The sequence below is a fragment of the Monodelphis domestica genome, chromosome 4 (assembly GCF_027887165.1).
Source record: "Monodelphis domestica isolate mMonDom1 chromosome 4, mMonDom1.pri, whole genome shotgun sequence".
In the NCBI taxonomy this organism is placed as follows: domain Eukaryota; kingdom Metazoa; phylum Chordata; class Mammalia; order Didelphimorphia; family Didelphidae; genus Monodelphis; species Monodelphis domestica.
In genome coordinates, this window is record NC_077230.1 from 219,414,358 (window position 1) to 219,558,536 (window position 144,179).

At 35.3% G+C, this 144,179-nt stretch overlaps 3 protein-coding genes across 7 annotated transcripts in view; 2 read left to right on the forward strand and 1 right to left on the reverse strand.

Annotated features, from left to right (window-relative positions):
• Positions 1 to 1,948: 1,948 nt before the first annotated feature.
• MARS2 (methionyl-tRNA synthetase 2, mitochondrial) lies at positions 1,949 to 6,955 on the forward strand. Its single transcript, XM_007494566.3, has one exon. It carries the CDS (start codon positions 2,062 to 2,064, stop codon positions 3,877 to 3,879), a length of 1,818 nt encoding a protein of 605 aa, XP_007494628.1. The 5' UTR covers positions 1,949 to 2,061; the 3' UTR covers positions 3,880 to 6,955.
• Positions 6,956 to 10,327: 3,372 nt separating this feature from the next.
• Positions 10,328 to 90,265, reverse strand: BOLL (boule homolog, RNA binding protein). 5 transcript variants are annotated; one of them, XM_007494569.3, is made up of 12 exons: positions 89,928 to 90,265; positions 76,718 to 76,861; positions 74,111 to 74,202; positions 68,794 to 68,848; positions 66,115 to 66,190; positions 63,204 to 63,331; positions 52,680 to 52,751; positions 48,977 to 49,024; positions 48,110 to 48,238; positions 46,538 to 46,636; positions 25,164 to 25,270; positions 13,216 to 13,377 (listed from the first exon to the last, which is right to left on the reverse strand). In XM_007494569.3, the coding sequence occupies exons 1-12, from the start codon at positions 89,946 to 89,948 to the stop codon at positions 13,356 to 13,358; spliced, it is 993 nt and encodes a 330-aa protein (XP_007494631.1). In that variant the 5' UTR covers positions 89,949 to 90,265; the 3' UTR covers positions 13,216 to 13,355. The 5 variants fall into 5 exon arrangements, 3 of the variants coding, with proteins under 3 accessions (XP_007494629.1, XP_007494630.1, XP_007494631.1); XR_001630071.2 differs by lacking the exon at positions 25,164 to 25,270 and adding an exon at positions 27,643 to 27,778 and having other exon boundaries at positions 13,240 to 13,377; positions 89,928 to 90,260; XR_467793.3 differs by lacking the exon at positions 13,216 to 13,377 and adding an exon at positions 27,643 to 27,778 and having other exon boundaries at positions 25,196 to 25,270; positions 89,928 to 90,260.
• Positions 90,266 to 129,328: 39,063 nt separating this feature from the next.
• The window catches only part of PLCL1 (phospholipase C like 1 (inactive)), a 444,060-nt gene continuing 429,209 nt past the window's right edge, over positions 129,329 to 144,179 (forward strand). The window contains exon 1 of the mRNA XM_003341291.4: positions 129,329 to 130,183. Coding sequence (XP_003341339.3) covers positions 129,938 to 130,183 — 246 coding nt within the window. The 5' untranslated portion in view covers positions 129,329 to 129,937. The remainder of the gene's footprint in view (positions 130,184 to 144,179) is intronic.

Here is a 144,179-nt window from a genome sequence, read left to right on the forward strand (position 1 = left end):
GAAGGAAAAGACTTTGGGAAGAAGCTGCACTGAGAGGTCAACTGGTAGTTTCTATCTCAACCCGGGTTGGTCTACTAGAGACTATGGAGAACTTCCTCTTGGGTAAGATCCCTCCACATGCAGCTTCAACAAAATAGAACTGGGTCAAGAAAGAGCTCTTCAAGGGCTGTTTTCCCTACCGGAAAAGACTGGAAGCCTGGAGCTCTCTTTAATCTGGTTCCTACCAATACCACTTGGTCCTCAAGTAGGTGGAGAACATTGATTTCCACCAATGAGGAGAGTGCCATACCAAAGAGCTTTGGAAACTGGGTTATACTCAAATATACTCAAATGGAGGACAATAATACTATCTACCTCACAGGATCATTAGAAGGAAAGCATTTTCGTAAATATTAAAGTCATATTTAAATGTTAGGTATCATTCAGCATTCCAATACCATAATATGTGGCTGGACAAACAGCTTACTAATTAATCAGTACATATATATTGGACTAACACTGTCGATTGTAATTAGGAGCTGTACAAGGGAGGAGGCAAGACAAATTAGAGGGAATGAGAGATTAGTAAGTGTTTCTTTGAAAAAGTGGGGAAAACAGAAAGAAAAGAGGAGATATAAATAAAAAAAAAAACCCTAGAAACAGAAAGTTTAGAAAGAGGACACAGAACAGGAGAATAGTTTAAAAAAATGTCAAATTTGAAAACTGCAATATATATATATATATATATGTATATATATACACACATACATACATATATACATTTCACCTAAGCTAAAGATTCAAAATTTGAGGCAACTAATTGCATAGAGGGCTGGATCTGGAGTTAGAAAGACGAGTTAAAAACTGTACTTCAGATTTTTTCTTGGTGTGTGATCCTAGGCAAATAATGATATATAATATTTATATAACATGTGTCAGCTTTGCAATAATTTGATATCATTTGACCCTCACAATAACCCTGGAATTTAGTACTATTATTATCCCCACTTTATAGACAAGGAAATTGAGGCAAACAGGTAAAATGACTTGCCCTGGGTCAAATAGTACCCGAGGTGGCATTTGGACACTAGCGCTGCTTCCTGACTACAGGCCCAGAGCTCAATCCAGTGCGCCACCCAGCGGCCTTTTAAGGATAATCAACCGATCAACAAGCAAATAAAAGTTAAATGGGGAAAAGATATTTGTAAAATGCTTGGGAAAACTGAAGTGTTCTAAAATATGGCGACAATATAGTTGAGATTGTCCCCTTTTTTTCTTCGTATAAGAAAAATGTTCATGTTTGTCCAGTTCATGATAATGAAAAGGAAAAAAAAAATCTGACACAAAATCCTATCTTTTGTTAAAAAACCACAAAGAAAAACAAACACCGTATTTTCCAGTATTCAGGACAATAATGGAAGTGGAAATAATGATGGATTTGAAGTCATGAAAGCTTAGGCTCTGATCCAGAGTTAGGCACTTGCTAGCTGGGTCGTCTCATCTTTTCTGCGCCTCAGTTTCTTCCTCTATGACATGGGGATGATTTTAACAGGGGCACTAGGGACAAATCTCAACCTTTCTGCGCCTCGGTTCCCTCACCTGTAAAGTGGGATAAAAAAACGGCAGAGGCCCCGGGAGGGGAAGAATGGGAGGCGCGTCATATCAGTGCGCACTCTTACTCGTACAATAGCAATCACGGAACGCCCGCACCTTCAAGTTATTCTTAAATAATTAAAAAAATCTTTCCCTCGACTTTCCCTTCACTTCATCAATTAGAAGACCGAGCTCCCTTAAGGCTCCTGCTCTCACAGGCAACCGACCCACTGGGAGGCAGGTCTCATATTACGTCCCGAATCAGTTTACAATCCCTCCACGCCCTCTCCATTTTCCCACTGCTACAGAATCGGGACGGCTCTTCCGGAAGGGGCGGGGTGACGTCGCCATGTTTACGCGCTAAACTCGCGCCGTTCTGCGATTGGCTGGCCCGGGATGGAGTAGGCGCATGTGCTGCTCTTTAGACCCGGTTGGCCCTTTGCCGCTGTTCGCTCTAACGCGCTTTCGGGCGCATGAGTTATTCTGCCCATGTTTCGGGTAGTGTTTCGGGGGCTTAAGCGCTCGGTCCTGCTGGGGCTGCATAGTCGGGCCTCTGCTCTGGGAAGTCGCGGCTGGTGTAACAGTAGCGGCGATGGCGAATGGCGCCCCGGACGTCCGCGTGCCGAGAGCGGCCGTGTATGCTTCACGACCCCCATCTTCTACGTGAACGCGGCACCGCATATCGGACACTTGTACTCTGCGCTGCTGGCCGATGCTTTGGCCCGCTACTGCCGTCTCCGGGCAGCTGCGCCGCCGGTTACGAGCCCCGCCGCTCCCCTCGTTCGTTTTTCCACGGGCACGGACGAGCACGGACTGAAGATCCAGCAAGCTGCCACTGCAGCGGGCCTGACCCCATCTGAGTTGTGTGACCGGGTGTCCGCCCAGTTCCGGGCGCTCTTCCAGGAGGCCGGCATCTCTATCACCGACTTCCTTCGCACTACGGAGGCTAGGCATCGGCGCGCAGTGCACCACTTCTGGGAGGTCCTGCACGCCCGGGGGCTGCTCTACAAGGGACTTTATGAGGGCTGGTACTGTGCCTCAGAAGAGTGCTTCCTGCCTGACGGCAAAGTCACCTGGCGCCCGGGCCCCAACGGGCAAAGCCACCCGGTGGCCCTGGACAGCGGGCATCCAGTCTGTTGGATGAAAGAGGAAAACTATATCTTCAGACTTTCCCAGTTTAGGGAGCCCCTCAGGCAGTGGCTTCAGGATGACCCCCAGGCCATAACTCCTGATCCTTTCCGCAGCACAGTTCTAAAGTGGCTAGAAGAAGACTTGCCAGACCTCTCGGTATCTCGGAGTAATAGCCATTTGTACTGGGGCCTCCCTGTCCCTGGAGACCCAACACAGACCATCTATGTGTGGGTTGATGCCTTGGTCAATTACCTCACTGTCATAGGTTACCCTGATTCGGAGCAGGAGGCCTGGTGGCCTGCCACCCACCACATCATAGGCAAAGATATCCTTAAGTTTCATGCCATTTACTGGCCAGCTTTGCTCTTGGGGGCTGGGATGACCCCCCCTCATCGCATATATGTACATTCCCATTGGACAGTACATGGCCAGAAGATGTCCAAGAGCCTGGGCAATGTGGTTGATCCTTTGAGTTGCTTGGATCAGTTTACTGTAGATGGATTTCGTTACTTCCTTCTAAGGCAAGGTGTCCCCAATTGGGACTGTGATTACTATGAAAAGAAAGTAGTCAAGTTACTTGATGCTGAGCTGGCAGATGCACTGGGGGGGCTCCTGAATCGATGTACTGCCACTAGCCTAAATCCTACTGGGATCTTCCCAGTATTCAGCACCTCCTGTTTCCCTTCTATGGAGGATATAATGGCAGCTCCCACAAAAGCCCAACCAGAGGACTATGCTTTGGTGAAGGCAGTGTCAGCTTTACCCCTACAAGTGGAGAATTACTATGAAAATTTTCAGATCTACAAGGCTTTGGAGGCAGTATCCACTTGTGTCCGGCAAACCAATGGCTTTGTCCAGCGGAATGCACCTTGGAAGCTTAATAGGGAAAATTTGGCTGATGCTCAGTGGCTAGACACAGTGCTTCATGTGACACTAGAGTGTCTTCGAGTCTTTGGACTATTACTTCAGCCAGTTACCCCAGCACTAGCTGACAAGCTTCTTTCCAGGCTGGGTATCTCAGAAACTGAGAGGGGCCTTCAGAACATATACTTCCTTCCTCGATATTATGGACAGCCTTGTCCCTTTGAAGGGAGAAGACTAGGACCTGACACTGGGCTTTTGTTCCCAAGACTGGACAAATCTAAAGCCCGGGTGGCAAAAATTCACAGTACTTAGATGTCTATTTTTAAAAATTGTGTTTTAAAAGTCAGGAAAACATCCTTGATGTGTTATAGAGTTAGGTAGATAGTTTCTCAAATGACTTCTCCAGGGGGTTAGGAAGTATGATGTGGAGCTAGTACCAGGTTGAGGGAGTTTATATTAGTTGAGGTGCCTAGTTCCTGTATTTTCTAATTCCTTGAACCATTAACCACTTTCTTCTGTATTGGCAACTTGAGTATGGGATAGGGAGGAGTGGGGAGATAAAAGAGAGTTGCTGGTACTTTACACCTAATTATGTCATCCCCTGAGCCACTGCCAACATTTCTGGCCAAATAAATTAAAATTGGTAAGTATTTACTCAGACTACCTCACTTCTTTTTGGATCCCTGGGACTTCTGTTGTTAGGCAAAATCGCTCAAAAGTTTTTTAAGCTAGGTGTTCAGGATTCAAACATCCTTGGTTGCTCTTCCAAACAAAAGTTAAATATTATGAATTAATCTTTGACTTTTTTTTGGGGGGGGCTTCACTCTGCATTTCCATTTTTTGGCTCCTCTAGTAGTCTCAGAATGATTTAACCCCAAATTCCTTATACTTGTCTTTTCTCATTCCCTAATATTCCTTCTTTACCTAGTATCTTCCCCAGTTCATTTTTTGAACAACCTAAAAGTCATGGTTTACATTCTAAACTGTGGTAGCCATTTTTTGGTTATTAGATCTGAAATAAAGGTTTATTTACATTTACACAGTGTAGTCCCTTACTTAAATAAATGCACTTTAAAATGGTTTATCTCAGTTTATCTTGCTCACAAAGTGGTTAAGCCTGTTGGAGCTGAGAGCAAAGGGATTGCAGACTGCCTTTTGGTTGTAGACATGTACTATGTTGGTTTCTGACTGAAATCCCACTGGTACTACCCATCTACCCATTTCTATAGCACTTTCCTGCTAGGATCCTCTTACCACTGCAGTAATTAGTGTGCTTGAGATTCAGTGGATATTGTTGGTCTTGGAGACAGCAATACCTGAATGTAAATCTTGAGTATCCCCAATCCCTGAATATTTTTTTTTCATTGAGCTGCATGAAGGGCTTCAAACAGTTTAAAGATGGCATTATATCAGGTGTACAGACTTGGTTTATGGGGAATTCTTTGAGGGGCACTAACTGATATGAATGAGTGCAGTTGTGTGACCTTGGGCAGGTTACTTTTCAAGTCTCAACATGATGATCTCCTAGGCCCTTTTCAGCACTAAAACTCAGTCCTTTGATCCCAAGTCATGACCTTGACCAGTGACCACAAGATGTTTCAATTTAGGCAATAGGTTGAATGAAATCTTTATTAATTGGAAATTACCTAATTAGCTGCATTGATATAACTGCTTAAATATACTGATATAATGTGCAAATGTGAGCTCTCATTATCTCTGCAGTTAACTGGCATTATAATCCATCTCTCAAATGAACAGGCCTATCTTAAAGAACAGCTTGTATGTGGGAATCCTTCGGTGGAAGGTTTTGAGGTGCTTGGTGAGAGAAAATGAGATACTGCTTAATGGAAGAAAGTGTGTCATCAGAACTCGAGAGGCATGGTAGTGGATTAAGAAGTGTCAAACTTGAAATCACTTGAGTTTGAATCTTTGCTTGGCCATTTAATATATTTGTAACCTTTGGCAAGCTCTCCAAGTGTTTGCTCCTTCATGAAAAATGAGTGGATTGGTTCAGCTTTTTCCCTGTTGAGGGGCAGGCTGGTTATGTTAGAAGGGGTTTGGGTGAGTCAGGGAATACTGTAGTGCTTATTGGATATAGCTGTGAATTAAGAGGCATGTAAACTAGTCAGCAATGGGTTGTTGTCCCAGTTCCAATTCAATATAACTAGCATTTACTAAGTGAGGACTATGTGTAAAGACCTGGAGCTACAAAGAGACTGAGACTAGTAACTTTCCAATAGAGAAACTCCCTCTGCCAGTGCATTATGACCCTTTAAAAAAGACTAAGGTATGGGGGGCACAGAGAGGTTAAATTAATTACCAAGCATGATACAACCACTGGGAGTCAGAGATAGAACTTGAACTTAGGTTTTCCTATCTCTGAGGCCAGTTCTCTGTGCCTGGCACGATGTTGCATCAGGAGACTACAAAAACAGAAACAAAATATTTTTGCATTCAAGGAGTAGAACACTGGGGTTAAATAGAAACATCCCTGCAGGGCACATACTGATTTAGAAGATCACCAATTAACATTAAGCTGTATTGCATTTATTTATTTTGTTAAATATTTTCCAATTTTAATCTGGTTTCTGCTGTAGCACTTGGAAGTTTTGTTGATTGGAATTTGCTAGCTGGTGGCACCTCGGCTGTACAAAGCATGCAATGTGGTGAAACAAGACTCTGGATGGCTTTGGAGTCAGATGACTTGGATGTTAGTGCCAATGCTGTTTAAAAAACAAAAACAAAAAAAACCCCTACAACTAAAAAAACTCCCCAATAGCCCAGCCCCAAACCCAACCATGCCCTCCTCCACTTACCCCATGAGAAACTGAGAAACTCAGCAAGTCATTTGATCTTGTTTGGTCTCAGTTTTCTCATCTGTAAAATGAGGAGGCTGGCAGAGAAGATTTCTTAAGCCCCTTCACAATTAAATTTCTTACAGGTCAACTGGATTTTGCTACAACCATATAAACCATAAAAGAAGAGGATATATTATAAGAAAAAACAATAAGTGGTACATCTGAGTATTTTAGACCCATTGCCTGACTAATTTTAAGCCGTCATGACTCCCTTTGAAGCCATAGCCACCTACCAGCAGGGCTGAATACACCTTCATGAGGCTGCCTTGTAATCCTGAAAAAAACACTGCAAGACTCACTCAAAAAACTATAGCAGCATGTAATTACTGGAATCCAGAAAGGACCACACACTAATGGAAACACAAAAAGCGTAAAGATAGTCTTGGAGCCCTGGCATGGATAATCACACAAGAGTTTAAATCAGACCAAGCAAATTGGTCATAAATGTCATCTTTCCTTTGTTATTTCCTTGTGGAAAGGCATTTTGTAACCATGTGAAAATGGTATGCCATTAAAATGTACAAAACTGTTGTCTGGGGAAATTCTTTGAGAGGTACTAATATGAGCAAGTATAGTGTTTATTTCATCCCAGAATGTTTGGCAAACACTTTCATATTTTACTTTTTTAGGCATTAGTTTACTCATATAAAATGAGAGGTTGGGTCAGATGACCTTTCTGATTCCTTCAAGCTCTAAAACTACAAACTACCTGCCTTGTGCTTTTCATCTCTTGCTGGGTACAACTTGTCCTGAGGGAAGATGGCAATGGGGCAGGTTGGTTGCCTTACAAATGCCCCAAAGCAGATGATTGCCATTTGTACCAGCACAAAACACCTCCTACCTTCTGTTACCAGCCCAATATCCCACTTTCACAATAATGGTATTAAGGTACATAGTGAAATATTATTCTTCATTTACAGATGAAGAACTGGCCTGTTATATGTATGACTTGTCCAGGATCACACAGCAAATGTCAGAAGTTGGACTTGTACTTTCTTATTTTAAAATTAGTGTTCTTTCTATATCACCATACTGCTTTGTGTTAATGCTCACTGATAAATGCATTTTTACAGAGATAATGGCAAATATATTAGGGCCCAGTGAAAATATTTTAAGCAGGTAAAAAAACTTAAATTCAGATTTGAAGCTGAGAGGGGCTTTAGATAACTCCCCTCAATTTACGGATGAGAAAGAGAGGTTCGAAGAAGTTAAGTCGTCTGCCCAAGACCACATATAGTTAGTAAGCATCAGAGCCAAGATACGAGGCTAATTTCTCTGACTCAATCTAATCATTTGCCAAGTGCTTATGTGCCAGGCTGAATTATGCTAGGTAGCGGGATCACAAAGAATGAAACTATTCCTAGTGTAATGGAATATTGAAATAAAATTAATTACAATCCATAAAACTGATAACATTACAACCAATCTAGTAATCTCATTATTATTGTTATTCAGATTGTCTCTTGATCTAAGTGTGATAAAAAAATAGTTCTTTTGTCCCTTTCTTTTTCTGAACTGACAATGCCCAATGCATCCAGCTTCTCTGTAAATTCCTAATTCTGGTGCCAGGTCTAGTCACTGTTTGGATTTCTCTCTTACCACTTCAGGATAGTTTTAGACAACTGAGCCTATTAAGAACTCAATTGAACTACACAAATAAGCATCCCAAAGTTATGTTTCCAGGATCAAGATAATGTGAACTGAAGAAACTTAAACTCTGTTGATAGTTACAGAATGTGAAGTCTGTTCTCTCCAAGTTTGGGGAGTTTGTTGAGTATAAAAATGGGGAAAGGGCAGTCCAGAAAAATGTTGAATGTATTTGTTTTTTGGCTCAATTTGTTTCTATGGTAAATTCCTTATGTGCTGCTGTATTAGTGGTTTAGATACTGTTTAACTTTTGCAGGGCTAAGTGAAACAGGTGGGGAAAGTAGTTTGGACATGGTTTTTAGATATTATTTGTGAAGTGGTTTCAAACTCTAGAATCTACCACTTCTCTTTTATGTTAAATTTCTACTTCCTTGGGTACCTTGGCATATTTTTAATTATTTCAAATATAGATGATAATAAAGAAGTTTAACTATTAAAAGTAAAACCTTATCAATGTTTAAAATTCACATTCATTCCATGAGAACACATAATCAATATTCAAAATTTTATTGGAATTAACCTTTTAGTTACAAAACCAGAATTTTATTAGGTTACAAACTATAGAAACTTTGTTTTTCATTACTGTATTACATACATACAGTTTTAATACAAATGAGCTATATATTCAATTATACTAAAGAATCATCTATTTACTAACAACCTAAGTTCTATGAATTTATTAACATTTATTGCTATACACTTATGATATCTTTCCTAATAAGCCTGCAGTAACCACATTAAATGCCCCTGGACTCCATTTATTAACAAAGCAAAACATCTACCCCATTAGCTAACATGTTGCATACCAGACAATACTTGATAAATTGTGTGTCACACGACAGTTTAGTCATGTTCTAACTTCACAAAATTAAATATTTAGAAACCTTATTGTGAATCATATGAAGAGCACTCATAGTTATATTTAATTGATCCATTTATTATGAAATGTAGCCATTTTGATGGACATAGGCTACATTATAAAGTATGATGAAAACCTAAGTCTATGGCATTCTTTTAAGCTATCATTTAAAATATATTTTAAAAAATGTATTATAATATCAAAAGGTTCACTAAGAGCATGCTAACTTGGAAGGCCAAAAAGACCTGTACCTTTATATTGTGTCTTAAATAAATTATTTAGAACTCTGTTTAAAATGTGAGCAACACATTCTTACAGCTAGCTAGGCATGATGGGTGCTTATCACATTTCAACTTTTTTTTTTGTACGGTAGGTTATGGCTTGCTGACAGGATCATCAGACTAATTCATCATAAAAATGACCTATCATATTTTGAATTTATTTTAAAAATTACTTGCTAAAGGTTCTTTCCTTCACTTAAATAGAAGCTGTCATAAAGTGAAGAAAGCTTCAATCCAGGTGAGCTGAAATTACTGCACTAACTTACTTTAATACTTAACTGTCTATGAAACTATTTTTTAGAGAAGGTGCATCCTTAAAACTCCCTACATCTTTTCATCTAAAATACAGAAAATATTTAAGTCATGTGTTCTGGTTGATTTTTATTAAATTACTGGAATGTGATTAATTAAATCAAATTGTGATAGCAAAAGTTACCATATTTAGGAAGCCTATTTTGGTATTCAAAGTCATTAAGTACAGAGAAAAATAAAATATATACCAAATTATAGAAAACACATGAATACTGGTTAATTGAATGGAATTTAATAGTTGTATTTTCATGACACTTTCTAAACATTTGAAAGAATGATTTCCTGTTCAAATGTAAGAAAATACTATTAAATATGATCATTATGACATTGCTTGACCTAGTACATAAAAATAGTTGGTAATTAATAATCAAAATTCAAAAGAGCATTTTCCCCCCATAAAAGTATCTGGAGTATTATTGTCCATAGTCTTAAAAATCAATTGTCTTATTTTCAGATGTAAACGATGCCCTTAAAATTAATTAAGTCTGCTAGCTCAAAAGGGTGCATAATATTTTTATCTTTTTTTTATGGCTCACGGAGACTATCTTGTGGAGCCAACATTGATTTTACTTAAATCAGCTCTGGGGCAAAACAATCCCTATGTAGCTAAACGAATAAATTAGGAAGTATAATTTTTCCTCTAGATCTTTGACAGAAATAGAATAGAAATATTGAAAATATTGCTTTATGCCAAGGGTAGCAATAATCCCAATGCAGCAGAAATTTACCGAGGTAGATATGTCCAAGTATTAATAACCAAGACTTTTAATAGTCATTTTCCAAAGAGAGGGACACATTAGGTTGAAAGGCAGAAAAATGCATATACTTAAGAAAAGATGCAGCTACATACAACATTAGAAAGTTAAAGGGTAGCTTTTTAGTGGAATGGCATTGTCAGGATTTTAAGTATTAGAATGAAGATTTAGTTCTAAGAAAATAAAAACTTATTTTTTAAACCAAAATGTAGTGACTAAATTTACTTTTTGGCATAAATGTAATTTTATGAAGCAGAAAAGGTTATTAAATTGTAGAGCTCTAACAAATATTAACTATTTAAAAAAATTCCAAATTCTTAATGTTCAAGAACCATACCTATTCATAAGAGTTTTGCTCCCTTTACTTATTATTAACTTCTTTGATTTGGTACAAATGTTGAAATATATTCCAAATACCTTGAAAAGTTCCTTAAAGTTCTAATGAATGTATTTCAAATTATTTTTTGTCCTTTAAACTGAAGTGGTTTCTTTGAAGCACAAAGAATAATTTGTAGCAATACTTTATATATTAATTTAACCTTTCCTTCATATACAATTCATAGTTTCTGAATCATATTAGGACTAAGAATGAGGATTAGTAGTTAGTCCCTTTAACTTAAAATTATATATGTATACATATATATATATATAATATGGTCATTTTTATTATGACTTGTAATGAAAAAGGCACTGCTACTTAAAATAAAGCTAACACATTGATCTGTAAAATAGTTAAAGTTGCTTTCTGATACCCTGGGATATGGTACATCATTTATAAAATGCAAAATTACAGAAATTAAGTATGACAATTTTCCAACAAATACTCTGCTGACTTTTTTTTTAAGATTTGTTTTGTTACTTTTTTGTGTGCATTCATGAATTTTCAAAGTTTCTCAGTCCTTTTAAAATTTATACAGTTGGAGGAAAAAAGTATTATATTACTCTCATAAAACTGAATGAAAATAATAATGAATCCATGGAAATATTTGGGTTTTTCCAGATAATACCGTCCCTGATATATATTTAAAATAACAGCACAATTGTTTAAGAAATTAGAAAATACTTCAAATGTAAAATATTTTTGGAATACAATTACTATTGGACCTCTATAATTTACAATATTTTCAGAACCTACATGCCTTGGTAAATACTGAATAAGTTTGAATTGTGAAAAAGGACTAAAACTTATCCTGAAAATACCAGACAAATGGAATAAATATACTGTTTCATGATATTTTGAATAAGGCTCTAATATCAGAACACAAGACTTTCTACATAGGATATTGTTTTCACAAATAATTACAGTAAAGGAAAACATGTACACAGAGATGGAGTGGCTTCAGGATGTGCCAAAATATGCTCTAACATTCCTTATATTGCTAAATTTTAGTGTTCAACTAAAGTATATTAATCCCAAAACATTAAGGTGACATCCCCAACAAATTATACATATCAATAGACAGTTTATCATCCTATGAGAAAAGGGGTAATAACAGAAAGAAGATAAAAAACTGTCCTAAATTACAATAATTGGGCAATCATCTTTTGGAATTTTTGTTTTATAAAAATAACAAATAACTTTTTGTATGGAATCTTTATTCCTAACTCAACAAAAGTGCAAAAATGCTTTAGGTCTTAAGAGTGGACAGAAAATTATAATATAGTTGAGAATGTCTGATTCAGCACATAATGCAATATAATTCCATTAAGTGCTAGATTGAATTTTAAATAAAACAATTTCAACAATACTAATTTATATAACTATTTTTGCTATACTGCCAAATCTTTAAGAACTCAATTTCCTTTAAGAGGAAGATAATATTTTCTCTAAGGACAGCTGATGAGAAGTACCTAAATTGATGTAAAAAAAATTTTTTAAGTCATTTTGACATTTAAAAAAAATAATTCTTCCATACCATATTAATAGATGATCCTGACTTCTATTTTAAAAAGATTAAATACAGAATTCAGTGTTTTTTTAAATTCAAGGCTTATTTATTTTTTTTAAACTAGAAGCCTCACAAACTAAGACATGAAAGCAAAGAACGGTGGCTGAGTTACTTTGAATAAATATAAATTCTCTCTCAATATTATATATATATATGTGTATATATATATATATATAAAGTGAATGTTTAAACCTGCAGAGATACCAGGAAACACTTATATTTCATATATCAATGACAAGAGGATGAGTAATAAATATGCATATATTATTAACCATATTTTAAGAATAATGTCAGATTTGGCCATGGAATATAGAAGAAAACAAATGGTCCTTACCTGACAGACTACTAAAATTCTTAATATAAATTATTTAAAACATGTATTTGATAAGAATTCAAATTACAAATGGAAAGTATTAGGCATTTTAGCAAAAATATTTAAAATATATTAGATAAAACATATATAAAAACTAAATACAGTGAAACTGAAATAAAACGAGAATGAGTAAACATTTTCTATATCAAGTTATGGCCTTCTTGAGCCTTGCCTATCTTACAAACAGTTTGTCTTAACTGCTTTAATATATTTTACATACACTATAGATGTATCTATACAATGTAAAACATCTGGAGAAAAAACTGGGAAATTTAATCTAGATGTTTCTAAAGTATCTGGATGTTGGAGTCATGTAGACAAAATATCCAGATGACTGAATTTTCACTTTTTAGCCTAGACATGTGCTGTCTTTAGCTATAGCTTCTGTTATCCTTATCAGATAAGTCTGTTACCATAAATGTGTATGAATTAATAAAGGAAACCATGATTTTTATCCTGCACCTCTAATGTTCTGAGGGATGAACTGCAAGATTCCTTTTATTCCCTTTACAAAAAGCAAAGACACTTTTAACTTAGGCATATTCATTAAACTCAGTACCAAACCACATATTCAGCTAGTAACTATGTAGTGTTTGGTATAATAGTTAGCCAAGTTTTTACTTAACAGAATCAGTAGAAGAAGGTGGAGTAAGAATTGAATCTTCTGCTCTGAATTCTTTCCTAGGATGAAAGTGAGGGCTTCGGGTATATCGAGGTTTCAGTCCCACAGATGAAGTTTGAGAAAAGCTTCTTCTCACAGAATGTAACCTTGGTTCCTATCATGATATTAAAAATACATATAAGGCTTTTTCCAGTCTATGCAGGTTAGAACAATATAATTTGTATTTAATGAACTCAAAAATGAAAAGTGAACATTTTACATATTGTCTTTGGGAGGAGCAGGAAGTGAGTGGATGCCCTTTGACTTTATTGGTATGATCAGAGTTTTCCTGTAGAAACTATCTTTACCAATATAGAACAACAAGCCATTTCCAAGTAATATGTTCATGATCATACAGGCTAGTATGTCAGAGGCAGAACTTGAATCTGGGGTTTCCTTCTTCCAGGACCTTTCATTCACCATACCATCCTGCATGTCATTTTATGTGATATATATGAGTTAAATTAGATTACTTAGAAAAAACTATCTATTATTTCAGACCATCTGAGTAATGAGTTAGTATAGTGATGTACAATATGTAACCTAAATGATAGGCTTTAAAATTTATTTGCCCCTATTGAGGGCTGGCACAGATAATTCTTTGCTTAGAAACCCAGAAGAAAAGGCAAGCTTTGGATAGTGACTATATACTAAATAGATGATAAATAGAAGAGAAAGGGACCTATGTGTCTAGAAATAAAAGCAGACATTCTGAAATCCAATAATTTGCCCAGGCTATTACCGCTTTTCTGAGATCAGGTATTTGTGAACCCCAAAAGGCAAAAGGGTCCAATATATTCTATATTTCTTAAAGGTCAAGAAAACTATTTAAGTGGTACCTTAGTAAAAGCAACTTCCAAAACGCTAGGGAATATGCAATAGTAATTTATAAAATGATATTTTGGGAAGGCTTTTAGAAATTAAAATAATTCTAAAAATGATTCATTTATGTTTAATGAAAATTGATATAGTAGAGGGTATAGAATATGTTATTTAAATTAGGGCAAAAGTAAAGTAACAAAGTAATTTATCTGTTGAAAAAGACATTGGTTGATTGCAAAAACTGATTTCTAGCATTTTTGCAAAGAAATGATTGTATGGACATTGTTGAAATTGTCTGTCATGTGTTAACTGTGTTCAGTAACTTTAAAAGGTTTCAGCAAAAGACCACAAAAGTAATGATTGCTTTATTCTGGAGTACCTATTAGGCACAAATGACTTTCTGTCCAAAAAGGTTTGCAAATTATGTAGTTTGATGGAAAACCCCATTCATGTATCAGGACTACATAGCAGTTTTTTTTTTTTAAACCCTTACCTTCCATCTTGGAGTCAATACTGTGTATTGGCTCCAAGGCAGAAGAATGGTAAGGGCTAGGCAATGGGGGTCAAGTGACTTGCCCAGGGTCACATAGCTGGGAAGTGTCTGAAGCCAGATTTGAACCTAGGACCTCCCATCTCTAGGGCTAGCTCTCAATCCACTGAGATACCCAGCTGCCCTCTACATAGCAGTTTTTAACCAGAAAAGATGCACATTTAAAGAAATCTATGTTTATACTGGTTATCTAACCAAAATAAGTTTTAGATATTAAATGGATTTGTTTTATAAAATTTAAAAATTTTCCATGAAAAATTGCCAGAGTTCTATTAAAATGAACACTACACAATAATGGTCAACCATACACTTCAGAGTTGTGAGAAATGTATTACAATTTTATGTTGATAATAAAAATTATTTTAGTGCTGTTTTTCTCAATGCCATGTCTTCTAAAACAATTTTCACGGAGTTGAATTTAATAATGTCAAGAAGGATAATTTACCAAATGTGGTGGTTAGGAACTATAATAATAATTATTAATATGTCATAAGGCAACAATTATAAGCAATTATTATAACTTAAAAGAAAATAATCTTCTCTCACAATTTCAAATTCTATGGCTCTCAAAAGTCAGATAAATAACAATGCTGCTAGCTTCTCAATAAGGAGACTAGAAAAAGAAGATGAAAAAATCCCACTTAAAGAGGTGTGCTATGTATGTGTACACAAGTATATATGTATGTGCCTTCAGAAATGGAAGGGATATGTAACTGTGGCACATCTTCAAATATGGAAAAGAATTAAAAGGTAGACATAAGGAAACAGTCTAAAAAAGGCTTTTCATTTTTAGGAGAGGGAAAAATCTGAATATTTCTATAGGAATAAAGAGATATCAGAAGTTTTCATAGCCAGTTGTCCTTATACGTTGTTTTGTATTAGAAGATTGATATTAGTAAGATTTCAGCAGAATTTTTTAGTACATTCATTTTAATTCAACATTGCTAACCATTTACTGTGCACTGTGTGAGCTTACATTTTATGAGGAAGGGAAATTCTGCATATAGCCAAGTACGCATACTATAAATACAAAGCGAACAACTTAATGGCCAACCCTAGAAACAATTCTCTCCCCTTTACTCTAACTGTGGATACTGGTATCCATTATTAAAGGCAATAATCACTTGCTAATTACATTAATTCAGCTTCCTCCATTTTTATATATTTTTGAATCTTTCGATTATTTCAGTAATATCCCTTTAGTTATGAAATTTTCAAATGTTCTTATGCTGATGGTTACCACCACTTTCTAATACTTAAGAGATGAGAATATTCTCATGACTTGGTGAATTAGTCCTTGATGGTAACAAAAATGAAATCCTAACATACTATTTTTCTAAGGTTTTTTTAACCACTTATATAGGGCCTCACTATATCCAAGCCAATTTAAGTCAGCAGTATGATCATGGTCTTCAGTAGGAAAAACTTATCTTCCAAAATAAGTTGATAGTCTTTTGTATTCTTTTCCCTTGTCAGGACAAATCTGAAGTATTGTGTTGACTTTAGGATGGACATACATAAACTGGAAAGTTTCTATAGTGGGGCAAGAAGGATGATGGACTTTAAATCTCTGCCATATAGGGATAAGAATTTGGGATGTTTATTAGCCTGAAGAAGACAGGATTCAGGTGGTACATGTTAAATAACTTTAAGTATATGAAAGATTGTCATGTATGATTAGGAATAAGATTGTCTGGCCAAGGTAAGAACAAGAAACAATAGGTAGAAGGTATAAAAAGGCAAATTTAGGCCGGATAACAGAAAAACGTTCCTAACAGTGAGTGTCTCCATAGTAGATTGGGCTGCCTCAAGTTCTCACTTATGAGAGGTTTCTTGTGCAGAGTGGACAATTACTTGCTGGGTGTGGCCCAATGGGGATTCTTTTTTGGGAATGAGTTGGATCACGTGGCTGTTGAGGTCTTCTTCCAACTCTAAACATTTATGACTATATTTATTACAATACAAGCAGAAGACCTAGGTGCTGCCTCTGAAAAATATGAGGTAGGTGATCTTGGGCAAGTCTCTCACCCATTCAGGGACCTCAGGCAACTCTTTCAGACTCTTATAAGTTGAAAAGCAGGTTTGGATCTGCACTGGTAGATGGAGTTTCCTCATCTGGAGTTCCTTAAACCTATCAAAATATTGGTCTAGTTTTAAAAAAAGGTATAGAATAGTACAAAGAATGTTGGAGTATGAAGACACGAAAACTCAGATTACCAGGCAAATGGGTGGTCCAGTGGATAGAGTGCTGGGCCAGGAGTTAGTAGGAAGACCCAAGTTTAGATGTGGCCTCAGATAGTTATTTAGTTTTGTGATCTTGAACAAGTCTCTTAACCTCTGCCTACCCGTTCCAACTATAAAATGGGGATGAGAGCAGCTACCTCCCAGGGTTGTTTGGAGAATCAAATGAGATAATTTGAAAACACTTAGCATAGTACCTGTTACATAGTAGGAGCTTAATAAATGCTTGTACCTTTCCTGGGTATTGGTTTTGAGTTTGATACATAACATATCTAACTTTAAACAAACCATATAGTCTGTGTTAAATGGGGATATCTACTCCACCTGCCTATCTTGAAAACTATTGTAAAAAAATCAAAAGAACTAATGTCTACAAAGGTAATAGAATGCAAGAAACACAATTGTTTAACTGTCTTGTAATAATATAGTAGGTCATACTATAATAGTTTAGTCAGTTTTTGAAGCATAAAATTAAAGAAGAATAAACAACACTAAGACAATTATATTATAGCCTTTAAGGACTTAATTCTTTTATCATGAACAGGAAAACTGATTTTGGATACTTATACACCAAATTTAATCACATTCATTGAATAAACATTTATAAAATATATCTTATGTGCTTGACTATGCTAAAGAACATCAAAGATTTAATATGCACAATTTTTATCCACAAGAAGCCTAGGTTATACTAGATGAGAGAGAAATGAATACATGTATAGTGAGGGTTGTAGTACATTAGAGAATGTTGAGCCTACACTTTGACCACTTTCAGGGATAGGGCTCAGTACTCTATGGAGGATGTATTCCAGTCCAATTTCTGTTAAATATGAATAGAACAAAAAAACCTGATGTGATTAATGCATAAGAGAAACATAAGACCAAGTTCTAGAAAAGATGAAGTGATTATTTCTGCCTGGAGGTCAAGGAAACAAAGGAAAGTTTCACAGGGTGGTATTTTAATTGGACTTCGAAGGATGGGTAAGATTTTAATAGGTAGAGATGGAGGGGTAAAAGGAGGGACATTCCAGATACAAGTACAGGCAAGTTTGGAGGCAAGAAAAATATATTATGTGGTTTGACTAGAGCATAAGGTATGTGAAGGGCAGGTTATTTTAAAATAATATAGGTGGGAACCAAACCAGTTGTAGAGCCTAGAAAGTCAAGTTAAGGAATTTATATTTTATTTACTAGGCTATGAGAAATCTCCAAGGCAAGTGTATTTTGTGTATTAGGAAGATTAATCTGGAAACAAAGTGGTGTACTAGGTTTGGAGTCCAGAAGAGGTGGGGTGAAATCCTATACTTACTTCCTGTGTAATCCTACATGAATGACTTTTCCTCTCTGAGCTTTCCTCATTTGTAAAGTGAGGATGATATGAGCAACTACCTCACCAGCTAGGTTCTAATGAAGGAAGAAGCTTTTCAAGCGTTAAATCTAAGTGGTAAAAAAGATACCCTACACTTGGAGTCAGAGGACCTTTAGATTTGGATATTTGGCTCTGCAACTTACAATGTGTGTAACAAATCCCTTTACTTCCTTGGGCTTCAGTTTACTCATGTGTAAAATGAAGGTGTTGAATTAGATGACTTTATAAGTTTAGTTCTAAATCTTTGAGAGAAACAGGGAGAAAAGTTAGGAAACTACTAGATTACTCTAGACTAAAATACTGAGCAGTTGGAATGGAAAAGAAGGGAGATAAGTGACAAGAATTATTAGGTAGGACTGACAAGATCTGGTGACTGTATATGTTGGGGTGGAAGACAAAGAAAGAATAAAGATGGCTCCAAGTTTTTGAGCCTGACTGGAAAAATAGTTGAGTGAGTTGTATAGGCAGATTTACCAAGATCTTGAAATTAATTACATTTGTAGAATGGATATTTTTATCTTTTTCCTAATACCAACAGGTAGGTTTTATGCCTGGTCAAATGGAAATGTTTTAATAAACAACCTAGATATATTTCCACATTACCCATTAATGCCTTGTATAATGCCTTGGACCTAATAGGTACTCAATAGACATTTACTGAATGAATAAAATGAATAAAAAAGTTAGTACAACTTCTAGAGGTCTTTGTAGCTTTTATATTATACCTATCTACCTTTTCTATCTCAAGTGATTATTAATAAACCTTATGAAAATAATAATGGGTAGATATATTAATTCTAAATACAACATAGCTTAACTGCCGAATTCCTAGGCCTCCTCTGTGCAATCAAATAACCCTTTGTTCCATTTTGATATTGCACTTCAATTGTGATATACTAGGAGCATAAAGCAGATGTTAGAACATCATATGCAAATACATTTCCAATTATGAAGGGATTTCCTGACATGTGAGAAGGGGAGGAGGGAAACTTTTGACTTGAAGAGATTTCAGGAAACTATTACATAGTTATGAATCACAGCAGGTTATAGTAGGATGTTTTCAGAGTTATATTGATGAATTAGTTCCTTACTACACCCAGTGCCATGCTGAGAAATACTTCAGATTCTTTTCACTGATTAGATGACACATGGATCCTATGAAAGCTTAATCCAATTCCTTATTGAGAATTTTACTAAGATTTGGAACCACTTTTGTACATTACAATGTGAGAAAAACCCTGCATAATGAGTGCACTTCTGATTTCTAATATAGACAATTTACATGAAAAGAATTTATTCTAATCTCTTATTGACATCACTATTTTTCCAGTCAGGCTCAAAAACTTGGAGCCATCTTTATTCTTTCTTTGTCTTCCACCCCAACATATACAGTCACCAGATCTTGTCAGTACTACCTAATAATTCCCTTCTTTTCCATTCCAATTGCTACCATTCTATTCCAGGTTCTCAGTATTTTAGTCTAGAGTAATCTAGTAGTTTCCTAACCTTTCTCCCTGTTTCTTTCAAAGATTTAGAACTAGACTTATAAAGTTATCTAATTCAACATAACATATTCTAATCCCTTGTTGATATAACTGCCCAGAATAAAAACTGAAGTTTTGAAGTTCACATGCCTCACAAACATAGGAAGCCCGTGAAATTCTGATACACTGATTACTCATGTGAATTTATTAATTGGCTATTGAAACATTTTGTAAAGGAAATTGACTGACTTATATAGGTTTTTTTCTTTTGTAGTTTAACCTCAGGGCCTCTAAACTCATACTTCCTATCACAGAAAACTTCATAGGTGCTTCTCTGCTAAAATATTAAAGTAATATTAATTACAGCTTTTGGGGCCATTTTTATCTGGAAATTTAGTCTTGTTTAATTTTTGTCTCTTGGCCCTAGCATTTAGCATGATGCCTGGCATATAACAAATATTTGTTGACTGACTGTTGTGTGGCATAATTTATAGCACTCATCTCTGAAGACCTAGGTAGAGGTTCTGAACAAGTGAAGAGGCCCAGAAGAAAAGGTCTGGGCATTAAGAGGTCAGCATCTAGGATGGAATTCTGAATAATAATTACAAACCACCAGATGAGAAAAATGGAGTAAAAATAATGTGATTCAAGAGTATTTTATGTAACTCCAGTTTAAAACTGGTCTCAAGAATTGGATTCTTAATGAAAAGAATGGCTTCAAAGAAATTGGGAAAGCTTGTGTGGGATGATGTAGAATGAAGTGAGCAGAACTAGAATAATTTATATAGTAAAAACACTGTGAAAAGAATTTTGTCTTGACAGACAAAGGCACTAGTCACCTGGAATGTATACACATTGGTATAAATGGGGTACAAAAAAAGGGCAGTGGAGTGGCAGCTAAGTGGTACAGTAAATAGAGTGCTAGGCCTAGAGTTGGGAGGATCTGGGTTCAAATTTGCCCTCAGATACTTAACTGTGTGACGCTGGGCAAGTCACTTAACCCCATTTATCTAGTTCTCATCTTTCTGACTCAGTTGTTACTAAGAGAGTTAAAAAAAAAAAGACAGTGGGGAAATGCCAAAGAAATTTTACAGTCAGCTAAAAAGGATATGTGAATTGTTCCATTTCCCTCTCTCCCTCCTTTATCACATGGCTTTGCTGATTTCAAAGGTAGAGCTAGTACAATAAATTAATGTATACTGGTATAGGGCTCTAATCATTAGGTTCTATGGGAAACAGAATTTTAAGTTTTAAACAACCAAGACATGCATTTTTAGAAAATTATCCCTCTATAAACTTGTGACTGCTCAAAACGAGTAATGATGGGTAGACAACTAGCAAAGAAGCACTTCTAAACCATCATGCAGGAGAATAAAAGGTTAGAGAACATGTACATTTTATCCAGTGACGTTCAGTCTAACAAGAGAAAACTAATACTCTATTTTTATTTTTCTAATACCAATTTGAATACATTAATATGCTTGTTAGTATTTACTGCTCTCCTCTCTTTCATGCATTTTAGAATGAGGTGGATCAGAGCAGTATGAAGTTGAATAATATTAAAGCATAAAGACTACTATTGGGTTGTCCTCCTGAGATTGGTGCATTTAAATAAAAAGGAATGTGGGAAAAATGACACCTAAATATATGAAGAAAAAAATGCCACTCCTTCCATTAACCTACAGGAGTTATCCAAAATATCAGCCATGATTAAAACAATGGCTTCTGAAAGGTGAAGAGGAAGGTAATAGGTAAACCTTTTCTGAGATTCTGGTCCCTGGGATGTGGGTCCTAGAAACAGGTGCTAGAAACAGGTGGAGGTCAAAGTTAGAAAAGAAAACCTGCATTTGAAAGGATAGGGAACCATTGGTATTTTTTTTAAACCCTTACCTTCCATCTTGGAATCAATACTATGTATTGGTTCCAAGGCAGAAGAGTGGTAAGGGCTAGGCAATGGGAGTCAAGTGACTTGCCCAGGGTCACACAGCTGAGAAGTGTCTGAGGTCAGATTTGAACCCAGGACCTCCCATCTCTAGGCCTGGTTCTCAATCCACTGAGCCACCTAGCTGCCCCCCATTGGTATTTTTAAAACACAGAATGGTTATTAGGTCACCCCCCCCCATAAATGGACAGTAGGGATACTAATACCCCAATTTAAGATAAATTTGAATCACACCAAAAGGATATTCTTAAGCTAGAGAAAAGGACCTTACTTGCCATTTCATTTCATAAATCTGGATCAATATGAAATAAGAATGTATGAACAATTTCACAAACAGTGTTACTGGGAGGTAAAAAGGGGGAAGCAAAAAATAAATGATTGTCAAGGAATCCAACATAGGTCAAGGTCCTAAAGGCTAAAGTTATAATCTTATCTCAAAAATATGTATTTAAAAAATTTCACCCAGGAAAGATGAAATCTTTGAGGTAAAAGCATCTAGTTATATTTGGTCCAAAAGAGAAAGTATAAATCAAGTCAACTAAAGAAAAATTTATTAAGCAATTAACTATATATATGCAGCAAAATAGGAACTAAGTTGATTAAAAAATTAGTTCCTGTCCTCTTTTAAAAATTACATTCCACTGAGCATGTATGTGTATAAATGACACATAGTTAAATGTAACAAATGGTATATCAAAAGAGGATCAAAGAAGATACTTAGATAAAAACTCCAGAAAAGTTGAGAACACTTATCTGTAGAGAAAGAGGAGTTTGATAAATATTCATGGAAGAACTTTAAAGGATAAGGTGGATTCTGAAAGGAGGAGAGAAGAATGCATTCTAGATGTGAGGAATAGCCTAAGTAATTACAAAGGGGATAGAAAGTATGTCAAGTTTGGAGAACAGTTGGTTAGTTTGATTAGAAAATAGTGTGTAAAAAGGAACAATGTGAAATAAGACTGTCAAGTAGGAACTTTGTTCTTGGGATGTTTTCAGGCTACTATTTTTACTAGTGAAATACTATATTTTAGGCAATGTTAGGGACATCATTTTGTTTTTTCTTTTTAACTTCAGTGCTTGAAACATTGATAAGTGAAACTAATGCCAAATCTGAACTTTCTGAAGTACATTTTACTTGCGTAATAAGAGTGAAGGTCCTTTGGATGTTGGGGTTGGATAGATTTTTGTTATACAATATTGATTCTTGACTATTGACCAGTCTTCCAAAAGATACTGATTTTATGTTGTCCAACTCCTAGGTTTATTAGTCTTTTCTTTGTAGATCTGACATGGCAAAATTCAATGAGCATGAATTATTTTATTATATACAAGTTAAACACATACAGTATAGCATTGACCTCAATTTTGCATTTGTTCCCATTTGCCTCTGGGGATTAGAATTAGAATTTAATAGTTTTCTAAAGGTGATCAAGGTGATCATTGATCACCAGTCATCACCTCAGCATTTTTTTTCTCATCCTTTGGAGCATGAGAGACTATAAGGTTTGAGGGATTATAGTCAAAGTAGACCAAACTGTAGGATTACTTATGTATTACTTAATGACTTAAGCCCAAAACTTCCCTCAAACCCCTCATACACATACACATCTTCTGCCATTTATTATAGATTTTGGAGACCGTGTCACATTATCTTTTATACCTTCTGCCTACTGGATTTCTCTTGCCTTACAAGAAGTAAGAACAAAAGAAAGAAAAATTAGCATTTTAGTTCTTTGAATTCCATTTTTTTACTTCATGTTTTTCCATTTCTTGCTTCTGTTTAGGTACAAACTTCTTGGTGTAGCACTTAAGACCCTTCACAGTCTGGCAATAGGTATCTTTACTTAGCACAGTGCTTTGGACAAAACAGAGGCTTAACAAATGTTTGTTAAATAGAACACAGTCTATATCTGTCTCTGTAAAGCTTTATTTTTAAGAAAGATACATAAAAATATCCATGTAACTAATATATGAAAAACTATGAACTATGTTTTGTAGAAAAGAAAAAAATTAGAATATTGCTAAACATAATTGGAAGAAATCTGGAATTGCCATTTATTGCTAGTAGAGAAAATAACAGATAGAATAATAGGATGATAAAATCTGAGATGGGGCTAGTTCAATTTGAATAAATGCTATATAGTCAATAAAGCAAAAAACAAAAGTAGTGTGTAGTATGAGATAGTTTCAATACCTGAATGGTACCATAGCTTCTAATTAGAGAGAAGTATGAAGGGATGTAAGCTGTCTTTTTAGGTAGTTGTTCATAGGGATACCAATACTATTAAATGAGAAGCATCCAAATATAAAAATGCTATGTATGTGTGTATATTTTTTAAGGGCAGAACTAGCCAAAGGTAAAACTATCATAAAAATGTTTCTTAAGGAAGATATCAGAATTCAATGCAAAGAGAACTGGGGATATTTAAAAGGATTCCCTAAATTTGGATTTTGCTTCTTTTCAGATAGAGGCAAAATGGGAAACCACAATTGCAAGAAGGTTACATAAGCAGCCACCTTTGACAAACACTGGAGATGTTTTTAAAAATAGGAACAAACAATGCTGAAAGTCAAGCAGTTCCAATTCATCTTCCTGTTACCCAAGCACTATTCCTTTCACTTTTGTGGATGGATAAAATTCTGTAGATTGTGAGGAAAAAATTAAGTACATACATGAGGGAAGCAAATGTAGAAACATTGACATCTCCATAAATGGTTTTTTCTCTAGTTAGGGAGAATACTTCATAGATATAATCCTTAAGCATATAAACATATATCCATAAAGAAGTATGTGAATATAATGATTTCTTGTGTGGTATACTGAAACCAGTTTCATTACTCTAAAATTAAGATAACTTAAAAGCATAGAATGCATAGTCCTATTGTGGAAGAATATTCTGATTGATATCCTCACTTATGGTCTGAATATATTTCACTGATAACTCATGGAATAAATTATACTATGTACTAAATTATGCTTCTCATTTCAATTTACCCATTCTTATTTTACCAGGGCCATTAAAAAGAGCAAGGTCTTGAAGGTATTCTAAAACATAAATTAGTCTATCCAACAAACTAAACATTACAGCAACAATAACTATTATGAATTATTAATAACATTCTTGAAAACCATTATAATTAAATCAGGTTCTATCAGAAGGTTCTGCCAAAGAAAAGGGAATATTCTCTTCATAAACTTGTGATTTTAGTTGATATAGTAAAATTATTACCATTATAATACATATAAAATTATTTTTAGAAAACATTCATGAAGTGATTTAGAAAATTTGCCTATAGGCATTCATTAAATATTTACTTAATTATTGACTGATTAAGTCATGATCATCTGAATAAAAGACAATGTAAATTCAGAAGTTGGCAGATATCTTAATACATTTGTTCATTGTTTTTCAGAATGAGTTCTTTTTTCTACTTTTGAAAATTTTCTACAGAAAATATACTAAATAAATGAAAAATAAAACAAGTTTCTTACAGTATCTGTAATGAGGAATTCTCCAAATTTGTCTCCTCCACAGATTCACACTCACCCTCCCTCCAATCCATCTGTCTTCTGAGGTAATATGGTTCTGGACTGGCAAGCTAAGGGATGGAGAAGGTAGGCTGACATGCTCCAATATTTGCAGGTGCTGTACACAAATGTTGAAGTCTTGGTCGGCTTCTCAAATTAAAGATAGCTTTTAAAATCTATGAATGTATCCATGTAGGACACTCATATAGGTATTAATAATGATTATCAATATCTCTGATGCACATCATCAATAAATATTTGTGTCCAAGTAATATATGGCAGCATCATGCCTACTTAGTGCTTTCCATATTAAAGCTCTCTTTTGTTCTCAAGACAAGAGGTACTAGAGAAATAACCATATAAAAAATAAATGGTAATAAAAACAAAGACCAAAAAAACCCTTTAGTGTTTTGCAACCAAATATTTAAAATGAAAAAAGACACTTTCTTACCTGATAGATATTATGAAACAAAGCAAAAAGAACATATGACATCTAAAATTTCAGAATAACAGATAAAGTGAAATAACATGATTTCACTTTTTTTTTTGTGGGGGTAAACATTCATAGATCCTCATGAAAAAATTTTAGCTGGTAAACATTCATTAGAGGCAAGCATGGTATGGTGGAAAAAGAGATGGACTTGGAGAGCCATGGGTTCAAATCCTGCCTCAGGCATTTATTAAATTTGTGACTTCAAGCAAATCAACCTTGCTAAAATTTATTCATCTTTAAAATGTTAGTATAGATAGAGCTTGCAAGGTGGTTGTGAAGACAAAATTATAATATATAATGAACTGTGCAAATCTTAAAACATGTTACATCTATCTTCCTATGTCTGCTGCTATTTCTCTTGAGAAAAATATATTTGGGGGTGGAACATGAGGAGGAAAGATTTTAAGGGGTTAGTACCAACCTTTTTTGTTTTTCTCCCTCCCTCATTAATTTTCTGAGATGAAGAGGAAAAAGGGGACTTTATGAGACTATATAAATCACAATGTCAAGGACTAGATGTTTGAGTTTGCTGACTTTTGATTTATTCTACAACTTATAGAAAATTAATGTTTTCTTAAAGCAAAAGTTTATTTCTTCATATTAACATATCAAGTTGCCTCCAGAATAAAAATATAAAGTTTTCCTAGGATTTACAAAGTGTTTTTTTATAAAACAACAAGTGCAGTGGGAAAAAATGCTAAATGTGGAGGTACAGGGCATAAGTTCAAATCTTATCTCTGCAAATTAGCTATTTGTGTGACGTTGGACAAGCTGCGCCACCTCCCTGGGCTTTAGTTTCTTCATCTGTAAAATGAGGGCTCGTATAGCTTTACATCTCTAATTTTTTTTTTAATCCACAAAGTTATCTCACTTTGTAAACAGAATGGTAACACAATTTCCCTAGAATTAATTAAACCCTTTAGGTCTGTGCTGTGAAACCACTTACATTCTAAGTTCAGTTTTCTCATTTACCAAGGAGGCATAAATACTTACACCATCTGCCTCAAAGAAAGAAAGCTCTTCTAACCTTTAAGAGTTCCATCAATAGCATAATAAATTATTGTTTTTCTTTATTTGACTAAACTTGCACAAGGGCTTATGTTATTTAAAATTTATGCTTTATCCAGTGCCCAATTGGATGTTTTCCATAGAGTAGGTAAGGATAATATAGTTCTGCTAGATGAATATTTAAAGTTACAGGTAAGACAATTCTATAATAAAACACTTTCAGTAATTCTGTTAACTAAATTCCTTTTGGAGGAGGCTAGGATGACAGTCATAGTATAGCAAGATTCCAGTGCTTATTACAAATATTAGGAGTATCAGAAAAAATGAGTAACATTACTCATAATAAAAAGACATTCATTTTTCAAATGCTTGGAAAATACCACAAAAGGTGGTATAAAAATAAGAATGTTGCTGACAATCGTGAGAGAAGCAGAAAAATTTAAATGAAGAAAGTTAAAGAAAAAGCAGTATAGCTAATAAAGAAGCAAAAATTAATTCAGAAAAGCATAATAAAAAATTTCAAAGTAGAGTGGCTGGACTATTGCCTCAAATCAGCCCAAGGTTAAAATAATATCCTCAATTCTAAAAGGCATAAAAATATATTTGAAATTTCAATCTAATATAGAGGTAATTATAATCCATCCAAAGTTTTAAAGCAAAAATAAGAGGATGAATAACAACACTCAAAATCTAAAAATCCATGATGAAAAGAAATATCACAAAGTAGTGAAAATGAAAGATGATTCACTGTTCCCAACATGGCTATAATGGAATGAAAAAAATGTCTATTACAGAAAATATCACCATAGTTGGATTAATACAAACCAAAAGCCAATGTGCCACAGCCAACTACTTAATTTTGTGGAACAGTTGAAAGGGAGAACTTCATAATATCTAATAGCTTATAGTTGGAAAAACAAGTATGGCGAGGTATCAACTAACCCTAAGTTTCACAACGGGCAGCTTCTAGCCGGTTCGTTGAAGCTGGATCTCGGCCACACAAGGATCATTGGACAAGAAATCAGTTGAGCTGGACTAGAGCTGCCCAATTGTCTTAATAATGAATGCTCCACACTGTCTGTTAAGTAAAGAGAAAGAAAATATAGATCAGAGAAACTGAACAGAAAATGAAAGAACAAGAATAAGTTAGGAGAGAAGAGTCAAGAACATCAATCAATATTATTGAACATGTGTGTGGCACTGTATTCATTCAACAAACATTTGTTAAGCTCCTACTATGTGCAAGATGCACTGCTTTAGGCACTAGAATACAAAGAAAAACGAAGCAGTTCTTGTTCCTCAAGGAGCTTACATTCTGTTGGAGTTATATAACATATACATAGATGAATAAATGTAAAATCTATACTAAGTAAAACAAGGTAATTTCAAGAGGGAGAGAGAAATAACAACTAAGGGGATGCGATAGATTAGAAAGGGCCTTATATAGGAATTGGCAACTAACTGTTTTCAAGGAAGGTAGGTAATCTACAAAGGTAAAAATGAGGGAGAGTGCATTCTAGATATGGCGCTCCACCTGTTCAAAGGCAAGAGATGGAACATCATGTATGGGGAAGTGCTAAAAGCCTGGTATGGCTTAAAAAAAACAAAGTATAGGAAGGAGTAATATAAAATAACTGGAAAGGCAAGTGGGAACTATATTTTGGAGGGTTTTAAGTGACAGGCTAAGGATTTTGTTTTATTCTTTTGGCAATGGAGAGTCACTGAAGATTTCTGACTAGGAAAGGATTATCATCACTTCTATGACTTAGAAATATCCTTTGGCAACTATGTGGAAGATACCCAAAACATAGAGACCAAATAGGCAGCTCTTGCAAGATGAGGAGTAATGAAGTTCTAAATTAACTCATACAGCATGTGTGCCTGGAAAGGGATGGATGTGAGATGTAGAGGTAGAATGAATAATATTTTGTAATTGATTAGATTGGGGAAATGGAAGGGAGGGGATAAAATTCAAGCATCATTCCACAGTTGTGACACTGGGTAACTAGAAGGATGAGCATGACCTCACACAGGAAATTTAGAGATGGGTTTTGGGATAAATAAGTTCTGTTTACCCATGCTGAATATGAGACACTTATGAGGGGCATTGTGGTAGAGAAGACTGGTAAATGTGGGATTCAAGTTCAGAAGAGAAATTAATACTGGACATACAGATTAGGGAATCATCTGCATAGCAATGAAAATTAAACATGGGAGTTGATAATCACCAAAGGAGAGAATGGAGAGAAATTAAGAGAAGGTAGCTCAAGATAGGTCCTTAAAAGAACTCACAGAAGAAAGGAGGATAATAATCAAGCAAGAGACTGAGTAGTGGTCAGATGGCAGGAGGAAAACCAAGAAAGTAATTATCAACAAAGCTGCAAGACTATGTAGAAAGAGGGGGAGGGAGGTAGTGGACATTTTCCACTATATATCAGTTATATAGAATAAAGTATGAGAAAAGATCATTTAATTTAACACATGAGATCTGTTTTAACCTTAGAGAGTATAGTTTGTTTGCAAGGGGATGAGAAATGTATGGGAAGAGATGGCAACAAGTACAGGCAAGTCTTTCTAGGACTATGAATGGGTCAAGAAACATAGCTTTAGGAGTTAGGTAAAGGCTTATTTTTTCTTTCAAGGATCAGTGTAAACCTCAAATTTCCTTAGACTTATAAATGTTGGAAATTTCACCATTGGGATATTTCATACTTGGAAAATTTCTTACTGATAGTCTATTGGAATGGGAACCCCATTGGCATGGGAGGTTCCTTCTCTTCCCTTCTTAAGATTACTTTAGGACAGAAACCCTTTGCTGAACAATGGAAAGGACTTTGACCTATGCTTAAGCATAGAACAGGAATTTCTTTGAGTCTTGATTGATTTTAGAATTGATACAATGGAGATACTTGGAATAAATCTCCACCCTATTCAGTCCTAATAGGATTGAGTAAGGGCTGCAGCCTAGATCAAAATTTAATTATTCCAATCTCTACCCTACTCAGGTTAACAGGATTTAGAAAGGGCTGTAGCAAAGGAGTAAAGATTTAATCATTTGAAAATATGACCTTCAACAGACATGTGCAAAAGCCAGAAACCTCTGGGCGGTCCTGGGTTAAGCTAGAGCCTCCATTGGCACAGGGAAATTGATGAACAGTGATTGGTAGATGGGAGATCTGAGGGGAGGAACTTGGATGGTTTCCTTAAAGATAGGGGGTCTGAAGACTCCAGGGAGGTGGAGAGTTGGTCGGTGTGGTTCCTGTGGGCTCTGAGAAGGCTTGCTCTGAAGGAAGCTGAAGGTGGGGGCCTCTGAGACTGTTTCTCCATTTTGGACACGTGAGTAATAGGGACTGATCTCTTTTCTTTGCCCCAGCTATCTAAGGGCTTGGGCCTTTTGGCCCAGCCTAAACAGAAAGGGTATTTAAGCCCTATTCCCTTCTCTCCCTTTTTCTCTCTCTCTCTCTCTAATTCCTTTCTTACTCCTATTGTAATTAAACTCCAAAAAAGGCTGACGGCTGACTTGAGTTTTTCATTTAGGAATTACATAGCTGATTCCTTGGCGACCTTAAATTAATATATATCAGTCTTTTAAAGTGATTCCCTTGTTACATCAGGTAAATTGAATATCAGAGCAAGAGAGGAAATGACCAAAGTATTCAATTTTCTGAAGGATATTTAGCAAAGGGAAAAGGTACTTTTCCATCAAATTGGATAAAAAATGTGAGAAGAGATTATATGAGGACCTTCAAGGTGAGAAATATGAGAAAAAAGTAAACTAATGATGGATGACTTCAATTTTGAAAATTTTTGTTCAAAAAGATAGGGAAGGGTGATTAAGGAGAAGAGAATGTTTTGAATAGTCATTTAAGAATGCAGTGAATCAATCAGAAAAGAAAGGAATTCCACTCAGCAGTTAAGGGTGGAGGTGGGAGTAGCTAACATAAACTTTAATGTACCCAAGATGAAACAATTCTGTGAATACTATACTATAAAGACTATACTATAAAGAGTATAAAAATAAAGGGAGAAAGGGAGAGAAAAAAGAAAAGAAAGACCTTTGCTCACAGTTTGATGATCTGAATTTGGCAAAGTATAGTGGAATCAAAGTACAAACACACAAAAAAATGTGTTAACTGAATAGTCATTGTGGAGAGAATTGCTAAGTCTGCTAAGAGTAAGTATGAGTTAGAATGAGTTCCTTTCTATTTGGGCAAAGATTTTATATAGGAGGTAAATTTAAAGGTTGGGGGGGGGTGCCAAAGCACATTTATATAGTTATATCTTTACCTTCTTCATTATTTCAAGTATTAAATTCATTTTGCTGTAGGAAATACAAGCATATAGACTCTAGACCAGTAAGTCAGGGTAGTTGTGGAATCTTCAGGATGTGTGGGGTCTGTCCTCGAAATTTTGCTTAAAATTAGGGTGAGTCAAAATAAGCTCTTAGAGTTCAACTATTTTATGACATGTATGAGAATTCTGACAGGCTTAGGACTTCAATCTGGTTATTATTATGAAAATGACTACAATATATGGGGAAATTCCTATTTTCTTGGATCCTTGGTATTAGCCTGAATCCAGAGCAGACTTCTAGGGTATCTATAAATCAGAATTGGTTTTCTTGATTTATTTGGTCCTTTCTCCAAGCTCTTAACATTCTCCTAATGCCCTAAAAATCCTGTGGAATAAAGAATCAATCTACAAACGTGCCTAAGCTATTCATAAGTATGTGACTTATTGGATATGTATATTTGGTACCCTATTCCTAGGGAAAATAATAGACTGTTTTCCAAGAACACTGAACAGGTTGATAGATATAAATGGGGCTGGGAAATGACTAGTCTTAATATACTACAGAAAGGAAGAAGGTGAGTATTTGTAAATAATAACCTTAAGTAAGTTGCTATCATGGAAGACACATAGAATAGTGTTAAAAGTCAAAGTAAGGAATTTGGTCAGGATATAGAATATGAAAAAATATAACTAAGGAGGAAAGCATATATAGAATGAGAGGAAGTTAACTTTAGCTGCAGATTTTATGAAGAAAAGAATGGGAAGAGGTAAAAAAGTCAATGAAAGAGGTTACACTAATCGTTGGAGAAAATATTTAAGGCATAGAATAACATTGGTGAAAAGTTTTCAAATTCATGGGCCCAAAATGCAACTTCCAAGTTGCCTGTGAGCCCCCTATATTACCCTAGCAAACAGACGGAGGAAGTGCATGCTTTGGGGGGCTGGACAGAGGGGTGGGGCATGCAAATAATGTCCTCAGGCACTGGGGAAAGGTGGACTGGAGAAGTTCCTCTGTCCTGGCTTGGCACAAATGCCAGTGTTTCACCAACACTGGCTTAGAAGACTGTTTTGGTAGAGGACATAGAAAAAATTAGGTGGACATAAAATTTCTGAACAAATTTTGTTAAACTTTGCATTGTTCATTATAAAGTTAGGCACTTATATACAAGAATTTTAGAGAATCCCTTGATGATGTTTTGCCCTTGGAAGATAGACAAAATAGCGATAATACTAAAAGGTATGGGAGAGCAGACCTGAGGATACAAAGGGTAATGCTAAAAAAAAGTTTTGATTTTGAAGAGGCAGTAAAACCTCTGGATGGATGGTCTTGAGATTGGAAAGAGAAGAAAGATCAAAGTAGGAAGGTTATAAGTAACTTCCATAATTAGCAAAAAAAGAAGGCGATTAATATCTGATTTATCAAGGAGAAATATGACTAGTAAAATAAAAAGGAAGAAATTAAATCCTTTAGTCCAAAACAGAAGAGGATTTTGAAAATGAGTAGGTTGCTGCTGCTGAATGAAGTGAAGAGAAAGAGATGTAGGGCAATAAGTATAAGGAGACCTTTGGGACTTGGCTTAGGCAAAATCTAACCAGAATTCTTGGTAAAGATATTTTGGTTAAATGGTGTCGACAGAAATCATGCCGAATCAGTAGATCCTACATAGAATAGTAATCCTACAAGACAGCACTAACAACTTCCCCTTTCCCATAGGAAAGAAAACTTAAAAGGAAATGCCTGCCACATTAAATCAGATTGCCTAAAGTCTCTTCCCTTCTTTGCTTCTGCAAATTTAACAAAAGGGCTATTAACCAAAAAAATTTAAGAATTTCTACTCTAATAGGTAAGCAAAAAAAAAAATGGTATATATAAACCCTAGGCAGTAAGAATACAGGATAAAGCTCTAAGCACTTACATATGAGAGGAAGAGAAAGAAATGGCAGGAACTGTAGGGAATGGATGATTGGAATAAATGGCTTAAGAACTAGGAGGTAGAAGGAAAGGCTCTCCAAAATAGAATACAAGTAAACTTTTAAAAAATATAAAATGAAATGATTGTAATTAAGTGGGTTTCCATAGTTTATTGTGAAACTTATTAATGAAAGTATCATAAAATTTATTCAGAATGTTAAACCTGCTATTATTTATCCTTCTGCAAATAAACAGTTAAAGCTTCTTCTATTTCCCTCCACAATACCTAGAAAATAACGATGGCAGATTATTTTAAGCTTCTTTCAGATCTCAGATTTCTAGACTGTGAAGACAAAGAGACATAGAAAGAGGAGGGAAAGATAAGGACAAGAGATAGGCACATACCAACCTCAGAGACTGATTATGTGACAATCATGCTAAACCTATGATAAATTGTCTTCCAGAATAATTTTTTTCATTATTTTTAGGGATAGGGGGATGAGAGAACTAATATTTTTAAATTGTATAATACTTTAATTGATAAATTTATTTCTATGCTATTAAGAAGCAATTCTTGACCCACTGAAAATTCTAGATTATTCCCTGACCCTTCCAATCTCCATTCCTTTATGTATTAATACATAACTACAGAAATGAGCATAATTCAGAAGTTTGATATTCAGAGTCTGATATGTAATAACTCTAGTAAAAATTAAATTGCTAATATGACCAAATAATTTTTACCATAAATTAGATGATCTATAATGTGATTGGTTTCAAATAATAGTCCAATAAATCTGAGATCTTATCAATACAGGTATTTCCTCCAATGATGTAGGTTGCAACTGGCAGTTTTGTACAACTTTTGTCCATGACATTCACTAAATTCTCATTAGATTTGAGGAGGCCCAATGTGTTGGAGGTCTTTCTTCCTCATATTCTCTTAATATTATGTGGGTACCAGGGTATGTAAACTATCAACTACTTTCACTATGTGACTGGTCTTTTTTCTCAATCATACATTTTTCATGATGGTATACTTAACATCACTTTTTCTACATCATCAATATAATTTGGCAATGTCAGAAGCCCTGTCAAAATTTCCTAAGCTGAGAATTTATGAAACTATCTGAAAAATAACTTTATGACTCAGGTCTAAAAATACAGTTTGAGTTTAAGAAAGCCCCCAAAGTTCTAGCACTATACAATACATCTAAAGATTCCAAATGTAACTGCAACTTAATTATTCAAATGTTAAGTATTTAAATCATTAGTTTATAGCAGTGTGACAAAAGGCATCATATATTATTTCTTTTTCATTGCTACTCTTAGCAAGTAGTCTGGCCATTCTGGAGACTAATTTTGAACTATTTCCCCAAAGCTATTAAACAGTACATACCCTTTCACCTAGCAATGTCATTACTAGGTCTGATATATCCCAAAGAGATCAAAGAATGGTGATAAACAGGATGACTTCAGAAACAGCTGGAAAGACATTCATGGACTGATGTAGAGTGAAATAAACAGAACCAGAAGAACACTGTACACAGTAACTGCAATATTGTGGATGAGCAACTGTGATAGATTTGGCTACTCTCAGAAATACAAAGATCCAGAATAATTCTGAGGGACTCAGAATAAAGGATCCTATCCATCTCCAGAGAAAGAATTGTTGGAAACAGAACAGATGAAAAGCATATGATTTTTCAATCGTTTATTTGGGTTTATGTTTGGGGGTTTTGGTTTAATAACATTATTCACTTACAAAAATGAACACTATGGATAAAAAACAAAGATTTCAAAGAAAAAAGAAAAAGGACCCACACGCACAAAAATACTTATAACATTTTTTTTTTCTTTGTGGTGGCAAAGACCTGGAAACTGAGGGGATGCCCATCAGCTGGGGAATGGCTGAGTAAATTATGGTATATGAATGTAATGGAATACTACTGTGCTATAAGAAATGATGAAGGGGAAGGTTTCAGAGTGCTTGCAATTTATGCATAAAAGTGAAGAAAAAAGCCTGACAATTAAGTGTGTTCCTTTTTTAGGCAGAAATAGTGTTCCAAGAAAATAAGTGTATGGCATAATGATAACAAGCATAAAGAATAAATCTGGGATTAAAAAATGACATGGTCCTTATTTTCATACAGTCACCTCAAATTGTAAAACACACACACACACATATACACACATGCATTATTAAGAAGTGGATATGTTGATAGATCTCAACCAAACCCAAACTAACATATGTACTAGCATCTTAATATTTACTATGTACATAAAATAGGGAAAAGTCACTTTAAGTTTGTTATCTAGGTTTTCAGATAAAAATTTATTTTATATGACAAAAACATGACTAGTATCTTGGAGAAAAATTATTCACTAAAGAACTGGTGAAGGAAGGGATAAACCCTTAAAGCAATCAAAAGAAAAATAATTATACATAAGTCATGACAGTTTCTTTTTTTTTAATGATGGTCAAATTTATTATATGCTTTGACATTCTATCATATAAATGGAAAACACAACTGTATTTGGTTTGTTAAATTCAGAATAAAAATTCATTTTTTAAGAGAGGCAGGTTGATGCAGTAGGTGGCTGGTCAAAGGGAGTTTGGATGTGAATTCAAATCCTGGTTAGCTGTATATGATGATGGTCAATTAATTTAACCTCTCCGATTCATAATTTCTGAAGTCTTTATTACCTTCACAAAGCTTTTCCTGATTCCATGCTTATAACTTAGGTTCTGATTACCTCGTATTTACTTTTCTGTGTGTATAGTACTCTTCCCCTATCTCACCTCCAGTGGCATGTAAATTTCATGAAGGCAGGAGCAGTTTCATCTTTGTCTTTATATTCCCAGTGCCTAGTACAGTGGTTTTTATAAGACACAATAGGATAATAAGATTAATCAATGGATCACAGATTTAATAAATAGTTTCTGAAATGAATCAGTGAAATTGAAATATATAGATTTCCTTCCTCACTGTTTTGATGTTGGGTAAAAATTTTATGAATGGTAAGGTCCTTTTTTAAAAAGCGGGTTTAACATTTCAGATTTATTTGCAAGCTTGTGGGAGATAAAATGGCAGCAAAATAATAAGCTCTGACTATATCTCCTTTAATGATTACCAACCCCGAGGGAACGTATACATACATATATGTACTCACACTGTAATTTCCCTCCAACAATCTGCACAACATTCTGTAAAGAAAAAAATCTATTCCTCCTTGGAAAAAGGAAAGCAAAATTTATATATACTCTCCATTATTTATGTTCACAAGGCCTTTGACAAATCAGTCTAGCCATTTTTCTTCTTTCAAAATAGTTAGTCGCTGGAGATCCAAAGTTGTTATGCCAATTCATTCAAAAGTAATAATGACTCTAAATTCTGATGCATTGGATTAAGAGAAAAGCTATGTAAAATTCTAAATTATTTTATATTAAACTGGGGAGGGGATTGTAGACTCAGCTTAAGAATTGAACCAAGGCCTAATAAATATTTAGCCCTACATATTACACTGATATAAGGAGTTACTTGATAGTTAATTATTACATAAAAATAAGTCAAACCATGAGATTGATATATGGCTTTGGGTTTCTAAAGGATCACCAACTCTTGATTATTTGTAGTAAAAGGAAGAGTAATAGTATAGATAACAAGCTGCAAAATAATTCCAAGATTTATTTTAATCATAGTTTTGATCTTAATCCTTTACTAGGATCACAGACAAGGCTGAAAAATTGTTTAGAAGCCATTTAGTCTAATATTCTACTAAACCTATTCTTTACCGAAATAACCTTGGAGGGAAATGGTTTGATTTTTTATTATTCCTAGGTTTCCTCTGAAGAGATATCTACAAAGGAAGGAAACCCCTCAAGTTGTAATAAATATATAAAGGAAAAAAGAGGCTATATATTAAGAAAATCAAAACTATATTATTGAACTGGCAAGAAAAAGTATGATATGTTCTTTTGGTGAGTTACAGTATCAAATATACATTTTTTTTGAATTTGAATTTTTATCTTTTAAAATATTGCTTCTCTCTCATCTGAGTCTTTTAAAAATAATTAAAAAACAGTTCAGCAAAACAAACATATTAAAAAGTTATTATATGTAGTATTCTACATCTATTTTGCCTCTATAAAGTAGAGGACACATGGTGAGGTCATTGTGATAAGAAAGAAGCACCTTTTCATAGCTCTTTTTTGGAGTTGGGTTTGGCCATTATAATTCCACAGCATTCAGTTCCTACCTTTTTGCTGCTGTTCTTTCCATTTTCATTTTTTGTAGTCACTGCCAAATTGTTTTTCTGGTTCTTATGTAATTTTCATTAGCTCACATAGATCTTCCTATAATTCTCAGTATTTATCACATTCATTGATCTATAGCTCTAGTCTTTCATTTCATTAATGTACCACAATTTGTTTAGCTATTTTCAAATTGATGGGAATTTAGGGCATCTATTGTTTCTAATACTATGATTCTACAAAAAGCACTGCTATAAACAGTTGTGCGTCTATAGGGTGTTTTTTTTTATCATTGATCTCCTTGGAGTATATATATATTTAGTACTACAAACTCTAGGTTGAAGGACACAGACATTTTAGTTATTCTTCATATAATTTCAAACTGCTTTGCAAAAAACAGTGGGACCAACTCTCAGTTTCATGAACAATGCTTCAGTGTGCCTATCTTTCCACAACTCCTCCAACACTGATTATTCTTATCTTGTCAGCTTTGTCAAATAGCTGGGTGTGAGATGAAATCTGACTTATTAAGGGAAATGCAAATTATAGAAACTCAATCAATAAGCATTCTTTAAGCACTGATGCTATGCTAGGAACTGTGTGAGGTGCAAATACAAAGAACAATGCAATCTTAAGAAACTCACATGTAGAATGTTGGAATGTCCAATAGTGGTTTATGATGATGATAGCTAATATTTACATAGTTCTTAATTTGAAATTTGCCTTTTGAGACTATTTGTTCAAATCCTTTGACCACTTATCAACTGGGGAATGGCTTCTGGGTCTTATCTCTGGTTAGTAGTTTATGTATCTTGGAAATCTGATTCTTCTCAGAGATATTTGATATGAAGTTTTTTCCCTCTAGGCAACCACTTCCCTGCTTATACCATCTGCATTCATTTTTTAGTGCAAAAACCTTTCAATGCCACGTAAATAAAACTGTCTTTTTTAGCTTTATGAATCAATTTTAGCTCTTATTTGTTAAAGAATTCATTATCTAGACATAGCTGTCAATTTTTTTAAAGGAAATTCAAATTAACTAGGAAAGGGGCTTTGGATTTCCAGGAGAGACTAACTCTTCATTAAAAATTTTCAGGGGAGAACAGATCTAAGCAAAATATTTTCTGATCCTGAGAAAAAATCAAACATTTTACCTAATGTGATTTTTTGGTAGAGAAGACAAGCCAATTGGCATTCTGTAAAATGGTGGTTTCCAAACTACATGAAGAGAACATTAGTATTTAATAATGACCAAGAAAATACAACAAAGCAGAAACAAAGAATGTCTCAATAAACTATTACTTCATTTGGATGCTAGTAAAGCAAAATCTGACCATACTAAACTACTATGTGACATGTCCAGTAGATAGATTTAATGATGCATCTGGCAATTTCACTAACTGCAATATGGTTTTAAAAAGCAAGAATTTAAATAGTGGAATTACATAGACTCTAAGCAATGAAACATCATCAGAAAGCATTACTGAGGTGGAGGCACTGAAGATGTGAATTCCCATCTGAACCATAAACACATGTAACTATTTCAAGGTTAAATGATAAATCTGAAGCAAAGGTGTGTGGTTACTTGCCCATGCAATGGCTGGGATGAAGACAATATGTAGACAACTATGCATAGTCAATAGTTTATTGTTCTCAAAAATGCATAGGAAAGTTGATGAACATCTTGAACATTCCTTACATGATGTAGTAGGTTAACAATATAATTTTAATTACAAATAAATGTATGAGTTATTAAGAGCTGTATACATTTCATTCAAACACATACAAAGTGCTTCAGGACAATGAAGACCTTATATTAGCAAATTATCACTGTTTTAAAACTAAGGGCTGTCTCTAGCCCAATTGACTAAGTATTAGAATATAATTCAATGTAAAGGCTTAATAGATTATTATTAATGACCTATATAATGGGGAAAATATTCCCTGAAACTAGGAGTAAAGTAATAGTTCCAATCAAGTGTAATGACTGTGAACCATTTGGAGCCTTGGCATTTCAGTGACAGGTAGTTCTCTGCCACTGAATCCATTTACCATTATAGTAAAATGATGTATTTTCTGTTGTCTGTAGGGTGAGAGTCATGATCCTAGTGAGGCTTCTTGCTATCCAGTGATATCAATAACAATGTGGGCCATAGAAGCCCACTTCTATAACTGAAGAATTACTTTTTCACCATTTTAACCCATTTCAACAGATTATTCACTGCACCCTTCTATTAGCATAAATAATGTGGTCTAGAGAAAAAGGCAGTAGGTTAAACCTATAGGAGGTTCAGTTTTGACTCTGCTAAACTTGATAAATGGTCTTGGTCAAGTAATGATGTACCTTTGTCTGCAATGTCAAAAGTTATATTTTAATCCGCTTGTCTGAGAAATCTAGACTATAATATATGGAGGATCTTCCTACCTCAAAGGGATGATGTGAGAAAACATGTGCATAAAAGTATTGAAAGATTAAAAGTGGTTTCTAGTAATTATTGTTCTTTTTTAGCACTTATATCATATGATACAAGATAGCAAAAATGATCATAGCCTTCAATTTTAATGTTCTTTTGTCTTTCTTACTTTGAAATATTCACTCAGTTTCTTCTTGTTAATGATTTTGTTAACGATATATATAACATATATATGCATAAAGATTATAATTGTATCTAAGAAAACAACTCTTTAGGGCTTGTATGAACCAGAATTAATGGTTAAGTGAGGGGAAAAAGCTCCTTTCATAAGCTGTGTGATCTATTGGCAACTCATATTCTCCCCTAATTTCAGTTTTCTTAATTTGTTATATGAATATTTCATTAATATAGGATATTCCTTCTAGAAGTTACAGGCACTTCAAAAAGTAAAGTAAAAGCTAATAAAACCAAGAGTCCTCCTGGAGGTTAACATATATTATAAAAAATTTAGGAAAATAAAAGGCACCCATCAATACTATGGAGATGTAAACCAGAAGAACCTTCTGAGAATATCTTTGTGCTTTTAAAAATTATATGCTAATTCAACAGTATAGAAGATTACAGAATTATTATTTTAGTAACTGATAATAATAATATATAATATATTAATATATAGTTTATATATAACATATAATAAATTAACATTTATTAAATGCACACACAATGTACCAAGAATTGTGCTAGATGCTAATAATGAAAAGAACTAAATCAAGGAACTTACATTCTAAAAGAGGAGATAATATATACATATATAAGTATATACAAATATATACAAAATATATTTGTTGAAAAGGCACTAGTAGCTGGAGGAAAGGTGATAGGGTCAAAAAAGCTTCATGTAGGATATAGTACTTTGAATAAGATAGCTTTATAGGAAGCTATAGATTCTAAAAGGCCAAGATAAGGAAGGAGGACATTGTGAAGGACTTTTAATGTCAAACAGGAGTTTGCATTTGATATTAGGGGGAAGGGGGGATAATAGGGAGAAGTGGAATTTATTGAATAGGAGAATGGCACAATTCATGCTTTAGGAATATCCCTTTAGATACTGGGAGTTCTGTGGAGGATAGACTAGAGAGGGGAGAGAGACTTGAGGGAGGAAGTCCAATTGAGGTAATAATAGAGTGATACAAATTAGATATATATAAGAGGTGATGAAAACCTTAAATAGTGGAAAATGGGAGAAGGGGACATGTGCTGGAATTAGAAATGACAAGAAACATAAACCTAATGGTTATATAAGCTGATCAAGAAGTGGAGTGTGGGTAAGGAATTGAGTGGATGAGAAATTGAAGATTACAAGTATTAAAATTTGAAAGATTACAATATTCTTGACAAAAATAGGAAGTACAAGAGAGGGGTAAATTTGAGGGTAAAGTGGAGTTCTATTTTGGTAAAAAGTATTTAATTTCAGATGCTTGTGTGGCATCCACTTAGAAAAGCCCAATAAGCAGTTGTTGATGTGGTAGCTCAGGAAGAAAACCAAGGTTAGATATATAATTCTGGGAATCATCTGCATAGAGAAGAAAACAACCTTCAGGAGTTGATGAGGTCATTAAGAAAGTGTAGAGGGGGCATCTAGGTGGCCCAGGGTATTGAAAGTCAGGCCTAGAGATGGGAGGTCCTAGATTCAAATCTGGCCTCAGACATTTCCTAGCAGTGTGACCCTGGGCAAGTCACTTTACCCCCATTGCCTAGCCCTTACTGCTTTTCTCCCTTAGAACCAATCCTTGATATTGGTTCTAAGAAGGAAGGTAAAGGTTATTAAAAAAAAAGAAAAGAAGAAAAAAGGAAGTATAGAAAGAAAAGGGCTCAGGACAGAGTCTTGAGATAAATTCATTGTTGGGGTGGTTTATACATGATATCTATCTAGCAAAGGAGAATGAAAGGAGGGGTCAGACAGGTCTGAGAAACAAGACTGTCACAAAAACAGAAGAACATTCCTGAAGAGAAGGTGGTCAACATTGTCAAATGCTGATAAATCAAGAAATATGAGGGTTAAAAAGAGTCATTAGATTTGGGAATTAAGAGATCATCAATAACTTTGGAAAGAATAGTTAATTTAGTGACAAGGTTAGTTACCAGATTACAAGGGGTTGAGGAGTAAGAGGAGAGGAAATAAAAGCACTAACAGTAAACTGCTTATCCCAAGTTGGCTGTGAAAGGGATTAATATTACTCAAAATCAATAAAGGAAAGAAGAAAATGCTTCTGTTATATTTAAGGTCAGGTTTGAAAAGGTTTTGTCTTTTTTAAAAAAGATTTCCTAAAAGGAATAATAGAGAGAGAACTGACAAGAAAACAAAAGTCCTATATAATTTTTCCTCAACTTATATACTATTTACACAAATAGAAGGTGTATTCATACAAACTAATAAGCATAATTTCAGCATTTTTTTCAGTCTCCTGGGGATGATTACACTTAATAGCATTCTAACCCCCAAACCTCCACACTTTCTAGTTGGAAGCTCAATAAAACAGAGAAGTTACAGAAAGATTAACTCTCTCTCTCTCTCTCTCTCTCTCTCTCTCCTTCCCTCCCTCCCTCCCTCCCTCCCTCTCTGTGTGCATATGTATGTGTGTGTGTGTGTGTGTGTGTGTGTGTGTGTGATATGAGAGAAAACTGATCATTGTTAAGGAATTTTGCAGTGAGGGACCAGTTCACATGTAGTAATGAAAACTTAGTATGATAATAAATTATACATGACTGTGGTAAATCAATGCAGTTCCACAAATAAAAAACCAGAACTGATTGAGAATGATGAATGATATTCTGTCCCCTATGGATTTTTTTTCCTCATGTAAATGTTAAAACATTATTTTCTCTTACACTGGATTCTGATTGTCCATATTTGACAATTGATTTGTTATTAGGAGGGTTGGGGATAAGAACTGGATCTATGATTTATTGCCGTAGAGAACTCCCAGATGAGGAAACTGTTTTTCCTAAGGCAGGTTAGTACCTTCCCTGTAGCTTATATTTTTAAAGAGCTATCCCGAGTGCTAGGGTTAAGAAGCCTGCTCAGGGTTACACAGAGAGTATGTGCCAGAGGCTGGACTTGAAGCCAGGTTCTTCTTGGCTCTGAGGCCAGCCCTTTTTCCAGTATCTTATGCTTCCTGTAATATTCAGTCTATGGGCATCAAGGTAAGATTTTTAAATTCTATTTTTCAATATTTTTCCAATTTGTGCCTTTGAACACTACTTAGCAATCCCAGGGTTTAGATTTATTGTTCACAAATATTTTTGTTATCTGTAAATGTCAACTTTATTATAATAAAAATAAGTATTCCCTTGTACTTAAGTAGTTTTTAAAAAATGCTTACATTAAGGGGAAAACCCCCCCAGTAAGAATTAATTCTCCTAAAACAAATTTCTACCTTTCCTTAAAGTTACTTAAGTTTTATGAATATTATATAAAATTTATGAACATTATAGACACAGAAGAATTAAAAATAAAATATTTTTAAAATTCTGGTCATTTATTTGAATAATAGACTATTTAAAAGAATTTGGCAAAAAAGTTTCTTGTTACAGTACAATCCTATTAAAATATTGAAACCAGGGAAACAAGAGTAGCATCAGTTTTTCCAGCTTGCTCACATTTCTGTGAGGTACTAAAGGGTCATATTTGATGAAAAATATAACTGGTATGCTAACAGCACTAACAGTCTTTTACAACCATAATAGAAAAACTGGGGACACCATTTTTGAGAACTTCTGTAACAGGACAGGGAACTTTTCTACTGAAAGGAATTCTGACTAAAAAAACCCAAAGTATATGAAGAACATTAAACTAATTTCCTTGCTTCCTGGAAGAACAAAAATGTTAATTCAAGTGATAGTTTAAAAAATACATTTAATAAACTTAGTTTATGGTCTTGACTTTTATCAACTAGCTGTATGACCCTAGTTAAAGTCACAAGTTCTCTGAGCCTCCATTTTCATATTTGTAAAATAAAAAGGCTGGACTAGTTGATCTCTAAAGCCTCGTTTGGCTTTAAAATTCTATGCTCTACTCTTTTCCACACATACCAACTTCAGCTTTATTTTATCAGTAACATTTAAGGGAAGAGATATAAGGGGAAAAGAAAGAGATGGGGAAAAAGAGAAAGAAAAAGGAGAAAAGCAGACAAAAGGAAGGTAATAATGGAAAAGTAGGAAATAAGAGAGAGACAACACAACCATTAAGTATTGAGAGCCAGAGAGAGTAATGTCCAGAAGGAAGACAGCTTTTAAAAAAGAAATGAAAAGACTAACTAGGTTCTGAAGGAGACTTAATTAAGGCAAACTGAATTGTAGTGAAGGGAGGAAGGATATATATATCTATTTAAATGAAGATCAGTTAGCAAAATGTTGTTCCCAGTTTTTCAATTGTACTGATCTTTGCATGTGATAATAATAGCAGTCAAATAGTTCAGCTAAGGGTTATAGTCTGTAATGTGTGTGAGATTATCCTTTGTGAGTTATAACTAGATGAAATTGTGACTCTGAACCCACCCATTCCATTACCTACCAAAGCTAGATCTAAGTTCTTCATGGTGGTGGTGCAGAAACTTGAATGAGAAATTATGTTTTTTTTTTGAAGTAGAATTTTCTAGGAATCCAACTTTGGTGTCGAGATTCCCCACTATATTCAGTCCTGCTGTTTAGAATTCACCTGTACAACTGAAGTTAGGTCATATCCAGTTACATTTCTGTGACAATTTGGAATAGACATCATTTATGTAACTAAATGAAATGATGGGATTTTGGAGGTTTTTTAATTCTTCAGGATACCTGTAAATTATTTGCCACTCAAAAATGTATTAAAATGTTTGAGAAATCCTTAAGAAGAAATATTTCTTACTAGGAAAATTACAATAAAAAATTATTAGGTATAGCAAGTGTTTAATACTTCCCTCAATTTTTCTTTGTTTCTGTGCTATGGTCCCCTCTACTGGTATATAATTAAAATTACTTGGAAGTATTCAGGGGTTTTTAAAAGCTAGGGAGTAAAAATAATTTCTGTTCTAAAAGTTATAAACATTCTACCCTAATAGATAGCTCTACCATTTTAACCCTTTTATCTCAGAAGAATATGAGGGGAACAAAACTGTAACATCTAAAAAGGGAAATTTATTTTATTATATTTAGTGACAAATACTAAGAAAATTAATTCTTCAGTTTTAGTATAACCTTTTCAATTAGTTAAAATAAAGTAATCTCACTATTTTCATGTTCTACCTCAATGAGGGAAGGTTTTTAAACAATTTCAACTTTCACTGACTTAAAAAAAATTTTCTTTAAAACCCTTACCTTTCATCTTGGAATCAATACTATATATTGGTTCCAAGGCAGAAGAGTGGTAAGGGCTAGACAATGGGGGTTAAGTGACTTGCCCAGGGTTACACAGTTGGGAAGTGTCTGAGGCCAGATTTGAATCTAGGACCTCCCATCTCTAGGCCTGGCTCTCAATCCACTGAGCTATATAGCTGCCCCCTTAACTTTCACTGACTTTAAAAGGAACTTTACACACTAAGAGACGAAATAAACAAAAACTTTGTCATATTAAATCCTTTTTGTTCCCTGATACTTCCTTAAACCTTATTACCTATGCCTACTATAATTTTAGTTTAATTTAAATAAGTATGTCACCTTTAGAACATCCATAGGCTGATTATCCTCAATGTAGATAACCATTATGTTGCTTAGTTCCTTTAGGATAACACCTGACATCCTAAATTATAAATTTTTTACTTCTGGAGACAGAAGAGTAGGAAAAAAGTCTCAAGCTATTTGAGCTGTATTTCAACTAAAATATTTCCCATATTCCAACTAAATTATTTGGGATGGCAGTGCTGTGGTGGGTGGAAAATGTGCAAAAAGGGAGAGGCTCCTCACTGTGGTGCTGCTTTGTACCCATATATGGAATATATGTAATGGACCAACAGTCTAGAGCAGATTGTGTAGCTTTTGCAAAGGATGTCTCACTCAACAGAGTCCTCCGGACTTAAGATTCTGTACCACCACCAAAAGCACTGTCAATGACTCAAAATCCTAGTGGAAATAAACACTATTTCTTTAAGTTGGCACAATACGTTTGAGTAAAAAAGAAAAACTGGAGGGAGTAGGTAGTCTCAGAGTTTGGTCTTTAGTTAGAACAGAACCTGTGGTGTAGAATGCACAGCATCACTCAATAGAAGCCTTGGGCTAATGCTCTATGTAAGGTGCCACACACTCCTTCTTCTGTGTTGACCTTTTGACCTACCTCTGTGTGGCTCCCCACTTGGCTTTGGACGTGCTGCCCAAATTTCATATCATGTTTTATAGTGCCTGCCTCTTTGGATCTACTATCTTGTGGAATTCTGTCTTTAACCTTTAAATTATTTTACTGATGGCTTGATTTCTGAATCCAGAGGCTCTTGTATTGTACCTGCTCTTATTCTCTTCAAGTGTGCTGATCTTCTTTTACTTGTTACCCATTAGCTATATTTTCTGCTCTGACCATCCCATGATACTCTGAAATAGCACTCTTTTAGATCCAATAGGGTCATCAAAACCTAGCCCTTCTAAGCTCACCAATGAAAGTCATTATTCAGTTTCCAGTTATCTGTGCTAATATTTAATGTAATTTAAAGAAGATAATAAAAAACTCATTTTATTTCTTTTACCTCCCTTGTATATTGCATAGAACTTTCTATAACTAGAACCTAAGTGCCTATCAGTAATCCTAAAATTTACCAATCTTTAATAAATAAGGCTAATTTTGTACTTGTCACATAATTTTGAGAGGATAGTAATTCTTTACATTTAATCATGGTATAAGAGAGTTATCTGAAGAAAAGCTTTATTTTCAGAATAAAACTTTTAGAAAGATTTTAAATCTGACCTGAGAGAAAAAATAATGTAAAACAAATAACTTACTTTAATTGGTTCAGGCTGCATCACAGGCGCAGGCATGGCAATTGCACTTTGGGCATAAACTTGGTGATATGTTGCTTGAACTCCATGATCAGAATAAGGCTAGTTCAAGAAAAAGTATCAGTTTTAGTTAAAAAGGATCAATGAAAAGAAGCAGAAAAATAAACTTGATATTTATAAAACTTCACTTTCAGATTCAATATTTAAAAGTGAATCCCATAGTAGTTTTTGTTTTCAACTATGAGCAAAATTTTTCACAAAAACAAACCTTGACACTTTAATTCACTTATTTAACTATTTTCCTCAAAAATAAATTCCTTCCCTCTCTGAGACAATATTATGAATAAAGCCATAAACACATTTCTTTGTATGGAAATAAAACATGGGTGTTAACAGCATAACTTAGAGAACTACACTATGAAATAAATATCTAAAGAATATATAGGAGGCAGCTAGTTAGCTAAGTGGATTGAGAGCCAGGCCTAGAGATGAGGTCTTTGGTTCAAATGTGACCTCAAATACTTCCTAGCTGTGTGACCCTGGACAAGTCACTTAATCCCCATTGCCTAGCCCATGGAATCAATATGTAGTATTGATTCTAAGCCAGAAGATAAGTTTTTAAAATATATATATATATATAACAAGAAGGGAAAGCCACTGAAATAAAAAAGGTGACTATAAAGCTACTTATTTTTAGTATACAGAAAGATGAGAAGTGTTACATAAAAGACATAGCCACTGACACAAACTGGTTGTTTTACTTTGGGTAAGTCACTTAGCCTCTCAACTGTTCTAGGCAATTCTCTAAGGCAGTAAGTTGCAGAGAAGGTGCTGACCTGCCTTGGCAGTGGGAGTGTCTTTAATCAAAAGTTCCCTATTGTCAATGAAATCACAGGTCCATTCCCTATCCCTATATAGAAAGATATACCAATAGTAAGAATAATTATTATTCATAGGACAAATGGTATATAACAAATACTTTGCATTTAAAGTCTATTAATTTATTTAAGTTTCTACTTTGCTTAAAAAGAGACATTACAGAACTCTGTAAGGTATGTTTTCACAGTTTTTATTTAAAATTAAGGTTGACATCTTTGTGTCATGTCTTCAGTTTTAAATTTTATTTTTACTCAGTTGTGAGATAGAAAGTGAAAGGGAATGTGGTAGAACACAAGTTGGAAAATCAAAACTGAAAGGAGAAACAATTTCTCACTTTTGCTATTTTATTCTGCAGGAGGAACTGAAAAGATTCAGAGAAAAGTTCATGGAGAGGGTAGGATTTTATTTAATTATACTAATGTGTGTGTAGGAACAGAATGAAAAGGTAAATATAGAATTCAGGATATTTACAGGTGAGAAAACATAAAGAGTGAGAAAAAGTGAATGAAAAAGCTGAGCAAAAAACTTCCTTAGCTGAAACAAAAGGAAGGTGTAAGAAACATACAAGTTAGGGCAGATTAATAATAGCTTTTATTCCACTTTTAAGAGTAGCAAATGTACATACACATACATATATATATACACATATATTTATAAAAATAACTTGCAAATAACTGTTGCAACCACAATATATACCTCTGGAACTGAAGCTTCCATTAGAGAGAGAGGAGGAGGGACACACCCACCATCTTGGGCAATTTCTACTGGTTGATAAATAACCTCAGATGGCTGCAGATATAAGAATGGGGCTGAAGAAGCTGGAGACTAAAGGAAACAAGTAAAACTAATGAAATAATTTCAGTGAAAATTAATTCAGCAAGAATTTACTATTTGTAAGGGAACTAGGGATACAATGTTAAAAAATAAAAACAGCTGCTGTCAAGGAATTTAGGGTCTCCTAGATATATAGTAGAGAGGAGAAATTACACATACACACATAAATACAAAATAAAACAAAATAATTTCAAGACAGAGAAATGAGAATATCTAGGTATACCATAGAAGTCCTCAGGTTGGAAAAATGACTTTGGTTGTGTTTCAAAGGAAGGTAGGGATGACTGTAGCAAAACAGCCAAGAGCAGTATTTATTTCAGATATGGGAGTATGACAAATAATTGAAACCCACTTTAACAACTTGTTCTTCTGGGGTAATATAGAAGATTAGAAAATTAAAAAGGCACGTAAAAAATTAAGGTAAAAAATCTAAGTAATAAAAATTCTAATTGTGTTATGTCACTAAATAATTCAGTGATCTTAGGGAAAACATATCTAACTATAAGAAAAATATCTAAGTTTATCAACATTTTTATCTGAACTTAAAAAACACAAGTACCAAGATTACCTCTTGGTCAGTTGTAATGCTCTGGTGGTTGGCTAACTTCTCCAAGAAAATGGGGACAAGCTGTAACTTTAAAAGGTGCTTGAATGAATGCCTAACCTTTCTTTAGTAGGAAAAATATTTTAAAGAATTAATAACCAAATATTTATGGTTATTGCTATTACCTGGGGGACTCCCCATTGCCATTGTCCTGGAAGACACTGTGCGGGTGCCTAAGATAAAAAAAGGGGGAAAAAAGCATATTAGAAAGAAATTTATAATATATTCAAGGTGTTTGTTTAAAAATTGTAATTTCAAGCCAGAAATTTAGTTAAAATTTCTTAGTAATGATAATATGTGACTTTTAAAGAAGATAAAATATAAAATATTAGTAATGTTCAATATAGTTATTGTTCTTAAAAATCAAACATTAATATCTGTGCCATTTTTTGGTATAAACTACCATCAATTTAATGACTTTACAGTGGTAAGAACATTTGTGTACATCAGGAATATATAAACATAAGTATCCTTAACAGGCCTGGTGACTCAGCTGATTAAAGCACTAGATTTGGAGTCAGGAAGAACTGAGATCCAATGTGGCCTCAGACACTTACTGACTATGTGACTCTAGGCAAGTCACTTAACCTCTGCCTCAATTTCCTCAGTTGTCAAAAGCTGGGATAACAGTATCTACTTCACAGGGTTATTGTAAGAATCAAATGACAAAATTTGTAAAAAAGATCTTAAAATGGTGCCCAACATATAGTAATATCAAAATTTATTCCATTCTCCTTTTGAATCTAATGAATTAAAAAGTTAAATAGTTGTCCTTGAACATAAAGATACAGATTGAATTTCTATATGACAGTAGAATAAAACATAAAAAATTACAATTAAGATTTAATTTTACAATTAAAATACTTGGAAAAGGTAGAAAATAGTATCTAGGAATAAAGTAGTCAAGAAAAAAGTTGGGGGAAAAAATAAATAGAAGAACAAAAGAATAAAGGGCAGTTAAATATAATATTAATTAGTCATGAGGTCAAATATGGACAGTAATCTGAAAATGTGAGGAAGGAACTAGAGAATAGTATTAAACCTACTTATATTATTTTTTATGTATATATGAAGCCAATGGTCCTCAAGTCTAATGCTGCTAAGCATACTATTACTTTACACCAATTTTTGTGACCTGGTGGGCCTTGGTTTGGTAGGTGTCAGTACTACTACTACTAGGTTTCTGTGACTATGACTTGTTTCTTATTTTTTAGGGAATTGTTTAGACAATTTGTTTGCTATTATTACATTAAGGGCTTATGCTAAAGAAAAATTGAAAACATGGAAATACTGTAAAAGATAATAAAGTAAAGCAAAATTTAAGTCAGAGAAAAGGGCCAATGAATGGGAGGAGATAAAAGGTAAGTAGGAGAAAAGTCATTGGAAACACAAATAAAGCTATTTACTTTATATATAAGACCATCAATTAAATATTTATAAAAACAAAAGGTAAGAAAAAGAATGAAAAGAAATCAATAAAATAATAAAAAATGACTAATGAGCTTTGAAACATTTTTTATAGTGATTTATGCCTTCAAGGAGAAAAGTGCCATATTATTCTTTTAATAAAAATGTATAAGTAACCTACTGTACAAATAGTAGTATCTATAAGAAAAAAATATGTGTAGAGTCACTTGGCACTACCTTTATTAGGGAAGTTGAAAATCAGAGACTACAGGCAACAGGTCAACATTAGGTTTTATGGATATTCTCTCACTGCCATCCTGTTATATCCTGGTACAGTTAGTATGGTTCTGAAATGAAGATTAATTAAGGAGGGCATTTATGAAGGAAATGGGGCTGGGACAAATGAGTTATTAAATTTCTATTTTAGAAAATTAGCAGTCTCTCAGATTAGTTAGCAAGGTATCCTAAAATAACTTTGGAGATAACAATAAGAAAAAAGAAATATTAGTGAAAAGTACCTGGTGGAAGTTGAGGTCAATTTGGAGAGGTTGATTACATCCCATTCTACCTTCTGCAGGACCTTTAATTATCAATTATTACCTTTTTCTCTTAAGTCTTTAGCTGCTATCCCCTCTGTGAGGTCTATCTCTCATTATCTTTCATTCATTAACACATTCAGATATCCACTATACTGGAAGAACTTTACATTGCCCTTTGGCAATTCATCTTCTAACTCCTGTACTCAAAATTTTGGGCAACAATTCACCTAACACTTGATGCCTCTACTTCCTTTCTACAATTACACTCAACCCTTTCTAAACTGGCTTCCTTCTTGACAAGCCAATTGAAACTACTTTTTCAAAAGTCTATGACCTCCTAACCACTAAATCAATGATTTTTTCTCAGTATTTATCCTCCTCGACTTCTATCTTGTGGGATAAGATCTGTAAGGGAAAGTTTAAAGTGATAAGAGGGCTGGGGAAAGATCCTTGGGAAAATGCCCATATTCAGGTAGTGGGATGAGGAAAAGGAAACAGGGAAAAAAATGTGGATAAACCAGGAGAGTAATATACAAGAAAAAAAGTTCAATTGGGGGCAAGCAATGTTATAAGCAACCTAATAACTTCTGATAATAACTAAAATTTAAATATCACCTTCTATGTGATAGATATTGTGCTAAGTGCTTCATAAATATTATCTCATTTGAATATTACAACCACTACCACCACCACCACCTTAGAAAGTAGATGCTATTATTACTTCTATTTTACAGATGAGGAAACTGAGAAAAACAGAGATTAAGCTGACTTGCCCAAGGATATATAACTAGTAAGTAATGGAGGCCAGATTGAACTTATCTTCCTAACTCTAACTATACACTGAACCACCTACCTGCCACTGATTTAGTGATAACATCTTTATACTGCAATATAATAAATATTCAAAATGTCAACCCCTAGATTATAACAAAAGTAGATTAAACTATATTCACCATATTGTGGTTTGGAAGGCAAAGTGGCAGATGATAAAGTTTAGAAACATTTTCTATAATAAATTGTTAAAAGACAAAATATATGTGTAAGTTCTGAAAGAAAAGGGGCACTACACTGCTTCTCAATTAGGAAATGCTGATTGAATCCATTAGCTACCTTTCTGTAATGCTACCCTTCAATCATGCCTCTGAAGAATAGTTTCAAGCTTGCACTTTTTAAAGTAGCAAAGGAAAATTCTAAACAGTGGCAATTTAAAGGACATGCCAATAAATATATATAGTCCTAAAATTATATTTTTTCTTTAAATTATATGATTTAAAAATACTTCCAGCATTCTGAAATGTTATTTATTGAGGTCAAAATGTTTCCCCAAAGAAATTCCCCCAAAATTTCTATTTTTTAAATGAAAGGAAAAAGAAAAACGTTCTTATAAAGAATTTAATTTATAGGTAACTTTTTAGAATATATTCCAGAATAATAATAGTAGCAACTCCCATGGTAAATTTTAAAGTGCTTATGCTTTTCTCACAACCACCTTGAGATAAGTACTATAATTCTCCTGTACAGAGAAGAAAAGTGATGTTCAGGGAGGTTAAGTGACTTGCCCCTGGTTACACAGACACATTATGTCAGAGCTGGTACTCAAAGCCAGGTGATTAGTATATAGACCATTTTAACTGTTAGACTAGTAACAGGGGAAGAATTCATCTTCAGCTTCCTGTTTACTATCATATCATCTTCTCAAAAAGGGAAAATCTAGTGTAAGGAACAAAATTCTGGTGTTATTCTGATACTTTCTGTGGAAGAATGAACCATGTCCCCCCCTCAGAATGATTCATACAAGATGGTGTAAAATAAAACTGAAAATAGAAATCAAAGTACAAAATAAGATTTTAGCAGTACCATAATCCTCAATTAATTTTTTTACCTGATAATGATATGCAGGTTGCTGATAAACAGGTTGAGCTACCATCACAGGGGAACTAGATATAGATCGTGACTATGAGAAAGAAAAGAAAAAAAATTAGGTAAAAACATTTCAGGCAAAATCATCCTAAAATGGAACACAGTAAAGATGTCCACCTAATTCTAGTCAGTTTAATCCTTACCAAAGAATCTAAAAATTTCACTCTTCAAAAGGTCTTCAGAAGGCATCAAGTCCAACTCATTCCAAAAAAATTAATCCTGACTGCAACATATTTGACAATAGTCATCTAGCCTCTGCTTGAAGAATTCTGAGGAGGAACCAGCAGCTTTCCAAAGAAAACCATTCCATTTTTTAAAAAAAGGCTTTGACTTGGTATTTTTTTTTTCCTGACACCAGGCCTAAATTTTCCTCTTTTCAACTTCTACCTGTTGATCCCAGTTCTACCCACTGAGTCCAAACAGAACAAATTGGATCCTTCTTTCTACCCTATAGCTTTTCCAAAACTTGAAGACGGCCATCAGATTCCCCTTCGGTCTTCTTTCTCCAAGTCAAGCAAACCCAGTTCCTTCAATGAATTCTTATATATTGTACACTTGGAGCCCTTTTGCATCTAGGTTGGTCTCCTCTTGATAATCTTCAATTGCTCAGGGACTTTCCTAAAATGTGACATCTAAAAAACGGAACATAAGACTCTAGATAATAGTCTAATTAGGTCAGAGAATCATATCATAATTCCTGAAGGCTATCAGGAATTTGATAGCTATATCAGATCTTTCACTTCTATTAAGCTTGAAGCTCATTAAAACCCCTCAGATCTCTCTCTTTTTAAAGATAAACTATATAAACAGGGCTCTTCTTTTCTACATTTAGGTTCTGATTAGTGTGAATTATGTACTTATTAGGTAGATTTCTTGAACCCAATTGTAAGACTGTACACATTTGTCCTTATCAAATTTCAGTTTTAGCCAGCAAGCTGGCAAACTAAGGCTTGAGACCCAAAAGCACAAATGCAAAAATTAAGCTAAGAATGTTGTTTACATTTTTAAATAAAGTTTTATTTATCTAGCAATGTAAACACCATTCTTAGCTCGCAAACAGGCCAAGGTTAGCTGTGGTCCTCTTTCTCTAGAACAAACTCTAAGACGTAGTAGTTACTTTCTTCCAAGGTTCCAGCATTTCCATTTCAGCAATTAGTTCCTTCCTGTTAAGAATCAAATCAAGAACAGAATCTATCTTGTTGGTTCCTACATTAAAAAAAAAACACCCCAAATAGCAAACTTACAATACAATCATTAAATTTCATCCTACATTTGATTCATAATTCTAAGATGTTGGGATCTTTTTAGATTCTGATTCTTTCAACAAGTATATTAGCTATCCCTCCCAGCTTCATGTTGCCCACAAATTTGAAAAAGAAAGCTGTATCTTTATCCACATTTTTTCCTTTTAGAACTTGAATTTTCTCTGATTACATGTAAAAACAATTTTTAACATTTAAAAAAAGTTTGAGTCCTAAATTCTCTACTTTCTCTCTTCCCTCCTCATTGATATAATAAGCAATTTGATATGGATTTTACACATGCAATCACATAAACTTTTTTTACACATTTATCCTTTTGTGGAAGAAAACTTGAACAAAAAATGAAGAAATTCTTAGGTGTGAATTAAGCCTCCATTAGTTCTTTCTCTAGAGGCAGATGACTTTTTCCATCATGAGTACTTTGAGATTGTCTTGGATCATTGCATTGCTGAAAATAGCTAGGTCATTCACAGTTGTTGAACTTTACAATATTGTTCCTATGTACAATGTTTTCCTTGTTATGCTCCCTTTATGCCATATCAATTCATGTAAGTCTTTTCAGGTTTTTCTGAAATCATGCTGCTCATCATTTCTTAAAGCACAATAATATTCCATTACAATCATATATCATAACTTACTCAGTCATTCCTTAAACAATGAGTATCCTTTCACTTTCCAATTCTTTGCACCACACAATGAGCTACTCAAATATTTTTGTACATATAGATCCTTTTCTTTTTCTTTATCTCTTTGGGATACAAGCCAATAATGGTATCGCTTGGATGAAAAGTTATATCAGGTTTTATAATTGCTCTTCAGAATGGCTGTATCAGTTCACAACTCCACCAATAAAATATTAATGTTTCAATTTTCCTACACCTGCTATAATTTTTTTCATTTTCCTTTTCTGTCATAATAGTTAATTTGAAAGGTGTGAGGTATACCTTATAGTTCTTTTAATTTGCATTTCTCTAATGAGCATTTTTCCCCACAGAACTATAAATAACTTTGATTACTTTATCTGAAAACTGTTCACATTCTTTGATCATTTATCAATTGATGAATAATTTGTATTCTTATACAGTTGACTAATTTATTTATGCATTTGGGAAATGAGACCTTTATTAGAGAAACTTGTAATTTTTCCCACCATTATGATTACTGTGCAATACCCTCCATGCTATTCCTCACCCAATTATCCTACTCTTTCCTTTCACCCTGTCCATCCTCAAGTGTTTTGATTTTGACCACTACCTTCCCCAATTTGTCTTCCCTTCCATTTCACACTCCCTTTTCTTACACCCCTCTATCCCTTTCCACTTTCCTGTAGAATAAGATAGATTTCTATACTCAATTGAGTGTCTATGTTCTTACTTTATTAATTCTGATGAGAATAAGACTCAATTATTCCCTTCCCCACTTACCCCATCTATACTGTAAAACTCGATTGCATCTCTTTTTAAAGCAAGATAATTTATTCAATTCTACCTCTCTCATATCCTCTCTTCCAGTGCATTCTTCTTTTTCACTCCCTAATTATTTTAGATATCATCCCATCATATTCAACTCACACCTTTGCCTTCTGTCTATGTATACTTCTTCTCACTGTCCTAATAATGATAAAGTTCTTAGGAATTAAAAATATTATCTTCCCCTATAGCAATGTAAAATTTTTAGCCTTATTGAACGTTCCTTATGATTTCTCTTATATTTTTCTGTTTCCCTTGTATTTGAGAGTCAAAATTTTTATTCTGCTGTGGCCGTTTCATCAGGAATGTTTGAAAGTCCTCTATTTCATTGAATATCCATTTTTCCTCTGAAGGATTATATTTAATTTTGCAGGGTAGTTGATTCTTGATTGTAATCCTAGCTCCAAAATATTATATTCCAGGTTCTTGGACCCTTAAATGTAGAAGCTGCTACATCTTATGTTATCCTAACTGTAGCAATATTTCAGTTTTTTTTAGCTGCTTGCAATATTTTCTCCTTGACCTGAGAGTTATGGATTTTGGCTATGACATTCCTGGGAATATTTATTTTGGGATCTCTTTCAGAAGGTGATTGGTAGATGCATTCAGTTTTTATTTTATCCTTTAGTATTAGAATATCAAGGCAGTTTTCTTCATAATTTCTTGAAAAATGATATCATGGTTCCTTTATTGATCCTGGTTTTCAGATAGTCCAATAAATAATTCTTCTTCTTTAATTCAATTAATTCTTAAATTATCTTTCTTGGGTCTATTTTTCAGGTCAATTATTTTTCCAATGAGATATTTCACATTTTCCCCAATTTTTTCATTCTTTTGATTTTTATTGTTTCTTGATATCTCATAGTTTCCACTTGCTCAATTCTATTTTTTTATTTGAAAATTTTTAATTAATTTAGAGTATTTTTCCATGGTTACATGATTCATGTTCTTTCCTTACAACCCCTCACACATAGCCAATGTGCAATCCCACTGGGTTTTACATGTGTCATCAATCAAGACCTATTTTCATATTATTAATATTTGCACTAGAGTGATCATTTAGAGTTTACATCCCCAATCATATCCCTATCAAACCATTTGGTCAAGTAGTTGTTTTTCTTCTGTGTTTCAGCTCCCATAGTTCTTTCTCTGGATGTGAATAGCATTCTTTCTCATAAATCCCTCAGAATTGTCCTGGATCATTGCATTGCTGCTAGTAGAAAAATCCGATATTTTTTTTTTTGTGCCACAGCTTGTCTGTCTCTGTGTATAATGTTCTCCTGGTTCTGCTCCTTAAACTCTGCATCAATTCCTGGAGGTCATTCTAGTTCACATGGAATTCCTCCAGTTCATTATTCCTTTTAGTACAATACTTCAATTATAATTTTTAAGAAATTATTTTCTTCAGTGAGATTTTGTACCTCCTTTTCTATTTGGAAAGTTCCATTTTTTAAAGAAGTTCTCTTCTTTATTGAATTTTTATCTTTTTCCAGGTAGCTAATTCTGCTTTTTAATAAATTTTTCTCTTCCATGGATTCTTGTGGCTCTTTTACCAAGTGGCCTATTCTTTTTTTTTTTGAAAATTTTAGTTAATTTAGAATATTATTCCTTGGTTACAAGAATCATATTCTTTCCCTCCCTCCTCTACCCCCACCCCTTCTCATGGGTGATGTGCAATTCCACTGGGTTTTATATGTGTCCTTGATCAGAACCTATTTTCATGTTGTTGATGTTTGCACTAGGATTTAGAGTCTACATCCCCAATTATATCCCCCTTGATCCATGTAATCAAGCAGTTGTTTTTCTTCAGTGTTTCTACTCCCACAGTTTTTCCTCTGAATGTGGCTAGTGTTCTTTCTCATAGATTGTTCCAAGTTGTTCAGGCTCACTGCATTGTCACTAATGGAGAAGTCCATTACATCCGATTTTACCACAGTGTATCAGTCTCTGTGTATAATGTTCTCCTGGTTCTGCTCCTCTCACTCCGCATCACTTCCTGGAGGTCGTTCCAGTCTCCACGGAATTCCTCTAGTTTATTATTCCTTTGAGCACAATATAATTCCATCACCAACATATACCACAATTTGTTCAGCCATTTCCCAACTGAAGGGCATCCCCTCATTTTCTAATTTTTGGCCACCACAAAGAACGCAACTATGAATATTCTTGTACAAGTCTTTTCCCTTATTATCTCTTTGGGATACAAACCCAGCAGTGCTATGGCTGGATCAAAGGGCAGATAGTCTTTTAGTGCCCTTTGGGCATAGTTCCAAATTGCCCTCCAGAATGGTTGGATCAATTCACAACTCTACCAGCAATGCATTAATGTCCCAACTTTGCCACATCCCCTCCAGCATTCATTACTTTCCATTGCTGTCATGTTAGCCAATCTGCTAGGTGTGAGGTGGCACCTCAGAGTTGTTTTGATTTGCATCTCTCTGATTATAAGAGATTTAGAACACTTTTTCATGTGCTTATTAATAGTCTTGATTTCTTTAACTGAAAATTGCCTATTCAAGTCCCTTGCCCATTTATCAATTGGAGAATGGCTTGATTTTTTTATACAACTGGTTTAGCTCTTTATAAATTTGAGTAATTAGACCTTTATCAGAGGTTTTTGTAATGAAGATTGTTTCCCAATTTGTTACTTCCCTTCTAATTTTGGTTACATTGGTTTTGTCTGTACAAAAACTTTTTAATTTAATGTAATCAAAATTATTTATTTTACATTTTGTGATTTTTTTCTAACTCTTGCTTGGTCTTAAAATCTTTCCTTTCCCAAAGATCTGACATGTATACTATTCCATGTTCACCTAATTTACTTATAGTTTCCTTCTTTATATTCATCATTCACCCATTCTGAGTTTTATCTTGGTGTAGGGTGTGAGATGTTAATCCAAACCTAATCTCTCCCATACTGTCTTCCAATTTTCCCAGCAGTTTTTATCAAAGAGTGGATTTTGGTCCCCAAAGCTGGGATCTTTGGGCTTATCATAGACTGTCTTGCTGAGGTCATTTAGCCCAAGTCTATTCCACTGATCCTCCTTTCTGTCTCTTAGCCAGTACCAAATTGTTTTGATGACCACTGCTTTATAGTATAGTTTGAGATCTGGGACTGCAAGACCTCTTTCCTTCACATTTTTTTTCATTATTTCCCTGGATATCCTTGATCTTTTGTTCTTCCAAATTAATTTTGTTGTCTTTTTCTAATTCAGTAAAAAAAGTTTTTTAGTAGTTCGATGGGTATGGCACTAAATGAGTAAATTAATTTGGGTAGGATTGTCATTTTTATTATGTTAGCTTGTCCTACCCACGAGCAATCAACATTTTCCCAATTGTTTAGATCTAGTTTTAATTGTGTGGAGAGTGTTTTGTAGTTGTATTCATATAGTTCCTCTGTTTGTCTGGGCAGATAGATTCCCAAGTATTTTATATTATCTAGGGTGATTTTTTTTGTTTTGTTTTATTTTATATTTTAATTGAAAAATTTTATTGAATTGATTAATTTAGGATATTTTCCCATGGTTCCATGATTCACGTTCTTTCCCTCCCTTCCCCCTCATAGCCAACTCACAATTCCACTGAGTTTTACATATATCATTTATCAAGTTCTATTTCCCTATTATTGATATTTGCACTAGGGTGCTCATTTAGAGTCTATATCCCCAATCATATCCCCATTGACCCATGTGATCAAGCAGTTGTTTTTCTTCAATGTTTCTGTTCTCTAGGGTGATTTTAAATGGAATTTCTCTTTCTAATTCTTGCTGCTGAGGTATGTTGGAAATATATAGAAATGATGATGACTTATGTGGGTTTATTTTGTATCCTTCAACTTTGCTAAAGTTGTTGATTATTTCTACTATTTTTTAGTTGATTCTCTAGGATTCTTTAAGTAGACCATCATATCATCTGCAAACAGTGATAGTTTGGTCTCCTCATTGCCTATTTTAATAACTTTAATTTCTTTTTCTTCTCTAATTGCTACTGCTAGTGTTTCTGGTACAATGTTAATATAATAGACATGACAATGGGCATCCTTGTTTCACTTCTGATCTTACTGGGAAGGCTTCTAGTTTATCCCCATTGCAGATGATGTTTGCTGATGGTTTTAGATATATACTGTTTATTATTTTTAGGAAAGGCACTTCTATTCCTACGCTTTCTAGTGTTTCCAATAGGAATGAGAGTTGTATTTTGTCAAAGGCTTTTTCTGCATTTATTGAAATAATCATGTGATTTTTGTCAGTTTGCTTGTTAATATGGTCAATTACGTGGATGGTTTTCCTAATGAACCATCCTTGCATTCTTGGTATAAATCTTACCTGATCACAATGAATAACCCTCATGATTACATGCTGAAGTCTTTTTGCTAGTATTCTATTTAAGATTTTTGCATCTATGTTCATTAAGGAGATTGGTCTGTAATTTTCTTTCTCTGTTTTTGACCTGTCTGACTTTGGAATCAGAACCATATTTGTGTCATAAAAGGAATTTGGTAGAACTCCTTCTTTGCTTATTCTGTCAAATAGTTTGTATAATATTGGGATTGGTTGTTCTTTGAATGTTTGATAGAATTCATTTGTGAATCCATCTGGTCCTGAGGATTTCTTCTTAGGGAGTTCTTTGATGGCTTGTTCAATTTCTTTTTCTGATATGGAGTTGTTTAGGTATTCTATTTCTTCCTCTGTTTATCTAGGCAATTTATGTTTTTGTAAATATTCATCCATATCACCTAAACTGCCTATTTTGTTAAGGTATTCTTTTCTTCAATTTTTTTTATGTCTTTCCTTTAGCAAGCTGTCTACATTTTCCCCATGATTTTCCTATATCATTTTCATTTCTTTCCCATTTTTCTTCAATCACTCTTATTTAATATTTCAAATCCTTTTTGAGCTCCTCCAGAAATCATTTTTGGGTCTGATACCAATTTGTATTTTTTTTGAGGCTTTGAATAAACAGTATTGACTTTGTCATCTTCTGAGTTTGCATTTTAATCTTCCCTGTCACAAAAAATAATTTCCTATGTTGAGGGTTTGTTTTTTTGGGTGGTCTGCTCATTTTTTTTAGCCTTTCTCTTGATTTTTTTAACAGGAAAAAAACTGTTAAATTTGATCTCTATTTCTGCGGTGAAAGGGCACTGTTCCAAGTTTCAGGTTCTTTATGCAGTTGCTTTCAGAGCTAGCTCTGGGGATCTATCCATTTTCAGTTCTTCCAAGGTAGAATGATCTAAGGAAAGGTATGTTTAATACTCTCTTGGCCTGTGTTATAATCTGAGTGACCACAAGCACTCTTTTCTGTTCTGAAACTGTGACCGAAGTCCCTCTTCCCTTGTGGCTACAAATCTGGCTAGTGCTCATCTTTGCCCTAGGACTATGATTTGGATTTATGTATGGACAATGAAACAGTCCTACACTCAAAGCCAGCAGAGGGACTCCTGTAATCTCCTTATCAGTTGTTTGATTCCTTTACTGTTTGTGGGCTTAGAGCTTTAGAAGGTATTACCACTGATTCAGCTGCCCCCAAGGCCCTGTGCTGGCTTGCTGAGGTAGGGCCTACACTGGTGCACTAGTCTACACTACACTCCCACCCTGATGCAATAGACCTTTTGTGCTGAAAAATTGTTTCTCCCTGTCTTTTTATGTGTTCTGCAGCCCCAGAATTTGTTTCAATGCATTACTATCAAACTAGTTGTTTAGAGGGCAACTGGGAGAAATTAGGAGGGTCTCTTTTCCTTCTCTATCATCTTGGCTCCCTATATCTGCTTCACTTTTTAAAGAATGAAATTATCATTATGGCACAATAAGAAGTTATGAAGCTATATATATGAAGCTATAAGTAGCTATAGCAAGTATCTAGATAACTGAAGTTACTTAGCATTATAGTATATCCTGCTTCTGAACTAGACTTGTAATAGATTTCCTCTTTCTTTCTAGGTAGTTTGTCCTATAGTTCATTCCTACTTCGAATCCTCTTTTTAATAAGATATTCCATCCCACCAAGACTCAGTGATATCTTTGGGACAGAATTGACCTTGTATAGATCCTTCTTGTTTGCTGCCTAAAATTTTTGCATATAAAAATTTGAGGCCATGTACTTTTACTCATGGATCCTTTCTTAAATTTTGTTTCCTATGAACTTCTGGGTATCTTAATAAATATTCTTCCTACATTATAGTTAGTTACTCTCTATGATATTTAGCTTGCTGGATATATATAGGCAGTTTTCTTCCTCTTTTTTCTTTTCTTAAATATATTTTCTTTTCTCATTTATATGTAATAACAATTTCCCATGTATGTTTTCGGTCCACTTTCTTTTTAAAGGTCTTTTGAGTAGATTTGTAATATACTAGGAAAACATATTCTCACCAACTCTTGTCAGTTACACTTCATCTCTCTATAGCTTTTTTTCCCCATGTTCCCTTTAAAACTCTGCTGGACTTTAACTCACCATGATATAGAAATTAAATATATTCTTAAAAAAAAAAACCCTTAACTACTGTCTTAGAATTGATACTAAGTATTGGTTCTAAGGCAGTATAGCAGTAAGGGTTGGGCAACTGGGGTTAAGTGATTTGCCTAAGGTCTCACAGCTAGGCAGTATCTGAAGCCATATTTGAACCCAGGACCTATCATATTCAGGTCTAGCTCTCTATCCACTGAGCCACTTAGCTGTCCCTAAAAAATATTCATAAATATTTGTTGAACAGTCTTTGATTGTTAGTTCTTAATTTAAAACTAAGTGGATTTAACCTTTTAAAGTCCCTTTAAAAAATGAAACAAAACTTGTGTATGGCTCTCAATCCTTTATATGGAGTTGAGGTTCTTTATAGAAGAGCAGTTCCCCATCTTTTTTCTAGAAGTTCTATTCAAAAGTATATTTTATACACTTAAAATGTATTTTGAATGGTATCTAATGTGATACTACTTCAAAGGAGCTTATGACACATTCAAGCAGATACTATATCCAATTAAGAGTCTAGAGTGGTATTATGTTATGAAAATTTAATAATAATTAGTATCAATATTATAGGATATGAAACTATTCCAATTCTTTAAATCATAAGTCTTTTCTCTTTAATACAAGCTGAGTATCTGTTAAACTGAAAGTCAAGTATGAGGTAGTATTTGTGTTGTGCTAAGGACTAAAGATACAAAGATGAAAAAAAGACTTTATCCTTGCCCTTTATGAGATTGTGATCTAATTGGGGAATGAGATATACATAAGTTACTCTGATACAAGTCCCTTTGTTATATGAGAGGCCTGAGAGGTCAAATAGGATAAAAATGAGATTCAGAGAAGGATCACTTCCACCTGGAAGAGAGAATTTGGTGACAGCTTTATAGATCAGACAGCATTTGACTTTGTTTTAATACATTTTTTGAAAATTTGAGTTTGAAAAGTTAGAAAATGTGTATTTCCAATACACAATAATATGAGTTCATACATATAAAAGAAATGGAATTTGGCTTGCTCCAGGCTTAGGGAATAGGGTAAACACTGAAACAAAAAAGAAAATAGTATATAGTTTTGAGTATGTGGAGGAGATAATATGAAATAAAGCTATAATAGTAGACTTTTGTACTAAAATAAGAAGTTTTTCTCCCCCTCCTTAAATATGCACCGAGCAATTATTGCTAGGTTTTGAGCAGGGGAATGAATGACTTTCACATAAAGATGAACTAAAATTGCTCTATTTTCAACAAACATTTGAATATGTATTAAAACAAAATTTCCTCAACTTAAATTACTTACAGGCCAAGGTGGTGGGACAGAAGCTACCTCAGGAGTATGAAAATATGCAACACCATTATGATAGGTGTAAGGATAGCCAGTTGAAGTAGTCAGGTACATTGTTCCAGCTGCTGGCATTATACTAGAACCTAAAATAAATAGTATTATATTATTATAATATGTATTAAATAAACTTTATATGTACATAGTCTAACCTTGATTATTATTATTATTTTTTTAAATTTAAACCCTTACCTTCCATCTTGGAGTCAATACTGTGTATTGGGTCCAAGGCAGAAGAGTGGTAAGGGCTAGGCAATGGGGGTTAAGTGACTTTTCCAGGGTCACACAGCTGGAAAGTGTCTGAGGCCAGATTTGAACCTAGGACCTCCCATCTCTAGGCCTGGCTCTCAATCCACTGAGCTACCCAGCTGCCCCTAACCTTGATTATTTTTATTTACCAAACTATAACTTTTAGATGTCATTAGAAAATATTTAATATATATTAAAAAAAACTTTACTTAGATTTTAAGGAATTATCATGTTCCAATTTTTGCAAACTCAAATTCACTATATAGGGAAAATGAGGCAAATAATTTTACTTGCCCCAAGAGACATAAACAATATTCCAAGAATACCTTTAAAAGTATGTTATACATCAAGGTTTAATAATACCATATTGAAAACTAGATGTTTTAGTTTTATTGAGATTATACTAGGCTAAGTTATATAACTTCTCTAAAATTTCTAAAGAATGAACAGACACGTAAGGCATTAAAATTTTTTTTTTCAATTTGCTTGCTCATGTCTTTTATTTAAAGGAAATTTCAAACTACCAGGATCAACTCAATATAAGCAAAACAACCAGAATAGCTATGGATCCTCAAAACTAGTCTACTAGGTTCATCAGGAATTGTCTGTCTTGAAGCTTCACCAGAGTAGAACTCCTTAATAACTGATTCTTTTCCTCCAGAGAGGCTAAGAAGACTCAAAAACTTCCATTAGAATGTAGCATTCAACCATCCATGAGTGCTAGATTTAAAAGGCACCTAATCATTCACTAGTGTTTTACTCTGGTCAATGCTTGGGTGATAAGAAATTATGTAATTTCATGTCTTAAAAACAGTGCAAAGAAAAAATCTTATTTTTATGATGAATAAAAGAAGCACAAAAAAAAATCTTATTCTAGAATGAATAAAGATCATCATACAACATAATCATAGCATTTCCCTCAATTTAAATTGTTTATAGTTAAGGTGAATCCTAAGCATTAAAAAGTAAAGGATAGAGTGAAAAGTGGGTTAGGTAAAAGGGAATGTCCTTTGTTCTGATTGGGAAACTAAGGAAGATGTTGGAAATATCAGCAGAAGATATCTTGATCTAAATATCATCTGTAGTTAAATGGTTCCTAAAATCAGAAGCCTAACTCCCCATGAGAGAGAACTATAATAGCAGAAAAGCAGAGAACTCAGTTCTGAAGTTAATAGAAAAAGAAAAATGAAGAGGGCCCACCAAAGACACAGTGCTTATAATATAGCTGTCCTAAAAATTTTAAGTAAGAAAAAATCATAAATTGACTATTTATGTTTTTGGTTAAATATAAATAAAATTCAGTTTCATCTCAAAACCATTTCACAAAGCCAAATTAGAAATCCTGGTATTTATTATATAGCTACATTTACTGGCTTTTATAATGCTAAAGAAATGTAATCTCGGGTAAGAGATATTCAACTAATTAATTTGAGTCCAATTAAGTTACTAGTAAATGATGACCCACCCCAAAAGCAAGTAGAATTTCTTGGTGGGCAGGTAGCAGGAGGAGGGGGTAAGAGGGAGTGGAGAAGAAAGTCCCTTAATATTATCTAGTTCCTATTGCTATTATCAGGTGAAATGTGATCATACTATACAAATGGTTTTTGTACAGTATGGTTTTCTGTATTATTATTTTAATTAACTCCAACACTTGGTTATTATGTGATAAGTGTAAGCACTTTATCAAACAAATGACATTGTAATGTCTTAAGTCTAGTTAATAAGATCAGTTATCAGTTAAATTTACAAACCAGCAGGCTGAAAACAGAATGCTATGAACAACTTTATTTTCTGTCAGTAGATCAGTAAACTATGCTATATCACAATAAACTCCCATTACTAAGTAATAATTAAAGACTTCAATCTTTTACTTTATGTAGTGGTTTTCATTCCATCTAAAGATATTCTAACAAATCAAGGGCATTAAAGGATAAGATGTTTGTAAAAAGGTCAAATTTTAAATGATAGGAAAGCTCTAAAAGAAGTAAAAATAAAAATAACTTGTCAAATTCAAAGTTGGTCAGTGAGTGCCTTTCTTTCCACATACTAAAGCAACATCATGAAAAACATTGTGGTGTAGTGGAATTAACAGGTAGTTAGTAAATAGTCCTAGTTGTGCCACTAATTAGCTATGTGGCAAAGTGTAAATTAGCTTTTTTGGACTGACATTTATAAAATGAAGAGGTTAGATTCGAAATTTGGATTTAAAATTCCATCAAATCAATTATATGATCTTTACGAATAGGCAAATTTGTGAAGCTTTAGGCATTGTTTCACTTCGTGTGGCATTTTAACCTCTGGTACTGTGTTTGAGAGTGCAGTAAGCCACCTAAAAATATAGATATTATTGTAAAACTTCTATTTTATCTTTTAAGCATATAATTATAAAGGCTTACTGCTTACTACATGCTCAAGTATGATTTTATCACATCTTATTATGATTTGTTCCCCCCAGAAAAAATAGTCTCAATATTATACTTGGGAAAAGATGTTCATTTAAAATTTGCAGTAACACGAATTTTTATAAAGTGAAAGATGTCTGGCATTTTAACAAATTTAAACAGAATAATTAATTTAAAAAATAGTGTCAAGATAATGAAAAAAATACAATAATACATACGAGGGATCCCTACTTGTTGTTTTCTTATTGCTGGACCAATATTCAGTTTCTTATCCTTGTAATTAAGTTTTTCTGCCTAAAACAAAAGGGAAAAAAGTACTTCAGTTTCCCCTCCTTTTGCAAGTTATCCATAAAACTAAGGAATGGTTAGTAAGAATAAAAACTTTAGTTTGTGATATTCTTCATAAACTATATGAAATATTCCTGAACACTAAAAACCTTAAAAAAGGGCATCCCTGATAATCAGTAAATAAACTCCTACTCTTGTCAATTACTGAAGAAACCAAACACATGCAGACTGATAAAAGAAATAAAGAAAACTTTTTAAAAACACTTCAGAACATTATGTCTATTATCAACACCCTTCAAAACTATGACAAGTTTGGTCAAAAAAATAAAGTTTTCTTAGCATTGAAGTTGTTTATTTGTTTTCTGTTCCTAATACAGGGATACTGGGAATTAAATTTTTCATGTGATCTTTTTGCTTGCCATATAACAATTTCCAATGGTTATAATTATAGCTTTCTCCTAAGTGCTAATCTAAAAGAATGGAGTTAGGCTCCAACTTATATAGTTTAAGTAGTCATGTCAATCTTTTTATTTTAGGGTATATAGGATTCTAGGACAATACAATCAAGGTCAGAATTAATTACAGGGATATTCCATAAACTAAGTGTTTTTTAAAAGTGTACTTACTAAATTACTCTGAAAATGATTCTGATCTTCAGGAATGCTCAAAATGGCAAAAAAAAATTTTTTTTTTGTGCTGATAATAGGGCATTTAGGATCTTAAGGTAAATAATGTATTTACTAAAACAAAGTTAAAACACTGGACTGCAGGTTACAAAATCTCTCTAAGTAGTTTCAAGAACAAAGTCAGTAGAAGGGCTTAATATAGTCCTGCTTTGAAGCAGCAGGATACACAAGATGACTGACAGTGAGGTACCTTCCAATTTTAGGATCCTATGCTTGTTCTGCTCTGTAGGAATCAAATATATCATTAACGCTAAAAGACATGAAGACCCCAAATTCTTCTTCTGTTAACCTAAATTAAGGGAAAAATTATCTATGAAGAATTGTTAAAAATCCATATGCACTAAATTATTAGGGGATCTTGAAAATATAAAATTTCTATTGGAGTGTTTTTGTTCCAAATTTTTTGTAAAAAGAAAAATTACTATTGGAAGATGAGAACATTTTGCATTTAGGCTACATTTTAAATTATACCAAACTATATTAAAATCGATACTTTACATAGTATCAATATACAGTTCCAAAAATAAAAGTTAAATGAAGAGTTCATGACCAAACAAGGAAAAAAGGTCAAAGAAAGTAACATAGACAATTTTGATTACACAAAATTATAAAGCTTTTGCACAAACAAAATCAATGAAGCTAAAATTATATAAAAGAAGCTTTGAAAAATCATCAGGGGAAAAATCATTGCAGCTACTTTTAATAAGGCTTAATTTCTAACATATATGGGGAACTGATTCCAATATAAAACTATAAAAATAAAAGCCAATCCCCAACAGATAAGTAATCAAAGGATATGAGCTGGCAGTTTCAGAGGAAGAAATCCAAGCTATTAACAGCCACAGGAAAAATGCACTAAGTCACTAATAACTATAGAAATTCAAATTAAAACAATCCTGAAGTTTCACTTTAAATTGGCAAAGTTGACAAAAAAATAACAAATGGTGAGGCTGTGGGAAAACAGGTATATTAATGCATTGCTGGTGAAGTTATGAACTGATTCAGCTAATAATAATTACTGTAATAATGACAAAAATAATAACTAGCAGTTATATAGTGTTTTAAAGTAGGCAAAGTGCTATACATGTTATCTCATTTGATTCTCACTATAACCATATGAGGTAGGTACTATTGTTATTCTCAACCCATTTTATAGATGAATAAAGTGAGGTTCAGAGAAGTTAAGTGACTTGCCTAAGGTTACATAGGTATAAAATGAAATGGAATCGGAACTCAGGTCTTTCTACCTTCAAGTCCAACACTATATACTTAGACACCTTGTTGCTTAATTTATTGAACTGTACAAAACTCTTTGGTATAGCAATACCACTACTAGATATATAGCATCTCAAAATCAAAGATAGAGAACTCATATGTACAAAAACAAATTTAAAATTCTTTTTTTACGTCAAAAAACTGGAAACTGAGGGGGTGCCCATCAGTTGCAGAATGTCTGAATAAGTGATGTTATATGTTATTATGCTGTAAGAAATGGTGAAGGGAGGGTTCCAGAGACACTGGGAAGACTTATATAAGTTGATGTGAAGTAAGAAGAACCAAGAGAAAAATTTAGACAATAATGATATTGGAAAGACAAACAATGTACAAAAACTCAAGATCCCTGGTCAATGTAGTGATCAACCAAAATTCCAGAGCACTCAGTGAAATGTGCTACCCACCTCCTGACAGAAAGATGATGGACTCCCAATTACATATTGAGACACCTAATTTTAGAAGACCTGGCTAATGCAGAAATGTGTTTTGTTTGGCTCTACAGATTTGTTACAAAGATTTTGTTTTTATTTCTTTTTCAGTGGGGAGAGGTGATAGGGATAAAAGACAGATTTTCAATTAACCAAAAAATATATAGGTAAATGTATGTGTAAATATATAAAACATATATTTGTTAGAGAAATACCTTACCTCTTGCAAAATTTTTTGTGCATCTTCCTGTGTTTCAAAAGTGATGAAACCATACCTAAATAAAATATATTAATTATTTTCTTTTTCTGGAGTATTTAAAGGTTAAAAAAACTTTAAAGCATTGATTACCTCTATAAAATAGAGATGGGCAAGATTAAAAAAAGTACTCCACTAGGCTGAGGGAGAAGTTGGATCAATTATTGACAGTTTCATAATTTGATACCTTCATGTTTTTCCTCTGATAAATTTCTGGAGCACTGGGTTAAAGAGAAGAGACCTTTAATGGACATATGAGATATTATCAGGATGAACCTGGGAAATCAGTCAAAATAGCCTTACAGAATTACTTTCTAGTATGCAAGTTGCTCATTTGTTGATTTTAGTTCCAAAAAAACAAGCTCCCTTTAAAAACTGATGTGGTCTTATCTGAATATGGACTTGGAGTAGCAATTTTAAAATCTTAAACATTTTTTACTATAAAAATTTGAGTATAGCATTTTTATACTGGTAATTAAGTGAACAAATTAGTAGGGAAATTAAGTATAATATGTTCTCCCAGAGCAACTACTAATTAAACATTAATCAAATAAAAGTGGCATGTTTACCTGTAATACATGATTCTAATTTTAATTATGGTTCTTCACCGAGCATGGATCATATAAAGCTATTTCAAGACTCTTAAGAGTTACATGGTGGATAAAGAACTGGAAATCCTATCTCTGGCATATGCTGGCTACATCAGTCAGTAATTCATTTAGCAATGACAAGTTTTAAGAGATGGTACCAATCTGAACTGGCATAATATTACCATCTGGAAGGAATAACCAGTCTAGTCCCTATCTTTATCAAATAACAAGTGACATTATTTATATTTTGCTATAAATATGAAATCATTTAGATTTAGATAGAATAAATTTTCTGTCAAGAGGTACAAAGAAAAGAAGAAAAAACTTCAGTAATAAATGATGCCTTCTTTTGTGTAACTTTTCCGAAACTAGTGAAATCTAGTTAATAGTGCCCCTATTTACCTTTCAGTTTATCAGCTACTATGACAGAAAATTATTTTTAGACAAAAGCTTTTATCTTTTTCTTATCCTAGTAGATTCATCAAATTTTTATCCTGTTATTTTGATATAGATATATATTTGTATATAGATAGAAAAAGGATCTATAATTCCACATGTTTTATAATTATGTATATCATGTAATAAATGCTTTGCTAGTCAACATAGTTGAGGAATTCAAGATAACATTTACTAAGCACTCATTATGTAAAGAATCATATAGTGTACAAAATTTGGATAAGAGATAGTTCTTGCCCTCACGGAACTTACAATCTAGCAGGAAAATAAGATATCATATTGTAATGTGTATTAAAGCTCAACACATTAGAGAATTACAAAAGAAAGTACTATGTGAAGTCTGAGGTGCAGGTTACTACTACTCAGGAGTAGAGAGTTGGAATCAGGGATAGATTTTTATGGATGAGGTGGTGGCATCTGAGTCAGGCTTTAAAGGATAGATATGAATTCAGCAAATGAAAAAAGCAGACATTCTAGGAAGAGGGAATGGCTTCGGCAAAACAAAAGAGGTATAAGCCTAATGCATAATTGGGGTACAAGGAATCATCCCATTTGTCAGGAGTATAGGTTATGGAGAGTAGTATTAGGAGATAAAGTAGGAGAAATACCAAACTGCGGAAGGTTAATTTGATTTAGAAAGAAGTAGGGAGCCACTGAAGAGTTTTTAGAGAAAAGTAACACAAATGGATTTATGCATCATGCCTTGTGCTAGGATCTGGAGATAAATAAAAATGCAGCAATCCTTGCCTTTGAGAAACTAATATCTGCTGAAGAAAATGTTGAGGGGAAGGAACAAACAGCTGGTGGAATCGTACTTATGCTGAGTTTTGAAAGAACCAAGGGATTCTAAATGGAGATGAGTTGGGCATGGTTATCAGGTGAGGAAAAAGTCAGAGATGGGAGATGATGTATTATGTGAGGAATAGTAAGAAGACCATATTTGAATACAAAATTATGATGTATGAGATCAGTTTGACTTTATGACTTTTCCCAGTGAAACCTAGAAGTTATTTTCTCCCATCAGGGTTGAGATAATTTCACTTTTGCATTTATATCTTTATTACTTAGCACATACTACATGTTTAATACTCATCTATCCAGCCTTCCATGAGCTAAAGCAGAGATATCAGATTGTGGGGAGTACTCAAGGTTGAAGATTTGCAGGCTGGCAATGAAGTGTTAGGAAAACAAGATATTCTAGGTTAGTAGTTGGCGAAATAGCATCAAGGTGAGTTGGGGGATATGAACTAGAAGAACTGTAATATTAAGGAACTGAAGGTTAGACATAACCTTCAGAGCAGAGAGACATAAAATCAGTTTACTGTAAATAAATAAGAATGTGGAGATGTGAGTTAAGAAGTTGTGATCAGAGAATGCAATTTCACATTACTTACTGGATCTTGGACAGAGTGCCAGGCTTGGTGTCAGGAAGACTTGTCTCCCCAAGTTCAAATCTGGCCTCAGACACTTACTGGCTATGTGTTCTTGGGCAAGTCATTTAAACTTGTTTGCCTTAGTCTTCTCATCTGTCAAATGAGCTGGAGAAGGAAAGAGCAAAACATCCCAGTATCTTTGCCAAGAAAATCCCAAATGGAGCCATAAAGAACTGGATACAAGAAACGTTTGAACAGTTGGAGATACTGTCAGAATGATAAAGTGATTAAAGTAAATGATCAGGTGTGGAATCATGCAATTAAATTGTTAGATTCATATAAATTTTAAAAAATTATTAATAAGCCATTGTGGTAGCACTAAAAATACAAAGGAAAAAATGATACTCAGTCCAGGTCAAGAAGCTAACATGCTGAAGGGAAGATATGGCAGGATACTGAATTAATCATAACATAAGGTAAAATATGATGGATATAGAGAAAAGATATAGAAAAGTCTGACAATGGAGAAAACCATTTGAAGCCAGTAGTAGTGATAGTAGTGATAATGGAGGTATAGTAGTAGTAGCAGTAGTAGTAGTGGTAGTAGTAGTAATAATAGTAGTAAAGAAGAAGTAACATTTGAACCAAACCTTGAAGGAACAGAAGGAGCTGAAAGGTGATAGAGGAAATGATGGGCCTGCTTAAAGTATGCTGAGTTCTGGGAAAAGCTGAGTTCAGTTAGGTTGGAAACCAGTTCATGAAGGGGAAGAATGTGAAATAAAATTGGAAAGGTAAATTGAATCCTGAATGTGGAAGATTTTAAATACTAAGATATTAGTTGTGTTTTATTATATTTAAATACCAAGATAATGATATATTTTATTATATAAACACTAGAGAACCATTTTGGCAACTATGTGAAGGAGAGTGAAACAAAACAGACCAGTCAGAAAGTTATTATAATAGTCCAAGGAAGAAGAAAGAGTGCTGGATTTGAAGAGGATCTGGGTATGAATCCAAGTGTGTACTCTAGGAAGCTAGGTATCATCTCTCTATTAATTATTTCTTATTTATCCTACATATATAGCTTGCTTTGCATATGTTATTTGTTTGCATGTCGTCTCTCCCATTCTACTGTAAGCTCCATAAGGGCAGGGACTGTCTGTTGCCCCTTTTTGTATGTATAGTGCATAGCATAGTTCTTAGCACACAGTAAGCTTAATATTTATTGACTGATTGGGTAACTGGAAGGTCAGTGGTACCATTAATAGAAAGAGGGAAGCTGAGAGAAGGGAAAGTTGGCAAATGATATGGGGAGATGACTGAATTCACTTTTAGATGTGGGATATTAGAGTAGAGCAAGTAGCTAAAGACGCAATAACAGAGCTCAGGAAAGAGATTAGAAATGCTGGCAACTTGAATACTAGAGTATGCTAGGCTGATAGAAAGGCTGTATCAAGTGTTAAAGTTAATGAAGATGCTAATGAACAACCAGTCAATAAATTACAAAAAGGAAAAGAGTATAGCATAAGTTGCTTGCTGAACTCATTTCATTCCTGTACTCAAGAATATAAAATGGAGTCTTCGCAATGCAAAAATGGATCAAACCCAAATTCCTCAAACTAGGAATTAAGTCTAACATTTGCCTTCATCACATTTAATAAATCTAAAATCTTATTACTCATATATATAGACCTAGGCATTCGAGTCTCATTACTGTCATTCATGTGGCCCAATATAATTTTGTTTTCCACATTTTTTATTATGCTGTTTTCTTTTCTTTATTCTCCACCTTATTGTCAATTTAAATTCTACCTAGACCCTTTTAAGGTCTACCTGAAATTCCACTTTCCTTTACAAAGGCTTTCTGAAAACACCCCGGCATCTCTAAATTCCCTTAACGTGAAGTCTATTATATTCCTTTGAACTTGACTGGAAAGGAATCCATTATAATTTCTAATTGTTTCATATAGAGGATGTCCCAAAAAGTCTTGGTTCAGTTTAAAGCTTAATAAACACATTAAGTACACCAAGAATTTTAGGCCACCTGGTATGTATTAATTGTACTAAATTATGGGTTTCTTAAGGACAGAGACGATATTTTAATATTTCACACAGAGGTTAGTATTTAATACTGATGTCTCCTGGTTGATCACATTCTGGTAACAGTTATACTTTGATCACTAACTCCTGATACATTAGTATAAAATATACTCAATACTAAAATTTTTTGAACACCTTTACTATTTCAAAAGTCACCCTGAGGTACTGTAGAAGTTTTAAAATTTCTTGGGAATCAAAGTATCTTATAATGTCTTAGGGTGATTCTTATGAAGAATATCAGATGCTATTGTGTCTTAGCTGAAGATGTGAATTACATACAATTCTGGTTCACAGAAGAAAAGAGCAGGTAATTTAGTAGAGAATCAAATAAATTCACTTAATCATTATTAATGCCTAAAAATGAAGATATCTTGAAGATATAGGCAGAATAACTAGTAAATTTTTGACAAGGAAGACTTGATCATGACAATTAAAATAATTCATTTTAAAGGAAATTTCATTATTTTGCTTATATATCATACTTCTGCCATTATATATAACTCTTAGTTGGTGACTCTAAGACTGAAATGTCCCTTGGTCCTCTTATTCCAACTTAGGGACAGCAGCTTCCATGATAAGGAATATTATAGTCCTATTATATTTCAATATGAAATCAGAAAGCAAAGGGTAATAGGAGAGAATGTATTTTGGCCCCAATACAGAAGAATAAGACATTATATTTCTTAATCTTAGCTCTAAATCTTAGAATGAACTTCATTTCAATTTTTTAGAACATGTACTAATTGCAACCATACTAACCCTTTGGATACTCCAGCTCTGTCATTTACAATCTTCACTTCTTTCACAGACCCATACTGGGCAAAAAATTTCCTTAAGTCATTTTCATTAGTCTAATGGAGGTAAAAGCAAATAAACAACAAAAAGGTAAAAATCTTTTTAAAAATGAACAGAACAATTTTATGACTGTTTGGATATGATATAAATGATGCCAAGTCCAACTCTGCTATATAAACATTGAAATTATTTGGAGAAAAATATTCTAGCTTTTAAGGGAAATCTTTATAAAATCAGCTGCCAGGATTTTAGTCTGTACAAAGGATTAGAGAATCAGTGAATAAAAACTAGTTATTTATTTAAACTGCTTAAAATATAACTTATTAGGAAGTTGAGATATGGAATGATTGTGTATTAATAAAGTTTTAAAGAGATGAGATTTGTATTTGAATCCTCTGACAGCAAAATCATGTTGCTTTTTAGTACTCTTCTTCAATTAAACAGGTATTTTCTAAGTTTCTACTATGTACAAATGTACCATGGTAGCCTTTGGGGATGAAATAAGACATAGATCCTTGCCCAAAAAGGATGAAGGAGCAAGGCATAAAATGTACATTTCATAACACTACAAATATTTCCTATGTATTCACATTCTAATATGTATTACAGAGACATGGCTCACATTTCTCCTACTAAGTCGTAAGCTCCCTGAGAGAAGGAACTGTTAGTATTACTGGTGCCTAACAGTACCTTGAAAATAGTAGGCATTTAATAACTGGTTGCTGAAAAGGTTCTGCACTTGTCTCTGAAAAGAATCTGTGGGTTTGCCCCACAGTCGATACTAAAATTGTTGTTTTTCTCTCTTAGAGAGTTTACTGAGATAACAAATACTTTGTCCATTCATTCCTAAAGGTGTTAAGACAGTGAAGTACTATATTCATACATACAGAATATATGCAACTTAATTCTAAAGCTTAAAGTCAAAACAACATCCCCTTCTTGGCCTCATAAATTCCTGAACCTGGATTTAACAGAATTCAATAGAATTACATCTGATAGAACACAAACTCTTTGAAGATAGGGATGTTTGGTTTTTGGCTTTGTATTCCTAGTGTCTAGAATGGTGTTTAGTTCTTAAAGTGGTTTAATAAGTTCTGATTAATTAGTATGTTTTATTTTTCACTTAATAAAGGGTATTTGCAGAAATCTACCAGAAATTTTATAATTAAATCAATATTCACTTAAACAATGAAGCTATTCTGAAATTAACAACAAAAATTTGAAATCTCAGTAGAATTTTTTTTTAATTTCCTAGGATAATGGCTTTATATATATTTTCTTTAAATCAAACCAGCTAGTTAAAGGAATCAAGTCACTTTACCCTAAAATGATTCCATTAAGTGGAATCCACTGCAATTTAATTTTTGAAATAAAAAGATTCAGTACAAAACTTTCAGATATAAGCACAGATTTCTTGCCTTTCCCCCCAGCTCAAAATGTTTCTCTAATGTATGGAACAGGTCTCTATCTATAAAAATGAAAATTTGAATACTCAGTGGCAGGATGATTTCTAATATCACTATTCTACCACTATGATGCCTTTTTGTTGTTTTTAATTATGTTCTATTAATTCAATTCATAGTTACCAACATCATTTATTAACTAGCATATACAAGGCAATAGGTCAGTTGCTGAGAAGGACAAACCTTACAAATTCTTGCTAAGACCTTAAAGATGATCTCAGTCTTCCCCTTTGTTTCAATCAGAATCAATGGAAACAAAGTTAGTTTATAATAAAAAAAATAAGCTAAATAATTCTCTCTGACAAGTTTTGGAATTATATTTAAAAAAGGCTGAACTTGAAAAGTTAGTAGGCATGGCTTCAAATTCTGCCTCTGTCACTTCTGTAACTTTGAGTGAAACACAACTTTCTGGACCTCAGTTTCTTAATCTATAAAGTGAGAGGAGAGGCTAAACCAAATGATCTCCAAGGTCTATTTCAGACTATAAATTTATGTCCCTATTATTTATTTCAATAAGCATGCAGCTCTATTTATCAGACCAAAGGTGAGAGGCAGAAATAATAAAAACGAGAGGAACATGTACAAAGTATTTGGAAAGTCAGAAAGTCCTTAGGTTTCTAAGAAAAGATAATTTAATTGCTGCTGCTCACTCTTGCTTTTTTGGAACCAATCTTTGGCTCAGAAAATGGCAATAAAAGGGTAGGAAGTTCACCTGGATCTTTTCTTAGAGGCTACCTGAAAGAAATCTGGCTAACCTTATGATATATCTTCACTGCAAATATTAAAGGTATAGCTATACTATAATAATATATCCTAAAAACTCACATTGTGGTGAAATATTTTTATCTGTGTCACTGAAAATAATTTAACCTACTCCTCAAAATGTTTTCTATGCTGATCATCTTCAATTTCTTTCTCTATAAATTAGATTTAATGGCATTTGTTACCTTACTGACCCCCTCATAGGATTATTGTGATCATTAAATGAAATGACAGATAAAACAATATTAACAAATATGATTTATAAATATCATGACTGTAGCAAAATAGAATCATAAAGTGCCAAACAAAAGAAGTTTTAAGACAAAAAAACTTATTTTAAAAATACCTTAAAGTCAATTCCTCCCACAAAGATACGATTAGGAATCACTGTTCCAAATCTTGGGGCACTTGTTGGGTTATTCAAAGGCACAGGTGACACAGGATTGGGGGATGGAGATAAAGAATCTGTTTGTGTCTGATTTGTGGTTTGCTGTAATACAAAAAAAAAACACTTTTAGGATTTATTTTAAATATCTTTTATTATAACTTGACAAGGTAAAGATAAAGACTACTATTTTATGAAGGTAAAACTAAAATAAGAATGACAAGTGTAAGTATGTGGGTCAGTAGATAGAAAGCCAGGTCTATAAACGGGAATTCCTGGGTTCAAATTTGGTTCATATACTTTATAGCTGTGTGACCCTGAGTAAGTAATTTAACATTCCCCTCCCCCCATTGCCTAGCCCTTACCACTCTTCTTCTTTGGAACCAATACTTAGTAATGATTCCAAGAATGTAAGGATTCAAAAACAAGGAATGACAGGAAAAACAAACTCAAATGTAAGATTTTAGTATATTTAATGCTTTTTAAAAATCTAGCCATATAAAAGTAATTCATATGCAATAACACAAGGAGAGCTTAAATCTGATACATTCAAAGTACTAAAAATGTAAACATCTTTTTGGCAAGAGAAGATAGAAGAAAATTAGGGAAATGTATGTATATAAATTGTCAGGAGGAAATTACCCAAGTAGAATGAAAAATAAAGGGAGATTAAAGCAATCTTTTATTGAGTTTAAAAAAAATACCCTAATAGGTTAATAATCTCATGAACTCATTAGCTAAATATGTATTTAAAACATTGCAAAACCTCTCTACACCTACCAAATTGCAGGTGGGATTTGAGAAAGAAATGTTATGTAACTGGTGTCTTAATAACTAATATTATAGTCTTTACTTTTTCATACCAATGACCTATTTTATAAAACATTTTACTTTATATATTTTTAATATTTTATATTTATTTTATAAAACATCTATATGAGCACATAGCTTTAACCAAGATAAATGTTATTTCAATAACTTTCAGAATAAAGTATAAACAGAAATAGAATTCAAGAACTTGCTGGCTTTTTCCCCCTCATACATATTATTTGAAGTCCTATATGTAAACATCCCAATTTATTCAAATAAGGACAGAAATTTAAGTTCATCAATCTAATAACTTCTGCCCTGAAAGCAAAATCATGTTTTATAGAATCCTGGTATTCCAAGAAAATGCAAACAAAATGCTTGTTAGAAAATATTCATACAAGTTTCAATTAGTCACTGAAATACCAGACAACTTTCAACCTTCTCCTCGAAAGGAACAATGCTCAAGCAAAAGCTAACTAATCAATCTAGTATTAATTAGGAAAGGGTAGGGAAGGGAGATGAAGGAATTAGATCAGGGGTCCCCAAACTATGGCCTCATGGGCCACATACAGCCCCCTGAGGTCATTTATCCAGCACCCACCACACTTCTGGAAGGGGCACCTCTTTCATTGGTGGTCAGTGAGAGGAGCCCTGTATGTGGCGGCACCGCAAAGTGTGGTATTGCTCATGTACAGTACTACTTCTGGTGACATAATCCTTTGCGTAGCACCTTAGAAGAAGGCTCTGCACAAAGGATTATGTGGCTGCACAATGGAAGACATCAGCATGGTGAGCAGCATTCTGGGGGAGGGGATTCCACACTGTGTATACTGTTGCCCAGTTAGGGTTAGGGTTAAGTTTTTATAGTCCAGTCCTCTAAAGGTCTGAGGGACAGTGAACTGGCCCTCTGTGTAAAAAGTTTGGAGACCCCTGAATAAGATGGTGCTATATACGGCATGGGTAATGTTTGCTAATTTGGTACATGGCAGGTGATTGTGATTCTTAATTACCCTGCAAAAGAATGACACTCTACTAGGGTCTTCAACATGGAAATCCTACCTCAGCACCACAGGAAGATTCTCAATATTTTTCCCCAATTCTTATTCCACAGTGATTGTTCTCTTGTTTAAATTCACATTCCCAGTGACTAGAACTTATTCTATCAGCATATCAAGACCAAAAGTCTTCTGGAGCCTAATTATTTCTCTTAGTTAGAAAAAAATGCTTATGAAATAATTCAACCTTACTTATTAAGAAAGATATGGATAAAAGAAAAGAAAGGAATCTGCATCTTCCTAGAAGGTAAGTTAAAACTTGTTCCACATTTGTTGTCTTATCTTTCAGGGGGAAGCATAGAAAACAGTTCCTCCTTGCTCCTTTTACACTCAGGCTTACAGAAAAGTATCTAAGTCAGTTATATAAAAGGCTACAAGTTAAAGCTCCCACAGTCAAGTACAGAAGAGAACAAAAACACAGAAGGAAGAGAGAAACAGGAGTTTTTCTTTCCTCTGTAATTAAGGTATACAAAGGAAAAAAAGTTTGTTACACCAAGTGCAGGTTGCCATGCTAGAGTTCCTTGGCTTTAAAACAATAGTATTTAAAACAATATATTCATAAAACAGCAGAAAATTTTGTCAATAAGTTCACATATAAGATTAGAATGAATCTAATTATGCACCTACTAGGTTCCAGGTGCTAGGGAGGCAAATACAAAGAATGAAACAACTCCTATTCTCAAAGACTTTATATTCTAGTGGGGGAAATAACAAGCCTCTCTCTTCCTCTCCCTCTTCCTTCCTTCCATCCTTCCTCTCTCTCTCAAATTATTTTATTAAGTTAGAAAAAATAATAAAATTCATGTGGAAGAACAAATGATCAAGAATATATAAAGAATAAAAATGTAAAGAAGGCCTAGAAATACCACTATTTGACAAAATTTGGTAGGACTAGAAAGTAGTTTGGCAGACTCTAAATATAGACCAATATCTTACACTATATACTAAGATAAAATCAAAATAGATACATGACCTAGACATAAAAAAAGATGTGTCATAATTAAATTAGAACAGGGAACATATAACCCATCAGATTTATGGATAGGAGAGGAATTCATGAATCAATAAGAGATGGAGAGTATTATAAGATATAAAATGGATAATTTTGGATACCTTAAACTGAAAAGTTTTTGTACAAATAAAAAAATGTTGTCAAGATGAGAAGGAAAACAGAAATTTTTATTTTATTTTATCTCTTACAGAGGTCTCATATCTAAAAGTATAGAGAATTCTGTCAAATTTATAAGAGTAAGAACCATCCCCCCAATGGGTAAAGATATGAACAGACAATTTTCAGATGAAGAACTCAAAGCCATATATGGATATGTGAAAACAATACTCCAAATCACTTCTGATTAGAGAAACACAAACCAAAACAGTTCTGAGATATCATCTCACACCAATAATATTGGCTAAAATGGCAAAAGGGCAAAATGACAAGTGTTGGAGGGAATTAGAAAAATAGGGACACTAATACACTATTGTTGAAGCTGTGAACTGATTCAATCATTTTGGAGAGTAATTTGAAATTACATCCAGAAAGTTATAAAACTGTGTATACCCTTAAATCCATTGTTGGGTCTCCTAAAGAGATCAGGGGAAAAAGGAAAAGAATCCATATGTTCCAAAATATTTATAGCACCTCTATGGTAGCACACAACTGAAAATTGAGGGGATGCCCATCAATTGGTGAATGCTAAACAAATTGTAGTAATATATGATTATGATAGAATACTACTGTGCCATAAGAAGCAATGAACAGGCTACTTAAAAAAAACTTGGAAAGAACTACATGGGATAATGAACACTGAATTGAAGAGAACCGAGAGAAATTACACACAGCTACAGAATACTGAAAGAATAAATTGTGAATATTACCTTCAGAGAGTGAATTGAAAGGTGAAAAGATGGAAGACTTAATTTTCATGACCATGTCAGTCTCCTGGATGATACCTTTTGTGATGTGGGGAGGTAGGGAGGGGCTGGGACACTTGTGGATAAATTCTATTACTAAACAAATAAATAAAAAGAGAGATTTGAGATATCCAGAAGGAAACACAGACAAATAGAAAAATCTTAAAAGTTTCATGTGGGATTTATTATTTAGATATGAAGAAAAGTAGGCTAAAATATAAGAGATTTGTGGTTTCATTTATGTATTATGTATTTTCTTTGTATATGTATTTTTTTTGTTTTGTAAAATATGGAATTAAAAAATAAAACATTGGAGAAAAACAGTATATAAAGAGGCAGACAACAGGCCTCATCTAATGTCATTCTTTAAGTTTATTTGGAAATTCAAGACCTCTCTAAAAACTCAAGAGTCAAAAGGGTATATGAATAGTACTAGATTACAAGGAGTAAACCGGCCTAGGATAATGAGGAACAAAAATTCTAGAAACCAATTTGGGGAGGTAGCATTTGTGAAGTGGAACCTGAGAAACGATTTCAGATTAACGATAAGCTTAAAAAAAACCAAACAAACCTCTTACTGTCAACATGGAAATATAGAAATCCCCAGTTTATTTAGTGTGAGTGTCTATAGAAACCCTATGTTTTGAAATACTTTACCACTTCAGGTGGGGGATTTGTCTCCAGAGCTCCGGACCTTGAGCTGGTGAGACTGATGTGCTACCTACTGCACCAAAGCTGAAGTGGATGTTTATTGTCTGTTGACAGACCCCTCAGGGGGAAACCTCTCCTGTGACAAGGTCAAAACCTAAGGTTTCTACACTCAAACTAAATAAACTGGGTATTTCCATATTTCCATGTTGACATTACCTTCTGTCTTAGAATCAATATTGGGTATTGATTCCAAGAGAGGAAAAAAAAACAGCAAAGGCTAGGCAATGGAGGTTAAGTGACTTGCCCAAGGTCACACAATTAGGAAGCATCTGAGACCATATTTGAATCCAGGACCTTGGATAAATATTTTTAAAAGAATTCAATTATCACTAGAAGCCAACCTGGATTGAGGAAAAACAAATTATGCCAAACTAAACTTACTTTCCTTTTCTCAGAAATTATATACTAACCTAATAACTCATCAATGTGGAATCTAGAAGCCCCCTAAACTTGTAGCCTAGAAAGATTTAATGATCCCCAGTTTACATAGCTTAAAGGTGAAAACCCCAGGTTTGACCTTGTCACTTCAGAGTTACTCTCTGAGGGAAAGTCCTACTTCACTGCCTCTCAGACTAACAATAGACCTTTAGGCAGTTTAAGTGTGGGAATAGCTTATCCCAAGTTGTTAAGTAAGATGTTAAGTATCTCTTTTGTCCCAAAGGTTTCTCCCCTTAGGTCAAAGTCCTTTACCAAGGTGGCCCTGCCCTTGGCTGGGTCTTTTCCCTTTGGTGTCCCTTGAAAGCATCAGTCTCTCACAGTTACTCCTGTCTGGAACTACTCATTTTCCTTTCTTACCATTATAAAGTTAATACATTATCCCTCTCATCCTCAGCCCCCATGTTTCACCTAGAAAGGTATTTAAGCTTGTCCACTTTAATTGGTTCCTTGAATTGTCCAATCTAAGTGGTTGTCTTTCCCAGGGGTCAGTGTCCAGGGCGACTAGAGGTCAATCCTCCAATTCTGTGTAGGTGTGTGGCACTCAGCTCTGTGTAGAGGCCTACTATCACACTGAATCCCTTTTCCTTGATTAAAGAGTGATTGTCTGATTATTTAATAGTTCTGTGTTTTTCTAAGTCAACAAACTCTAACATCTTTCATGATCATTTCAACTAATTTAAAAAAAATGAAATTGTCCTCAGTTCTGTACAACTTCCTACTACTTCTCTAGTGATAATGGTACAATGTTAGGAAGGAAGGCTGAGAATTAATATTACTGAGAATAATAGCTCTTTAATAGCTTTAGGTTAACTGTGAGATCTTTGTCTAGTGAGCCACAAACTAAATGATATTAGAACTAAACCATATCACTATTAGTGCTCTTACAATAAAAGAAACAAGAAGATAAAAAAAGTTGGAGCTAAACAGAAGGATTACTTATACCTTCTTGGAAAGACCAGAGGCAATAAGAAACATTTCAAGGGACACTTGAGCATCTCTTGAAATGCTCATGATGAGCATAACCAACATGACTGTCATTTAGTACTAACATAAATTGTATAGGATGATTAGGAAGAGCATTCTATTAAGAACCTCCAAATTAATTCAACTTATTGGTATGATGTTAATTTACTTCATGTGAGGTGAGCATGGAAGAAAATGGAAGAAAGTATGCATTAGATTTCAGAAATGCAAAATTCAAAGACTTGTAGATTCCTCAGAGGTCTCAAGCTTATACAAATTATTCTATAACATTTATACTCAGAAGGTGCTAGACAATTAAAAGCTTAGAATACACCCCAAACTGAAAATGGCTATTTTAAAAGAATTAAATGACTTGTTCCTGATATGGCAGTTGATTAACTAGAACAAGTCAAAATCAATTCATCAGGACAAAGGCCATGGATAAGAAGATTGTGTGTACAGTGCAACAGCTTCAACCAGATATATTTAAACACTATTGCCCCCAAATTAGGTAATGCAAAGAGTAGATTACATTGGTCTTTATTATCAGCTTTTGCTGCACATAAAACATTTTTAGTCTATGTGTGTCTCTTATTTTTAAATATGTTTCTCATAAACAATGTGTTGGACTTGGTTTTTGATCCTTTGCAACTTATTTTCATTTTATAGGTGAGTTGATCCCATTCACATACAAAGTTATAATTACTAGTTGTGTATTACTCTTTATCCTATTTTTCCTCATTTATTCTTCTCTCCCTCTCTTTTTCCCCATCCTTTCTCAGAAGCCTAATTTACTTTTGACCATTGTCTCCCTAATCCATACCCCTCCAAAGAGTCAACTTGCATGAAATAATGAAGAGTAAAATGAGCAGACCCCAAAAGAATATTGTATTCAGTAACAGCAATATTGTTTAGAACACCTGTGTATGATTAAGTGATTCTGAGTATTATAAATATTCAAATCAACTACAAAGGATCTATGAAGGAATAGTCTATCCATCTCCAAAGAAAGAACTGATAAGTATGCATAGTATGCCTTTATATTCATCCATCCATCCATCCCTGTGTTAAATTGTGGCCTTCTCTCTTGAAAGGGGTGGGGAGGGAGGGAAGGACACAGCTTGGAAATTAAAATATAACCCAAAACTTTAAAAGAAAAGAGAGCATGAATATTTGTAATAATCAGGTAATTGTGTAAGAGTAGACATTTTTTTTCTCAGAGAAAAGCAATGAAAATACTCAGACTCAACTAAGGCACTATCAACCGAAAATGAAACTGATAGGAAAACAAACTGATGGAAAATGGAACAGATGTACCTACATCTCTATAAAGTATTTTCACCATCAATGCATTTGGATTTGAATACTATAATCCCAAATATGTCTGAAATGAGAAAACAAAGTCAGGAAGAAAAGTACCTGGACAAAATCCCACCAAACTCACCATGGAAATTCATGATAGAAGCAACATAATTTCAAAAAAATTGAAGGATCACTTTACTAGATATGTCAATGAGGGTGACCAAGAGAATGGCAAAAATCACGGTAATTTTAATATTAAAAAAGACAACTGAGAGAATATTAGTAACCACTAAATTATGTTACTTTCTCAGTTTTGTTAAAAATGAGATCTTTATTATTATATTTTATACAGTATACGTAGCTAGGATATCTGATAAAAACTTCAGAAGGTCCAGGCAGGCTTTTATCAAACCATTTTCTACAGCAGACCTTTCTTTACCTTTACCAGCACATAATTAATGCAATGTCTTTAGAGTAAGGATTATAATCATTCTTTGTATTTGTATCTCCAGCACCAACACTGTGCCTAGTAGGCACTTCACAAATGCTTATGGATTGCCTGAAAGGTGCCAGAATTTTATTTTTGTGATTACTGCCTTTGTAATTAGAATTTTGTACCCCAGGAACCCCACTTTCATCTTTATGTCCTTGCATTTTGGAGATAAGGATTCTGGAACCTTCCCCTTATGCTCTCTTCTCCTGCTTTTGTGGTTTGGTAAACTTGTCTTTACTCAGGCTATACTTTTCCTTGACTTCAAGTGATTATTATTGGATATTAATTTTAATCTTATACATAAACCTCTTTTCCTCCCCCACAACTCTTATTTTGTTGATAACCATTTGTTGATTGTTGATCATTGTTGATAACCAATGATAACCATTTTTTATTCCCCCTCACCTCAAATCCTAACCTATTTTATTATGTAGAGCAAAACACTACATTAATGGTTTTCCTGCCTATATTAGATTTCAAGTCTATATTATATATTAGTCTATATTGTTAAGAAGATGAATATACGTATGCTTGCTGGGGGTGGGGGTGGGGGTGCTAGGTGACTCAGTTGATTGAGAGCCAGGACCAGAGACAGGAGGTCTTGGGTTCAAATTTGACCTCAAACACTTCCTACCTGTGTGACCCTTGGCAAGACACTTAAACCCTCTTGACTAGCCCTTACCACCCTTCTCCCTTAGAACCAATACACAATATTTATTCTAAGACAAAAGGTAAGGGTTTAAAAAAAAAAAGAACGTATGCTTGCCAAAAGTGTTCACCATTATCCTGGCAGCAGTCCTGAGCAAGCTGATTCTAGAAATGGCAAGGCAGTCCAGAGGTGCTGATTTATATTTTATATTGTGCCAATTGCTATAGATACAATGATAATGATTTCAAAGTATTTAACAGTCTATCATATCACACTTCTAGTTAAGATACTGATTGATACTAATTGCATGTTATTCTTTAAAATGCTTACACATAAAATTTCATTTTATTCTAGTATTAACTATGTTAGGCATGGAAAGTATCTCATTTTGCAGATTAGGAAACTCATGCTCAGAAGAATGAAAAGATTTGCTCAAGAACACATGGCTATTAAGTGGCAGCATCAGTCTTGGAATTAACCCAACTAAATTTCAGTAGTAAGGTCCTAAATTTAAGATTAAAAACAAAAACAAAATTGCAGAAATTTAAGATAAGGGAACTTTGACTTGATAATATAATAAAAACAACAACAACAAAAAACAAATACCTTAGAGCTAATAGTTGACTTTTAGCTGAATATAAGGAAAAAAGGGTCAAATTTACAATCCATGTAAATACAATTTTAGGTGGCAATTAGAAGAATGGCCATATCAAGGAAATTAATAATCCCACCACAGTATTCTACTACAGATTATAGATGCTGTCTGATTACTATATTTTGTCTAGTTTGGGATATCACACTTTAAAAACAACAAACTATGGCATCCAAGATGAGAAATTTTTAAATTGCCACATAAGGAATCATTGAGAGAACTGGAGAGTTTTACTCTGAAAGATATCCAAATTAAAAATATAGATATGTATTTCTAAAAATATCTGGAGAAGAGTTAAAATGGAAGAAGTAGATCTCTTTTATTTTGATTTTCAGATCTCAGTGAGGATCAACAGGTATAAGTCATTTGGAAGGCTACTCTGGTTTCAATACAAAGAAGTTCCTAATAATTAGAGGTGGCCAGTAACCAAAAAGTAACAAATAATATATTGTTATTAGAAATGTAATACAAACTGGATAATGTTTTTAGGAATACTATAGATAGTATTCGGTTCTTATTCTAAGAGAAAAGCTGAATTAGATTACTTCTAATGTACCTTCTAAGATTTAATAATGATGATGTTAAAATCTCAAAATAATTTTGCAATAACCATTTTACTTAAAACTATTCTGAAGAACAAAGAAAAGTAAACTTTCATATAAAAATTTCCAAGAAATTCAGTAGTCTTTCAGTGGTGTCTTAATCTTCATGACCCCAGTTGGGTTTTTTTTCTTAGCAAAGATACTGAAGTGGTTTGCCATTTCCTTCTCTAGCTCACAGATGAGGAAACTGATGCAAACTGGGTTAAATGATTTGCCTAGAGTCATACTTCTAGTAAATGTCTCAGGCCATATTTGAACTCAGGTTTTTCTGACTCTGTGCCTGGTGCTTTATGAACTGTGCCCAATGAAGTCAAAATCTCAAAGTACTTTGGTAATAATTATTTTACAAAAGTTAACAAAGCAAACATTCACATAAGACATTCAAAAAAACTTAGTTGTAGGTTGTTCTAATTACTCTTTAGAGCTAGCCCAAACTGAAAAAAAAAAATCATAAACAAAATGGGAAAAAATAAATATCTATAGTCACATATACCTTAGGCTAAAAAGAATGTTGAAAACCTGAGAACTGTCCTAAGTGATATTTTTACTACACTGAAAGCAGCACAAAACTGCTGATCTTATGTTAACATGGAAGAAAAAGACCATTTGAGAAATAAGACTACAAGAAGCAAATGATGGGAGCTGTATTTGAAGTAGATGATGCCAAGATTAATTTTTAATTGCTGAAGAATAAATTATTTTAAAGTGATCATTAGTAAATTTCCTCCCTGATATCAAGTAAATTTGGGGGTTAAGCTTTAACAACTTTCCTTTGGGGGAAGGAGGGAAATGGATCTATAGTGCATTAAACCTCACTACTTCAAATTGAGAGGAATATCAACCTGAATTTAAAGAAGTTTGAATTGTACTGTATTTTAACAAGGAAGTTTTTCATTATATTCTAATATCTATCTCTGTCTAACTTTTAGTAGATGACATTAAAGAAAAGTTTAAATTTCTAAGTACATGAAAAGAATTCCTGAAAGGTTGTTGTGAAAGTCTTATTTTTATCAAGATGGTTAAACACTGACTTTTGTTTATAATAAATTTTTTCCCTTATATCTTTAGACTAATGTTCATATTACCTATGGCAAACATGTTTCCCCACTGACTTTTTTTAAGGGGAGAGAAACTTTTTTTCAGTGTTATTGAACTTTATTCCTTTTACAATAAATCATATTTTAAATATCAAATATTTCTCAGATAACTGACTTACCTAAACGGCAAATTCTAGATCACTTCTCATAAAAACAAGAACACTTACTTTTAACCAAAATGATCTATTAATTCAGTGCAAAAGTTATACAAACAGAATTTTAAAAATATATAATAAGATGAAATGCAGAGAAGTAGATGCATGTATGGTTCACATGTGTGGTAATCTCTGTTTAACAAAAAACCTACAGGCTAAGATTGCTTTCTAATAAATGCAACTGAAAATTGAAAATGGCTAACCTTTATATGTCACTTTGAGGAATTAAAATGGTTCTCCTCACATTTCTGAAAGAGACAGTGTTAGTAGGTCCATTTTTACAGATGAAGAAACTGAGGCTCAGAGAGGTTAAATGACTTGTCAACTGTTATGTATCTGAAAATGTTTGAACAAAGACTAAAACCCAAGGCTACTGATTCCAAATACAGTTTCAAATAACCTTTATGCCTTAAAAGATACAACAGAAGTTAATGGCTTGGAACACAGCAAAACCATTTTCCCCTGAGTTTAGGAGAATGGAGAAAAGGTAACATTTTGAGAGAGGGGGAAAAAAGGAAAGGAAATGTTTGACTGTTCAATTTCTAGTCCTGAGCGGAAGGAAGGTAAAAAAGGGAGGTTCTATTATTTGTGAAAAGGAAAATAGAAATTGTATCTCCCAATTTGTAACCTGATGATTAGATCTCACAGGCTTTTGGGAGAAAAAAACCATTTGTAAAACAAAATCTATAAACAAAACCTTGTAATAACGCTCAAGATAGAGATTCTCTTATCTCCACCATAAAATTTAACATTGTTAAAAATCTGGTGATCAAAAAAAAAATATATATATATATACACTATGATGAAATGCAGAGAAGTAGACACATGTATGATTCATATTATTACTATCTCCTCTCTTCAACAAAAATTCCACTATAGGCTAAAATATTCTTCTGTAAATATATCCTTCTGCAAATATATCATGTAATTTGTGGGTAATTTTGTGCTTCCAGGACAACATCTAGCAGCATTAAAGTAGCATTCAGAAAAATGGATCCATCACTTACTAATGACGAAAACTCCATTCCATACTGCACACCTTAATATGCGGTAGAAGTGGTTCAGCAGAAATACTGTTATTAGTAAAATTCTTCCCAACAGTAACGACCAAATGGTAACTTTGTTTTTTGAGAATTTTTGGAGAACACCATAGTTTAGTTTAGCTATAAAAATGTGACATCAGTTTTGCAAACAGAGCTAAAAAACAAGGTGGGCAAACCGTCGCTGCCTTCGCCTCTGAGCCCAGTCCCCACAGAAGCCAGGAAGCCAAGGAGTTCCGCGAAATAGCAGCGGCAACCACAGCCTGGGATCATCATGGGAGAGGACACAGTCTCGAGGGTCCCCCAACCCCCGCCCCCCCCCCCCCCCAGCAGGGCGCGGGAGGGAAAAGAAGGTAAACCAGCGGGAAAAGATGCTCAATAAAGTTTAGTCCACTCTCGAGCCTCAAAGCGCCACCACAGCTGCACAAAATCCTGTCCCCAGAGGAAGGAAATCTCAACGGCCCCGTTCCTGCCTCGCGCCCAGCCTCTCATGCGCGCGTGCAAGCGCCGGCCGGACAAGCCTTCCTCCCGCGCGCCGGGAGCGCTCATTGGCCCTCCCGGAGGCACGTTGCCTCTCGGCGGCAGCTCGTCCCCTCCCCCTCCCCCCTTGGCCTGTAGTCCCCAACACCGGGCAAAGTGGAGCGAAACCTCAGCCTGGCCTTGGACCCCAGCCCCTGGACCCTTCCCGTCACTTTCTGCGGGGTCCAGGGGCGGGGGAGGGGGCGACTCCGCAGCCTCGCGAGGGGCTGCCTCGAGGCCTTGAATTGGTCACCGCAGGGATGGAAAAATATTCTTTTCCTCGGAGGCCGGGTGGGCGCTGGCGGGGTCCGTGGGCTTCGAGGTCGTGGTTTCGGCGGGAAAGCAGAGCTCACAGCTCAAGGCCCCCAGCCTACGATGGGCGTCGTCGTCATCGTCTAGTCTCAGTCACCGTTCCTGTCTTCGTCCCGAGGCACATGGCCTGGGCCGCCGCCCATACCCAGAAACATTCGGCCCTATCCAGAGGCCGACTCCAAGCCACCCTCATTCCTCGCCCCGCGTCGGGCCCTCGTTGCCGAGCCCGGCTCCCCAGCTCTCCAGGCTTTCCTGGGCGCCCCGACGACTGGCCCGCGGAGGCGTTGGAGGCCGTAACCCGTACTCCTAAGGGCGAAGTGGGGAGCCTTTCTTTGGGGAGCTGCTAATCCAGCCTGTGCCCCCACCAACCCCAAAACAGATCCCCGAATTCCCGCACTCGAGAGAAGGGAGAAGGCGGCCCGGCCTGCCCGCCCCCGGACCCCGCCCCCTCTTACTCACCGCTCCCGAATCCGTCTCCATCTTCCCTGGGCTCCCTTCGAGAAAAAAAAAGTTTAAAAGTGTAAAAAAAAAACAACCCAGAAAGACCGGACCTCGAAACGTCCTTCAAATAAATGAAGCTGAACCACGTTTCCCGACGAGAGGCACTTTCTTGTCCCCCCCCCCACCCCCGCCCCGCTCGCGGCTGTAGCTGCAGAGGCGGCGGCTCCGATGCGGGGGCGTGAACCTGCCACACACGGGAACAAGCTCCAAGTCTCCTCTCGCTGCCCGGAGAGGTGGTGCGGGCGGGCCCTTTAACCGAGGGAGGGGGCACTGCGGGTGGCTCCTGGGACCTCTTCGTGGTGCGGTGCTACGCGGCGGGCGCGGGCGGGCGGTTTTTGCCCTGCCCGGGCAAGGGCGGATTACCAGTAATCTGAAGAGGGGCTGGTGGAAGGGAGAGAGAACGGAGTGAATTCTTCTGGGAGGGGAGGGAGGGTTGAGGAGGGGGTTGCGAAAAAGAGGGAGAGAGTCGGGGTTTAAAGATGAGGTGAGACAGTATGTGTAAAGCACTTGGCAAACTAAAGCTCTCTATAAGTGCTTGTCATTACTATTCTCTCTCTTTCTTTTACTATTTATTACTACGGGGTGGCTAAAACTGGGAGGTTAGGGGGATCGGGGGGGGGGGGGTCAAGGGCATCTAGCGGAGGTCCGTAGCCGCTAACTTCATACTCGTTTTAAAGGAGCTGGAAGCAAAGAGAGCTGTAAGGAGACATTGACTCTGCCTGTGACTTCATTCTCTTTTCTTTCTCCCCTTTTTAGAGATTTAAAAAAGATTTTTTCTTTGTAGTTCATGAGTTTACAAACGTTGCTTTTTCAATATCTCAAGACTTTTTTTTAAAGGGACAAAAGAGCAATCGGGGAGAGAATGGTGGATTGAAGTTATTAGAGACTTTTTACCCTTCCCAACGAAGTGGGGATTCCTGAGACTCCATAGATAGCCCCCACCTCAACCCCACCCCGTACCCGTTGTCGCTGTCACTCATCCCTGGGAAGGAGAGCAGAGGGCAGGCTCTGGGAACAGAAGAACACTGCTCACTCCGAGACGTTGCTTAGGATCCACTCGGAAGAAAAGTGTGGGGCCACTCACCTTTGGTCTCGAGGAGAATCCCGAGGCGAACACTTTAGCAGGAGGGTTATTGCAAATTCCGCTTCCTAGAAAGGACGGTCTCCAGGCTTCTTGGCCTCTGGCCTTCTGGGTTCCAGTCTCTAAGCTGCTTGGGCTAGGTCCTGACACATTCCTTCTCCTCACTACTATACTCTGGTATCAGTTCACCATAACTCTGCTGATCCTAGCCTGGCTTAGACACAAACCTCCAGGAATAGTATCCCCTATTAATCTGTTTCCTATGATAAGCCTTATTCCACATTTTAGGAGAGATTTTTTTCCCATAGGAAACCCTAATTCCAGGTCTCATTGGAAAGGAAAACTTTAGTTTGTTCAGGAGGAAGTGTGCAGCTCACACTTGAAGACAATTAAAAAAAATTTAGGAATCAAGAAGCAGCAGCTTTTAAGAGGAAGGGGAATAGATAAAAATGTTTTATATAAGTAATTCTTCATTGCCTTGTCAAATAACCTACTACTATGAAGGATTTTACTTTTAAGGCAGAGGATGAAAAGAAAAACCATGAAATTGCCTTTATTAATTTTAAAGCATTCAAAGGTGATCTTATGTACTACAAATATAGTGGGAAGCATGCTTTTTATTTATTTTTTTTAAACCCTTACCCTTCAGTCTTAGAATCAATACTGTGTACTGGTTCCAATGGAGAGGAGTGGTAGGGACTAGGCAATGGGGGTTAAGTGACTTGCCCAGGGTCCCACAGCAAGTTTCTGAGGCTAGATTTGAACCCTGGACCTTCCATCTTTAGGTCTGACTCAATTTATTGAACCACCCAGTTGCCCCCACTTTTTATCTTTCTGACGCATTACATCTTTTCTAGATTTTCCTATGCTATTTAAACTAAACATTTCTTGTTTTATTCTCATGAAAAACATTATCCTTTTGAAAGGCATATTCTAGAGTTGAGTTATGTTTCAGACTTCCAGTAACTCTACTGCACTTTCAATTGTTTATCCAGGAGTGGTAATGGACTTGTATTGAACTACCCAAATTTTATGTATTCACAAACCACTTTCACCTAAGAGATTTAGTACCAGGTAAAGAACAGAGGAAAATTATCTGGTAGGGGGATGAAGCATATCACATGACCTTATTAGAGATGCATTATATGCAATAGAATTCATCATAAGTTTTAGCTTAAATTCTTATCATTCACTCCTATATACCCTTCATTCCAATTCCCTCAACCTTTTACTGAAAAAATTACTGAACAACCTGAACAATTCCAATTCCTTTGACCTTTATGTCTATCACACTCCTTTAGATATCTATTTTAGCTTTCTTAAAATAAACCCTAAATTGCTTATGAGGCCAAGCATTTCCCACCTACTGCCATTAATTTCTGAAATGCTAGGGCAAAATAAAACCAAAGAGGACAGTTAATTCCATAGGAACGGTATTAAAAATGAGTGATCATGGTTGAAATATAATAGTTTTATGACTACGGTAGGATTTTAGTATACTATAGAGGGGATGAAAGAGAGAGAGCATGGGTAGTAATTAGAGAGCTAGCTTTAGAATAGGGATGAATTGGGTTCAGGCTGCATTTCTGATACTTGCTGGATCACTTAAAGCACCTAACTTCTCGATGCCCCCAGTAGCTCTAAAACTATAAATTGCTATTATGCATCAGTGAGGGAATTTCTTTACAGGATATTCCTACAACAATGTGATTAATTACAGGTCCAGCTCCCCCCTCAAAAACAACAAATTCAGAAATGACCTTGATTGGGGTAACCTACTTAATTCAGTACCTGTGTTCAACTCTGATCTGTTTTCATCCTGTTTCTTTCTTGTCTAAAAGCCTCCAGTGGCACCATATTAACTAGAGAATAAAGGCCAGACTCAATGGCATGGAATTCAAGACTTGTGAATGATTTTCCGACTCTGCCTTAGCTTAACAACTTCACCTCCTACCATTCCCAAACAGAGTTTAGATTGCTGGTCAAGAGACCTGAATTTGCCCATGTTCTACCCCTAATTTACTTTGGGTTCCTGGACAAGTCACTTTGCTTGTATGGACCTCAGTTAATCACGCTCTAAGCTTCATTTTCAGCTCCAAATCCCTCTAAAGTTAATATCATAATTTAACCTTTATGGGTCTCAATTTCTTCTATATCTGCCTCAAGTTTCTTCAACTATAACCTCATAGGGTAGCATGAGAAAATATTTGTAAAGCACTTAACATAGTGCCTGGCATGGAGTAAGTATTTAAATTCTTGTATCCTTCCCTTTTCAATATACTCCCACTGTCTCTTATAATATTCTTTGTATAGTCCATCAGTTATTATTTAACTTTTTATGTGTGCGAGTTCCTTTTGAACAGTCTGGCTTATTTTTATTTTCCAATATCTCGGACAATTCTATGTATATAAATATTTGTTGAATGAATGATTCATTTTAGCTATATGAGTATTTGTTCCTAATCATTCACTTATAACCTTAAGTATTAATGGAGGGTTTTTTTCCCCCTCTTGGGTAAGTAATGGACTTGTAACTTTGTTAGTATAAGGATTTCCCAGATAAGAAAACTCCATCTATCAATGCAGCAGCAACTGCCCTGCAATTTATAGCCTTGGAAAGTTATTAGAGGGGCACTGAGTTGAATTACTTGTCCAAGGTCACACCTCCAGTATGTGTCAAAGGTGTCAAAAATATCTTGTCTGAAGCCGGGATTCTCTATTCCTTCAAGCTCCTGTGTTCCCTGCCTTTCTAATAATATCCTTACTTTATTATACCAACATTCTATCAGAAACTTAAAACAAAAACAAAAAACAAAAAAAATGTACTTCTACAGAATCTCTTCCAGGTTTGCAAAGCACTTTACAAACTTTGGGAAGATCTGAGTTCAAATTCTATCTCAGACACTCATTCCCTGTGTAACTTTTATTAAGTCCCTTAATACCTATTTGCCTCAGTTTCTCATCTATAATGTTGACACATTGGAGGAGGAAATGACAAACTACTCCACCATCTTTGCCAAGAAAATCCCATGGACAAGTCCCTGAAGTCATGAAGAGTCCCACACAACTGAACAACACAAGAAGTTGAGCCTTATTCAAGGTTGGTGATTAAGATAGTCTCTTGGTCTCTTAGGTGCCTTCAAGGAATGACCTCACATCCTTCTTCCATGGAGCTTTCTAGGACTGTTCTGGTGTATCATAATTATTCTATTATCTCCAGATATCAATTCAGTTCAGAAGAATTCAGCTCAACTTCTATTGCATTTGTTTAGTCTCATTCTTTTTGAAATTAAATGTTATTAATCAAATGTAATTAATCTAATCTAATCAATCAACTGTTTCTGTGTCAAGATTGCTGAAATGACTCAGATAGTAAGTAGCAGACCTGTGATATGAACTTGGGTTTTCTGACTTCAAATACTATAGTCTTTCCTTTGGATTTTTCCATTACCATAAAAACTCAAAATAAATTTAAGCAAAAACTCAAATTGCTTTTCTCTCTTACACTAAAAAGTTAATTAAAGACATGCTTATGTTGCAAGGAAACTCAAACTATAGGAATTTTACCAAATTCTTAAATGTATTAAAATAATAACTTCATAAAATAATAAACCTAAAAGGAACTTTGAGCTAATTTATTCCATTACTGTCCACTTAGATAACATTGCACCTAAACTATCTCAAATAGCTGGGCATTTATCTGAGATTAAAGAGCTAAAAAGAATTTGTTTCTGTAGAATAATCATTTTTCTAGCCAACTGGAATTTCCTCATTTTCTTTCCTTAGAGAAGAAAGATAGCAATTGACTATCATCCCCTCTATCAAGGGTTAAAAAAAAAAACCCAAGAGGCCCCAGGATGGCTCAACTGCACAATCAACTACAAATATATTTAGGGCTTTCAGTCTTGGCCTTGACATAATGTCACAAAAAATTATTAAAAGCACCAAGTGTCTCAAGATCTCTGAGGCAGATGAAGGCTGTTTATAGAGGCTAAATTGATAACACAGGAAATTATACCAAGGTTGCCATTTGTCAACAATATATGATAAGGTTTAAATCTTGGTCTTTTAGCAATGTTTTGCCTTTTTTTGACATAGACAAACCATATCTGTCTCCCAATCTCCAGTCACATATTTCCAGTTGCCTATCTCTCTATTTGGAGATTAATAGGCAGGGATGTTCTGGATCACCTCTGGCCCAATTGTTAAATTTTTAGTGTTTATTGTGCTTTAGGAAGTGTTGAGAAAATGTCAATAATGCATATTAAACTTAAAAGTATGTCATACATCTAATTTTTTTTTCAAAGAACTGGCTTTTAAACATTTCCCAGCATATTACTGCTTAGGAATCTCAAACTCAATATTTCTAAAACTAAAGCCTTTGTTTAGAATGTTTCCTATTCTTGAAGTGTTCTCCCTCCTCATTCAAAAAGTCTTTCTTCATTTCAGTGGTTGTTAGTATCTCTACCAAAATCATTTTGTATTTATTTCATATGTATTTTATATTTACTTATATGTATGTTATTTTTCTTCCATAAAATATAAGTTCCTCCCCTTGAAGATTTATAAGGATTTATTCAGGTTTATAGGAAAGTTCATGGCAAAGTACTAGGCACTTAGCAGGTACTTAATAAATGGTTGTTTTATTGATTTAAATAATGCACTTTAAGTGTTTATCATCCAGACTTCTTTCCCCCTTGGCAAAGAATTCTAGTTTCTTTAGCCTAATTAGCCTTATTCTTTTCATCCTCTATCAAGAGAATTGGTTTGATATGTGGAAGGACATTTGAATGGGAATCAGGAGATCTGTGATTTTTGGTATATCTCTTAAACTCTTTGGGCCACAGAAAGAGTGATGTGGACTGAAATGATCTTTATGTTCTATTGAGTTCTCTCTGATTTTTCCATTCTTTTCTCTGTATTTCTATTTCTTCTCTCTATAGAACAGATCTGGATATGATGTTTTAGCAAAGATTTGACTGGTATTGAAAATAATGAGAAAATATATTCACAGAATCTTATAATCAGAAGAAATTTTAAGGATCTCAGCACTCAAATAAACTTCCTCTATAGTGTCTCCAACAGATTGCTCAGTAGTGTGAGATTATAACTTCAAAAGGATTTTACAGGAAAAAGTTATTTAATCTATGTGTGGGTAAATCATAACTTTTTTTAAACCCTTACCTTCCATCTTGGAGTCAATACTGTGTATTGGCTCCAAGGCAGAAGAGTGGTAAGGGCTAGGCAATGGGAGTTAAATGACTTGCCCAGGGTCACACAGCTGGGAAGTGTCTGAGGCCACATTTGAACCTAGGACCTCCTGTCTCTAGACCTGACTCTCAATCCATTGAGCCACCGAGCTGCCCCCTAAGTCATAACTTTTGAAAGCTGTTTTTGAGTGCTTATACAGCTATCAGTAGCTACATAAAATAATCTTCCAAATCAATAGTAATTTTAAAAATGCAAATTAATTCTGATATTCAACTTTAAGCCTAACAGATTACTAAAATTGATGAGAAATAAAAATGATAAATGTTAGAGAAGTTGCAGGAAAATAAGCACAAGAATACACCATTGGTAGAGTTGTTAATTGTTATAATCATTCTAGAAAGCAATTTGGACCTATGCCTCCAAAGATACAAAATTGCACATACCTTTTGATTCAATGATTCTACTACTAGGCCTATGCCCCAAAAATATCAAAGAAAGAGAAAACGGAGTCTTGTGTGCAAAAAATATTTATAACAGTTCTTTCTAGCATTTATCAAAGTGCCTGGCACAGAATAGGCACTTAATAAATATTATTTATTGATTGATTTTTGCAGTGGCAAAGAACTGGAAACTATCGGAGTATCCATCATATGGAGGACAGGACTGAATAAATTATGATATATGAATATAATGGAATATTGTTTTATCATAGGAAATAATAGTTAGGACAGTTTGAGAGAAGCCTGGAAGGACTTTTACGAGCTGATGCATTGTGAAATGAACATAACCAGAAGAACAATTTACACTTTAACAACAATATTGTAAAAACAAATAACTTTGAAAGGCTTAAGAATTCTGAGTAAGTCAATAATCAACCATGATTCCAGAGAACCAATGATGAAAAGTGCTACCCATATCCAGATAGAAAGATGATGGACTAAACAGGCAGACATGAGACACATGGTGTTGGATACGGTCATTGTGAGATTTTGTTTTGTTTGCTATTCTTGTTAATCATAAAGCATTTGTTTGTCTTTTTTCTTTTCCATTGGAGGATAAGGGTGGGTTAACTAAGGTAAGAAGATGCTATCAAGCTGAGGAGAGTAACAAACAATTGAAAACTCTTAGAGTTCCATCTGTTCTACAGGGGAAGATACTAGAGAGAATAATAAGAGACTAAAATCTCATCTGTAGTAAGCATAGAAAGCAGGATAACTTGTAGGGTAATCTGCCTCAATTACATGTATTTATGCCAAGATCAAATGACTGAAGCTCAAGGTGATCTTCCTCCTAGGAGAGAAAGTAAATGGGTTAAGGGAACAACTCTTTACTCTCCCTGTAAAACTTCATAAAAACAACTTCATTGATTTATCACCAGAATAACACTCACCATCTGTTATAATTCAGTTTCTGTTGCAAGCTGAGACTAAATATCTGCACAGTTTGGCTATCCATTCGGGTCTGTAATTACAAAAGGATAGAGCTAAGATGTGCTAGTGAATACCATAGAATCACTCTCTATTCAACCTTTGACCTAGATCCTTGAGGCATATGACTTTGGGAATTGCCAAGTATGAGAAGAGTTGAAGAGTAAGTTGAGAACGAAACTTCCAAACTCAGAAACACAATAGGCATATTCTCACTGTAGGAATGCTGTGGAATGTGCTTGAGGTTCAACTCATAGAATCCAGCTGACCAATTACAGACCATTCAAAGAAAGACCCAAGAACATTTCTCTGTATATAAAGGAAGATATGGGAGACCATCTGAAAGAAATTCTAGTTAAAAGCAGCATCACAGAATCCAGTAATCTCTTTGGTGGTGCCTAAGAAGAATGGAACAGTACAGATATATGTAGATTACTGAACTTTGAACAAAAGAACTCAAATGGATCAGTATACTTTGCCACAGATATAAAATGTTCTGGATTGTCTGTTACATAACCAGTGGTTTTTAATCTTGGACTTGCATAGTGAATATACCAAGATTCCAGTGTCTGAGGAAAACAAGGAAAAGACTGCTTTGATTTCTCCAGCTTGAACATATACTCCAAGCTATTTCAGAGACTCCAAGCCACTTTAATTGTTGAACTCTTATTAATTATAATATCCCCATTTTATTGCTGAAAAAACTGAGGCAATCATTCAATAAACATTTATTAAATGCCTACTATATATCAGGCACTGTGCTAAGCATTGAGGTTACAAAAAGAGGAAAAAGACAGTCTGCCCTCAAGAAGCTTACCTTCTAACGGAGGGGACAACAGGCAAACAAATATATACAGAGCAAGCTATATAAGATAAATAGGAATATTTAAAAGAAGGTAAACACCTGAGTTAAGAGGGGTTGAAGAAAGCTTCCTATAAAAGATTTAATTTGGGACTTAAAGAAAACCAGGAAAGTCAGTAGGTAGAGTGAAGGATAAAAAAGAGGTTAAATGACTTGTTTAGGCTCCAAGACAGGTTGTATAATAATGAAATAACACTTCAAGGATGGACTGATAGCAATCTGTTGACATCTTTTGGCCAATGCCAAGTTGGATGCTTCTTGCTAAGGGATGAGTAACAGCACTGGTCAATTATGATTTCAGCATATACTACAGGGATAGTGGGACTAATGAGAGTACAGATGCATTGTTCAGAATTTTACTGACCACTAGAACTATGATGTTTCCAAAAATAGAGCGTGAAATCAATCTGTGACACGCATGAAGCTAGATTACAACTGAGAAGTATAGCTGAGAGCTTGGTACTCCCTGACAATATGCCAAATTTGTATGTAAACCTTGTTTCATTGAACCAATCTTCTTTGCCTCAGTTGTCTGTAGATTATTGAAAGCAAGAGTAGTTGGCTGATGTACTGAAAGATATGATACAAGTCCAAAAGCAAGGTAGTGATCTTAAATATCTTGAGTTCCAGTCAGCCAAAGATACCTTACTGTTGTAACATTGGCAGAAGTTGTAATAATGCAGTGGAATTCCATATCAGACAGTAAATGATCTTATTTGTGGAATCAGAAAACAACAAATTCTACCCCATAGCCATGAATGCCTTATATCAGGGGTGTAAGATTTGAAGTGCACAACCAGAAAAATTCCCAAGTGCAACCAAAATCAGATTAAAATGTAATAGGGAAATGTTTAACAGAATAAACAAAAGTATAGTACAACACAGATAATGTCAATTTCTGGCTTTTTAAATGAATATATGGCCCCAGATCCATTTCTATCTGAGTTTAACACCATAGCTTATATGATGACTTTGGACATATGGATCAGAAAGGATCCTAGATCTGGTAAGAAACAGATTTCATGGGCTCAAGATGACTGAAAATGTTACCAAGAAGTATGAAACTTGTGTCAGTTGTATACAAAGAAAATTATTACCAACTTGTGCTACATATTTAGAGAATATAAATACCAAAAAGTCCCTAGAACTTCTTTGTATTGACTGTCTCTGGAGGGAGATACCTATAACAGTTATATCTTAGTTGTGACCAAATGTTTCACCAAATATGTATAAGCATACCCAACCAGAAACCATTAAGCTTCTGTGTTATGGGAAACACTTTTCAGTGTATAGATTTCCTGCTGGGAGGTCACCTTGGGTGGGATTTAGATTCTTCTCTCAAGGTTCTGATTTTTTTTTTCTTGAACCATTCTGGAACATTGTGCTATGGTTCCGTTTTGTGTTTCAGCTAGTATTGATTCATTTTCCTTTCTATTGATATATTTATTTAGAGACATTTTTAATCTTTTAGATATATTCATCTTTCTTTCAGATTTTGATATCTTCCTTATAGATTTATCTCCCTATCCTACCTCCCTATTTATCCCTAGTTTTTTAATGACGTTTTCTTCATTATCAAATCTTTTATCCTCCCCCCTCCCCAATCTTCCTTCCTTTTCAAATTCTTTTTCTTTGATGATGTGTTTTCTCCTATAACTAGACATGTGAGAGCCTCCTCTCACATTGGAGAATTTACTTTTTACTGACTTGGCCCCTATTACAGGAAACTTCTAAGGGAATACCCTCAAATGGATGCCAGTCTCTTTTCCTTCAGATATGTTGCAGTCACACATGCTAACTCCCTCCATTCTTTAGTTTTCTTTTTTTTTCTTCCATAGACAATTTCTTTTTTTTTCTTTTTCCTTTTGGTTTTTAAACATTATTTTATTTGGTCATTTTCAAATGTTATTCATTAGAAACAAAGATCACCCTTTTTTTTTTTTAATTTCTACTCCCCCCTCCCCCGAGCCCTCCCATTGGCGATGCATGATTCCTCTGGGTATCACATGCATCCTCAATCTGAGCCCATTTCCATGCTATTGATTTCTGAAGTAGGGTGTTCATTCAGTCTCTTCTCGATCATGTCCCCTCCACCCCTGTAGTCAAGCTGTTGTCCTTCCTCTGTGTTTTTACTCCCACTGTTTGTCCTCTGCTTGTGGGTAGTGTATTTTTTATCCTTGATCCCTGCAGGTTGTTCAGGGACATTGCACTGAGACTAATGGAGAAGTCCATTACATTTGATTGTACCACAGTGTATCAGTCTCTGTGTACAATGTTCTCCTGGCTCATCTCCTCTCACTCCGCATCACTTCCCGGAGGTTGTTCCAGTCTCCACGGAATTCTTCCACTTTATTATTCCTTTTAGCACAATAGTATTCCATCACCAACATATACCACAATTTGTTCAGCCATTCCCCAACTGAAGGGAAGCCCCTCATTTTCCAGTTTTTTGCCACCACAAAGAGCACAGCTCTGAATATTATTGTACAAGTCTTTTTACTTATTGTCTCTTTGGGGTACAAACCCAGCAGTGCTATGGCTGGATCAAAGGGCATACAGTCTTTTATCGCCCTTTGGGCATAGTTCCAAATTGCTCTCCTGAATGGTTGGATCAATTCACAACTCCACCAGCAATGAATTAATGCCCCCACTTTGCCACATCCCCTCCAGCATTCATTACTTTCTTTTGCTGTCATGTTAGCCAATCTGCTAGGTGTGAGGTGATACCTCAGAGTTGTTTTGATTTGCATCTCTCTTGTGACAAGGAAATCACTTTAAAAGACTGATATATATTAATTTAAGGTCGCCAAGGAATTCAGCTATGTAATTCCTAAATGAAAACTCAAGTCAGTAGTCAACCTTTTATGGAGTTTAATTACAAACAGGAGGAAGAAAGGTATTAGAGATAGAGAGAGAGAGGGAGAGAGAAAGGGGAGAGAAGGGAATAGGGCTTAAATACCCCTTCTGTTTAGGCTGGGCCAAAAGGCCCAAGCCCTTAGATAACTGAGGCAAAGAAAAGAGATCAGTCCCTATCACTCACGTGACCAAAATGGAGAAACAGTCTCAGGGGCCTCCACCTCCAGCTTCCTTCAGAGCAAGCTTCTCCGAGCACAACCTCTCCAACCAAAACCCCCTAGTCCTCAGACCCCGCTATCTTTAAGGAAACCATCCAAGTTCCCTCCCCTCAGTTCTCACATTTACCAATCACTGTCCATGTCTTCCCTGTGCCAATGGTGGCTCTAGCTTAACCCAGGACCACCCAGAGGTCTGTGGCTTTGCACATGTCTGTTGAAGGCCATATTCTCAAGTAATTACACTCTGATTATCAGAGATTTAGAACACTTTTTCATGTGATTATTAGTAGTTTTGATTTCTTTGGCTGAAAACTGCCTATTCATGTCCCTTGCCCATTTATCATTTGGAGAATGACTTGATTTTTTTTGTACAATTATTTTAGCTCTTTATGAATTTGAGTAATTAGACTTTTGTCAAAGGTTTTTTGTAATGAAGATTGTTTCCCAGTTTGTTGCTTCCCTTATAATTTTGGTTACATTGGTTTTGTTTTTACAAAAAACTTTTTAATTTGATGTAACCAAAATTATTTATTTTACATTTTGTGACTCTTTCTATGTCTTGCTTGGTTTTAAAGTCTTTCCCTTCCCAAAGGTCTGACATGTATACTATTCTGTGTTCACCTAATTTACTTATAGTTTCCTTCTTTATGTTCAGGTCATTCACCCATTCTGAGTTTATCTTGGTGTAGGGTGTGAGGTGTTGATCCAGACCTAATGTCTCCCACACTGTCTTCCAGTTTTCCCAGCAGTTTTTGCCAAATAGTGGATTTTTGTCCCAAAAGCTGGGGTCTTTGGGCTTGTCATAGACTGTCTTGCTGAGGTCACATACCCCAAGTCTATTCCACTGAATCTCCTTTCTGTCTCTTAGCCAGTACCAAATTGTTTTGATGACCACTGCTTTATAGTATAGTTTGAGATCTGGGACTGCAAGGCCACCTTCCTTTGTATTTCTTTCCATGATTTCCCTGGATATCCTTGATCCTTTGGAAATATATAGGAATGCTGATGACTTATGTGGGTTTATTTTGTATCCTTCAACTTTGCTAAAGTTGTTGATTATTTCGATTAGCTTTTTTGTTGATTCTCTAGGATTCTTGAAGGAGACCATCAAATCATCTGCAAAGAGTGATAACTTGGTCTCCTCATTGCCCATTTTAATGCCTTCAATTTCTTTTTCTTCTCTAATTGCTACTGCTAGTGTTGCTAGTACAATGTTAAATAATAGAGGTGATAATGGGCATCCTTGTTTCACTCCTGATCTTATTGGGAATGTATCTAGTTTATCCTCATTGCAGATGATGTTTGCTGATGGTTTTAGATATATACTGTTTATTATTTTTAGGAAAGGCCCTTCTATTCCTATACTTTCTAGTGTTTTTAATAGGAATTGGTGTTGTATTTTATCAAAGGCTTTTTCTGCATCTATTGAGATAATCATGTGGTTTTTGTTGGTTGGTTTGTTGATATGGTCAATTATGTGGATGGTTTTCCTAATATTGAACTAGCCCCACATTCCTGGTATAAATCCTACTTGATCATAGTGAATGACCCTCCTGATCACTTGTTGAAGTCTTTTTGCTAGTATCCTGTTTAAGATTTTTGCATCTATGTTCATTAGGGAGATTGGTCTGTAGTTTTCTTTCTCTGTTTTTGACCTGCTTGGCTTTCAATCAGTACCATATTTGTGTCATAAAAGGAGTCTGGTAGCTCTCCACCTTTGCTTATGTCAAATAGTTTGTATAGTATTGGGGTTAGCTGTTCTTTGAATGCTTGATAGAATTCACTAGTGAATCCATCAGAACCTGGAGATTTTTTCTTAGGGAGTTCTTTGATGGCCTGTTGGATTTCTTTTTCTAATATGGGATTATTTAAGAATTCAATTTCTTCTTCTGTTAGGCTAGGTAATTAATTTTTTTTTGTAAATATTCATCTATATCACCTAAATTGGCATATTTATTGCCATATAATTGGGCAGAAAAAGTTTTAATGATTGCCTTAATTTCCTCTTCATTGGAGGTAAGGTCCCCCTTTTCATATATGATACTGTTAATTTGCTTTTCTTCTCTCCTTTTTTAAATTAGGTTGACCAGTACCTTGTCTATATTGTTTGTTTTTTTTCAAAGTACCAGCTTCTTATCTTATTTATTAGTTCAATAGTTCTATCACTTTCAATTTTATTAATTTGTCCCTTAATTTTTGGGATTTCCAATGTGGTTTTCTTCTGGGGGTTTTTAATTTGTTTGCTTTCAAGTTTTTTGATTTGCATGTCCAATTCATTGATCTCTGCCCTCCCTAATTTGTTAATATATGCACTCAGGGATATGAATTTTCCTCTGAGGACTGCATTGGCTACATCCCATAAGGTTTGAAAGGCTGTCTCACCATTGTCATTTTCTTCAATGAAATTATTGTTTCTATGATTTGTTCTCTATCTAACCAATTTTGGAGCATCATATTATTTAGTTTCCAATTGATTTTTGATTTTGCTCTCCATGTACCCTTAGTGATCATTATTTTTATTGCCTTATGATCTAAAAAGGTTGCGTTAATTATTTCTGCTTTTCTACATTTGTATGCCATGTTTTTATGACCTAGTGTATGGTCAATCTTTGTGAGTGTGCCATGTGCTGCTGAAAAGAAGGTGCATTCCTTTTTGCCCCTATTTATTTTTCTCCATATATCTATCAACTCTAATTTTTCTAAGATTTCATTCACCTCTTTTACCTCTTTTTTATTTATTTTTTGACTTGATTCATCTAAATTTGATAGTGGTTGGTTCAGATCTCCCACTAGTATAGTTTTATTATCTATTTCCTCCTTCAATTCTCCTAGTTTCTCCATTAGAAATTTGGGTACTATACCATTTGGTGCATACATGTTGATTAGTGATATTTCTTCGTTGTCTATACTCCCTTTTATCAGGATATATTTACTTTCCATATCCCTTTTAATCAGGTCTATTTTTGCTTTGGCTTTGTCAGATATCATGATATGTTTCTCTTGCTCTTTGTGTTTGGATGTCAAACTTTCCACTGAGTTCTGGACTTTTATTTATGAATATTTGGAAATCTTCTATTTTGTCAAATGCCCATACTTTCCCCTGGAAGTATATAGTCAGTTTTGATGGGTAGCTGATTCATAGTTGAAGACCCAGTTTTCTTGCCTTTCTGAATATCGTGTTCCAGGCTTTACGGTCTCTTAGTGTGCTCACTGTTAGGTCTTATGTGATCCTCATTGATGCCCCTCTGTATCTGAAGTTACTCTTCCTAGCTTCTTATAATATTTTCTCCTTAGCTTGGAAGCTCTTGAATTTGGCAATTACATTACTGGGAGTTGTCTTTTGGGGGTTTAGTGTAGAGGGTGTTCTGAAATGAACTCTTTCGATTTCTATTTTGTTCCCTTATTTGAGAACATCAGGGCAATTCTCTTCGATGATTTCTTGTAGTATGGCATTGATGTTTTTGTTAATCTCTGGTTTTTCAGGTAGACCAATGATTCTCAAATTGTCTCTCCTTCCTCTGTTTTCCTGGTCTGTCACCTCGTCAGTGAGATATTTTTTGTTTTCTTCTAATTCATTGATTTTTTGACTTTGATTTATTAATTCTTTCTTTTCTGCAAGATCAATGTTTTCCAGTTGCTTAATTCTGGTCTTTAAGGACTAGTTTTGCTTTTCAGTTTGGTCTGCCCTTCTGTTAGAGGCTTCCAGCTGTTTTTCCAATTGTGAGTTTTTGTCTGTCATAAAGACCTCTTTCTGAATTAGTTCCTATTTTTCTAGCTAGAAGGTTTCCATCTTTTGGATAAGCTCCATTTTAAGTTCTTCCAGAGCTTGTGGATAATTTCCATTTTGGGGCGTGTTTTGATTTTGTTTACATTTCATCCTCTTTTTTGTCTGTAGCCTGAGTTTTCCCTCTGTAAAAGTTTTCAATAGTCACTTTTTCCCCTTTCTTCTTGGAGGGTTGATCTTGGGGACCCTGAGCCATCCCTTTGGTGGTTTTCCCTTTCCTTTTTAGTCAGAAATCTGAGTGAAATGGGAGGATTTTGATGTTTTTGCTTCAAGCTGGTTCTTCCCACCTTCCAAAGTTTGTTAGCATGCCCGCCCACATGGTGTGTGGTCTCTTCTCTCCCTTGTGTGCAGGCTTCCCCTATAAAGCCGCTCTGCAGGTTGGTTCCCTGGTAGTCCTTGTCAGTTCCCAAGGACCCTGTAGCGGAGGAGATTTTGCCTCAGGCCATTTCTAGAGCCTCCAGGCATTCACAGTTTGCAAGAGCCCCCACAGTCTGCTTGCTCTCCAGTGAAATCGCTCTGATGGGTAGTTCCCTGGGAGTCCTAGTTAGATCCCAAGGACCCTGGAGTGCTCCCCACTCACTGCAGAGACGTTCCTCACTCACTTGCTGTCTCCAGTGAGTGCACTGCTTCCTACTCTGGTTCCGTAGGTGGGGTGGGGGAGGGCAGCTCAGCTCAGCTCACACTTGGCAGTGAGCTTTATCTCCCTCTTAAAGTGTGGAAGTGCTCAAACACCACATACCTTCATTGCTATGGGCTACTGGAGAGTCCCTCTGGTCTTCCAAAGATGATTTTTATGCTCTTTTGAGGTAGTCTATTTTGTTCCCTAAGGGGGACAGGAAGCAATGTTCATCTAGATTGCTGCCATGTTTACCTAGAAGTTCCATTCTTTAGTTTTCTGAGTCAATTTTTGCCACTTTTTTTCAGGGTAGAGTATTGGCGATAGAATTTCTCTGACCTTTGGGTTTCCTGATCTAGGACTGCCCTATGCTGAGCTTGGCTGCTCCAGGAAGAGTTCAGCCCTGCTTTTCTATACTTAACTCTTCCACAAGTGGTTGGGGAGAACTGAAGTTTATGCTTGTTGCAACTGAATGCTGCAGTAAGACTGAAGCAGCATGTGCTAATAGATATTGTAGAAGCAGGGAAATTGCCTATGAGGTTTCAGAGCATGGAGTGCTGAATGTGGAGGCTGGTGGGAGAGGGATGCTGAGTAAATGCTAGAGATTAGTATTTTCCTCTGTTAATTCATAAAGCTGTTGCCTCATTAGTACTCTTAATTTTTTGGCTTGTGGAGGCAGTTATCTCTGCACATAGTTTTTGTTTTTGTTTTTCTTTTTTAAATAGAGATTGGGGAAAAATGTTTAGCCTTCCATCTTGATTATATGACTTGGAAGACTTTATATATTGAAATTTTTTTCCCATTTGAATAAGTTCATTTGGTCAATTTAGAACATTATAAATTGGTTAAAATAATCACATTATTTCCCTCCCTCCCCTCCACCCACTCTTCCTGCAGCCAACACGCAATTTCATTGGGTATTACTTGTGTCCTTGATCAGAACCTATTTCCATGTTGTTGTTTCATTTAGAGTCTACATCCCCAACCATATCCCTTCTACCCAAGTATTCAAACAGTTGTTTTTCTTCCGAGTTTTTACTCCCACTTTGTTTACTCTGGATGTGGATAGTGGTTTTTCTGGTAGGTTCCTCCAAGTTGTTCAGGGTCATTGCATTGCCACTAATGGAGAAGTCCATTGCATTCGATTGTACCACGGTGTATCAGTCTCTGTGTAAAATGTTTTCTTGGTTCTGCTCCTCTAACTCTCCATAAATTCCTGGAGGTCGTTCCAGTCCCCATGGAATTCCTCCACTTTATTATTCCTTTGAGCACAATAGTATTCCATCACCAACATATACCACAAATTGTTTAGCCATTCCCCAATTGAAAGTCATCTCCTCATTTTCCAATTTTTTGTCACCACAAAGAGTCCAGCTATGAATATTCTTATTACATGCCCTTTTCCTTATTATCTCTTTGGGGTACAAACCCAGCAGGATCAAAGGGCAGACAGTCTTTTAGTGCCCTTTGGGCATAGTTCAAATTGCCATCCAGAATGGTTGGATCAATTCACAACTCTACCAGCAATGCATTAATGTTCCAACGTTGCCACATCCCCTCCAACATTCATTACTTTCCATAGCTGTCATGTTAGCCAATCTGCTAGGTGTGAGGTGATACCTCAGAATTGTTTTGATTTGCATCTCTCTGATTATCAGAATTTAGAACACTTTTTCATATGCTTACTAATAGTTTTGATTTCTTTGACTGAAAATTGCCAATTCATGTCCCTTGCCCATTTATCAATTGGAGAATGGCTTGATTTTTTTGTACAACTGGTTTAGCTCTTTATAAATTTGACTAATTAGACCTTTGTCAGAGGTTTTTATAATGAAGATTGTTTCCCAATTTGTTGCTTCCCTTCTAATTTTGGATGCATTAGTTTTGTTGGTACAAAAACTTTTAAATTTGATGTAATCAAAATTATTGATTTTACATTTTTTTATTTTTTTCTAGTTCTTGCTTGGTTTTAAAGACTTTCCTTTCCCAAAGATCTGACAAGTATACTATTCTGTGTTCGCCTAATTTGTTTATAGTTTCCTTCTTTATATTCAGGTCATTCACCCATTATGATTTTATCTTGGTGTAGGGTGTGAGATGTTGATCCAAACCTAAACTCTCCCATATTGTCTTCCAATTTTCCCAGCAGTTTTTATCAAATAGTGGGTTCTGGTCCCCAAAACTGGGATCTTTGGGTTTATCATAGACTGTCTTGCTGAGGTAATTTACCGCAAGTCTATTCCACTGATCCTCCTTTCTGTCTCTTAGCCAGTACCAAATTGATTTGATAACCACTGCTTTATAGTATAGTTTGAGATCTGGGACTGCAAGTCCTCTTTCCTTTGCATTTTTTTTCATGACTTCCCTGCATATCATTGATCTTTTGTTCTTCCAAATGAACTTGGTATGTTTTTTTTTTCTAATTCAATAAAAAAGTTTTTTGGTAGTTCAATGGGTTTGGCACTAAATAAGTAAATTAATTTGGGTAGGACTGTCATTTTTATTATATTGGCTCGTCCCACCCATGAGTAGTCAATGTTTTTCCAATTGTTTAGATCTAGTTTTAATTGTGTGGAGAGTGTTTTGTAGTTGTGTTCATATAGTTTCTGTGTTTGTCTCGGCAGATAGATTCCTAAGTATTTTATATTGTCTAGGGTGATTTTAAATGGAATTTCTCCTTCTAATTCTTGCTGCTGAAGTGGGTTGGAGATATATAGAAATACTGATGACTTATGTGGGTTTATTTTGTATTCTGCAACTTTGCTAAAATTGTTGATTGTTTCAATTAGCTTTTTGGTTGATTCTCTAGGATTCTTTAAGTAGACCATCATATCATCTGCAAAGAGTGAAAGTTTGGTCATCTTATTGCCAATTTTAATGCCTTCAATTTCTTTTTCTTCTCTAATTGCTACTGTGAGTGTTCCTAGTACAATGTTAAATAATAGAGGTGATAATGTTGTTTCACTCCTGATCTTATTGGGAAGGCTTCTATTTTATCCCCATTGTGGATGATGTTGGCTGATGGTTTTACATAGATACTGTTTATTATTTTTAGGAAAGGCCCTTCTATTCCTATACTTTCTAGTGTTTTTAATAGGAATTGGTGTTGTATTTTATCAAAGGCTTTTTCTGCGTCTATTGAGATAATCATGTTATTTTTGTCGGTTTGCTTGTTAATATGGTCAATTATGTGGATGGTTTTCCTAATATTTAACCATCCTTGCATTCCTGGTATGAATCGTACCTGATCACAATGAATAACCCTCGTGATCACGTGCTGGAGTCTTTTTGCTAGTATCCTATTTAAGATTTTTGCATCTATATTCATTAAGGAGATTGGTCTAAAGATTTCTTTCTCTGTTTTTGACCTGCCTGGCTTTGGGATCAAACCATGTTTATGTCGTAAAATGAATTTGGTAGAACTCCTTCTTTGCTTATTCTGTCAAATAGTTCAAATAATATTGGGATTCGTTGTTCATGGAATGTTTGATAGAATTCATTTGTGAATCCATCTGGACCTGGGGATCTTTTCTTAGGGAGTTCTTTGATGGCTTGTTCAATTTCTTTTTCTGATATGGGGTTGTTTAGGTAATTTATTTCTTCCTTTGGTAGTCTAGGCAATTTATATTTTTGTAAATATTCATCCATATCACCTAGATTGCCATATTTGTTACCATATAATTGGGCATAGTAGTTTTTAATGATTGCCTTAATTTCCTTTTCATTAGAGGTGAGATCTCCCTTTTCATCTTGGATACTGTCAATTTGGTTTTCTTTTTTCCTTTTTTTAATTAGGTTGACCAGTACCTTGTCTATTTTGTTTGTTTTTTCAAAGTACCAGCTTCTTGTCTTATTTATTAGTTCAATAGTTCTATCACTTTCAATTTTTATTAATTTCTCCCTTAGTTTTTAGGATCTATAATTTAGTCTTCATCTGAGGATTTTTAATTTTTTCACTTTCTAGTTTTTTAATTTGCATGCCCAATTCATTGACCTCCACCCTTCTTAATTTGTTAGTATATGAACTCAAGGATATAAATTTCCCCCTGAGTACTGCTTTGGCTGCATCCCATAGAGGTTGAAAGGATGTCTCATCATTGTCATTTTCTTCAGTGAAGTAATTAATTGTTTCTATGACTTGTTCTTTAACTAACCTGTTTTGGAGAATCATATTGTTTAATTTCCAATTAATTTTTGATTTACCTCTCCATGTACCCTTACTAATTATTAGTTTCATTGCATTGTGATATGAGAAGGTTGCATCTATTATTTCTGCTCTTTTGCACTTATTTGCAATGTTTTTATGCCCTAATACATGGTTGATTTTTGTGAATGTACCATGTGCTGCTGAGAAGAAGATATATTACTTTTTGTCCCTATTTATTTTTCTCCACATGTCTACTAACTCTAATTTTTCTAAGATTTCATTCACTTCTCTTAACACTTTCTTATTTATTTTTGGTTTGATTTATCTAGTTCGGATAGAGGAAGGTTCAGGTCTCCCACTAGTATAGTTTTTCTATCTATTTCATCCTTCACCTCCACTAGTTTCTCCTTTAGAAATTTGGATGGTATTCCATTTGGTGCATATATGTTGAGTACTGATATTTCCCCATTGTCAATACTGCCTTTTATCAGGATGTAATTACCTTCCCTACCTCTTTTAACTAGATTTATTTTTACTTTGGCTTTGTCAGATATCATGATTGTGACTCCTGCCTTCTTTTTATCAGTTGATGTCTAATAGATTTGGCTCCATCCTCTTACTTTCACCCTATGCGTAGCTATCTTCCTCATGTGTGTTTCTTGTAGACAGTATATGGTAGGGTTTTGGATTCTAATCCACTCTGCTATTCACTTGTGTTTTATGGGTGAGTTCATTCCATTCACATTCAGAGTTATGATTACTAGTTTTGTATTTCCCAGCATTTGATTTCTACTCCTGGTCCTGCCTTTTCTTCTTTCACTATTTCCTTCTACACCAGTGTTTTGTTTTTAATCAGTCCCCCTAATTCCCACCTTTATTTTATTTCCCTTTCTACCCCTCCCTCTCTTCTTATTCCCCAGTTTTTATAAAAAATATTTATCAAAAAATTTATTTTATTCAGTAGTTTTTATAAAATAGTGGATGTTTGTCCCCAAATCTGGGATCTTTGGGCTTGTCATAGACTGTCTTGCTGAGGTCACTTACCCCAAATTTATTCTACTGATTGTCCTTTCTGTCTCTTAGCCAGTACCATATTGTTTTGATGATCACTTCTTTATAGTATGGTTTGAGATCTGGCACTGCAAGGACACCTTCCTATGCATTTTTTTATTGTTTCCCTGATATTCTTGATCTTTTGTTCTTCCAAATGAACTTTGTTATGTTTTTTTTTTCTAATTCAGTAAAAAGTCTTTTGGTAGTTTGATTGGTATGACTCTAAATAAGTAAATAAGTTTGGGTAGGATGGCCATTTTTATTGTTTGCTCATCCTACCCATGAGTAGTCAATGTTTTTCCAATTGTTTAGATCTAGTTTTAATTGTGTGGAGAGTGTTTTGTAGTTGTGTTCATATAGTTCCTGTGTTTGTCTCGGCAGAGAGATTCCTAAGTGTTTTATATTGTCTAGGATGATTTTTAAATGGAATTCTCTTTCTAATTCTTGCTGCTGAAATGGGTTGGAGATATATAGAAATGCTGATGACTTATGTGGGTTTATTTTGTATCCTGAAACTTTGCTAAAGTCATTGATTATTTCTACTAGCTTTTTGGTTGATTCTCTAGAATTCTTTAAGTAGACCATCATATCATCCATAAAGAGTGATAGCTTGGTCTCCTTATTGCCAATTTTAATGCCTTCAATTTCTTTTTCTTCTCTAATTGCTACTGCTAGTGTTTCTAGTACAATGTTAAATAATAGAGGTGATAATGGGCATCCTTGTTTCACTCCTGATCTTATTGGGAAGGCTTCTATTTTATCCCCATTGTGGATGATGTTGGCTGATGGTTTTACATAGATACTGTTTATTATTTTTAGGAAAGGCCCTTCTATTCCTATACTTTCTAGTGTTTTCAATCGGAATGAGTGTTGTATTTTGTCAAAGGCTTTTTCTGCATCTATTGAGATAATCATGTAATTTTTGTTGGTTTGCTTGTTAATATGGTCAGTTATGTGGATGGTTTTTCTAATATTGAACCATTCTTGCATTCCTGGTATAAATCCCACTTGATCATAGTGAATAACCCTCGTGATGACTTGCTGGAGTCTTTTTGCTAGTATCATATTTAAGATTTTTGCATCTATGTTCATTAACGAGATTGGTCTGTAGTTTTCTTTCTCTGTTTTTGACCTGCCTGGCTTTGGAGTCAGTACCATATTTTGTGAAGATTGGATTTAGCTATCTCCTGATTTGTTACAATGAAGATGCTTATTCTAACAACATCAGGGATGTTCTGGGAACTTTGCATTACTCCACCCTACTTTGTATACAAAATCAGGAATGTCTGTAAACATGTTTGATGATTGAGTGTTTAGGCGGATGGCCTTTGATAGAGAAATTGACAAATCAGAAACAGCTCACAGAACCCTGGGCTGCCCCTAAGTCAAGCTTAGGCTATGATTGGTACAGAGGAGAAACAGGAAAGGGAAGTAGAATCTTCTAGGTTTTTTTTCACGGGGCTTCCTCTTGTCTGTCTCTTTCCCTGGCGTGGTGGCAGCTATTTGTCTGGGTTTTGGCGGTGAGTCTGCCCTTGAGCTAATTCAGGTTCAGGCATCTTGGCTGAGCCCTCTTGGCGTTCAGGCTGATTCCTTCTTCCTTTACTCTCCAAAACCTTATTTTCCTAGAGTCTCTAATTTCCCCCCTGGCACAAGCCAGGTGGGAGAAATCGTATACTCTATCCCTCTCCTTTCTTAATTTCTTTCCACTATGTTAATTAAATCACCATAAATTTCCAGCTGACTTGGGTATTTTTTTTTAAACCCTTACCTTCCATCTTGGAGTCATTACTGTGTATTGGCTCCAAGGCAGAAGAGTGGTAAGGGCTAGGCAATGGGGGTCAAGTGAATTGCCCAAAGTCACATAGCTGGGAAGTGTCTGAGGCCAGATTTGAACCTAGGACCTCCTGTCTCCAGGGCTGGCTCTCAATCCACTGAGCTACCCAGCTGCCCCCTATTTTTTTTTTTTATTTGGGATATCCATGGCGACCAATTATTTATATAGTTTAGGTCACAATGCTAAAATTATCCTTTACAATTTGTGTCATAAAAGGAATTTGGTAGAACTCCCTCTTTGCTTGTTATGTCAAATAGTTTGTATAGTATTGAGATTAGGTGTTCTTTGAATGTTTGATAGAATTCACTTGTGAATCCATCAGGCCCTGGGGATTTTTTCTTAGGGAGTTCTTTGATGGCCTGTTGAATTTCTTTTTCTGATATGGGATTATTTCAGAATCCCATTTCTTCTTCTGTTAATCAGGGAAATTTATATTTTTGTAAATATTCATCCATATCACCTAGATTGGCATATTTGTTGCCATATAATTGGGCAAAATAGTTTTTAATGATTGTCTTAAAAGGGAGGTCTCCGTTTTCATCTATGATACTTTTAATTTGGTTTTCTTCCTTCCTTTTTTAATAGATCGACCAGTACCTTGTCTATATTGTTTGTTTTTTTTCAAAGTACCAGCTTCTTATCTTATTTATTAGTTCAATAGTTCTTTCATTTTTGATTTTATTAATTTCTCCTTCAATTTTTAGGATCGCTAATTTAATTTTCTTCTAGGGATTTTTAATTTGTTTGCTTTCAAGTTTTTTGATTTGTATGTCTAATTCATTGACCTCCACCCTTCTTAATTTGTTAGTATATGAACTCAAGGATATAAATTTCCCCCTGAGTACTGCTTTGGCTGCATCCCATAGAGGTTGAAAGGATGTCTCATCATTGTCATTTTCTTCAATGAAATTATTAATTGTTTCTATGATTTGTTCTCTAACTTACCAATTTTGGAGAATCATATTATTTAATTTCCAACTAATTTTTGAATTGAAAAATTTGAATTGAATGAATTTTGAATGAATACATGAATCTCCATGTATCCTTACTGATCATTATTTTTATTGCATTATTATCTGAAAAGGTTGCATTTATTATTTCTGCTTTCCTGCATTTTTTTGCCCTGTTTTTATGACCTAGTATGTGGTCAATCTTTGTGAATGTACCATGTGCTGCTAAAAAAAATGGTGTATTCCTTTTTGTCTTTATTTTTCTCCATATATCTATCAACTCTAATTTTTCTAAGATTTCTTTTTTTCTTTTTTTTTATAAAACCCTTACCTTCTGTCTTGGAGTCAATACTGTGTATTGGTTCCAAGGCAGAAGAGTGGTAAGGGCTAGGCAATGGGGGTCAAGTGACTTGCCCAGGGTCACACAGCCAGGAAGTGGCTGAGGCCGGATTTGAACCTAGGACCTCCCGTCTCTAGGCCTGGCTCTCAATCCACTGAGCTACCCAGCTGCCCCCCTAAGATTTCATTCACATTCTTTACCTCTTTCTTATTTATTTTTTGATTTGACTTATCTAAATTTGATAGTGGTAGGTTCAGTTCTCCCACTAGTATGATTTTACTATCTATTTCCTCCTTCAATTCCACTAGTTTCTCCTTTAGAAATTTTCATGCTATACTATTTGGTGCATACATGTTGATTACTGATATTTCCTCATTGTCTATATTCCCTTTTATCAGGATGTATTTACTTTCCCTATCCCTTTTAATCAGATCTATTTTTACTTTGGTTTTGTCAGATATCATCATTGCAACTCCTGCCTTTTTTTCTGTCAGTTGAGGCCCAATAGATGTTTCTCTAACCTTTGATTCTATCCTTGTGAGTATCTGCCTGCCTCAGGTGTGTTTCTTGTAGATAACATATGGTAGGATTTTGGATTCTAATCCATTCTCCTATTTGTTTTCATTTTATGGGTGAGTTCATTCCATTCACATTAAAATTTATGCTTGTCACTTGTGTATTACCCAGCATTTTGATATCCTCTCCTAGTCCTGTCCTTTCTTCTTTTGCTATATCCTTTTAAACCAGTGGTTTACTTCTAATCAATTCCCCTAATCCCATCCCTTGATATGCTTCCCTTTCTGGCCCTTCCCTTTTTGTTCCCTTCTTGTTTTTTTAGGGTCTGTTAAGTTCCCTCTCTTTCCCTCTTTTTTTGTATTCCCTCCCCCTCTCCCCCTTAGTTTTCCCTTCTCACTTTCCATGTATGAAAAGATAGAATTCAAGATCCCAATGGATCTAGATGCTCTTCCCTCTCAGAATTTATTTTCACTGAAAGTAAGGTTTAAGTATTACCTATTAGCACTCTCTTCCTCTCCTTCTTATAAGAGTATTCTTCCCCTCACTTTCTCATGTGTATCTTTGTGTGATAAAGATTATGTTATTTATTTTATTTCTTCAAGTATCTCTTGGTGCCATTTTCGATTCCCTCCTCCGTTTTTCTTTTTTTGTATATCATCGTATAGCACTTATTATCCCAATCTCTTCCTGTGAATGATTCTTCATTATCCCAATCTCTTCCTGTGAATGATTCTTCTAATTACTTTAATAGTGAATATAATTTTGAGAGTTAAAAATAACACTTTCCCCATATATTAACATATATAAAATTTAATCTAATTGTAGCCCTTAAAGAAGAGAGTTTGAATAAAAAATATTTTTCCCTTTTCCCTCTCTTTCTTATTTACCTTTTCATGTTTCTCTTGATCTTTCTGTTTAGATATCAAACTTTCCACTTAGTTCTGGTCTTTTCTTTATACATACTTGGAAATTTTTTATTTTGTTGAATGCCCATACTTTTCCCTTCAAGTATATAGTCAGTTTTTGTAAAACTCTTACCTTCCATCTTGGAGTCAATACTGTGTATTGGCTCCAAGGCAGAAGAGTGGTAAGAGTTAGGCAATGGGGGTCAAGTGACTTGCCCAGGGTCACAAAGCTGGGAAGTATCTGAGGTCAGATTTGAACCTAGGACCTCCCATCTCTAGGCCTGGCTCTTAATACACTGAGCTACCCAGCTTCCCCCATAGTCAGTTTTGATGGATAGGTGATCCTTGGTTGAAGACCCAATTCTCTTGCCTTTCTAAATATCATGTTCTAGGCCTTGCGGTCCTTTAGTGTGGAAGCTGCCAGGTCTTGTGTGATCCTGATTGGTGCTCCTTGGTATTTGAATTGTCTCTTTTTGGTTTCTTGTAGACTTTTCTCCTTAGCTTGAAAGCTCTTGAATTTGGCAATTACATTGCTTATAGTTGTCTTTTGAGGATTTAGTGTAGTGGGTGTTCTATGTACTCTTTTAATGTCTATTTTGCCCCCTTGTTCAAGAACATCAGGGAAGTTTTCTTGGATTATTTCTTGTAGTATGATGTCAAGATTTCTGCTTATATCTGGATTTTTAGGTAGACCAATGATTCTCAAATTGTCTTGTCGTAATCTGTTTTCTTGATCTGTCATCTGGTCAGTGAAATATTTTATGTTTTCTTCTATTTTGTCAGTCTTTTGACTTTGCTTTATTAATTCTTGCTGTTTGGCAAGATCAATTTCTTCCAGTTGCCTAATTCTGGTCTTTAAGGACTGATTTTCCACTATAATCTTTTGATTTTTGTTTTTGCTTTATTCTGATTTTCATAGCTTCCAGCTATTTCTCTAATTGGGAGTTCTTGTCCTTTAAACTTATTTTCTCATTGAATGTTTTCCCACTTTTCTTGCCAGAAGGCTTCCATATTTTTGATAAGCCCCAATTTAAAAATTTCAAGAGCTTGTGGACAATTTTTTGGAAGGTTTTAGGTTTATTTGAATTTCCTCCTGTATTTCCTTTGTAGCCTGGGTTTTTCCTCTGTAAAAATTTTTCAGGGTCAACCCCTTCTTCCTGTTTTTCTTGGAGGGAGTTGTTGCTTCTGGGCCCAATTTGCCTTGACTGTGGAGGTTTTTCCTTCCTTTTTTAGTCAGAAATCTGAGTGAGATGGGCAGGCTCTCTGTGTATCCAGCTAAGGAGCAAGGATTTTGCCTGAGGCAAGCTCTTAAATCTCCACAGCTTCTGCTGTTTTCTGCCCTTCTCTGTGCTATTTTCCTGTGAATGCCCACAGTCTGTGCTCTTCAGTCTGCTGGGATTTCAGGTGTTGCTGGTCTCAGGGGTAGGTCTTTGGTGGTCTTAGTCAGCTCCCAAGGACCTAGAGGTGCCCCTTACTCACTCTACAGGTGCCCTTTGCTCACTGATTCTGGTGCATGCTGGCTCTGACTCTGGCTCTGTAGGTGAGGTGGAGGAGGGTAGATCAGCTCATGATTTTGGTGGGAGCCTTTTCATCTCCTTATAGTGTGGAAATGCCCCAATCTCATGTACTTTCAATGCTGCGCCCTACTATAGGGTCTCTTTGTTATTATGAATTTTTTTTTTGGTCTTTTGAGATAGTCTATATTGGTGGGTGTTGAGGAGAGGATGAGTCTTGAGTCTAGATGGCCTCCATGTTTACCTGGAAACAATTCCCAAATAAATGAAAAACAACAACATCAAGACTCTGAGATTTGAATACACTGTACTTGCTTTAAAAAGATTTCTTATTCAAGTCCAACTTATAAGGAGAAATGCTCCTAGGTGTCATGGCTTTTTTGCTACTCACATATGAATGATAGTAGGTTTATATCCTCCTAATCCAGGAAGACAAACATGTTGATTATCTTCTACATCTGAAATGTATCTCAAAGTCAATAAGACTCAAACTTAAAACATTGAGGTGATACTGATTTTGAAGTGAGAGCTGTGTGATCATAGTTATTACTCTTCAATTCTGGCATAATGTTTCCTCAGAATATAAGAATTAGCTCAGGTATTGTTAGACTTAAATTAATATTTCCAAGTTCTTATTTTCTGTGAAGTTTATAAAAAATAATTTGAAATGGAGAAAGCAGATAGGCTTAGATTTAAAGCCTCTTTCCTATTCTAAATCTGACCACCTGTAAATCATCACACACTCTTCTCTGTCTACCTCTTCTGCCATCTTCAGGGAAGTAGAGCCTGGTGGGGTCCCACCCACACCTTTTTATTCATGTTCATGGACACAGCCCCAGCATGCATGGGATGAACCAGGTTGGCAATACAGGAGGGGGAGGGGATGAAACTGCCTCTACACTGTATCTATTACTTTGAGGGTATGGTAAAATTAGATCATGGATTCTTTCTGGGTACTTCTAAGGTTTGGTGACTGATCCTTTTAGGCAGGGAGCCCTAGGGCACTTACTCCTATAGAATCCATTTTTATTGCTCTGGAGAGCAAAATATATGCCTAATTTGGTTGTCTGGGCTCTCCCCTGATATTTACAAATACATTTCACTTTCAATTCAGTTTAGAAAATTGTTATTGAATGCCTTTGGAAAATAACCCCTTATCTTTTGTCTTAGTATTGGTTCCAAGGCAAAGGAGTGGGATTGGTTAGACAACTGGGGTGGGTTATGATCACAAAGCTAGAAAGTGTTTGAGGTCAGATTTGAACCCAGGACCTCTCATCTCTAAGCTTGGCTCTCTATGTACTAAGCCATTTAACTGCCTCTTGAGTGCCATATACATAAAAGATAGTGTATATTGGAAGAAATAGAAAGATAGATTAAATATAGTTACAGAATCAACATTTCAGAGTTAGACATAATTTGGACAAGATTGTACTGTACAACAGCCCTAACAAGTGACCATCAACCTCTGCTTTTAAGGCTACCAATAATGGCCTTACACTTACTACATCCTGAAGCAATTGTAATTGTTGGAATACATATTCTGGGGGTTGGAAGTTTTTTCCTTATATCAATCCTACTTTACTGAGAATATTTAGGGCATTAGATGTGAGCTTCCTCTTCTCCCATTAACCTCATCTCATAACTCTTTGACAAATGGGGAAGCAGAGTCAAGATGGTGGCTTAGGAGCAACAAAAGCCAGAATGCTCTGACTATTCTTCTATGCTGTATGAAGTGGAAATCGACTATTTCAAGGTTTACCCTATTCAGCCAGTATTCAAGAAACTGGGGAGCCATTTCAAATGAAATGCTTTATGAAAGAAAAAGTGCGGCCCCCAAATAAAAAACTCCGAAAACAAAAAGTCAAAAAGCTCCCCAACAAAAGACTCCAGTTTACAGAAACACCCCTTATTTATAGGAAAATAAAACCCTCAAGCTAAATGACATCATCCTGACATTCACCTTGGTTATATTCCAGCCTGCCTGAAGGTGGTTACCTCCAAATTAACCTTTTTAGCAAATGGTCAAGGATCAAGTCATGTTCTAATCTATATACAAACCCAGAACAGTTTTATGAGTTAGCCCACCTGTTCTCTTGGGCAAGCACCTCTTTGAATGCAAATTGCACAGGCTGTATTAGTAAGAGGTGAGGGGTCTAAGAATGCAAATGAAAACAGCCAAGGGTGAGTTGTAGGAATCTTAGGAAGGGGGTTATAGAACAGGGAAGAGGCTATTAGCCTAGCCTCAAGTTCATAAAACATATTCCTATATCACTAGACAACAGTTTTGAACATTTTTAAAGTACAAACTCAAAAGACACATTCCCCACACACCAAAAATACTTTGTATGGTAAAGACATTGGTTGCTTCTGATAGTAAAGACATAAGTTGTTTCTGTCTCATTTAGGCTAAAAGGTAATTAAGAGGCCATTGTATTCTGAATGGGGTGGAGCAATTCTTCCAGCAAGGGATGGTCTCTCAGAGAGACCAGCTTTACTAGCTCTTTCTGGGGTCCTAGGCATATACATTTTGGAGATATTAATATTGCTATTTATTTGGGAATAGCATACTAATTTCTCTCTCCACACAATACAAAATCTTTAAAAAGTGTTTCAGAAAGACAGGAATTGAGGGCAGCTGGGTGGCTCAGTAGATTGAGAGCCAGGCCTAGAGACGGAAGGTCCTGGGTTCAAATTTGACCTCAGACAATTCCTAGCTGTGTGACTCTGGGCAAGTCACTTAACACCCATTGCCTAGCCCTTACTACTCTTCTGCCTTGGAACCAATACAGAGTAGTGATTCTAAGGCAGAAGGTAAGGTTTTTAAAAAAAGACAGGAATCCAAACCTAACGATAAGATGGAGTCATGGGACTCTCCTGAATCCAACTTGAAAGGTAGGCAGAGAGAATAGATTTCTATGGGATAAGGGGGAGATCAGAAGCAAGACTGTACTGGCCAAACCTCATCCCCCACCTACTGTGCTAACATCTATGGATTAGACATTAGACTTTGGGATCCCTGGGGGAGGGGCTTCAACCCTGAAGGAGCACCTCAGACCTATCACTTGAGGTCCAGGGCTCTGATAACAGTGGGAATGGAGGAACAGGGGCCATCTGACTGGGTACCTTCAGCCTCCACTGTTGGTTACAGTGAAGACAGCTTCAGGGCAGAGCAGCTCAGACTAATCTAATAAACCAGCAGAGGAGCTAGTTTACAATCCATAGGGGGGAAAAAAAGAGAAAATGAGTAAACAACAGAAAAAAGAAGGTAAGGATGGAAAGCTTCTACTGGGATAAAGACCAAAGAACAGAACCAACAGAGGATGACAGAATCCAAAGAGTTTGAAGCAAAACCTCATAATTCTTTGACCTCTTTTTGCTTCTTCTTGCTTTCTCCCACTCTTAACAAAAAAATATTGAGGCTAATTATTGTGAACTTGACTTTTCAGCAAATTACACAAGCAATCATTCCTTCTCTATCTAAAATCTTCAAATTTGTCTCTATATTGATTCTTTCTCTCCTGCCTTCCTGTGCTCAGAAAACCTTTGATAGACTCTACTACTTCTTCAAACTATTATCCCATATTTTTCTTGCCTTTGTCAGCCAAATGGCTTGAAAACATTGTCTATAGGCACTGTTTCCACTTCCTTTCTTCTCAATAACTCCTTAATCCTTTGTCATCTGGTTTTGGATTTTATCACCCAACTGAAATTGTTCTCTCCAAAATTGCTAGTGTTTAAAAAAACAAACAACAAACCCTTTACCTTCTATCTTAGTATCAATTCTGAGACAGAAGACTGACAAGAGTTAGGCACATAGGGTTAAGTGACTTGCCTAGGGTGACATAGGAAGTGTCTGAGGCCAGATTTGAACCTAGATCTTTCCAACTCTAGGCCTGACTATCCACTATGCTATCTAGCTGCCCTCTGATGATCTCTTAATCCCCATATCTGATGATTCTTTTTCAGTTCTCATCTTATTCAATCTGTCTGCTGCACTTTATCTTGTAGATCAATCTATTCTCCTAGATACTCTTTGGGTTTTCTTGGTACTCTTCTCTCTCTCTCTCCAGACTGCTTGCTCCAGGCTACAGACTCCTCAGCCATTTTTCCTGACCTATCATCCACAATATTTCTCCTAAGTATATGTGTTTCCAAAGGTTCTATTCTAGGCCTTCTCTTTTTTCTTCTTCTGTCTCAATGACCTTATCAGCTCCATTTTGTTTATCATCTTTGTGCAGATGACTTCCAGACCTAAATCTCTTTCTTGAGCTTCAGTTATTTTTCATTTTTTTAATTCAGTTTTATTTTATTTTCAGGTCCAAATTCTTTTCTTCCCTTGCCCACTCCCCCCTTCTTGAGAGGGCAATAAAAACAAAAATTCTGTTACATAGAAAGGATGATCAAGAAAAATTTCCATTGTAGCCATGTCTGAAAGAGAAAGGAAGGAAAGACAGAAAGAAGAAAGAAAGAAGGAAAGAAGTATGCTTCAAAATGTACTCTAAGTCTATCTGGGGATGGATAGTATGTTTCATCTTGAATAATTTGTAATTATTTTGGTCATTGTGTCAAACCGAGTTCCTAATTTTTTCATATTTTATTATTATGGCATAAATGTTCTGGTTCTGCTCACTTTAGTTTGTATTAGTTCATGCAAATATTCCTAGGTTATTCTGAAACCATCTCCATCATTTCTTATATTACAATGGTATTCTATCACCTTTACAGACCACAACTTGATTAGCCATTCCCTGATTGATGGGCACTTCCTTAGTTTCCAATTCTTTGTCACTATGACAAGAGCTATTTTAAGTATTGTTGTACACACAGGTTCTTTTTCTCTTTGATTTCTTTGGGGTATAGACCTCAAAGGGATATGACTGGGTCAAAGGTCATGTGCAATTTAATAGTTTTTGGGGTATAGTTCCAAATTGCTTTCTTAAGCTTCAATTCTGCATTACCAGTTGCTTAAGGAATGTTTTAAACTGTATGTCTCAGAAACAACTCAAATTCAACATGTCCAAAACAACTCACTAAATTTCTCCTAAATCTTCCCTTTCTTCCAATCTTACCTATTTCTGTCAAAGGGACCATCATGCTCCTGGCCTCCCAGGTTCATAATATTATCATCATCTTTAACTCCTCACTGTCTCTCATTTTTCCATATTTCCATAATTCCATATTTCCAATCAATTACCCAGGGTTGATGTTTTTACCTTTACAACCCATCTTGCATCTGACCCTTTTTCTTCTCCTTAATTCAGGCCTTTATCACCTTTCCCCTAGATTTTTGTAACAGATTCTAATTGGTCTCCCTTCTTCAAATATCTCCCCATGTTAGTCCATCTTCCATATAATTTCTAATATGATTTTCCCTAAGCCTAGATCTGACTGTGTGACTGACTCCTTAGTCAATCATACTCAAAAACTCCTTAGTGGTGTGGGCTGAAATGTTCCATAAATCTTGCCCAATAGCTATAAACAATCAAGAGAACATAGAGACAATAACTAGTTGATTAGTATGGGGCTACCTTTCAGATAAGACATATGGGTTGCTTAGATTCACAATTACGAGAAAACTCTTTACATCAATCTTTAGATATAATCTAAGTCCTTGGTTGGGGGTCTCTGGACAGCAAGTACAGGTGGTTCAGTTTCCCAGGCACACAGAACTAGGATCAAACAATCCTCAATTTCCTCAGTGCCTGCCTTCTTTAGAGCTTGTGCAGAAAAGAGACAAATTTACCTGAAAGTTGCCTTGGGGTGTTTAACATTTCATTTTCATATTTACATTTGGTGTTTTCAGGGCAAAGATACTGGAGTAGTTTGCTGTTTTCTTCTCTAGCTCATTTTACAGATGGAAAAACTGAGACAAAGTTAACTGATGTGCCTAGGGTCACATAACTGGTAAGTATCTAAGGCCAGATTTGAACTTGGAGAGATGAGTCTTTTTGACTCTAAGCCTGGCACTCTATCCACTGTGCCATCATCTAGCTGTCCTTTCAAACTACCTCATATTAAACATTTCTATATATTTGCATTTATTAAGTTCACATTTTGCTATATACAAATTGTATATGTGTTTAGGATTGAGGATAATGTGTTTAAAATGTTTTTAAGATTGATTGAATAAATTAATCAAATCACCTTTCTTTGCTTTAAGTCATAAGAAGTCCAGATTCCTTAATGAGGTAAGATGGTCTCAACCAACCAAACAGTCAAAGACTTTAGGTACAAAATATTCTTATATGAACTATAGTGATCTGTTCAAGAAGAGTATTTCGGTTTTTAGTATTTAGGCTAAAGAAACTTTTTAATACTCTACAGGTTATCTATAAAATACAAAACTAGATAAGAACAGAATTGAAGATATTCTAGTAAACTGTGGATCAAGGAAAAAGATTTGCCTTTGGTCTTGGCTTAGGTCTCTCTTTTCCCACCCATTATGGCCAAGGAATGACTTTATGAGCTTCAAAGAGTCTGGAGGATTGGGGATGGCACTGCTTCCCATCAATGTCCTAGTATCATATCCCAGAATTTCACTGACTAGCAGCAGTATCCATATTGGAAGTTGAGGACAGATGATATAGATTCACAGTTCTAAAAAATGACTAGGGAAGAACTTAATACTCTGTCTAAAGGGAATTTCTTGAGTACCCCATGAAGGGGAGAAAATAATTAGCAGCTAAGATCTGTGATTTATCCCTTTGCCACATCTGCCCTCTGAACTTGAACCTATTTTTCCCCTAGACTCTGTGTATATTTTTGGAAATTGCATCACAGACTTTTGGAATGAAGTTTGTACCAACTCTTCTTACTGTACTGCTTTTGTAAATGCCCTTTTCTAGAAACTAATAAATCTGACTGACTAAATTATTTTCAACTGCTCATCTTGGGGAGAAACATATTTGACTAAATTAGTCTCAATACTAATCCTAGAAACATGGTGGCAAAAGTGGTACAGAGGGCAAAAAAGAATCATTTGTCCAACCAACAAATATTTAATGAGTCTACTCTGTTGAATCCACAAAATAAAAAACTCCTAGATGGGAGGGACAGAGGAGATGTAGAGGTTGCTAGTTTTCCTCTGAAAAGAACAACTCTTTATAAGTGGGTTTTGATAAGGATCCCAGAATTTATGAGGGTTACATTGGTATTTGCATCCTCTATGAGAATATGAGCTCTTCACAAGTAGAGATTATTTTATGTTTTTTTTTTTACTCATATCCCCAGTCTAGCACAGTGCCCAGTATAAAGTTCAGTAAATACTTGTTGGTTATTGACTGAACAAGCCCAAATCTGCTTCTCATCCATTTCCACCCATTTCCTTTAGTTCTATCCTTTGTGACCAAGTAGAACAAATTTAATCTCTCCTGTATATGATAGTCTTTCAATTACTTTAGGACAATTATCTCATTCCCTAAGTCATCTCCAAGACAAACATTTTCTTCAACTAATTCTCATATAATGTGGTTTACAATCTTTTCACAATAGTCTAGAAGTCTCACAGGACCAGAGAAGCAATGTCCTGGAGATGTTCCAGTATGTTAATGTCTTTAAAATGTGATGCCTAGGAAGGAATACAATGTTTCAGATGCCATTTGAACAGAGTGAAATACAGAATTATTTTCTTCCTTTTCTGGATAGTTGCAGTTTACTGAAAAACAGAACAGCCCCTCCCTCCCAAACCTAACAACCTAAGGGTTTTCCCCACACACAAACTATTGTTTGGCAATGCTTTTCCTTCCTTTTCTTATATTTTTAAATCTAGGTAGAGAATTTTATGCTATTTCTTACTAATTTCATTATATAAAATTCAACCCATCATTCTAATTCACTGAAACTTGTTTTAATCCCAGAATTGTAACTGTCCCTATCAGCTTTATGGCAGCTACAAATTCAATAGTCATACTATTTTCACCCTCATTCAAATGATTGGCATAGATATAAAACAGACAGGCCAAAGGTTAGATATCCAGGGACCTCTATTAGAGAACTCCTTTCAAGCTGACCTTCATCCATTAATCATTTCTCTTTGGGGCCAGTCATAAAACTAACTAGTCCTTTATCTATATAGCCTTACCAATCCATATTATTTACCTATATTTACCTCCATAGTATTTATAAGTATATCTTAGAAGATACACTTCACCAAAACGTTATTATGGCATTCTTTTGGGACCATGAGCTGAGTAACACTGTTAAAAAGAAAAGGAAGTGAGATGACATAATGCTATTCATAAATCCATTTCTCTATTAACATTATTATTATTATTATTATTATTGCTAGAGACTGAAATTTTCTCTCCCCTTCCCTTCTCTTCCTTCCCTTTCTCTCCTCTCCCCTTTTCTCCCCTTCTCTCCTCTCTTCCCCTCCCTTCCCCTCCTCTCCTCTCTCTTCCCCTAACTTCTCCTCTCCTCTCTTCTCTCCTCTCCTCTCCTCCCTTCCCTTCTCTTCCCCTGCTTTCTCCTCTCCTCTCCTCTCCTCTCCTCTCCTCTCCTCTCCTCTCCTCTCCTCTCCTCTCCTCTCCTCTTCTCTCCTCTCCTCTCCTCTCCTCTCCTCTCCTCTCCTCTCCTCTCCTCTCCTCTCCCCCCTCTCCTCTCCTCTCCTCTCCCTTCCCCATCTCTTCTTTCCTTCCCTCCTCTTCTTTCCTTTCCTCCACTTCTCTTCCCTTCTCTCCTTTCCTCTCTTCTCTCCTCTTCTCTCCCCTCCTGTCCTCTCTTCTCTTCTCCTCTCCTTTCTCCTCTCCTCTCTTCTCTCTTCCCTTTTCCTCTCCTCTCCTCCCCTCTCCTCTCAGTCATTTTTGTACTTCATCTCAACCTGGTGACTTGAACTCATAAAGGATGGCTACTTTCTTGCCATCATCTCATTTATTTTGAGTTTTGAATCTCTGTTAACAATTTTGTTCTCTTAGAAGATTGTTTTTACTGATAGAAAACATAGAAACAACATAGGAAAAGTACATTTCTATTTTATCTCTCTGTTTATTATCATCATTCAGTCCTCTTTGTTGTCATTAACATTTAATATCAGCTGCATTTTTTTGAGCTTTAATGTTTCTGACATTTTTCTTTTAGGGTTACTTCTTGTTTCTTCCATCTTATATTGATAGCAATATTTGTACACTCATGTACTCCAAAAAAAGGTTACAATACAAGATGAAGGCTTTATATCTTGGGAGATTATGGACTAAAATAGGTACCAAAGGAATTGAAAGATTAATTTCAAGTTAGGAATAGTTGGAAGCTTTGTAGAAATTAAACAACTTTGCAAAGAATTAAAGAAAACATGGAGGATAATTTTTCTAATCAGGAGAGCCTGAAGTGAATTCAAAGGTCATGAAAATGGAAAAGAAAACTTTTTACTGGAAGTCTAGAGAGACCTTACTGATTGGAAAGATGACAATTTCATGGACCAGTGGAAAAGGCTATCTGCTGTTTGTTCAGTTTTTAAGAATTTCCTTGCAGGCCTTTTCATTTCATTCATTTTTCTTTCTTTCAGCCCCACCAATATGCTTCAAAAATACAGACTTTACTTCCTCCAGGACAGAGTTTAAAATAAAGATATAAAATTTCAACTCAAAATAACTTTCTTCCTAGGCTTTCTCTCCCTCGATCCACCTATTATATATATAGCCAAGCAAATAGCACACAAGGCATCTACTACTTGCATTTCTTTTAGTTCTAGCTAGAGGGGGATGTTGTCTCTAAAACCAGAGAGCCCTACATGCTATATAGTACATGTTATTCATCTGCATTTATATTTTTTAAGAAAAGAAAAAGTTAAATTTTCTGTTTCTTCTGCCGAAGTTGGAAAAGACTTCAATTAAAACCAGGCCATACCTACTAGGGTATGCAGTGAAAACCAGAGCTCCTAGAATCTATAAGAATTTTAGTCACTAAAATCTAAAAAAAAATAGAAAAATCATTTCTCAAATTAAACATTATTTAGGGTCTTAATTTAGATATTGGTGTGAAAACTATCTAAATTATGACCCCTGATTTTATGCCATGCTGTTTTCCAGGATGCTTAGGGATTACATATCTCAGCTCTCTTCTGATCTTTATATGAACAAATTTTACCCTAAGTATTCATTGTCAAGGCAGTTTTGAATACCTCTAGATTTCCCTAGGTCTTTAACTACTCTAGGCCAAATCCATCACTCTGGCATTTAGAATTAGAAAAGGTTCTTGTAAATTCTCTGGAGTTTTGTTTTCTAGGCCCTTTGGTAGTTTTTAAAAGTATGGATTCTATTTGGGCAAATGAGTGATTGAGATTATTTTCATGTGAGCTTTCATGAACATGGGGAATTCCAGATGCTGGAACTCTCTTCATAGGAGGGAGCAGACCAGTTACATGAAGCACTTAGTGGTTAAGTAACACATAGAAGTCATGCTATCTCAGAAGTAGTATTTGAATTCAAGGCTTCCTGACTCAAAGAAACACAGTACTCTATCCAATATGCTGTGCTTTCTTATCTATTATCTGTCAATAGAAATCTCCCTAGCAGGTCAGTTTCTCTCTCTCTCTCTCTCTCTCTCTCTCTCTCTCTCTCTCTCTCTCTCTCTCTCTCTCTCTCTCTGTGTCTGTCTCTCTCTCTCTCTGTCTCTCTCTCTGTCTCTGTCTGTCTGTCTGTCTGTCTGTCTGTCTGTCTCTCTCTCTCTCTCTCTGCTCTCTCTCTGTCTCTCTGTCTCTCTGTCTCTGTCTGTCTGTCTCTCTCTCTACCATCCATCCATCTATTGCTAGTTGTCACTCTATTGTTCTGTTGTATCTATCACAATCATCTTCCTTATCTTTAGACTTTTTAGCCTTTTTATAACAGTACCTTACTGTGCTTATTGGATAAGTAGGGTCTTAGTAGAGGTGACTTGGAACTCCAGTTGAACACAATCAGCTTTCTTTAAAAGAATGTACTTGCACACAGACTTTCATGTTCAATTTATACTATTAACATTCTTTCACCACTTTCTTAAATCTAGGCAACAAATGAAACAGAAAAACAAACCCTGATTTGTATCATTTGCTGATTTCCTAGTGTAAATGCTCACACTGAGAATTTAACAATCAGAACTCGCTTTAGCATACCCTTGTTTGGAACTCAGTTCTAGAAAATCTAGTTGTGGGGGTCTTTCATCCTATCACCCTAGGGGATTGTGTGTATGTGTTGGGAGCTGGAGAGAGGGCCTGGTCTAATATTAGGATATAAGCAGAAGCAATAGTTTTTCTCCAGGGGCTGTTTATCTGAACAAAGGTACAATGGGAGCAATGCCCTCACCCAGTTCTTCAGGTAAGCCAAAGAATTCCATTATTTGTAATAGCCTTTACAGAGGGCAGAATTCTCACTATTTAGTTTGTGTAGATTTTTTTAGCTTCAACTCTTATATTTGATCCCTTTATTAGTCACATTCTATCTATCTTCCTATTGCTATTTATCCATCTTAACATTAATCATATTTTAATCTACCTTACATCCTTGCAGGAAATTGTTTTAGGTATTCCCCCCCCCCCCCCCATTAAGGTACCGACAATTCCCCAGTAACACCAATCTATCTCTGCCTGGTATTTACGTTTTTAAAAAGCATGTGTGAAGCTGAAATTAATCTCTCTCTCTCTAGGGCTAAAATACCTCTCCTCCTCCTCCCTCTCCTAAAAGCACACTCCCATAAATTACTTTGGTAGGCAATGGATGCTTTTAAGCATTTGCATCGAGCACCCCTGGGAGCTGATTTGCTTTGCAGATGGACTCTGCCCTTCCCCCTTGGAGCCCCCCTCCCCCGAGCCTATTTTATCTTTCACTCCGTTTCAAATTTCAAAACTTCCCAAAATATACGTGTGGAGCAACCTCTTGCATACGCACACACATATATACACACATTCAGATCCGTAACACACAGTATTATGTATGAGACCATCTGGACCTATTCCCAATACAGAACACATTCCATTCTTTTCTCTTGGTCACACCCCTCTCCATTGGGGATTGGTCACGCCGATCTCCCCCCTTGGTATTGCGTGGCCCTAAGAGGCCCAGCTGCCTGCCAATCCCCACGGGCTGTCAAAACAAGTCTCCCTCCCTGTCACAACAGAGAGGAGTGGTGGAGGCTGCCGCCGAGCCACTTCCTGCTTGCTCTCCTCGCTCCCTCGCTTGCTCGCAGGCAGGTGGGCGGGGTGCACCCGTGCCGCGCTCTCTAGCTTGCTCGCTGCAGCTTCTTCTGCTCTCTGGCACATACTCATCTCGACGCAAGGAAGCCACTTTGAAACGGCGCCTTGGTGTCTTTTGTTTGGTGGCGAGTGGAGCGTTTGCATAGCATTTCTTGGCAGTCGGACACCTCCCTTCTTCCTCGTCCTTTCTCTCTCTCTGTGCCCTATTCTGTCTGTATCTTTCCAAACCAAGTTTATCCCATCTCTCCTCTTCCCAGTCTCCTCGCACCCCCACCCCCTTTCTATTATCCGGCTAGGTCGGGGGAGGAGTTCCATGGACGGCTCATTCAGAGTGATGTCTCCTCTCAAGAAAGTTGCAGTGGCTGCCTCAGGGCAGTGAAAACAAAGTCTGGAGGGTCGACTTTGGGGTGCATGTTTGATTGTGGGTGGAGGGGGTGGATTCCAATCTCCCTAAGTGCCCTTTTCCCCGAGAGAAGTTCGAAGCTGGTATTGCGATGGCCGAAGGTGAGACCTGCAGAGAAGGTCCTTCCTCCTCCGAGGTGAACCTAGGCGAGGAGGATTCTCAGGTGTGCCCAGATTTTGCATCCTTGGAAGGGCTACCGGCCGGGGCTGCAGGACGCCGAAGGGACCGCAGAAGTGGACTCTCCTTGCCGGCCTCCGCAGGCACCTCAGCGGCGGACTGTGAAGCGAGTCTCCTGGAAGCTGCCAAAGTGACACCTCGGCGAAGTAGCATTATCAAGGTAAGTCCCTGTTGACCCTAGAGTCGGGTTGTCCTCTCTGTCTCTGGTGATGCCTGGGCTTCCCTTCCTGAGCATCTGGAGTGCAGCACAGCCCTGGGAAAGAGCAGGCGGGAGCTGAGGGCCAGGATGCAGGATCCCTAGAGACATCTTGAGGTTTTGTGTTATTTCCCACCCCCACCCCCCCTTTTCATTACCAAATCTTCCTTCCTCCCCAGGATGTTCACAGGCGCTAGCGTTGACTACAAGCGACTGATTTCTGTCAATTAGGTGAAGGATAAATTCAACTCCACTGTTATTAATTGTGTGGGTTATATTTCTGCCCTTTCCCCAACCCCTTCTCGGTTCCTCTCTTCACGCCTTTTGGAAGTTTCCGTACTAATGATCGGCATAGGGATGCGTGGGGGCTGGGGGAGGAAGAGAAGTGATAAATTCTGTTTACAATAGCACTGTTTGTTGCGCATTCATCATATAAACATTTGCCTTAAACGGGAACTTAGACTTCAATTTTTATTCTATGACAGGGAGAGGGTTAGATTTCTGAAAGCAGCTTGTAAGGTATACAGTTTTTACAGTAGTGAAAGAATCGCTTTCATTAGCAAGTGGATTTAAAATCTGGACTTTAACTTTCTCTTCTGTGATGATGATGTACTCCAAGATCAGTTGAGCCTTTTCCCCTGAAGCAAGAAGCAACTAGGTAGAGGGCAGGGACTGGGGTCCATAGTCTTGAGGCAAAGTTCGGCCAGGCACCTGAGTAAGCAAAAGTGAAGCAAATAGTTCCTCCCCCCCCCCCTTTTTTTTCTTGAATCAAGGTTCATTAAGCAATTATGTTTCACATCCAGTGGAGAATTCCTCAGGTGGCAAAGATACAGTGGTGGAACATCTTAATGAATTCTGGAGCCCCTCTGCTAATGTGGAGTCTCTTTAACTTCCAATCTTGATTGAATTTAATGTGTTTCACATCTATCGTGGGGTTAGTAGGAATCTTAGGTTTGGTGAGGTAGGGTTAGGGAAGGGAGAAAAGGAAGGAGCTGGGTGACTAGGAATATACTTTGGTTCTTTAACCTTCTTCTTCCCTTTCCACCCCTCCTCTATTCTTTTTCTCTTTTTTAATTTCACCCGGTTTGGCATTTCACCTTGTGGGTGCCTCATTCCACGATAGTATTTTCCTGATCCACAATAGTCTTAGCACGAAACATAATTGGGAGATGCCTCTTAAAACAAATGCCTGTGAGCAAGCAGACCTATATTTGATTAAGATCGATCTTGGCTGACATGGTGCTTTGAGTCAGCATGAAACTACTTTCAAAAAAAAAAATGTGTCAGTGATGATAACATATGGTGACTTTGAACTCTTCACTTCTGCATCTTGTTGGTGCTCAAATAAATGCACATTTTCAAGATCCATGTTCAGATTGGAGGCAGTGTACCCAGGACATAACTATTGGCATTTTTCCAAGATCTAAATTGGAAGTCTCAACACAAGAGTGGGTAGATTACTCCTATAATATGTCTATCTCAGCTGTAAGTACAGTTTCTGCTCTTTCCCCCCTGTACTCTGACACATTCAAGGTTAAGACCATCAAGGAGAGTGCTGTATTAAAAGAACAATGTGTGGTATGGACCAGATGTAAATAAGTTTCCAGCAGTTTTGGTTATTTTGTGGTTCAGTGATTATATAGAAAGAAGTGTCCTGTTCAGGTTGTGAACTGGGATAAAAGGAGATAAAGGTCACAGTTTAAACAAAACAAAACAAAAAACCAGCCCCACTAATCAGACAATATATGTACTTTCCACTGACCAAACATATAATTTTGAAACTAGTAAACTTGGAGTTACAACTAGTTAGGGAAGTATCTACATTTTAGATGTTTAAACATATTAAATGTGGTTATATGCTGAAGAAAGCATAAATCTTGAAGAAATTAAAAAATATATAGCTCAATGTACTATATACTATTTTTTTTTTGGAGGGCAAGGAGTTTTCCTGATCCATGATCTTCTAGGGAAGCAGCACCCTTTATCAATGAACATCTTGCAGTTTAGTACTAATGAATTGTCTAAGGCAATGAGAAGTTAAATGCTCATAGGTACATAGCTGATATGGGTCTAAGGTAGAACTGAGGGTTTCCAAACACAGAATCTGTCTTGCTATCTACTATGAAGCATTGCTTTGTGATGTCGGAAAAATGAAATGAAAATAATAGCATATAAGAAATAGGTTGCTAAAGAAATACCAATTCCTGTTAACAAGTTTGTTTTTCTTTAGCTGTACATTTTATTCTCTGCCTAGTTAGTATATTTTTGGTGATGGCTTTAATTCCCACAAAGGCAATGCAGGAACAAAATAGAACTATGGCACAATGATTATTTTAGTTTGTTTTAATGATTAAAAAAAGAAGGTAAAAATATCAGACCTGATCTGATTTAATATACAGTGATACTTAACACAAACTAAAGCAAATTTAAGGTTTGAAGGGCAATACAGGACAATGAAAGTTGTAGTCTCTTTTAAATTATATTGTCAAATTTAGGAACAGTCTTGTTTTTATAGGCACGATACTTCAGTGATCATCAGATTGTTTTGAAAATTTCTCAATATGTGTTGTATGTGGATGAATTTCCAATTAAGAGGTTTTGATCATTCATTAAGACTAGCTAGCTGGATTGTGGCTCAGTAGCCACAAAAGGGCTCCTTTCTCTAAAGATTGAAGCCATTTACAATGCCCTACCTTCCTTTCCATTCTCTCTTTTCCTCTCCTGATCCTCTTTCTCCTCCATTTTAATTTCAGTTAAATGAAAAATAGATTTTTGGAGAAAAGTTGGGGATCATAGCATGTTCTAGAAAAATACATAGCAGTTGCTCTTTTGGGAAGAATAAATTGCCTCATTTAAAAAATTATTGCATTTTTAGTATTTTTGATATTGGAATTAATACATAGTAAAAGGTATTTCTGATATTTTAACTTTATTAAATGACATCCTAAATATTTAGAGCTCAGGGATAACTGATGTGCATAATAATGTTCATTGAAACTTATGACTCATCAAAGATTATATATTATTTTTAGCAGTTTTTATACACGTAATTATTTATTACTTTGAAAATTGGTGATCCATGAATGTAGGATTATTGAGACTATTTCAATAACCAGAGAACCTCTTTCCTTTTCCATACGAAATTACAGCAAAGAGAACAAACAATCTTTTAAAAAAACTACTCTGACCTATACTTTGGGGAAAACAGATTTCATTTAGATGTCATTTCCTTCTGATATGAAAAAATCATACAGAACTGCTTCATGTTTACACATATTTCCATCAAGCTTTAGAGTTCAAAGTTATAGTTTTTCCCCAATGCTCTCACCTTTTTTGTTATATTTTTCTCTCTGTTGAATCTTGGATTTCCCCAGCTTTAAGATTTGAGGTAAACTATATTCTTTATTTGTTTCCATACTTTATGTTCACTCTTTCTGAGCTTATTTTGTTTATTTTTTAGAGGTGTTAGTCTTCAAACAGCTTTTGTCTTTTCTTCTTTGTGTATGTGTATGTGTATTGGTAAGAGGATCACACAAGAGTTGGTATCAGTTGTCCATTGATGATTTGTGGTTTGAAATACCATATACTAGATAGGAGCTGATGTGTTAATATCTTTAATAGTAATGTAAAATTTAAGTAATTTACTATTCTCTTTCTGAATGTATTTCAGCAGTTTCCATGGAAGTGTTTATTTTCTTTTGAATTGCTATTGAAACACGGTGCTATTCCATTGTGGAAATAGCTATATTTCATGGTGCATATCTGAAGTGATTCTCTAACACTTTTAAGGGTGTCAGGAAATTAAATTAGGAGTTTGTAAAGAACCTTGTGATCTTTTGCTAAAAGGGGATTTAGAAGTGTCTCTTAAGGTGTCTATAGCTAATATTATGATTGTACTTTTTTTTTCTCCTTGGGAAAAATATGCATATAAAAATAGAAGCAATAACAGACACAAAGGAGTTAAATGTATACTGAAATAAAGTTTGAGTGGTTGTCTCTACTTTTACTATGGAGAAAATTGGCAATTAGATTTTGCACAATGAAATGTCTATTGGACATTTTTGCTAAGTTACTCATCAGGCATATCAATAAAGGAAAGACATCAAGAACAACATATATTTGACTGTCTGGCTTAATGTATAATTTCCGGTTAATAGAAAAAGTTACAATAAATAATCAGTCTCATGGAGTAGCATAATATGAGAGTATGAGGGACTTACCTATTCTTTCTCTTCTCTATTTCACTTAATGGAAAGAAGCAATATTAAGCACCTATTGTGTGCCAAGCATTGTGCTGAGCACTTTGAAAATATTTCCCTTTTGATCCTTATAATAACGTTGGGAAGTAGCTGCTATTATTATCATCCTCATCTTACATATGGTGAAACAGAGGCAGATAGCAAGGCCAAATTACCTGGCTGGGTTCACATAGTTTATAAGAGTTTGAAGCTATGTCTTATTGTTTCCAGAAAGTGTTCAACCCGCTCTATCATCTAGCTGCCTCTAATGGTTATAAACATTAAACTAACTCCCTTTTCAGTGAATACAAATAATACCAAAGTTTAGACACAGGTAAGAATAATCTTTTAGATTGACTTCAACATCTTCTTGGGAACTTCGGCTCTCACAGGGTGTCTGATGGGAGCATGTCTACCTTTTATTACTATAATGGGCTTATCATAGAAAATGTAATCTTTTGGGTTTATTATAGAAAGAAGTCTATTTGAAATTATATAGAAAAAAGATTTTGGAATATAATATATAATATAATAAAAAATTCCTCATAGTTTTCATTATATTTGCTAATTATACTGTACTAATTACAACAAATTAATAGTACATCATAAGTTAGCTCCTGTTACAATAAATACCAATGTACAACAAAATTTCTGTGTAACAAAAGTTTTTCCAAGCCTGAACCAATGTTTTACCCAATTTCAAGCAATAATTAACTTTATAAATAATCAAGATTCAACTCACCTGAAAAGAGTAGCAATTTGTTCAGGGCAAGTAGGAAAGAATTATAATTTTAATTTCTTTTATTCTTTTTGCAGCTCTACTTTCCAGAAGGAGGAAGGCTAATTTGCAAACAAATTTTATAACACAAACCTAGGATGATAAGCTTGGTTGGTTTATAAAGTCTTTCTAATTTTTTATTATAAAACCACTAGAGAATTAACTTTTCTGTGCTACAGATCCCTATGACATGCTTTAGGAATTTTTTTCTTTTTTTAATATCAGGTGAAAATTCAATGATTTTATGTATGAAAATCTTTCTAGTGCAAAGATTCTTAAGTTTTTTTGTAGGTTGAATATTGGCCTCTTCTTAGAATAATATTTTAAAATACATAAAGATATATACAATTATAAAGGAAACTATACAGAAATACATTTATCAACATGTTAGAAAGTTCATGGACCTCTCCTTCCCTAAGGTTATGAATCCTTGTTCTAGGGAAATAAGTCTTTATGTGATCTCTAGGCATAATTAAATTTAGAATGATATCAATACTTCAAGGGTCTGTGATTTTCCCCCCTGTGAGTCCTTCCTTCACTGATCTGAATGACCATAATAAATAGCCTTCAAGAGTTGATGTGACCAAAAACTTAGTTATCTCAAAGTTAACACAGTGACGAGACTCTCCAAAATTTTTGAGGCAAATCGTCAAAAAAAAAAAAAAGTCTTCAAGTCCCTCATTGGGCCCATACTTTGAAGTCTTTCCAGCTTGATAGGATCCTGCCAGATCTTGTATTTCATTGACTGGGATATCACCTTTGAGAAACTAAGGTCATCTTTTTTGGCACAATGAAGTACTGGAATAGAACTTAAGTGGAGTTTAAAATTAGTTTTTGAAAATAACAATGATGTTCCCTGTCTTTGAAAACTTAAGTAATTATGTTAAAGAATAAATATTGTGTTTTAATCATGCTGTATAATCTAACAGTGAAGCAGACATAGACATAGAGCAGAATTACACAGGATGGGTAGGAATGGATGGATTATTTTCTCTATGTTTGTAAAGAGCAACCTAAGTGATGAGATCACAGATCCTTTAGAGTATTCAAGTATATATATAGCCTTTAAATTTAAAAGTTTTATGAAATTTCCACAATAACCTTAAAGATGTGTAATTTGGAATGATTTGTAAAGTCAAAAGACTTTTTTTTTTGTTAATTCTTTTATACTGACTTAAAAAAATAAGAAAAAAACCCTTACCTTCCTTCTTAGAATCAATACTAAGTATTGGTTCCAGGGTAAAGGAGCAATAAATGTTGGATGATTGGAATTAAGTGATTTGCCCAGGATCACAGAGCTAGGAAATATCTAAGGTCAAATTTGAACCCAGGATCTCCTGACTCCAGGCCTGAAGCTCTATCCAGTGAGCCACCTAGCTGCCCCTATACTGACTCTTGAGAGTCTAAAAATGAAGATATATTGAACAAAACTTAAGAATTGTCACTGTTTGTGATTGGGAGACTGATAGTAGAAACGAAACGTTTATGTCTTATGAATCTCAGGCAATTTGTGAAGGGGATCACATTATTTTAAATTCAGACCAAATGGCTAATAATTTTAAATTGTTAACCTTTTTGTCAACTTATTTATTGAAGATGAAAGTACCTACAGTGCTTCATCTACATCATGTTGTTGAAGCAGTACCTTTCAAAGTGATTTTAAGTTTTGATTAAAACTTTTCATGTGAAGATTACATAATTATAATTATATAACTTTTCAGAGTTGGGGAGTATCATTCTCTTTTCCAAGATCAATTCTAAACTTCACTAAAGGATTTAGATTTTTCTCAGGGCGACTTTGGAAAACTGACATTATTTCTGACTCCATTTGTAAAAGGGGATGCATGCCCATGTTTATCTTTCACTAAATTCAATGGGACATTGTCAAGAATACTTGACTGAAAGGCTATCTGACATTGCTAATTGTCATCCACCTATAAAAAAATGGGAGGTTCCCTTTTTGGTGGAAAGTCTTCAAAACTGATTCTTTCACAGACTTCAGGGAACGCTAAGATTTTATGAACACAGACATTGTCTTTGTCTCAATAAAATCTCCTTATGACAGATGAAGAAACATTAATTTTGGGGAAATCCATAACCTTGGGGGAAACTTATAGAAGGAATAATAATGTAGCTTCTGTTGATAGATTGAATTTCCTAGTGTGGTTAGTAGGAAATGCTTTAAAAAAAATAGCACAAGAGTGGGTGGGTTGGTAGGTTCCCCCCCCCCCCCCCTTTTTTGAGGAGGCAGGGGAAAACTTTCTTTTGTTCGACTGAAGTGGTTTTAGGCTACACAAGTTTAAGAACCATTATTCTAGTGGAATGGTTGTTATAACTCTCTGATTTAAAAAAAATGGAATTCTAATTTGACTTAACTGGTATAAAAGAAAATTAATTTGAAAGTGGCATCTTCATTCTGCATTTGATGAACTCCAGTGAAAAATAATAGGAGTTATATTTAAGAATTTGTATAGGTTCTTTATTTTCATTTTTATAATGCCATTAATTAGGTTTCATGGTTTGGTTAAAATTCTACTGATGGTAGGTACTGATAGGTAGCTTTCATTTTTGTGTTTAATTTAATAGGCACATTTGCCTTTCTTTTGCATGGCAGTATTTGGGAGTATGGCACCTTGAAAAATAGGTTGAATTGGGGCAGCCAGGTAGCACTGTAGAAAGAACACCAGGCCCGATATTGGGAGGAGCTGGTTTCAAATATGACCTCAGTCATTTTCTAGCTGTGTGACCCTGGGCAAGTCACTTAACCCCATTTGCCTAGCTTTTAGTCTTCTGTCTTAGAGTTGTTACTAAAACAATATAAGGATTAAAAAAAGGAAAATGGCCTGAATCTACTTTGATTCTCCTATTGAAATTCTTCTCTAGTCATAAATAGTGCTGGAAAAAGCCATATGAAAGTTTTCAGTTTATTAGTTGGCCAGTATAGGAAGAATGCTAAGACAAAAGATTTTTAAAGTAAAGAAGGATAATTATAAATAAGTTTCTTTGTTGATCTGTGCTTAAGTCATTATGTAAGCATTTAAAAAATAATTTTCACTAAGATGAAGTCATTTTGGAGCCAAGCAACCTTAGTTTGATTCCTGGGTTTGATATTAGACAAGCAACCACGGATAAGTCACTTTATCCTTTTATACCTCTGTCTTCTCATCTAGAAAATGGGAATATAATAGTATTTGTAATACCTGCCTCAGGATTTTTTAGGAAATAACTGCAAAGCTTAAAGTGCTATATAACTATGAAGCTTTTTTATGTGTCTGTGTGTCTATGTACATGCACATATGTATCTGTATATATATATATATTGAGAGAGAGAGAGAGAGAGAGAGAGAGAGATTGAGAGAGAGAGAGAGAGAGAGAGAGAGAGATTGAGAGAGAGAGAGAGATTGAGAGAGAGGAAGAGTGTCCAAGTTTTCTCTGAGATGGTTAGGTATTTGTTTTTATTTTTCATGAGCAAAAGAATTATATGATAATTTTTTTCAGAGATCTTTGGTTTAAAGGCATTCCTTGCTAGTTCATTCCTTCAGAGAAATGGTCATCTCAAAGAGTGGGACTTGATTTGAAATTTACTCATAGAATTATTGGTAATTTTTTTGGTTAATACAACTATTAGGATTAATACAGTTGCAGGTTTAATAGTATGTGGATTATGTTTATTTTTAATCCCCTTTATGGGTTTTATTCCAACTCCTTCATGAAGGCTACATGGAAAAAACATTAACAAGAATTATGTAGCTTGAAAAGTCATAGAAGGCTTGCAGTCTGCAAGGAGAGAAACCAATGACCCTAATGAAATCAGGGGTCTTTCAAAGTAAGTGCCTTTGCAATTGCTACCTACTTCCTGTTCTTCCTCTTATATAATGGTCCTGAGGTTTTCCTAAGATCTAGGGAGAAAGTACTCTTTTAAATATTTAGCCTTTCTTAGCTTTAGTTCCCCCTCTATGATATGAACAGTTGAACTATATGACTTACAAAGACCCTTCCAGCTCTAAAGCTATGATCCTATGACCTTAAATTAATCAATCTCAGGATAATTCATCTAGACTTTGATGGTGGAGGCAGGTAATTGGGAGCAACCATATAAAAGATGATAGCTAGCAATATTGAATAAATATTTGTCAAATGAATGAATGATTGAACGAAGGCACATATCCTGACTTTTCCATCAACACCAAAAAGAAATGTTGAATGACATCGTAGATGTCAACTGTGAAAAACCCATTTCTCAAATTTTGAGGTGCACTGTTTAGTTTAAAAGACTTTGTCAAAAGAGAAAGTGATAGACGTGCATGTTGGGGGACATCCAGAAAGGAGACTTCACAACTCTAGGGGAGTAGGGGCAATTTATGCTTGCAACCCATAAGAGGTGATTTGGGGAGGAGTTGGGAGTGGAGAATGGACATTATCTTCCAGGAGCAGGTAGAACACAGAAGCAGGATCTTTCAGGATGTTTGGTAGCAACAACTGGCTATGAGAGGTTTAAGTTGGCTTTAGGTAGAGTTGTGATGGATAGCTGAGCAAGGTCAGCCAGTGAACACACCTGAAGGCATCTGGGAGGGAGCAAGGCTTCTGGCTATTTCAGGCTCCTGATTGGTTCCTTCCTGCAAACAGGCTTATTACTCTGGTGCCTCTGTATAGTATGGTAGCTCCTGGTTAGGAGTATTTCCACACCGGAAATATTTAGAGGAGATTTATAGTATTTGTAGCTATATGCTGACAAATGTAATTGATATCAGGAACCTAATGATCTGATTATTTAACCAATAAATGTTAGGAGTTATTAATGTCACAAAAGGGTAATGAACTCTCCTGTATTTTCTTTTGTATCTATTTTGATTTTAAATCAATTTTGATGTATCAGTAACCAAGAGAAGTTCTAATAAGCCCTTAAACTACAATAAACAAACCAAACATGACTGAATTTATGTAATACTCTATTCAATTTTACCACTTTTGTGAAATTTAGCTTTAAAAGAAATGTATGTACACATGTGACTACCTATGTTTAGGAGAACTTGGTTGTTACATGCAGTTTCATTCTCATTGGTGTTTCTTCTGCTGGTCTTGGGAGATCCATATACTTTTTACTTTTCTGTACTGATGCTGGCCCCTAATGCTGGCCCCAGCCTTTGGTACAGAGTTGAGCCACTAGATGCTTTCAAGAATTAGAGTAATTTCCCATTTGCCTAAAAGGCAAGCATTTAACAAGGCATTTTTACTTTCATTTCTTGTTGAGCAGTTATAAGGTGAAGGCAGAGGTGTGGGAGAAGAGAGGAGAACAGAAATATTGCTGGATACCCATCCTTGTCAAGTGTAATCAATGTATCCATCTCCTCTTCTCCATACAAGCCTGAAAAGTCTTCTAATTTGGAGATCTTACTTCTACTTTGTATTTACTCACCTACTGACCCATGACTTTCTGAGTTACGAGGTACCCAATTTGAACATCTTTCTTTCAGTCTCTAATGCCTTTTTAATGTTATTGTTGTTATACGTGATGTATTTGCATTACCCTAGTTATGCTGCTGCATACATGAAAAGAGCCCTGGAGGAGAAATGAGGAAATTTGGATCTTGCTTTGCTTCCAACATTTTTTATGGTCTAGAGCAAATCATTAAACCTTTCTGTTTGTTTTTTCCATCTGCAAAAGTGCATCTAATTCCCTTTCTTCCCTACTTCAGGTGAATACAAAATGGTTTCAGTTCCTTAGAAGAAAAGGAAGATTGAAATGACAATAGTGAAGGATTGGTTATTGAGGATTCTTAGGTTCTAGTTTTGGTTTGCCACTAACTCCTACCTGTGTGACTATGGACAGGTCTCCTCACCTTCTTAGGACTCAGTTTCTTCACCTGTATAATGGCAGAATTGTAGTAGATAGCTAACTCTACTTTGAAGAGAAGCTGTGAAGTCAGTGCTTTTCACAAATGTAAGGTTTTCATAAAACTTTAATAATAATAATAAACATTTACACAGCATTTAACATGTGTCAGACATTATTCGAGGGAGGTGCTACTGTCATCCCTATTTTATATTGAGGAAACTGGGGCAAGCTGAGGATAAATGTCTTGCCCAGTATCACAGAGCTAATATGTTAGGCTGGATTTAAACTCAAGTATTCTTGACTCCAGTCTTAGCTTTCTATCCATTGTGCCACCACTTAAGATCAATGTTCCTTTATAATTTTTAGGGAATAGTAAGTGAGCCAGCAGAGCTGGAATTGGAGTCTAAGGATCTGGGTTCAAATTCTGAGATTGCCACTTACTACATATTTGACCTTGGACGAGTCTCTTATCCTTTCTAAGTCTCAATTTGCTCATTTGTAATATGAAGTTTTGGGATATCAATTCTAAGTCAATGAGCCTATGAATTTGGCATTATAACTGCTTCATGTATCTTTAATGTATTCTGATAACTATAATATTATTTATAAATATCTGTGATGGTTATATGTAGTTATCCCCGTTGAAATGTAAGCTCTGAAATTTAAATAACTGCTTATTCAATTATCAATCCCCAGACACCTACTGTACAGTATTTACCACTTTGTGAATGATCAGTAAATGTTGTATTTATTGACTGAAAGCCTGAGAGAGAGCAGGGAAATGACTTTTATCTGGCATAAGAAGAAGGGAAAAGATCCTCTGCCCTTTTAAAACCCCTATTTTCTATCTTAGTAACAACTTTCAGACAGAAGGAAGAGGGCTATGGCAAGCCATGGTCACACAGGTAGGAAGTGTCTGAAGCCAAATCTGAACCCAGGTTCTCCTGACTGAAGGTCTGGTGCTCTATCCACTGTGCAATTGTTCAAATTTTCTTTTTTTAAAGGAAAAAAAAACCCTTTGGTTTTCATATTATTAAAATTCTGAAGTCATTTTGAAAATACATAAGACTTTTTAGCAAGGAAATCTTCATATTGAGCTGATAGTATGCAAAAATAAAACCATAATTTGACCTATCAATCTACCTTGAAGAGCAAACATATCAGAAATAAGTGGTTTTAAGGATAGCTCTGAAACTTTTTCCCAAGGATAATTTTTACATTTTTCCTCTGAGGTTCACTTCTCAAATCCTTCTATATACTCTTTGACTTGACAATCTCATTCACTTCTTTGGCACCTATATTCAGATCAATCTGAAATCAATTTCTCTAGTCTTCTATTTTTCTCAAGTGCCATTCTCTCCCAAGTGGCTGCTCAACAGGCATTACCATTAGGTTTGTCTCATTCACTTTGAATTAAATATGTCTAAAGCAAAGTTATGACATAAGTTTCTTCTTGCTTTCCTATTTCTTTTCTTTTCTTTCCTATTTCTTTTATGAGCATTCTAATTTTCTCAGTCACACAGGTTTAAAAACTTTATAATAATTTTTATTGCTTTTACATTTTTGTCCCTTCAACATTTGGTCAGTAGCCCAGTACCAAAAATTTTATCTCTACCATGATTCCAATCTATCCACCCATTTTTTTCTATTCTTATTTCTACAATTCCTAGTTGAGGTTCTAGTTTTCTTGTGCCTGAAGGTCTCTTTGTCGCTAGTTTCTCCCCATTTCAATCTTCTATGGGAAATGGATAGAGATTGGTTCTGGGATTTCATTTATATAGGGAACTTGCAAATAAAGAAACTCTTAACAATTCTTGTTGACATCATCACTGCAACTTGGAATCATAAAGAGTTACTTAGAACACTGAGAGCTTAAAGCCAGGCTATCCTGCCCTTGAGGCTAGCTCTCTATCTATCCATCAAACTGCCTCTCTCTAATCTTCTACACCACAGTCAAATTAATCAAGCTAATACACAGCTCTGATCATATCTCCTTTAATACTTTCAATTATTCCCCCTGTCCACCTAATGAAGTTGAGATTCCTCCAGAAAATTACCTCAACCAGCTATTGCAAACTCATCTGTCTTTATTTCCTTACACAAACCTTTAGCTTGTACTTAATCGTTTGTTGCTTTTTGTTTCCTAAATACATGTTGTGCTTTTCCTTTTGTGTTGAATACTCTTCTTCCCATCTCTGTCAGTTCAATTCAGTTCAATAAACGTTTATTATTTACATAGTATGTGAACAGATCTCTGTACTAGATACTGGAGATACAAAGACAAAAATGAAATAATCTCTGACCTCAAGGAGCTTACATTCCACTTGAGGGAAACAACATGTTTGAAGGTAAATACATGTAAAGCATATACTAAGTAAGAGTACCATTTTTTTTAAACCTTGGAGTACCTCTGACTTTATTTTTTATTTTATTTTATTTATTATATAATTTTTTCCCCTGTGGTTACATGATTTTTGTTATCTCCCTCCCTACTCCCAGAGTTGACAAGCAATTCCACTGGGTTATACATATATTATCAAAGAGTAGTTTTAAATGGGAAGATCAGGTGATGCCTCATGTTGGAGGTAGACCTGAGAAGCTAGGTAACACACTAGGTAGAGTGCTGGACCTCAAATCTAGAAGACCTGTATTCAGGCTTTGCCTCAGATGTTTGCTAGGTAGGTAACCCTGAAGAAGTAATTTAATCTCTGTTGTTTCACAGCAAAATGGCAATAATAATATCACCTACCTCAGGAGGTTATTGTGAAGCTAAAATGAGATAATAGCTATAAAGTGCTTTGCAAACCTTAAGTCCTATCACAATGCCATTATTATTATTATTTATTGTTTTTGAAGGAGGTAAAGGATTCTGTGAGGCAGAGATAAGGAGGGAGTGTAGTCCTAGACAAAGACCACTGGTGCAAAGGCAGAGAATGGGATGTTTTGTGCAGGTTTTAGATACCAGGCCAGTTTGACTAGAATGAAGAATATTTGTTTTATAACAGGGAATTAGACTGGAAAGATAGGTAAGAAACACACAGAACACTTGAACTCCCTATCTTTTAAGACCTATTAGAATATCCCCAAGGGATCCATGATAACAAATAC

What these genes read in the sequence shown, in the direction of transcription:
- MARS2 (XM_007494566.3), top strand. Translation starts at nt 2,062, where the DNA reads ATGTTTCGGGTAGTGTTTCGGGGGCTTAAGCGCTCGGTCCTGCTGGGG.
- BOLL (XM_007494567.3), bottom strand. Translation starts at nt 89,948, where the DNA reads ATGGAGACGGATTCGGGAGCG. An exon ending in AGAGCTGGAGTATCCAAAGG is followed by an intron (nt 68,849 to 74,110) that starts GTTAGTATGGTT and finishes TATTTTATTTAG; the next exon opens with GTATGGTTTCATCACTTTTG. An exon ending in GGCAATGGGGAGTCCCCCAG is followed by an intron (nt 48,239 to 48,976) that starts GTAATAGCAATA and finishes TGTTTCCTTTAG; the next exon opens with TCTCCAGCTTCTTCAGCCCC.